The sequence below is a fragment of the Melitaea cinxia genome, chromosome 17, assembly GCF_905220565.1.
Source record: "Melitaea cinxia chromosome 17, ilMelCinx1.1, whole genome shotgun sequence".
In the NCBI taxonomy this organism is placed as follows: domain Eukaryota; kingdom Metazoa; phylum Arthropoda; class Insecta; order Lepidoptera; family Nymphalidae; genus Melitaea; species Melitaea cinxia.
This window is the reverse complement of record NC_059410.1, coordinates 5,011,808-5,155,986: the sequence shown is the minus strand read 5'-3', so window position 1 is coordinate 5,155,986 and position 144,179 is coordinate 5,011,808. Positions and strand designations below refer to the sequence as shown.

Genomic DNA, 144,179 nt, shown 5'->3' with positions numbered 1-144,179 from the left:
TTAAGTGGAATTCTTCGATTCAAATACACAATTTAATTTAATTTTTTTAGTTAAATGAACTTTGAAAATCTAAACTATTCACACAATGCGGCTTACAATCGAATGACGTGACTTTGACATATGAGTCATGAACTCATGACGTTTAACTGGGTAAAGTACAATCGCATATAAATGCTCTTCTCAAAAGACACATGAGATAAGAGTGGACGAAATAAATCAGGTTGAATAATTTTATTATCTACTGCGTTTATCTTCCCTAAATATCACTAGTATATAAAACAGAATAAAAATTTACTTAATATTGTATTTTGAATAAAACTCCAAACAATAATAAATTTTGACTTCTCATTATTGTGTATGTATTAAAAGACAGTGTTCTTTCAGCTCATGTACTAAGGATATAGTTCGAAAAGCCATTCAAATGATTAGCGATACATTTTCGAACGAATGGTACTTATACAATAATTGTAGATTTAACAGAATAATAACTACAATATAAATTATATCATGTTTTTCAAATACATAGAAATACTACTGTGAATCTGATAAAATACGTATCTCAATAAAAAGTTCAATAAGCTCAATGTAGTATAACAATTAAGTAATTCTTTTGAAATCAATAAATTACAAGTAATAAAATTTAAGCTGAAACAGTCGTTGAATAAATAATTACGTAAAAATTATAACAATAATTGTCTGAAAATTAAACTAAAAATTAAAACTTACATGTCATTTGTCATTTCAAATTGATAAATAATAAATAAGGAACTTCATTTTTCTTCGGTTATATTGAAATTTCATAATATTTCAAAAATTCTAAGTACAAAGGTACGTATATTTATCTTAAAAAAAGAGATACAGAACATATTTATCTTATAAAAAAAAACATAACTATTTTGTTCTGTCTCGTGCAAAGTTTTAATAACTTTAGTTAGTATACAATTTCTTTAGACGAAACTCTACAAATTTTTTTAACACAAAGTTAGGCTACCGTAAGTTGATTCTAGTCTGAACTACATACCTATAAGCATATAAAAGTTTTTTTTTGTCTAAATATTGCTTTCTATGCTACACAAAACTATAACAGCCACTACAAGGCTAAGATAGTTTGGTTTTTGGCTAAATAATTATACTTTGGGCTGTCCTATGTCTTAGAGTCACACTATTTTGTGCTGATGTGCGTAAGATATCGCAACTATTTTGATCCAAAAAAGAGTTTTAATTCATAGTAATTAAGTACCACCTAACATCGACTCTGTTGTAACTAAGCATACTGATTAAAATTAGGACAACACAAATTTACAATGTGACCTACATCCACTACTCTAAATGTACAAAATATTTTGCCAATGTCACACATCTTCGTTAATGTAACATATAACACTGGAGTCCGGTTCAAAAATTTAGAAGTTAATTTAATGTCTGGTGTCCTCACTTTGAATACCTTAACGTGCTATCAACTTTCGCCCACGTAACGGTCATCACGCCTTGACCGAGTTCACTCACTTATTTCTAACTAGTTCCGAAAATATTAAGCGCATAGAATTATTAACATTTTATTAAAAACTTACTAATTTACTATCTTACAATAATACAGTTAAAAAAGAATAATAAAAGAAATTATTTTAAAATCACATTAAAATCATATTTTTGTTATTTATTGTTGTATTTCTTATGGTTGAGTCTATAACTATATTTGAGTACCGTAGGTTTTCTACGCACCTATTAATTTTATGCCTTCTATTATACATGATATAAGTCGAGTTATATTTTTATGATTAACATGGGCAGCACTATAGGCACTACACATGGACAATATGCTAGGCATCTTATAGAATTTTCAGATTTTTGTCAATAAATCAGTTTTCTAAGCTCGTTAGCCAACGATCTGATAAATCTAATAATGAATATAATCTACTGAGATAATCTAATATATAAAATTCTCGTGTCATGGTGTTAAACATTGAACTCCTCCGAAACGGCTCGACCGATTTTAATAAAATTTTGTGGGCATATCGGGTAGGTCTGAGAATCGGCCAACATCTATTTTTCATACCCCTAAGTTTTAAGGGGGGGGATTAAGCGGGTTAATAAGATATATGGCAAAGCAACGTTTACGGGGTCAGCTAGTATACTTAATAATAAACTTAAATGTCGAAATATAAGATGTATTCCTAGCAATGGTGGATTTACCAGTAGGATGAGTAGATTCATAAAATAAGTCTTGAAAATTTAACAAAAACGTCAATATTTCTGTACGTAGGTACTGTTAAGAACAATCCAATAGCGTTTCAATATTATAATTTAAATTCGATAAAATTTTTACTCTTTTTTAAATTTTTACTTTTTTTGACACGTTTAGAGAGAGTTTTTTTCTTATAATATCGGAATTAGTAAGATTGGGCATAAATATTGAAGACTGTCAAACTTAGATATACAACACATCATATATGAACATCAGCGACCAATTATTCGGGTAAGAAAAGATTTTTTGCTTAAATCGTAAAAAAAATATTGAACGATCTACTTTAAGTCCAGAAAGTTAAACGCCTTAGCTCTTTTTAACCGACTTCAAAAAAGGAGGAGATTTCTAAATTCGACCGTATATATATATATTATATATTTTTGTGTATGTTCGGGGATGACTTCGTCGTTTATGAATCAATTTCGATAATAATTTTTTTGCCAGAAAAATCGAGGGAAACTGTCGAAAATCGTATTGACGTTTTTTACTTTTTTTCGTCTACTTGTCGATGTAAGTCGATTGTTGATTGTGAAATCGATTTTTTTCATTTGCGAGCAAACGAAATCACAATTATTTAAATAGCATCAGAATGAATGAAAAAGATGATTTTATGGATTTAAAATCTCACAAAAAGTCAACATAAAACTTTCATGACTTAAAAGACTTTATCGTCATCATTAACCGGATTATTAATATAAAATTTATAGGTAATATTTAACAACGTTGACCAAATTAACACTATTTTGGGTAAGATTTATTATTAAGAGTCGAATTTAAAAGGTCAGTAAGGGCGACAAAAATGTTATAGCCTACTATAGACAAATTTGTAAATCCGCTACTGAGTCCTAGTTATATTGACGTAATTGTTATTGTAACGTATTCTTTTAGCTTAGTAAATACATAGCAGTTGGTGGTTTAAAATAGAAAAGCAAGCGGAGAGCGATATTTTTAATTTATTTATTTCATATCACACACCAGCGATATACTGTATAGTCATTAATAATTATTATTACACTGTTGTATAGTCCGATTACAGTTACATTACAGATGTACACAACATTAGATAATATTTGTTCGGTTAAAAAAATAAATAAATCAGCAAGCAGACACTATAAAACTAACTAAAACTGTAACAATTACATTGTTAAGATTAATTACACAACAATAATAATAATAAATACCAAATACTTAATTAAAAATTCTTACTTATACTGAATAATATTTATACCATAAGATGCAGCGTGTTTCGGAAAAGGTTTTAGTATATAATATGTTGGTGATTTTTACTTATCGTGTAAAAAAATATGAACGGGCAGAGGTAGCTAGTTTATTATATCATAGCGCGTTGGTTGGGTCTTGATACTATTTCAAGTTAACTATAACTGTTAACTATATACTTGTAAATAAGGAGCCGAATAATTTATATCAACTGGATTTAGTCACGCAATGTTTTAATTAAACTTAATTTTTTACAAAAAAAAAATCCAATCACTACATAGTATAAAACAAAGTCGCTTTCTCTGTCCCTATATCCCTATGTCCTTATGTATGCTTAAATCTTTAAAACTACGCAACGGATTTTGATGCGGTGTTTTTTAATAAATAGAGTGATTAAAGAGGAAGGTTTATATGTATAATAACATCCATTAAATAGTGGAGAAACACTGTTATTTTTGAGGTTTATAATGTAATGTCGTAAACAATTAATTGTTTTCCGCTTACATTTCAAACGCAGGCTGAACCCTACGAGATTTATCAAAATAATGTACTAAGTATTGTACGCATTAAAAAGGTCTACAAAAAACTCTGCTATGGTATGTATATTCCCTTATGGATATCTCGCAATAACATTTTCTGTCATTTACTTTTTACGACAAATAATGGCTAATTTTCGAAGCGATTTTAACCAATACAGCATTAATCCTTATCTAATTAAATCCTTAAATACATTGTTGATTTAATACAGATCTATATGGCCCTTTACAGCATATGATTTAAATGAATATTTTCGAAGATATTACAGATTTAAAAATTGCGGGACGTAGCGTTTGCGGCGGTTCTGTCCGGCCGGGGCGGCGGGAGAACGCATCGGAGACCGCGGTTCTCTCTATAGCACTTTGAATTTAGCAGCGATCTTCCCTACTGTTACAATGTACTCTGTGCAGCGATCGCACGCGTTTATTATCAGAGCTCTCTAGCGGGAAAATAACAATCACTACATAAAAAACAAAGTCGCTTTCTCTGTCCCTATGTATGCTTAAATCTTTCAAACTACGCAACGGATTTTGATTCGGTTTTATTAATAGATAGAGTGATTGAAAAGGAAGGTATGGATATGTATAATACATGCGTAATATAATAGAGGAACATTGATAGTTTCTGCAACCGAGCGAAGCCGGGGCGGGTCACTAGTACAAGATAAAAATATCCTTCCTGGCCAATGCAATATGTATAAAACGTAGGTACAACGATAAATACATTTTACAAGATAAGCTAAGTCTATAAGAATTGTGATGATATAGCTATGTTTGGCTAGTTTTTGGGACAGGGTACAAAGTACGAAAAAGTTAACCAAATTTTCTAATCATATTTATTTCTTATCAATAACAAGTATTACTTTTATTTTAATCATATCTCACGTCGCCGTATTAACATCGTTAGATGATTTCGGGATAAACTTATAAAACTTCACACCTGAAAATCGAAATTCGTATTTTTAATATTGTTAACATTTTAAACAGTTTAATTTTTGTTTTTATAGCATAAAATGGTAAAAACTAAAAGTATGCAAATTAATTTTGTAGGTTTTATATAAAGAAAATTTTAAATAAAGCATAATGACATAAAAAAATTTTGAAGCTCTACATAAATCACATATAATAACAACACTGGTTTACAGGTATGAAATATTTTTACCAGATGGATTTATTCTTGTTTCGAAGTCAACTTCAGGGCCAACAGAACGTGGTTGTTCTTCTTTATAAAGATCCTATGGAATGAAAAATATAAGTACTATTAAAATAACATTATAATATAAAATACTACTCATTTACAACAATAAACAATCAAAGACCGCGCACTACGAGTTGAATGATCTCTAAATGTAACGGGGGTTTGTACGTACCTACCGTATCAAGATATTTTAAAGAAATTCAACAATAAAATTTTTAGACAATAAAAACAATAAATATATACTAATATTAGCTGACCTTGCGAACTTCGTATAGCCATATTTTTTAACCGACTTCCAAAAAAGGAAGAGGTTCTCAATTCGAATGTTTTTTTTTTATGTATGTTACATCCGAACTTTTGACCGGGTGGACCGATTTCGACAATTTTTTTTAATCGAAAGGCGGTGTGTGCCAATTGGACCCATTTAAATTTATTTGAGATCTAAGAACTACTTTTCGAGTTATATCTAATAATGCGTTTTGACTTGACGCTTTTTTCGTCGACCTACGTTGTATTATACCGCATAACTTTCTACTGGATGTACAGATTTTGATAATTCTTTTTTTGTTGGAAAGTAGATATCCCTAGTTTGGTACCATGATAAGGGAACCAGGATCTGATGATGGAATACTAGAGAAATCGAGGGAAACTCTCGAAAATCCGCAATAACTTTTTACTGGGTGTACCGATTTTGACAATTCTTAATTTAATCAAAAGTTGATGTTTATTATGTGGTCACATATAAATTTTATCGAGATCTGATAACTACTTTTTGAGTAATCTTTGATAACGCGTAGTTACTTGGCTATTTTTTCGTCGATCTACGTTGTATTACTCGTCATTGTAATTGAAGTCGTTTTTTTTCGTTTGCGAGCTAACACAATTATTTTAAATTTTACCGTTAAAATAACGTTGTAATTTAGGTCCAGTAGGTAGTTTCGGAAATTAGCCCGGAAAACATCGTGACACGAGATTTTTGTATGTATCATCATCAATGGCCTTATTAGTCCGTCTATTGCAGACGATTTAGACAGTGTCAGACAGACACTGTGTCGCTTAGGATACTCTTCAGAAAAACGCAGAGTTGCCTAAGCTCTGCGCAACCCTCTCGACCTCACTGGCTAGGTCCACAGGAACGACGAGTCGATACGTGTGGAGCCAGTTCGGCTGCAGGAGTCTTTCGCATTTCAGTGCTATGCCACGAATGCTTTACGGATACGCCATTCCGGGTTTCAAATGAGGTTTTTCTTCTCCAGGACCCTGATGATTTTCAGGCCAGGTATAAACCTGTCGCCTTTTACGACCCCCACGGGAAGAAAGGGGGTGGTGCTATTCTACTCGGCCGACATCACACGGCATGTATGTATATAGATTCTATTATAACATCGAAGAGTTAGTTTGTTTATTTGTTTGAACACGTGCTTATCTCAGTTATAATACTACTGGTTCGAATTGAAATATTATTTTTGTGTTGTTATTTTTGTGTCCATTTAACGACTAGGCTATAGGCTATAAGGCTATAAAATATTTTAGAACGTTTTTCCTCAAACTAACACTGATAAAACCGCAGGGCTCAGCTATATGCCCTCTCCAAATTAACGCCGAGTTGCATGAAAAGAAATTAAAATTTAAGTAGTGATTAAACTAATTTAATAGCAAGAATTGTATGAAATTGTTGTGATTAAATTAGTTTAATCTCTACTTACATTTTAATTTTATTTCGTGCAACTCGGCGTAAACCTCATAAAAACATTGACAAATGCAGACTAAAGTCTCAAAGATCTCATAGCCTCTCACTTACTAGTCTTAGTCATAACTTTCTTTGTATCTACTGTACAATTATTATCTACTGTACAGGTGTTTTTTTTCCCTAATAAAATAAAATAAAAATAAAAAATAACTCGAAATGAGAATTTGGCCTGCATTTGCCCACGTTTTTATGAGATTTTTGTCCATAGTGCTAGTTATTAAAAAATAACCAATATATTGTGCGAGAACAAACCTAAATCAATAAGTAGTAAGCGATAAATTAAATAAATATTTACAATTTTTTTTACATAAGTTAATTCGTATTTTTTTAGAACCATCCAAGTAAAAAATACCTCTTTCACTAAACATTTATCCAATTTTTAAGGTTTGTCTGACTCTGCCATCTTTAGTAAAGGTTTCCCTTCCTAAAAATTCTCTAAGTATATTAAAAAGAGGAAAAAGTAAGAGAATGGGGATGATTAATATATATTCCAAAAGACATTTACTTGAACTTCATACGTCTGCTTCGGTATCCTCATGGTATCAAAAGACACCTTAACAGCATATGGGGTTCCATCGTCTCGTTTGTTCACAAATGCGATCGCGTAGGAACCATCTGACAGCTTTCTATTCCATATCTTGAAATAAAAATATTAATTATTATCTAAAAATATAACCAATATCTATATATATAACTGCTTTACCTATGTTATGTGACGTCATAATGTCATGGTGATTAGAGGACGCGTTAGCAACGGTCACAGCACTGGTTTGTGGCTGTTGCGCTGGCGGTTGCTGGTTCGATCCCCACATTTGTATTAGCCATACAAATGTTTGCCGTGATCTGGGTGTTTATGGAGCCCTTGTGGTTCTCCCCACCGTGCCCCGAAGAGCACGTTAGCGTCAGTCCCGGTTGTTATCATGTACACCTGATAGCGATCGTTACTCATAGTAGGGTATATGTCCGCCAACTCGCATTGGAGCAGCGTGGTGGATTAAGCTCTGATCCTTCTCCTGCATGGGGTAAAAGGCCTATGCCCAGCAGTGGAAGCGATTTGAACAACCTCTTCCATATAAATTATTTCACATCCAGCTATGGGTATACGAAAACATGCATATTTTAAACATTTATGTTATACAGATATTTCCGCAGAGAGGATGTTAGACCTTTTGGATGAAACAATGTTTAACTGATAAGCATATACCTACTTATAATTGGTAAGAATGTTTTAGTGTGATGCAGTAAAAAGTTACTCCTATTTATACAACTTATCCCGACAACTTACCTCACAATTAGACTTGTTCCAAACCCTCAGACCCTGTTTGCCCAAAGAGTCTTGGTCGATAGCGATTATATCTTTATTTAGAAGAACTTCCTTAAACTCCGGTCTAATGGTCTTCAAATCGACGCTCATTAGTAACGGAGCAGCCAATACCGACCAAACTGCCATTTGAACTTTTGCTTGGTCTAATGATAGACCAAAATTACCTACTAGGAGCTAAAACACAAAATAAGATAAAAAAAATTTGATACAGTAACCAAAAATACAGAAATAGACAAAAAATTGTTTAACGGAGATTTTCACAGAATTCTGAACGAATTAGATAAAGTTCCTTTGCCGCAACCCGCATCTCGTTACAACGGACAAACAATTAAAATGCTAAAATTACCATACTCTGCATGCCATGAAAAATAATATCAACAAAAAATTTAGTTACGCATTTGCTTAACGGATTAGGTACTAATATGATACTGGTACTATTTAAATCATACGTTATTTTGAATGAGAAAATCATACCATATCAGGATCGTTCCACTGTCCTGGACGAGCGTATTTCGCGAAATCATCTTGATTTTCAGCAAACCAATTCATAATTTTACTGAGCGAACTCCAGGAGTCCTGAATGTCATCCCAGTTGCGCCATAAATTGCAATGATGTGAGATAGAAGCATAGTCTGGCTAACAAAGAATGTAACAAAAAGGATTATATTTCAGGTTTATATTTATATTTTAAAGACAAAAAATTATGGCATATCTATAACGAATATGCAGAAAAAAATATCAGTTTACTTTTTTTTGATAAGCAGGCCAACTGCACGAATAAACCATTGGTCTTCCAGATTGGTTCAATAGTTTGCCAAAATAGGGATAACCTGAAAACGCAACCACCAAGATACATTTTGACACCAGTCTTAAAGTAAATTCTTGTTGATGTAGAGATTACAAATCAATTTTAAAGATTTTATTTTACATACCATCGTCCATTTTGGCTGTGTCTACGTAACAACCATCTAATTTTATATAATCAACATCCCAATCCACAAACGACTGTATATCAGTCTCCTCGTGATCCAAAACACCGGGGTAGCCCATACAAGTTTTGTTACCATAATCCTGGTACAAGGCGAACTTGAAACCTTTTTCATGAAGCTGAAAGAATAAAATATACCCATATTTCTATTTAAACAATTAATAATGGATAGATATCAAAATGAAATAGTGACATTTTTTTTTTTTAAGTTTTAAATCTGCACTCATTATTCAATTAAATAAAATATACCGGTGACCTACTACTGAGAGAATTTATTGGGGTCGGGTAAAGCAGGAAATATCTTGCACCAAAAATTAGAAGAACCCAACTGGAACACCTCAATCTTACAAAAGACCACCGCCCAGTAACACTGCTTTCAAATAGTACTATGTTCCTCTAGTGAGTAAGGCTACCTTGGGCTTCTTATATTAAAACTTAAAAGTTTAGACTATACATCTGTTTTCATTAAGATTCTCTAGCAAAGTTAATTAGGTATTTTGTAAAAAATTACACACATAATCAGCTACAGCTTTCATTCCATTGGGAAATCGATTCCTATCTGGTACAAGACGACCATTATCATCACGCTCTTTCTCCAACCAGCAGTCGTCAATACCCACGTAGTTGTAGCCCGCTTCCAAATAGCCCTCATCTAACATTATATCTGCCGTACGTTTTATAAGGGCTTCACTAAAAAAAATTACATCAAAATAAAAAATTTAATATCATTAACTAGCTGTGCCCAAAGATTACACCTGCGTTCGTTGAGAGGAAAATAGCCTTGTAAATAGGCTATACAACACAAAAATATATTTTTTTAATTTAAATCACTAGTTCCTGAGATTAGCGCGTTTAAACAAACAAAGAAACAAACTTTTATTTTTTATAACAGGTATAAGTGTGTACAGATTTAAAATATTAGCGTAAGAAATATTCTAATATAGGATATTGGTCATTTTGGGGGACAAAACTTTTTTTCACCAAATACCCATTCTTAGTGAATAAAGTTCTGTCAATCAAAAGCTTTAATGTTTCTAAAAACTGGACTTATTTGTTTACAAATGTAATTCCTAAAATTCCTATTATAAGCTTTATATTTTCCATCAAAGGACTGGCTGGAAGAAAAAGAGTGGAAGGAAGTAACTTGTGAGTAATAATACGCCAAGCGGATTAAATTGACTAATTATTTAACTATTTAAGTTATAGTAAAAGCTACATAATATATAAAATGAAATAAGAAAAAAAAATACAATTAAAAAAAACGCCTACAAAATTATAATAGCAAACTTATATTCATGAAAATTAATAAAAAAATGTTTAAGTCTAAACTGAATATATGTAGACTGCAAAGATACAAATAATACTACCTTATACATTCGTCTGGATATTTTTCACAATCTGTTATGCATCTGAACCTCTGCCATGTGAGCCAGCCCATGGGTGGTGTGAGCGCTAAACCATTATTAAGTGCTTCGTTGACTGATACTAATTCTAAAAATACTAATAAATACAACCCTTCCATCTACAACAAAAAAAAAGAGAAAAAATTATATATGCCAATATAAAACCTCGTTCGTTATTTATATTTATTATTTTTTTAATGACATAACAGACGGACGAAGAAACGATCACTAAAAGAAATAAAATGAAAAAAAAAAACTGCGTTTGAAAAAACCAACTTCAAAGGCAAATAACAACTTAATAAAGGTTTAATTTGCAACACTTCTTATGGAAACCTAAATCTTTAATAAAATACTATTATTTATATGTGCTATCGTCTAAGCTAAGTTAACAAAAATGCTAATAAAATAAAAACTAACAAGGCAAAAGAATTAATTTTTATAGGACCAAATGGCAACTATTCCGCATCGTACAAAAAAAGAATCACACAAATCAGATCAAAAATCTCGGCGTAATTGGTGTACATACACTGTTAAAAATTTCTTTGGTAAACTTACTAAAAATGTGTGGGAAGTTTTAACGCAAAACAATTTAGTAAATTTACTAAACAGAATGCTTCAACTCAATTTGAGAAAATTACAAAATGTTTTTGGAAATTTACCAAGCAGTTCCAGAAGATTTAAATAGTAATTTTATCATACAGTTTTGTAATTTTACTCAGTGCTTAGTAAATTTACTATGCTGTTTTGTAACTATACTACTTAATTCACTTGAATTGAGTTTGATAAAATTGCAAAATATTTTTGGAGATTTACCAAGCGGTTACAGAAAATTTGATTAGTAATTTTACTATACAGTTTTGTAATTTTATTCAATAATTGATCATAAAAATGTTTAGTAAATTTACTACGCAGTTTCGTAACTACACCAACCAATTCATTTGAATTGGGTTTGATAAAATTACAAAATATTTTTGGAAATTTGCCAAGCAGTTACAGAAAATTTGATTAGTAATTTTACTATACAATTTTGTAATTTTAATCAATAATTGATCATAAAAATGTTTAGTAAATTTACTACGCAGTTTCGTAACTATACCAACCAATTCATTTGAATTGGGTTTGATAAAATTACAAAATATTTTCGGAAATGTACCAAGCAGTTACAGAAAATTTGATTGGTAATTTTACTATACAGTTTTGTAATTTTAATCAATAATTGATAATGTATTCCGAAATTATAATGGCGAACTCAAAAGAGTACTGTCCGAGTGACTGATTTATATCTCTCTCATTTTATTATTTAATTTTATTTCATTATTGTTGAAATTCATAAAATAATATTTAAGTACTTATGTTATACATATAAGAAATAAAATAACATATGCGCTTATATATCAAACAAAATTTATGTTTCGCGTATTATATGTGCTTCTAGATATTCATTTTGTATTTAGGTTCTTAAGGATTCGTGGTTTTCTTTTTTAGAACTTGCAATTGTTTTTATTTTTAAAATAAATAAACTGTATGAGACTACATAAACTAAACAAAATTTTGTTTTATTATCTAATTATATAGTAGGTGCCTGGATGAGCGAGGTTTGCTCGATATGTTAGATAAAGATAAAAAATTAAAAGTAATCTGACTGGACACATCTGAACTCGAACCTGGGTCATCTAAATTCTGGATAGCCCGATTTCCCACCTGAGCAATTATAACCTTATAAGGAATGGCGAAATTTACATTAGTATTGTAATAATATTGTAGGTAGCAGTTTTTCATTGCAAGAAAACAATGATAAAACGACATTTTCTAAACATGAATCCTAGCTAGCTAGTTGGAGCCGTTAGCCAAGAATGAGATTATACTTATATATATACAAAAATTGCTCGTTTAAAGATATTATTCTCTCGTTTAAAGGATTTATTTTGTATATATTTTTTAATCATTCATTAATACATTGTATCGGATGTTATTTGTTAAAACACGTATAAAATATAGTTACTGCCGACACCACGAATACCAACTTGCTTATTTCTTCACAATCCCGCTGGAATAATTTTATTCTTCTGCGATATATCTAAATTACATTGCAAATACATATAATTAATCCGGGCTAGCGAATCAGTTTCTAAATGTAATAATTATTATCTAATACTGGATTAATTATTTTATACGGGAAATATTGTGTTATTCATGTACCGTGTCATATTTTTGTGTACAGTACACAATAAATAACACAATATTTCTTCATAAAGCTTTGAATTTTTTATAATACAATTATTGAATAAGTTTTTGTTTATTTCATTTAGGTATTCAAAATACATATATTATGACTAACCCGTTGGCGCAGTTTGTAGTGGCCTTGCTTTCTGTCCTGCGGGTTGCGGGTTCGATTCCCGCCTGAGTCTGGGTGTAATATAATATTTGTATCTATATATTTATATATGTATTATTTCTATGTTATATTGTTCATATGACTATTATTAAATCTATAAAGTTTAATACTATAGACGCTGGTTACGTTGAAGATTGATAAACTATCTGGTGTAACCTTCGTATACTTACAAACACTTAAATTTATTTTTTTTTCGAGGAAGACGGTGTAGTGTCAAATTTCTATATACTAACAATAACGACACTCAAATCAAGAGCATTTTTCAAGACCGATTAAACGAGTTTATGTTTCTTAGTAGATTAAATGATTATTTACTCTATAGTATACACACACAATTTTTCAGTTTAAAACATAAAATAATTTATAAATAAAATAAAAATTTACAGAAAATTAAAATCATCAATTTAATAAAAATTTTACGTAATAATTCGAAATAAAATAAAATAAAAAAAATCTTTGCTTTTGATTAGGATTCGAACCTGGCTTTCCCTGACGCTAGGCAAAAAAGTGCAACTCATGCTACCGACTTATATTGAACATCAATGATCACGGTTTCAATAAAAACCTTGCTTGAGACTTGAATTCGTACAAAAAAATAATAATATTTCCACGATCATGTTGAGTTTAATAATTTAACTGATTTATTCGAAATAATTAAAATTATTTGTAAACATAAAAAAATCATGGATTACATATTTTTTTAGTTAAATGAAAAAAGTGAGTGTTTAAGAAAGAAATAACAGATCAAATGATTTTACCGATGATTTTTTTTATGCATACTAAGAACTTTTAGCCCATAAAACCGTCAGGGAATATTTAATATTTTAAATGATAGTTTATACATAATTATTCTCCTTATATTAGAACTTTAACTGAGAAAAAAAATCATTACTTTTAACTGCAAGAAAAAAATTAAATACATATATTAAGATTGAATGGAAAAAAATTAAGTATTCGATAATTCATTTTCTAACCAGCTAATTCACCAACATTTTCTAACTTTATAACTTGTTAAAAAAAAATTCGAAAAGAGGATGACCCTGAAGGCCATCCTTGAAACTTCCCGCTATCTACACTCGAAGCGCGCCGAAGTAAGTTCAGGAGTGCTTTGTTGAGCTCTGCGAGCTCATCAACACTTCAACATTAATGATTTTTGAGCTCTTCGAGCTCAAAAATTTTTTTTAGAACTTTTGCAACAACGATATCTTACGCATCAATTGACCGATTTTAACTTTCTGAATGCTATTCGACGCAGTTTCTCGAGTACTAAAAATGTTGTGAAGAGAACAAAATCGATAAGTCTCAAAATTTCAAAGTTATCTTGAAAAAACGTTTTTTTTGGAATTTTTGAAATGCCATAACTGCAAAACGCGTGGTTTGATTTCGATGTTCAAGACGGCAATCGACGCAGTTTTTTGAGGCGTAAAAATGTTACAATGAGACCGAAACCGATGAGACGTAAAGTCACTAAGTTATTCTAAGAAACGCTTGTTTTTTAATTTTTTCGATTTTTTTGGTTTTCGATATCTCACGAACGAATGAACCGATTTTGATTTGCAAAACGGCATTCGACGTCGTTTTTTGAGCTTAAGAGCTGATTAGGTTATGGAATTGATCGGTGTAATAGCCAAAAAGTTATTCTAAAAAAACATCATTTTCGAAAAAAATTTTTCGCGGTTTTTTTTTAAATTTCTCAAAATCTACCGAATCGATTCACTTCAAATTTTCAGGAAGTCTAAGTTGAGTGGAACCCTTTCGAATGCCACGAGTCTCGTTTTGATCGGTCAAGCCGTTCAAAAGTTATAAGAGGTTTACATGCGTACACACACACATCCACACAGACATACAGACACCCTCGTAAAAATAGTCAGGGAAGCTTTCTAGGGCCTTTAAACGTCGAGATATGATGAAAACTCGACTTTCGAAAAACGGGGTAAAACCAATAACTTCCCGATTTTTAAAAAAATTTTTAATTTTTTTAGAGGGAAGTTAAAAATGCTTTATTAATCATAACTTTACTATATATAATTTTCAAATCAAAATTTTACATATAAATATGATATAAAAATATTGATAAATTTTTAATAATTTCAATAATATGTAAATAAACATTTTTTTTTGTAATCTTTCAAGAAACTATGGTAAACCGAAATACTAACAATTTTGGTTCATCTAAAAAAGTAGTTACCCTATTATACTGTTAATTATACAAAACACTGTATAATTTTACAGTCAAAATAATAAAATTAATGAGAAGATTATTGAATTTCCAATGAATTCATTAGAATTCGAATTTAACTATTGTTTCACAATCTTACTAGACCACAGATTAAATTAAAATACGCACAATGTTTGTAAATTTACGAAGCTTGGAAACGAAAGTCGACAGCGTGTTTAGTAAAATTAAACAAGGCTAAAGAAAAATAGTATTTTTTAGTAATTTTACAATACATTGTGTAATTTTACAATAAGAATAGTAAAAATACCAAAAATTTTTTTTGAATTTTCAATAATTCCATTGTAGTTTCAATTACAATATTGTTTTGTAAATTTACAACAAAAGTAGGAATTCAAAACACAAATAATGTTCGTAAATTTAAGGTGCTTGGTATCGAAAATTGATAACCTGTTTAGTAAAATTACACATGGCTACAGACAAGTAGTATTTTTTAGTAATTTTACAATACATTGTGTAATTTTACAATAAGAATAGTAAAAATACCAAAAAATTTTTTTGAATTTTCAATACTTTGATTGTAGTTTAAATTACAATATTGTTTTGTAAATTTACAACAAAATTAGTAATTCAAAACACAAACAATGTTAGTAAATTTAAGGAGCTTGGTATCGAAAATTGATAACCTGTTTAGTAAAATTATACATGGCAACAGACAAATAGTATTTTTTAGTAATTTTACAATGTATTGTGTAATTTTACAGTTCAAATTGTAAAAATAATAACAAAATTTGTAAATTTCTAAACACTTCACAGTAATTCGAATTATAAAATATTTGGTAATTTTACAAAAAAATATAGTATCTCAAATTACTAAAAATTTTGGTAAATCTTCAAAGTTTGTTATTAAAATTTAATAAACTGTTCCGTGAAATTACAATACAAGTAAGATTTATACTCTAAGATTGTAAAATTAAAGCGCATCTTAGCAAATTTTCTCATATGTCTTGGAAAATTACTCAAAATGTGTTATAATTTGAATTCATACACACTGATTAGTAATTTAGCCATCTCATGTTGAGTAAAAAAATGATAATTTTACAAAAAATTTTTACAGTGTACTTACATAAAAAAATATTTTTTATGTCGGGTAAACAGCGACGCTTCTCTGATAAGAACAATTTCGTTCAAAAGGCTAATTTGTAGTAGTAGATAGTTTATTAAATTACTAGTGTAAATTAGTGAGTCTCTGACAGTTGGCGAATTTTTATACAATAATTAATATCAAAAACTAAGAAACAGATTATATACCTTATCCAATGTAGGTACACATAAACGGCAAATTAAATTTATTTAATAATTAAATTATTACAATTGTTCACAGCAGAGATCCTAACTAGTGTGTATTGTCTCCAAAACAAACTGACAATGTATAGATACAAAATAATTCTTTTATATACTGTCGTTGACTCATCAGACATTGTTATCAGGAGAATGCTTTGACAGTGACTCAGCATGTAACTTACTCGTAAAATTAGGTTACGCTTTAGGTTATCGTAAAACAATTTTAAGTATCCTTTATCGTGCAAAACAACGATGGTTATTTCGAAAGCGTAGTTTGTATAGTTTAAATATTATATAATTGTGTTCGCTGGCAAACGAAAAAAACCAACTTCAATTACATCGATAAGTAATACAACGTAGGTAGACGAAAAAATAGTCAAGTAAATACGCATTATCAAAGATTTTTAAAGAGATCAGAAGTTGTGATCAGATCTCGATGAAATTTAGATGTGACCACATGATAACAAGGTTCCACAACCATCTTGGAACTTAAGAAGCCGACCGATGGCGGGATAACCATCCAACTGCTGGCTTTGAAATACACAGGCCGAAGACGGGCAGCAGCGTCTTTGGTGCGACAAAGCCAGTACTGCGGTCACCAACCCGCCTGCCCAGCGTGGTGACTATGGGCAAAACACATGAGTTCACGTTATTTTTGGCGTAAACTTGTGGAGGCCTATGTCCAGCAGTGGACTGTATAGGCTGTAATGATGATGATGATGACATGATAAACATCGGCTTTTGATTAAATTAAAAATCATCAAAATCGGTACACCCAGTAAAAAGTTATGCGAATTTTCAAGGGTTTCCCACTATTTCTCTGGAATTATCAAAATCGGTTCATAAACGACGAAGTTATCCCCGAACATAAATTTGTATATATATATATATATATATATATATATATATATATATATATATATATATATATATATATATATAGATAGATATATATATATATAGTAACCTCCTCCTTTTTTGAAGTCGGTTAATTAATTAATTTTAAACAACGCTATAAGGATATTTATTATACGATAAACTTTATTTGTAATTTTATTAAAGTTTCCAAACAAAAAATTTAGAGCTGATAATTAATAAATTTATTTATAATTATAATACCTATAATTAGAAGTGGTTACCTAAAGCAATCTTTCTCCTAATCTAAAAGATTTCAAAAAAATTAACAGTACATCATTATAATTCTTCTTATATATACGTGTATTTATATTAGTATTTTGTTTAGTCTACCTACGTTGTAAAATATTTTGTGCAGAAATTGTATGTATATTTTAATTGTTTAAGCAGAAATACTTGAGGTATCTATTGGTTATGTCTGAACCAGGGGCGTAGCTACCTCTTGTTGTGAGCGAAGCACCCCATCATTGTGCCGGGGCCCGGAGGCTTTGTCCGTGGCCTACCGCCGCACAGTGGGACAGAACCGTGCGTACCGTCTCAAAAATCTGTAACTTTTTTGTTGATTGAAGTAAATCGCTGAAATTTGGTATGTAGTGTCTCCAGAGTACATACAATCCGATAATGAATGTATCATTGTCAAATGTTTAATAAATAATATAAAATAAAATAAAACAAAATAAAAATGTATTATTTTAATATTTAACCATGGTTTGGTTAACTTATTAAATTATAATTTTACAGTTTTATGATATTAATAAACCTATTTTATGTTATTTTATATTACATATGAATCTTACATTTAAATAAATGACAGACATATAATAACCCACTCCAAAAATATGTTTTACAAATAATGTACGAAATTATTTCGATTTAAATAGCTAAGAGGTTCTTAGCTTCCTCTAACAATTTCTTGGATATAGTGACTGATGGTTTTCTGATACTTGATATATAAGGATCTGACGTAAATAGAAGACTATGAAATACGTCTTCGTTTGTTGCGGACCTAGAGCATTTTCTAGCATGATGCAATCTGAATTTTTTGTAATCTTTATTACGCGATTCTTGGGCATCCTCAGATAAATGACCAATGGGCAGAACAGCAAAATGTCTTATTATACTTTCCCCATGTATTAAGATTTTATGTACTGAAGAAGGCATATTATACCACATATATTTTGTTACGTACAGTTGTGCGGTTGCACGAGTATATTCACCAAATTTTTCTGGATTTACAGCAATGCCATGACCGGATGCCATGGTTTGCAGAATAACATAGAACCTTTTAATAAGTTCCTCGTCAACCCCTGTAATTTCTGAAGCGCAGTAGTAGTTCTCAAAAAAACGCCGAGCTGTATTGCCGTCATTACTGTTTCCACTTCCTTGTCGGGGCTTATCAACGTGCAATCCCATCCGGCTTCGAAACAAACTTTGTACAAGCTTTTTCTTGTCTTCTTTACTTTTTTATCTTCCGAAGTTCTCGCAGCCCATTTTTGAAATGAAAGGTTATATGAAATATGTAAAATTAGCTCCATGCACCTGATCCACGCGTGTAACGTAGACAAACCGTATTCAAGTAGTAGTAGTAGACAATCTTCTCCAAATTATTCATTTTACTTGGCTTAGCCCCACACACTGTACATACAGCTCCAGAACTTGTGTCAGTAAGAACTTGTGTAACTTTTCCATCCACCATAGTTAGAAATAGATCGTGACTTATTTCAATTACCTGCGTCTCCTTGTGTATCTTTGATGTTTGCAAATTATTAATTTGACCCCGAATATCACCAACCACTGATCGAGTTTTCTCGGGCGTTTCTTTTGCAAGTTCCATCAGGATTGGTCGGCAATAACGAATAGAAGAACAGGCCGGATTTTGCCAAATTATCTCATGTGTTTCTGTGTCAGTCAGCTTTATTGGTACCAAAGACGCTATAAATAAGTTTGTATCTGAGACTAAGTCACTCTCATCTGTTAAAACTTGTTTATATTCGCTTTGCCCCAATGAACCATCATATCCCCACTTGGTAAACAATTTAAGAGATTTTCTTCTTGGGTTGTGAACATTTTCAATCTTTAAGATGCGAGCACAAGTGTGATCCAGCAAATCTTGTAGATTTACTTTAGCACTTATATCGGTTGAATGCTGGATAGTGGAGGATAACACAGTTTTTTGGCGTTCGTCAGTATATTATATGATAGCAATATGTCGAAGTTTTTGTTAATCAAACTTGCTCGAAGAAATCCGTATTGTGATTTCGAAAGATCTAAATCTGCAAACATACTTAAAGCTTCATCCACCGTAAAATCTGTTCCATTGCGACTTTCATGCAATAATTTTTCCTTCATGATCCTTTTTTCATTTCTTTCACAATTCTACATCATTGAAACAACAGTAGCTTCTTCGATTTCTCCTTCAGCCCGCAATCCTTGAAAGTATGCACTATGTATATACTCGAGTCCATATTCTTGTACCAATTCCGTATTCTTTCTTTTTTTCGATTTCTCTGGTAGATCTTCATAAGACTTTGGTGGACGTCCACGTTCTTCAGATGTTGTAGGTATAATATCCATCGGTGCTTCTTCTAATTCACTTCTTCAATTGTACCTTAAATTCACCGTCTAACCACGATATATTATTACTAAAGAAACGTTCTTTAGTTCGGTTAGATTTGGTCCACCGATCGTTAAACGCTGTTATGAGCGTTTTTTGAATACGTTTCACAATTAATTCACTTTTTTCAGACGACAAATGGTGGTGTTGTTCTAAGTATTTTTGAATATCTTCTGATTTTGTTCCATGGCCGATAAAAAATTCACATAATACTCGTCGAGGCACAACAAATTCACTCATTTTGTTTTTATTTTTATACATTTATTACATGCTAACATGTGTAAGCAAAAATTAGTAAAATTTTTATCCACGATATCACTTAATCTCGTGCTTCCTGGGAAAAAACATTAAAAAAAAACTGTAATACGTGCCTAACAATCGGGGCAAACGAGCAAACGAAGCCATCTGATGTTTAACAGCTACCGGCACCCATGGCCTTTAGAGAAAAGGTGTATACACTCGACGCTTGAAAACCTCTAAATTATAGCGCTCAGGGATAACCTCATCGAGTAAGGTTATTCCACAGTTTGTATGTACGCGGAAAGAATGCACGTGAAACTCGCACACTGGTTGCAAACCATGTATCCAAGTGGTGTGGATACCATCATTACCACTGGACTTCTTGACGTCAAGGGAATGCAGAATACGACGAACGGTATTTTGCTCAAAATGCATATTACGCATCGCGTGCTCGCACCATGAAATGCTCGATGGTGCTTTCCCCTCATCGTCAAGAGTTGAATTCGACGCAAAAAGAATCCAAAGAATTTTCGCTTTATCTTGTGCAGAATGTGCCAGAGAGCCTTCAGGTTCGCGCAATGATGGAAGTGAAGAAACTGAAAGAAATTACCTTCTACAGCTTTGGAAAGAAACCAAAGGGCACGGCCGGAAATCCCAATAGTTTTTCGCCAATTCTACTAGTGTTCGAACTTTGCCCTAGTGATTTGCTTCCTGTAAGACCTGGAGGCAGCGTTGAATCTCTTCTGCAGGTTATGCGCCTGTGAATCCCCGCATCAATTATTAGCCTTACAGGCTGAAGCGAAGGACCCCCGCATTTATTGCTGCAGCTCAAGCGTGACTATCAACATATATCTATACATATAACATATCCATATGTATATATATATAAATATATAGCTGGTTAGTTATCACGCTTATATATATATATATATATATATATATATATATATATATATAGTCAAGAAATACGCATTATCAAAGATTACTCCAAAAGTTGTAATCAGATCTCGATGAAATATGACCACATGATAAACATCGGCTTTCGATTAAGTTAAAAATCATCAGAATCGGTACACATCGGTAAAAAGTTATGCGGATTTTCAAGAGTTTCCCTCGATTTCTCTGGGATTCCATCATCAGATCCTGATTTCCTTATCATGGTACCACACCAAGAATATCTCCTTTCCAACAAAAAATGAATTATCAAAATCTTTTCATAAACGACGAAGTTATCCCCGAACATACATTTTTAGTCATATATTTTAAGTCGGTTAAAAAAGACTTCATCCAAACTGGCAGCGAATCATTTTAACTCTCTCTTCTACTACTAATCGTTCACGATTTACTAAAATTACCGAGCTGAGCTCGGTCACCCAGGTACTTTTAATTTAATGCAAGCATTTTTGTTTCTTTTGTGAGAAATCTTAATTCTTCATTTGGGCCCCCCAACTAATTTTGATACAGGGCCAAGGTATGCTACGCCACTGGTCTGAACTAAATACAATTACTGTAATACATTAAACTTATTTTTAATTATTATATTGCAGTTTAATTATTATGTATATGGCACATATGCCGCCATATGGTATGCATATGTATAAACAATGTCTAGTGACATAAATATTTGTCTCTGTAAAGAACTGATGGTATTGTGTTATGTTTATGTGAAAATTGTAAATTCTGTGTATTAAGGAAAGAAAATCATTGTCATCCAACAATGGTTTATTGCTTTCGTAAATCTTCAACTAAATGTTTAGCACAAAAAAACTCTTAAGGAAAACTTAGCCGACTTTAAAAAAGGAGGAGGATCTTATTTTTTCGTGTGATCGCGTAACTTTTTACTAGGCGAACCAATTTCGATGATTTTTTTAAATAAAAAGTGGTGCTTGTCATGTTTTCCCATTTAAATTTTATTGATATCTGATGAATACTTTTAGAATTATCGTCAATACATATAATAAAACTGTAACAGGCCGCTGCCTGTACATTTAAGATATATGAGAAAAAATATTATTGGGACCTTTATCAACGCAAACAGCATCCAAAACAATAATTGTCAGAACTTTTATCTGTTTGTCTGGCGTTTTTGCACACTAATCTCAGAAACGGCTAATCCGATTTAGATATGGTTTTTACTAATATATTATGGCAAGTTTAGCTTAACATTAGTGTTTCTTTCATGTCAATCGGTTCATAAATAACAAGTTATGCCAATTTAAAGAGTCACGTGAAACACGTAAAGTCTAGTCCGTATACCTATGTGTACGTGAGTACCTATGCTGTATCACTAGTAGAGGTGCTCGCAACGGCTATGTCACTATCACTAGTTAATGTAAATAGAATTCGGTTTTTAATTCTTTTGCGAGCAAACACAATTATGAAAATAGAATTATTTTATTTATTTAGATTTTTAGAATGTAAGGATTTTCTAATATTTACACGAATTTCATTCATTGTAATGAAATGAAACAACTTTTTCGGAATTTATCGCGGTTTATTAAGTTTTTTACATGCCCGACGTTTCGGATACTTCACAGCAACCATGGTCACCGCAAAAACCGCGATGAAATCCGAAAAAGTTGTTTCATTACAATATACCATGTAGTATGTAACATCATCATCATCATCACATCAGCCTTTCGCAGTCCTCTACTGGACATAGGCCTCCAAAAGTTCAAGCCAAAAATGGCGTGCACTCATGTGTTTTGCCCATAGCCACCACGCTGGGCAGGCGGGTTGGTGACCGCAGAGCTGGCTTTGTCGCACCGAAGACGCTGCTGCCCGTCTTCGGTCTGTGTATTTCAAAGCCAGCAGTTGGATGTTTATCCCGCCATCGGTCGGATTTTTAAGTACCTTCCCACGGCTGGGCATAGGCCTCTTTCTTTATATAGTAGAAAGATCATATCTTAATCCACCATACTGCTCTACTGCGAAATGGAAAATATATTATGAGTAACGATCGCTATCAGGTGTGTATTATAATAACCGTAACGGACGAATTAGACATTTAGATATCCAATCAATGAGAAGAATTTGTACAAATACAAATATTAATTCCGAGTGGGCTCGAACCCGCAATACGACAGTTAGAGGTGTACATGGCATACGCATAACTATACCAAAGCGGTTGTTAAGCATAATATAATAACAAAAAAAAAAGAACGACAATGATCTCTTTAATAAAAATATTTTGAAGAAAAATATTATTTTCGTGCTTTTTTAGGGTTTCGTACCTCGAAAGGAAAAATAAAACCCTAATAGGATCACTTTGTCGTCCGCATTGGCGATGGCGTGCATAAAGTTTTTAGACAGAGTAGGCAGTAAAAAAAATATGAACAGCCACACTGCACCTACTTTCTCGCAATTTTTTCCTAATTTATTTCAATTTTTTGAGAATAGAGGCTTTTAGATAAGGCCTCTATTTAAAAAAATCTGTTAAAAACTCAAAAAATTTTTAAGCCAAGATGATATGATGGGATCACAGGATACTTCTTGAGAAACTTGCCTTTAATGGAATACGCGGAAACTTGTGGCGTTGGTTTAAATCTTATATAACAAATCGCACCCAAAAAGTAATGATCAATGGATATGAATCTGATTTCGTATCTATTAGCTCTGGAGTGCCACAAGGTTCTATATTAGGGCCATTATTATTTATATTATTTATAAACGACATTCACCACTGTTTCAAGTCTAGTTACTTTCTATTATACGCGGATGATCTTAAAATATATCATAAAATCCAAAATTTAGATGACCATAGGAGACTGCAAGAGGACCTTGACAGATTCTCAGCTTACTGCACGGTAAATAAATTAGCACTTAGCTTAAATAAGTCCAAAGCTATAACTTTTACAAAAAAAAGACACTTAGCAGTTTTTCCTACATGTTATGTAGTGAGCGTCTTCAGGTTGTGGAACACATCAGAGATCTTGGTTATACTAGACAGAAAGCTACATTTAAATATACATATCGATTATATACTTAGCAATGCTTATAAATTATATTTGCGATGCGTACTTGTAATGAGTTTAAGTTGGCTTCAACATATCTTCATATTTATAAATCACTAATACGTCCACAGCTTGAATATGCTGTACCTATATGGAACCCATATTATAGCAAATATATAGATGCACTAGAGACAGTTCAAAAAAAAAAAAATCTTACGTTGTATGCATTATAAATATTGCTTTTCGCATTTATCTTATGTTCAGATGTTAGACAAATACAAACTCTCCACTCTTAAATCAAGACGAACATATCTCGAATTAATGATGCTTTACGACTTATGTCATAATAAGTATGATTGTGTTCCCCTAAATAATAAATAATGTTATAAGATTCCTACTGGAACGCACTCTCGTAAGCCGCATTCCATATTTGCCACTGCATTTTGTAGAACAAATGTTGGTAAACGCTCACCCTTGTATAGAGTTACTGGTGTTTATAATAAGCATTTTTTGTCGGTGGATATCTTATTCGCAAGAGTTGCTAAGTTTTAAAAAGAAATTTTTGAATTATTGCATTAACAGTACAAACGTAAACGGGTTTACTCATTAAATTCAAACCTTGCAAACGGACTCGGTGTGGGTAGCCTAGTAGTTAGCACTGATCCCAAGATGCAAGTCGTAGGGCTAGGTTATCCATATCGACAAAAATGCACCCTATTTGTACTTTGGCTGTGCAATGTACAGTTAATGTTTAAGAGATAGAAAGATATATAAGTTGTCTGCTTAGTATGTATTTCTAGCTGAGTAATAATAACAATAATAATCACTAGTGTTTGGTTGATGGTATTTAAGGAAAAAATGTATTTGTAATGTGTTATGTATATTATATACCTACCATTTCTTTTCTTTGATGTGCATTTTTTACAATTATAAAATTGTAATCTGGAGTTGACGGTGTTGGTGTCACGATTAATAATGTTTGTATTGTAAGTCTGTTACGTAAAACTTTATTGTGAACACTGTATGTTAACTTAAATAAGTAAAAAAAATAAAAAAATAAAAAAAGCCAACGCAATCAAAGAAAAGCCGTTTGTGCTGCAAATTTTCGACACCCGCAAGGGAACCAAAACCTACAGGGTACTTTCCGTGAAATCAGAATCTTGAAATTTGGTACCAAGTAACGTCTTACAGATTAAGGAAAAATTGCGAACAGCATAAATTTTTGGTTACATCATGTAATAAAAATATTTTTCATAATTTTTTTTGTCCGGAACCCTCGGTGCGCGAATCCGACTCGCACTACGCCAGTTTTTTTTTTCTAACTAGTACAGTATCGATTAACAGTTGACAGATTGACATGTTTTTGTTACTGGTGATTGGTGATAGCTACAAAAATCGTATCAAAAGTTTTATCTACAATTGATAAACCTCTTCTTTATATATATTTATTTCTTATATTTCAAAATTCAGGTTAAGAAGTCATTTTGACCTAAATCCAACTAATTCATACAATAAGGTAATAAGATATAGAACACAGTAGTTCTATTATTCCAATTTACAAAATATACTTAGCTAAATGGGCTTTACAGAGCGTTTTTAATCGACACATTCCAGTTTTATCAAGATCTGTCACTAATTAACGAATGACAAAAAAGAAATAGGTATAAAAATCATATTGTTGAAATAATTTGCAACGATCAAACTACGAGTAAGTCAACTGGACCCACAACATAGAGTAGAACATGTTAATTGTCAAGCAAAGTTTACGATAGAAATTTATTTCTAAAAACAAGTCACTTCAATATAAATTCAAAGTTACGTTTAAACTTAAATTTATATACGATACAAGAACTTATTTTTCAAAAATAATAAATTGGGAGCAGCCATAGCTGGAGTGATAACTCGACCTTACAGAAGATCTCAATTAAATAATACTGATTAAATAAAATATTTAATTAATTAAATCCGATGTGGGCTGGATGAGGATTGCGGAAAACCGGGATGTCTGGCGCGAACTTGGGGAGGCCTATGTCCAGCAGTGGACTGCAACAGGCTGAACTGAACTGAACTGATTAAATAATAATAGACGAATGTAGAATAATAGTCGCTAAAAGAGAAAATATATTTCATTATGCTCTACTTTACTACGGTTTACTATTTTAACGACAATTGTTGAGTCCCACTGTGACCATGGTTATTGTAAAGTATCCGAAAGGTTGGGCATGTAAAAAAACTTAATAAACCGCGATAAAATCCGAAAAATTTGGTCCTGAAAACATATACTAACAAAAAAAATAGACGCAATTTTGAAAGCTATACACGTACATATGTACATTGCGACGATTCATTTTTATTTATATAGACATCAAGTATCGTCTACTAGGTGCAAGTTTTAAAAAAATGTATTTAAACTTGAATCGATAAATAATAAAAATAAAAAATAAGTATACCTAGGAGAGTAAGAACTAACGCGTTATTTATAAGTTAATTCGCTTCTCGATATTTACCTACGTTACAAAAAATTGCGACATATAAACGCTTGTAGGTTTTAAAACCCTACAACATTAACAAGTTTTAATGAGTGAGCAATATTTTTTCTTTTATTAAAAAATGGATATTTTTATAGCACATATTCTTAGTTTTCCTATGCTTAAAAACCCCTAAGAAAATCATACCTAGACCAATGAACGCAGATATACAAATTTTGTAAGTTTATTTACTAATCAACTTTAAAAAAAGGAGGAGGTTCTCAATTACAACTGTATTTTTTATGTTACTTAATAACTGTTTACTGGGTGTACTGATTCGGATTTTTTTTTTTTTTGTATTCAAAAGCCGGTGCTTGTGATGTGGACCCATTTCAATTTGTTTAAGATCTAATAATTAAGAGTTTTTGAGTTTTACGTTACGAGTACCTATATATGTGTCCGGGTTTTTTTTTTAATTTTTTGTATGTAAATTGAAAGCGTGTTATTTTTTCGCTTGCTCAACTATTATTTTCTTAATCCTGTATGTTTTTGTTATTATTATTAGTATCATTTTTCTTGTTTGTTTATTTTTCTTTTTTATTTATGTTACATATATTGTTTCTGGTTGTACAATAAAGTATATTTGTATTGTATTGTATTAGTAAGGTGATATTTAAATTTAAATTTGCAACTTACGTAACGTGGTAAAAGCTTTTAAAAATTAGGTAATCGAAAGGAATTTTGTTAAAAGTAAAACTTTATAATTATTGTTATTAGAAGTATTAATAGATGTAGAGATTTTATATTTCTTTCACTATTCAAAGGTTTTTTTGGAAGAAAGTGAGATGAGCTATAAAGAAGATTCTTTATAGCTCATCTCACTTTCTTCACAGCGAGATCGCTGTGACTAACTGACGGTTTGTTATATCTATTTTCAATATTTTTAAGCAAATTGGTGATGGAAAAGTAATACTAGCCGTTTTATTTGCGAAACTATAACCATAAATCATATAAAAGAACAATTCCTCGCGAGCATTATAAAGAGAAGTATTACTGAACTTACTAACGTCGCAGATGATACTTGATTAGCCAATTAAATAATTTCTACATACTAACCTCCCACTCAACAATAAGTCGTTTCTTCAGTAAATTGAATACCACTCTACAATTTTCGTCAAAAGGTCCGTAGGCAGCCCGTAGGCGGTTTCAAGAGCTGTTAAAATTCAAAATTTTTTCCTAAGCGACGTTTCATTTTACGGTTTCGTTGAATAAAAAAATGAATGTATTGGTTCCAATATAAAGTGCATAAAATACTTTATAATAAAAACATTATTATATTAAATATTGTATTGCTTAAATGTGATAAAAAATAATCAGAAAATAATTTTTAGTAAATTCTAATTTTCTAACTGGAAAGGAACGTACATGCTTGAAACGGAACGAAGTGAACTTCTACAAACATAAACAAAGAATCGTCTCGCGTGACTGACGTTAATTTAAAAACTCACAAAAAACAAACGAAAATGTGAGCACAGTGTTTTCGATAAAAGTTAATTATTATGGGTGGGTTATTGTATCAGATATCCTAACTACAAAAGATTATAAACGACATTCAGTTTCGTAATCTAAAAATAAAAGTGATAGCGCGACAGGAAATCCCGCAGGAAATGAAGACATACAAGTCGCGAGCTCGCAGACTTTTAATTTAGTTTCCATTTGCGAAAATCATGGGTACGACGTATAAAGAGTTGTTTAAACTTTATGACTTAATTCAAAGTGGAGATGCACGGTATTTATTATCACTTTTATTATAATAGTAAGAAAAAAAAAATTGTGAGAGGTTTATTAATTTTTAATTTTTCCTATAATCGTGCAGATCAGTGGAGCGTTTTTTGAATGACAATACAGTGGATTTAAATATCATTTTACCATGTAAAGGTATTGGAGTGTTACATTTAGCAGTTGGTATAGAACCTGTAGATAAATCCAAGAAATGTACAGAAATTATTTTGAAACACGGCGGGGATCCAAATTTAAGGTAAAAATAAAATTATTAAAAATAGAATCAATATTGTTAGTTTACTTAAAAGCAATTAATTAAATTAAAAATTGTCTTAATAAATTTAAGACATTTATTATTCGTTTTCTTATTGAAAAAAGAGTCATTATAATCAGTTTACCCAGTAAAAAGTTATGATAACAAATAAATAAAAAATACATCTTTTTATAAAGAACCAAACCAAATTATATGTTATTGATATAATGAAATATTTTTAGCAATGATGATGGTGTAACTCCTGTCCACATAGCGGCAATATGGGGTAAAGTGGACAACATGAAGTTGCTATTGGGCTGCGGTGGTGACCCGTCTAGATGTGACCTGGACGGTATTTCAGCTTTCGACTACGCTGTACGAGAACAGCAATGGGAGGTTTACGAATATCTTCATAATGTCGTAAATGAAACCGATGACTCCATTGGATCTCAATGTGCATACACATTAGACTTAGGTAAGTTAATTTCTATAAAATTCGTTGTCTACATTTTTTTTAATTTTGAAATTTCACAATATTAATCATATCTATAATTTACAATCCACTATTATTTTTGCATGTTATTATATTTTACATAGATTTATATTATTATGACATGATTGCATAACAGGAAAATGTAAATAATAAAATATTGTGCAACATCCCATATGCTTAAAAACAAGTTATTGCAATACGCTCAATGTGAATTTAATTTTTTACAATCTTATATGATATTTGTTTTAAAAAGATTTTAGTAAGCTTTTTTTTTAAATTGATTTTCCCAATAGTTTCATGATAAAAGCTTATTTTAAAATTTACTATTGTGTATTAACTGGTTTCTTGTTTAAATTAGATTCATTTTTTTTTTATTTATTTATTATTTTATTATTTATTATTTATTTTTGGTTAAAAATAATAGTAGTTTAAGAAATTAAATTCTATTATATTTTTGAAATTGCCAAGTTGGTATTTTTAGTTCTTATGTAATGGAAAAAACGTTGAATCATTAAAAAATAAGGAAAAGGATATTCTGAACATTTAAATTCAATATTTTTCCGGTTACCAAATAAGAAATTTTTTAAACTAATTATTCTAGAAATCCCAAGTTCTAGAAGTCCCTAAATAAGAAAAGCATAAAAAAAAACTAATAATTCGTATAAAAGTGAATATATTATCGTAATTGTAGTTATAAATATAAAATGCAGTTCCTTTGTTATTTTGTTTTTGTCGAAAATACTGTTATGTAAGATTAAGAAAAACGCCGTATTTTTATAAATCTAAGTGAAATCGGGCGTCGTGTTTACGCAGCTGTACAAAATACCATTTTCGTAATAATCGTAGGAGTTGATACATGCTATAAAGGTTAGATCGGAATTTGATGCAGATGAACCCGTGGGTCTCAATAGTTAATTTTATTGCTTGTACGCCTACATTTATGGTTTAGCTTTTCTAAAAATAATAATGTTAGACGGAAGCTATTAATCTTTATTAAATGTAGGTAACATTAATGCAATCGTTTTTTAATTTCACTGACTGCTATTTGCGTTTACGTAGTTATTTTCATATTATCCCATATGTTATGCTATCAATGGAAATTAATTTTAAACGTTTTTGCAACACTTTTCATTTATTTTTTTCTCGTATCGTAACGTAATGTTATATAGCCTATTGTCTTAATTTCATTTAATTTACTCTTTATTGTACACATAAAAAGAAGTTTACAATTTATAAAACAATTCACAAAAAGAAATGTACAACACGCGGTCTTATCGCTAAACAGCGATCTCTTCCAGACAACCAGCCTGGAGGAGATAATGTGAAAAAAGCGGAAAAGGTGTACAGAATTAAAATGGAAGAAAACCAAATATACAAACATACACATATTTTAAACTATGTTAATTGTCTTCTTCGACAAATGAGCTATCCAGCTCTAAAATAATTTTACAATACAAATAAATATTTCAAGCTATTAGGGCGTTAAATCAAACGAATTCTGCAGCTTTATACACAAAAAAAAAAGTTTAAATATTACAATTCAACACAGATAAAAACAACAAAAGAAAGCTTAACGGAGGAAGTAATTAAAAAAAAATTAATTACGATCTCTGTACACGTAACACGTACATACTTCTAAAGTTCATTGAGATTAAGTAGACACTTGAACTGGACACATTCACAAAACTAAGTAATTTAACCTATAACCTACAGATAGTCATTGAATCCGAGCGAACTAGTCATATCTTTTAAGTAAATTACCGTGATCCCAATACCGAGAGCAGCTGTCGCAAGCTGCATCTCACACATTGCGGGCAGGTTTATAACTCTCATTAGCTTTCAGCTGGCTTCTTTAATGTATTAAACATTTAATTATATATTTTTATGAGATAATTATCGTACTTATGTCTTTTTTCGTGTATTATTAATTAGCTGTGCGCTGAATTTAAAAATTGGTTCGAAAATATTATGTAGCTTATAACCTTCCTCGGGAAATGGATCCAACAGAAAAATATTTTTTGGTTTCGATCAAAAAAAAAATGAATAAATAAACAAACACACTACTGAGCTTTATAATATAAGTATATTATCGCATCCAAACATTGTTATTATTATTATTAATTAATCGATGCGTAATAGTATAAAAATAATTAGTAATATTTGTGTTTTGTCCTTGGTCTCCAACCGTGCCCTCACGGTTGTTATCGTGTACACGTGATAATAATCGCTACTCCTAATAGGAAAAAAAATATTCTACGCCTATCCGCAGTGAAGTCGAGTGGCACACTAAACCCCAACCCTTCTATATGAAGAGGTCTTTGCCCTGTTGGAACAGTATTTTTAATACATTTGATAAAAAGCACGATAGTTTAGATCGAAATTTCATGTAGCTCTTTTTCAATTAGATTTATTAATCTCTAACATGGATGTGGTTCCTAAAAATCTTAGGAACTGTAGGGGACAGGGGCATGCTATCGTATCTAGATAAAGAAAATTTTCTTAGTAACAAAACGAAATTAGTTTAATCAAGTAATTAAGTACTATAAAAAATACAAATGAATCGCTAAATGTCTTACTTAGCGCGCAACTCGAAAACGCCTTGACCAATTCGGTCAACTTTTTCCTTTGAATTTTTCTAATACTTCCTAGAAGGCTCTTACGAAATGAAACGATAAGAAAATTGCACCGAAAATTGGATTTTTGAAGATAACTTATACTTCTTTTCGCGCGTTAGGGAAAAATTATGAGGTAAATTTTTATTTAATAAATTTTTAATACCGACACCCTGAAGTTAGCTAGTCAACGAAGAAGAAGTTAGCAACGTGAAGTTAGCTAGCCAATGAAGTACCTATAACTTCCACGTGCGTACATACACACACTTTTTTTTTTAATTGTAACTATTATCGTAACTATTATTGTAACTTCACACGTTTGATAGGTCACAAGGCAAAAGCATTTCTGTCGGGTCATCTAGTTATCAAATTAAAAGTATCACTTAAAATTCATTTATGAACTCGTAAAGCATGGATATTGCTTAGCAATCAAATTATAATAATCAAAACACGTGATTTTGCGAACCTTTTTTGGGTAGATTAAATGGAAAATGAAATATTTTGATTAATATACGGTTATGTTTCAATAAAGAAATACCAAAATAGGAAAATATATTTTAAATAATTAAATCGTCACGTTGGCGATAAGATTTATTATATATTTAATTTTTAACCCACGCTCGTGCTTCTCAGAAATAACGATAAAATCGTGCTACCACGTTTTTAACGTGCAGACAAACTAGCCGACTTTATTTTATTACAGACTAGCGACCCGCCCCGGTTTCGCACGGGTGCAATGCTGATACTAAATATACTACAGAATGTCTTTATTTATAGTGTGAATCTAACTTATGACATGGTTAATAACATAATAACAACAACATTCAAATATGCGTCGTTAGATTACACGTTGTTACAGAATGCCTTGAAGAAATAAAGGTTCACTGCTCGTTCCTCGTAGGTGATAGCGTGATAATATGTATCATATATGTTGACCCGACTTCTTAATAATATTCGTGCCAAATTTGAAGTAAATCCATGCAGTACTTTTTGAGTTTATCCCGGACATACATACCAGACAAACAGCCAAAAATTCTAAAAACTATATATTTTTGGCTTCGTTATCGATTGTACTCGTAGATCACATCCCAAGTATTCTTTAAAAAAAATATTCAATGTACAGTTTTGACTTTCCTACCATTTTAATATATGTATAGACCATGACTCATGTCACATAAAGAACCTTAAATGTTAATGGTACTTTAGGTTCCGTGGAAGAAAACATGAAAACATGGCTGTTTAATTGTATATATATTTTTTTAAATTATTAGATGCTAGATTATTTAAATAAAAATGAATGTTGCTATGCGCATAACTCGAGAATGGCTTGACCGATTCGGCTAATTTATTTTTTGTATGTTCCTTAAAGCCCACGGAAGGTGTTCCTTAAAGCCACGGATAAAAAAATCGAAGTCTGCCCGGGTAGTTAGTATACTAATAATGATTTGCACGGAACATGTATAATATTCTTTCTGCTTGTGATTAAAAGAAGCTAGGCAACAGATATCCTTTGGATAAATTTGCGTAAAAAAAAAAAAAAAAAACAAATCAGACGGGGACCAGATTTGTTCACCTAATAAAATGTTATTTATTTGTATTAATACACACGATTAATGAACTAACGATAAGCTCCCGAGCACGAACAGGCATCGAAAATAATTTTACACATTAAATCTTCGTACTTTTTTACAATTTCTCTGTTACCTACGATTTTGTCCTCGAAACCTTTCCAAATATAGCTTATTCAAATTTTAGTTTTTATTAAGACGTCATGTCAATTAAAATGAAACTATTCCTAAAAGGAGATATACCCATTTTGCCTACTTATAATATCAAGTAAGTGGATAAAATAAACCATTCAAAATGCTATGTTACTGTATTCCAACGTCCAATACTTCAGTGAAAACAAGATAATAGCTCTAGTCTAAATCCACTTGCGAGGTAACTATTTTCCTACTCCTAAAGGGCCTGTTACAGACGCCGTTATAAGTGATCCGATAATCTTGTAGAACAATTTACTGATACGAGTGTACCTTCTGATAGATTTATAAACTAGCTTCGTCCCCGGACTCGCATGCTTAGAATTAGTTGTGTTTTTTGAAGTAGAAAGGAAAGTTGTTTGGGAATAAAAATATATTCAACTAGCTTTTACCCGCGTCTCCTCTCGCATTTTTAATATAAAGTATCCTATATTACTTCTAATGCCTCCAAGAATATGTGTACAAAGTTCCATGATGATCGGTTAAGTAGTTTTCGCGTGAAAGCGTAACAAACAAACTTACATTCAAATTTATAATATTAGTAGGGATTTCAAAGTTCTTTGTAACCATAAATCATTCCATTCGGGGTATTTTATAAATTCTTTATGGTTCATGCTTGTACAATATAAAATAAAATAAATATGTAACATGTAGTCATGTACGTTACTTACGTTATTCATACTAGTAGATTTGTCTACAAAAGTCTTGGTTGCGATTTAACTGCAGTAAATAGACGGACTATGTATCAAAATGAAACCTACACGAGATTTTGAGTTAGACTTTTAAGATTGGAACTGACAAAAGCGTCCTATTTTATGCAGAAGATTTTACGCGATGCCGAAACAAAAATACAAATAAAAACAGTTTTTTTTTAAAATTCCATGCTTAAATTCGACATATCGCCATAAAAGACATCCGATGGTTACAATTTTATTATGTTAAAAGATTTATATCAGAATAACAATAGGGATAGAGAGGGCTTTGTATGCTCCATGAAGCAAAGCAGGACGCCATGAAACCACAAGGATCCATCAATATTTCAATGCACATTATTACAATACACGTAGAGGTACATTGTGGCCATCGAACCGCGACCATTAGCTTTAGAAACAGGTTTCTCGTTGCTCTCGATATTTAGAAATGAACCGTGTAGCTCTAATCCGAAGTAAATTGAAGAACAATGCTTTACTTTTATGAAATACAAGTTAGTTCACACGATTTCTCCGGCTCATATTTAATTTTGAGTATATTATTTCTGTTAAAGGTTTTTTGTAACGATGGATTTTAAATATAAAATAGAAATAGAGAGATAGAGTAATAGAAACAAAGTACTAATTCTAAAAACAATACATCTATCTCTATACAAAATTTAAGAAAATTTGCTTCAACATGAGGACATTACAACAAACAAAAAAGTTTCTTTATTGCCTAGTAAAAAGCTTTTTTTTACATTTAGTAAATCTATTAAAAATTATAAAAACTATACTTAATATAATTGTACACAGTAAAGAATTAAAATTAAATATTGCTATAAATATTATTTTTAGAACGAATAAGGGTGACTACAGACCAGGTCGTCGCTGAATACGAGCCCGTCGAAGAAAACAAATTGAATGACGCATCCGTTCCGAGAAAATCAGAAATGATAAGAGATTGGTTTGACAAGAATAGTTTAGTTATTAACAAATTATACCCAACAATACTTGGGGAAACGTTTTTTGTTGAAAATGAGTCTGAACCGTGGAGACACACAGACACACATATCCTTAACAATGCACAAGACAATTTAGATGAGACGAGTAACACCTTTAGGACGTGTTTATCAAAAAAAAGCGAAGTGGAGTTAAGCGGAATAAACCCTTTAGAACTAACTTTAGATAAAAGTAGAGTATGCTCTTGCACAAATGATTCAATACGAAGAGGAACCATTTATGAAAACTTCTCTCTCCCCGGTTCACCTAACAGTATCATTCATAAGAACTACAACAATAAAACTAGTTTAAAGAAATGCAAGATTCACTCGAGCAACTACGAAATGAAATCATCTCAACAATCTGTATTGACTGAGGACTCTGATGTAGATAGAGTGTTAGCTGTTGCTCAGAATAAGACTAATGAGTGGTTGTCAACCTGTAGTGACGTATCTGTGGATATCAAAGCTGGTAATACTAGGAGATCATCAGCAAGCAGCGGTGTAAGTAGTAGCTACTCTGGGAGTATATTACTGGCAAGCATACAAGAGGAATACAGGTATGAAGACAAAGAGGAGGATGTTGCACTCCTTGAAAGAAGACTACTCGTTTCATCTGTTGTGTGAGTGTATATATTTATTAATTATATTTTTTACCTTATAATATTTTAGAAATATGCATTTTTTACCCTTAAAACGGCAAATCACGAACTAAACATTATTCTTATTTGAAAAATGAATAAAATGAAAGAAATCATTCGCAAAGTAGGTTTTTTTAATATCCTATAAAATGTACAATACTGCTTACTCAATAATTGACTGACGACGCATTATTAGCACAGCGGTCACAGCACTGGCTGTTGCGCTGGCGGTCGCGGGTTTTTACGAGTTTAATATATTTTGTTATTATTTCACTAAAACGAAAATTACATCATCATTTATATTTTATTATTGCCTTTAGAACAGGGACGGCATCTTTCTTCGTCTTTGTTTAGCAATCATATCATATCAAAAAAATATTCCAACGTAGAAAAAAAGAAGAAAAAAAGTTAGTGGGCGACGACCCCGCATTTTTCGCACTTTCGACTATAAACTTTAAGTAAACAATTATTTTTAAACGTTTCGGTGTTTAGTGCAAAAGCTTATCAAGATCAACAAAACAATAAGAGCAAAATTGTTGTACATGCTACAGTGTTCAAAACCCAAAACGACACATCACTAGCAATTTCAAAGAACATTATTTTGATATTAACTGCATCTTTGTAGAAATTATTCTTTATAGTGTGATCAGCAATGCCCTTTATTTCGGACACTTTAAAGATTGTCTTAATTTCTTAAATATCACAGTGTCCCTAAAAAATAACACGAAATATTTCTCATTTTCAATTTGAATAATTAATTAATGTGAAAAACGATAGCATGTTAATAAAATAAAAGAAGTCCCTTTTGTTTTAAATGCCAGCTGACCAAAACAGTGATAACTATTTAATACTTAATTTTGCAATAAATAAAGCTACGCCGATTATCGTGAAATCATCAATATTCAAATGACTTAATCTTACTATTGCGATAAGTGTACTTTAAAAATTGAGTGTTAAAAGACTAGATGTATAAGAAATTCTACCTCATAATTCTTTAAATATCTAATTCGGATAATGTTTTGAGAGCAGGCAATTATAAATTATAAAGTTGTAGTACAAAACGGACAATTCTCTTTAAGAGTTAAGCAAGCCAATTAATTAGTTACTATAACTAAATACTTTTTATACAAAGTTGTCTTTTCAATTGAGATCTTCGTGTACTCAAAACTTAATTGCTGTATATTGGTACAGGCTTCCAGTCGAAGAAACCGCTGATAGTCCAGATCAGACAATACTATCAGTGGCATCCTCTTTACCAACCTCAATGGAGTATGACAATAACACCCTAAGAGCCGAACTCGTTCGTCTAGGCTTCAAACCAGGCCCTATACAAGAAAACACAAAAACATTATATTTGAAAAAACTTCAGGCTTTAAAAAAGAATCCAATTATTGCTCAACATGAAAACAAAAGTAAGTATATCAAATTATTATTATATTATCATGTATTATCAACTTTTAAAGTTAAGTAAATAAGTAATAATAAAGTAATAATTAAGTGGCAAATTAATGTTTACTTCAATAATGAAACTTTTCCACATAATTATATATTTTTAAATTACTAAAATAATATATCAATAAGCACTATATTTTAAGATTTAAAAGATAGACATTTGGATATTAATTTGTATTTTTTGTGTCGAACAGTCTTTTTTTAACCGACTTCAAAAAAGGAGGAGGTTACTCAATTCTTAATACATTTTTTTACTTGTGCTTTTCCCATATTAATGAAAATAGTTTATATATACTTCAAATATTTTAAGTGACAATAGATGCCATTAAAGATACTTATAATTGCAATGTCATAATATTTACAATTTTTAGGGTTAATTTTTTATATTATTTAATTTTCAAGTAATGTTAAATACATTATGATATTGGATAAATTCTCTAGAGTATTCTCAACGAATCTCTTAAGCAAAGGTTAGCCAAATGAATAACAAAATTTTCCAAGTTATGTTTCTTAAAATAATTGTGTTTGCTCGCAAACGAAAAAAAAAACCGACTTCAATTACATCGACGACTAATACAACGTAGATCGACGAAAAAATAGTCAAGTAACAACGCATTATCAAAGATTACTCAAAAAGTAGTTATCAGATCTCGATGAAATTTAAATGAGACCACATGATAAACATCGGCTTTCGATTAAATTAAAAATCATTAAAATCGGTACACCTAATAAAAAGTTATTGCGGATTTTCAAGAAGTTCCCTCGATTTGTCTGGGATCCCATCATCAGATCCTGGATTCCTTATCATGGTACTAAACTAGGGATATCTTCTTTCCAAAAAAAAAAGAATTATCATTATCGGTACACCTAGTAAAAAGTTATTGCGGATTTTCAAGAGTTTCCCTCGATTTCTCTAGGATCCCATCATCAGATCCTGGTTTCCTTATCATGGTACTAAACTTGGGATATCTCCTTTCCAACAAAAAAAGAATTATCAAAATCGGTACATCCAGTAGAAAGTTATGCGGTATAATACAACGTAGGTCGACGAAAAAAGCGTCAAGTAAAAACGCATTATTAGATATAGCTCGAAAAGTAGTTGTTAGATCTCAAATAAATTTAAATGGGATCAATTGGCACACACCACTTTTCGATTTAAAGAAAATTTGTCGAAATCGCTCCACCCAGTCAAAAGTTCTGATGTAACATACATAAAAAAAAAAACAGTCGAATTGAGAACCTCCTCCTTTTTTGGAAGTCGGTTAAAAATATTAAGTTTCCGTTATTCTAGTAATTAGAATTTTGAGTTTAAGTTCAGCTTATCCAATATCTAAATAACAAGGTTTTATTTTTTTCGATAATTTACAGCTTATTATAACTATATCTAATACTGAATAGAATACTAAAGAACTAAAAATAAACTACCACATATTGATTCAATATAGGTAGAAGTAAAAAGATTAATATCCTCATAACTAAACGGTAATGATGATAATGATGATGATGATTAACGGGCCATTTTCGGCAACTCGAACTAAACAGTAATTTTGTAATGTTTTTCGTCTCACTATGTTATGGATGATCAGTAGTAACTAGATTAAACAGAAATCTTGTTTTTCTCTCAGAGATTAATACCAATTTCTTTTTTAATTTAAGCATATAGCGTGGAACTCGAAAAATCCCTCCGCAGTGATACTTGGATACAAAATCTGTCTCCATACACGGACTTAGAAAACATAGTTAAGGCGGATTTTGCGAAACAAGACAAGAAATGGAGGGAAGGAAATGCAAAAACTTCATTCACATATCTTCTCCTTGACCCGAGGGTTACAGCCAACTTACCTGCCAAGGGACAGCAAAATCCTTACATGTCTTGGAGTACTTTTATAAATTCTATATTTTACGTTGGAAAGGGTAAGTGGTATTTGTTACTATATTTATTATCATTATTTTTTATCCACAATGTTGTTTCGACAAAAAAGTACATAGTTGTATATATATATGAAAAGTACATAAATTGTGTTTAGTAGTAGAGCTGATAAGATTTATACGTCTAATAAGTATTCATTTAAAACAACGTTTTGTTGCTCGAGAGAGGTAAAGTTATTTTACAAGAATGTGAGAACGAGAAGCATGCGCGTAAGTTTTTGCGTATTACTTTTTAATGGAATGTGCCCGGGAACACGGCAGATGTTTGTAAATATGCAGCTGTCCCACAAGTTCATTTTATTTTCATCTTAATCATTTTAAATCTTAATATATAAAAAATAAGCACATTAAACAAAAGCCGACACAGATATACCACGAAAAAAAAAATGACATTTCACAATGAAAACAGCAGAAAACTGACTAAAGACCTGTTTCAATATTTAACATAAATGTTTAATTTACATTTCTGTTGTATGTCATGTGTTGATTCCAAATGCTTAACAAATATTAATATATTTGTTACAGGTAAACGTTCGAGGCCTTATTCACATTTGTACCAAGCTCTCAGTCTTTGGAAGAAAAACTTTAAACAATCAGGTGACAAGAAAGTTCAACATATTCTCGACATATGGTCTGACAAAGTAGGAGTTATATGTTTACACGTTTTTCAAAACGTTATTCCCGCTGAAGCCTACACATACGAAGCCGCCATGATTGATGTCATTGGATTACAAAATTTGAAAAATTTAAAAACTGGTAATTACTATGGCGTCGCTTCGTCGTGGCCCCACAGGGATCGCCGAATGTTAGGCTTGTATCTTTTATACAAAGCTATGCTTATTTTTCTCTGCGAAGGCGAGAGGCAATTGCGACCTGACGATATATAAACATATAGACTGATATTTAATTATTACTTCAAAGTATATTTATGATATTTTACTTGATTAGTATTCTTAAAAACCAAATACTATAAGTAGGGTTTGTATTCCTACAACCAGGATGATCTATGTTTTGTCAGTATATAAAACTGTCTAAGAATAAATTATTGGAAAATATGCTTTTAACTTAATTTGTGTTATAAAATCATAATAATGTGTGGTTCTAACCTTGTGTTTTTATATTTTAAGGTAGGATTAGTGTTAAAAGTTTATTTGTGATAAATTTTATTGTAAATGGTATTTATTACTCTCGTACTACAAAACTGTAAAAGCATAATTCTCAAATTCTGCAAATAATGACTCGCCCCAAGTTGATTTTTTTTTACCAACAGCAATCTTGCCAAACTATTGTATAGTACCTTCAATCCTGTAACAAATAATAGCCAAAGAAACTATGACTGTTCATAATATTCTATTTTATATTATTTTTTTCTTTCGTAAGTCTTTGTTGTCTCTGTACTTTATAATTATAATGTACAGTTATGATCAGTATTTTTTATAAAATCTAATGTATTAATATAATTTTAAGGTTTATAAACTAATTTACTAATGAATAATGAATTTTGCACTGTAATATGTTACCACATACTATCTAAATTTATTAAATTATTCTATGTTATCGATTAAGATCTCAATTTTTTTTTTGTAATTAATTTTGTACATTGTTACAATTCTTGTACAAGAACTGTCATTCTTAATTTTAACCAATTATCAATTGTTCCTAGTCAATTTACATTATGCACAATTAATTATTGCAATTCTTTATAAAATGTACATTTATTTAGGGACTAAGAAAATAAAACATTATTAAGAAATAATTTATCTTTATTATTCCTTTTTTTAACGTATCGAATTCTTTTCTAAGAAATCAAAGTTGGCTTTACTTACATCGAAAAAATACACAAAATAATATATCGATACATTATAATACAACAACGTGTTGCATACCAAATCCACTGGTACATACAAAGTAAAGAAAGCGTAATGAGCCGCGTCTTCGCGTCGATCGATATAAAATAATTATCAGTCTATCAACGCACTACTAGCGCTGTACAAAAACATTTCAGCGTGCTTTTGTAATCATATACACAAAAATAATTCTCTAAGGATTCTCTCTAACTTTCAGAAAACTTAAATAAAAACATATTCTGTTGTTTCTTATAAAAATAGAAGTTCGAATATTAATTAATCATGTCCGAATATTGTTCTTTCAAAACATACGAAAGATAAATCCGCAAATTTACATTCTATTTCCAATAATGCCCTGGATATTTTGTACATTACTCTTTGTAAATATACTTCGTGTTAAAATGTTTCATGATACAATTTCTATTTAGTGCGTTTAAATCATTACGAAAATATAATTTTAGGCTCAACTGAAGTTTGTTGAAAAAAAAGTTAAATAATTTCTTTTTGTTACTGAGAACAATGGCATTTACTACGTTAAACCATAAATCTTACAATCAATGTTTAAAATTCTTCATAGAATTTTATTTACTAAATGAAAACACTTAGGCCTCACAATTTATACAAATCTCAGTTTTAATTTCTGAAACAGGTACACGCGTACGACTAACATCGTCAAACAATACAGAGTCACTACATATAATATTTGCCACCTATGTGATACAGAGGTCCACTACTTATGTTGCAATGCATTCAATAGAGGTGCCTCTCATTCACTATTTCATAAATACACTCGGGTTATTATTTAAAATACAATAACACTTAATGTGCTGACACTAGAGCAACGATCGGTTTTAATCATCTGTTACAGGTAGGAAATATCGAAATGCAAACACAATTTACAGGACAGCCGTAATAAAACTTTCGACTGGAAGACTATTCTTTGTTTTAATCAATACAATCGTGTCCTATCACGTATTAAGTTAACACAAAATAAAGTTACTTTTATTAAAATGCAGCTCTTAACTACAGTGCAGTACAGAAAGTTATGGAAACACTAATCCCTTGTATTTGTGAATATCGGACTATGAGATTTTTTTTAAACATATTTTATTATTAAAAGCCAGACATACATACGACGCATAGCGATATTCAAAACACTCCACGATTCTATAGAATGCTCTCTACATTATAAATAGTCGTTTCTCGCTATTATCGAGACATATTACGATTTGTGCACGCTACGTCTCATATCGTTACGATGATCACATTGATGCCTTTAAACTTACACTATATTACTTAAATATCGGATAATCTTATGTTTAAAACTAGATACGATCGATTTTGTTTTGTTGGAATGCTCTTTCATAAATAAAGATCATAGTACACTGTATTCAAGATATAATTTTACGGGGCTTCAATCATCAGTACAATGCCCGGGACAATCGGAGAATTCGATGTTTTATATTACAATATTAAGAACCAATACTGGACACTAACAATAGTCATGTAATTTACATATAACTCTAATATGTACAAAACTAGTTTGTGCTTTCACTAGTTAATTACAAAACGAAAACATTTTAATGGTGGAGACAGTTAAAAGTCCAAACAATGTCCCTCCAACATTTACACCTTCATAACGAGCACAGGTAGTCCTCGAACCACAACACTTCAACTAAAACTCAGGTAACTATTAGTTCACAATCTATAACATTCAAAGCGCACATCACATCCACATTTGTAAGTTATGCGAGATCACAGTGTTTATATATGGCTACTGGCATAGAGATAAAATCGATTCACTTTAGTTCAGTTACTTAGTCTTCAATTATCTCACTAGAGTCACACTTGTCACATCCGGTCACAGTTTTCAATGTATTCTTCGACGAACGTGTCGATATCTTCAGTCGGCCGGTCTCCGGTCGGTGTCCGGACGGCCTCCGGTCGGCTCCGGCTCGAGTCGACTCGGAGGCGACCGTCGCTAGTGTCCACTCCTACTCTTAGCGTTAGCGGTTACTCATTTAGGCGGCGTCGGAAACGAGTTGACGACCGCTTGCGTACTCGCCAGTACGGCTGCCGCTGGAACACATAATCTTCTATTAAAGTCTCTTTCTGTTAGTAACTCATTATCCCGAATGACATCTTTCTATTGGGAAACGTTACACTTGCGCGGGGTTCGGCCGCTTTTCAGCCGAATGCTATCGAGCCCCTGCAACCAACGACACGTCAACATTAGCGACAGGCATTAGAAAGTCAGGGGTCAAGTGGGTCGAGAGAAAGATGTATTCGAGAAAATTGCAACAGCGGGAGGGTGATAAATAAGTAATGTACAATACTGTCTCTATAAAAATACAACTTAACCTAAAAACCTCTACGATCAGTTAATAAGAAATTATTAGTTAATAAGATGTATCTTACAAAATAATAATAATAATTGTAATATTGTAATAATAATTGTAGTGTAAAGTAGGCAGTGTGAAGAGGAGCGCGGCGCGTGCACGTACCGGGGTAGGGCGGCGGGTAGAGCGGGTAGCCGAGCCCCACGTGCGTGTGGTGGTGCGTGTGCACGTGGCGCTGCGGCGGCGGCGAGCGCGGCGCCTCCTTGGGCGGCTCGGGGCGCGGCGGCTTGCCCTGCGGCGACTTGGCGTGCTCCTGCAGCTCGTGGATCTTGTGCGGCGCGTGGCCGTGCGCGTAGCCGTACTGCGCGCCGTGGCCCGGCAGCAGCTCCAGCTTGGCGGGCGCGCCGGGCCGCGACAGGTCCTCGGGCGCGTGGTAGCGCGGCACCGTCCAGCCGCCCCCGAAGCCGCCCACGAGCATGGGGCTCAGCGGCGCGCGGTACACGGGGTCGAAGGGCAGGGCGCCGTAGTGCGGCGGCTGCATGTAGGGCGGCAGGTAGTACTGCGACGTGGGCGGCGGCGGCGGGCCCTGCGTCTCGGTCGTCGGCTTCTGGCCTTCCTGCTTCACCTGAAAGTATCGATTGTCAACGTTTTAAAACCGTACGACTCGATGGCGCGAACGCTGGATTGTTGTTGTGAACTCTGGAGAAAGCTTACGTCTAGCAGTGGACTATGATAGACTGATGACGAGTGACTAATTTGAAGGTAATGTATACTTTATACAGATATAGTTCCAAGCCGAATTCGGTGTGGCACCGAGTAAAGAATATAAAATATACGGCGACGCGTTGGCGCAACGATCACAGCGCTGGTTTGTGGCTGTTGCGCTGGCGGTTGCGGGTTCGATCCCCATACATGACAAACATTTGTATTGGCCATACAGATGTTTGCCGTGGTCTGGGTTTTTGTGCAGTCGTTGGACCGTACCTCGGAGAGCACGTTAAGACCTCAGTCCCGGTCGTTATCATGTACACCAGCCGGCCTAGCATGCATACAACGAGATATCTCTTGACGAGAGAGAGAGATAATGTCTACATCGAGTATTTTCTCGATTACCCTAACATGCGCACTACGAGAGACAAAATTCTCTTCCGAAGACTTCGCCTTGTCGAGTAGAGAAACATTATCAACCATAATCACAACTGAATATCATTCTTATTTCTTATGTCGTAAAGTTGAATTTACAAGGTTATTGACCAATTTCAAACGAGTGACACATGTTTTATTTAACAATGTTCTCGGCCTTTTGTCTAAGATAAAAAGTGTATATCTAATTTAAAAAATCTAATAAGGAAAATAAAACGGCGTAAGTAAATGAATTTAATTATATACGTAAAACAATATGCTCGTGTTGTGCTTTATATCTTGTCGCACATTAGATAATTGTAATTCTATCACGCATTTTTTTTTTTTTAATTTTTAAAATTTTTTGAACTTTTGAATTATTTTTTTTTTGATTATTGATTTTACTTTTATTCTATTTAATTTTATTTTTAGTTATTGATTTTTTTAATATAATTTTGTTTTGTTTTTTATTCTGAATGTTGTCTTGTCTTGTTGTACTAACCCAATATGGACTTATACTTTGGTCTGAAATAAAGTATTATTATTATTATTTAGAATAAGAAGCAACAGGGCGCAAATACGTTTTTTGTGTCATTATATGGCACACTTCACTCGACTTTTCGCATTTCCCGCTCTTCGTATACTGAAATTATATAATTATAATAGGTAAACGCCATGGTATACAAAAAATAGGCACCCGGTTTTATTTATTTTTTATTTATCGTCTTTCTCGTCGATAATATTGAAGACGAGAAGTTTCTCTTCCTAAAACGACAAAATTCGACAAAATTACGATGTCATGTTAGCTTCCGTAGAGATAAATATCACAGATCACTAAAATTTAATGATTATCTCTTCTTGACGTAACGAGAAGAGTATCGCGTGCACGCATGTTAGCTACTGTAGACATAGAGAGATAATACGAGAAAAGGGGTAGACAAAATTTTGTCGTGGCGCGCATGCTAGGCCTGCTGATAGCGATTGTTACTCATAGTAGGCAATATATCCGCCAACCCGTTGGAGCAGCGTGGTGAATTAAGCTCTGATCCTTCTCCTACATGGAGAAAGAGGCCTATGCCCAGCTGTGGGATATAACAGGCTGAAGCGTAAATAATATAAAATATAAGTCGAAAATATATTATTTTTACTTTTACTCAATTCGTTCATTTCATGAATGTCGGCGAACCAGGCGGGGTTAGAGGGAAATAATACTTGCCACTATTACACAGAAATGTTTACCTGACCTAACAATATTTTTTTAAGATATGCAACAAGACGCTAAACGAAGCGACAAAATTAACGACAGTGAAGGGAACAGGGGGTTACCCCTATCGCATACCTTAACCTCCTCCTTGGGCTTGTCGTCCTTGTCCTTGGGCTTGTGCGCGGGCTGCGGGCGCGGCGCGCCGGCCGCGGCCCCCGGCGGGCCCGTCGCGGGCTTGCCGTCCCCGCCCTCCTTGCGACGCTGATCGAGGCTCATGTAGTATCTGTAACATTTATGATACCCTACTATATAGATTTCCTTACAAACTTCATTTAGTTTTTTTATTTATAGGTATAGCACATACATAAATTTTTACTTTAAGTAAATTACTCATTAACATGATAAGAATAAATGCTTAAATTCGTTAATTCTAAACGTATATAGAAATCATAATTATTTTGAATATGTATAACAAAGCATATTTGCATTTGCAATGCAATAACAATTCACGCTATTATAGCAAACATCTGGTATCAAAAATATTCATATTGTACGAGTATATGTTGAAATGCTCAAACCTAATAAGTAATTGCTTTTGTTCAGTCCAAGATATAGATATATTAAGAGAAATAATACACATAACTAAACGGTACAAACATTTCTATGCTTTCTCCATTTAATTTATTCATTTCAAATATTTTCATAAGGAAACTAACCTTCTCAATTCTTCCTCTCTTGTAGGTCTTTGGAAAGCGTAAGGCCCCATTTGTGCTTTCATTTCAATACTCTCCTTCAAGATCTGATGGTTCTCATTCGGTCTCGATGGATCTTTTCCTTCAGCGGATCTCGGCTGTTTACTCTTGTCCAAAGGACTTGGAGTAGTTTTGGATCGTTCTGACTCCTTGGATTTGTCGTCTAGCGGCGGTCCAGGGGGAGGCCCCGACTCCACGTTGTAGGGAAAATTCGGAACGTAATTATAGGGGTAGAAGTGTGGCGGGAGAACTTTCTGAGGACCACTTTCTGACTTCCCATCCTGAAACAAATATTTTAACGATTTATTTTATATGCTACGCAAATTATTATGTAAAATATAATCATATTAATCGACGACAACAGTATTTGCATCGTTAGCAGTAATAAGTGTAAGTGCTGCTAAAGTTTCATTTTGCTTTGAAAAAGATATCTTAAACGCGTATATCCATCAATTCTAAATTAAAGAGCTTTATACACTTTTTAATAGCAGAAAAAACATCTGTGCAGTCAAAATTAAAAGGTTGTTTAAACTCAGCATAGTAAAACTACTTAAATATTAATAATTTATTTCCTACCTTCAAGTCAGTCTTCGGGTCTCCTTTCGAGAGGTCTTCCTTTCCTTTGTCGCTGGGCGGTGGAGCAGTCGCAGGGTGCGTTGGCGGAAGGTACGGCGGCTGACCGTAATACTGTATTTATAATATTATTTTATTTATTAAATTTATTCATTTCTGTATACCGGTCAAGTGTCTAATACTATTAAAATATATTTCATATAAGTTTTTCTTCATCGTTTATTTTAAAACATAACAAAATAATTATGGTAGGTAGTACGTATCCCCCATTCCTAACACGCACGTTGAAGATGGAATGGGAATACTGCTAAATGCTAATTTATAACGCAAACTAATTGACTTGAAAAGTATATCAAAAAAGTTTTTCAGTGTATAGACTTATTAAAATACAATTAAATATTTAGATTTCATATAAGTGTGGGCGAGCTTAACGGTTCTATTCTCTTTTACTTACGTACGTTTTCTCAAGAAAAGCTTATATCAGAATGATGGATCCTCTTTCAACTCTCACAACAAACAACTCTCTCTCCCTCTTAGGTATAACACTATATCTACTCTACCTGATGATAGACCGGGAAGGGTCTGTGGCCAGCATCAGCGTCAGCCGCTCCTTCAGTGGGGGCCGCGTCATCAGATATGTCGGAGTAGGCGGGAGAGCGCACCCCCGGGGTGGGCGAGCGCCTAGCACGCCGCTTGCCTGGTGATTCATCCGGGGGAGACTCTGTCGACTTGCGCTCTTCGGAGGGCATTAGTGCTGAACGAGGCTTCACCTGAAGAGTGTTGATGAAACTTTTTAGAAATTATTTTTAGTAACAACTATAGTTAAGGAGATCTGCTATATAGCTCTATCTCAATCAAACAAGATTGGTATGAAATTCATTCAAATCAATATTTGTATTATTATTTGAACACAATGTTTTAGATTTTTTATTATAAATAAACGCTTTACAGTCAACGGCCCCCAGTAGGATTATCTCCTGTGTCGGGAGTTCAGAAATACAAACAATACACAAGCACCAACGACCAGACCACGGCAAACATCTGTAAAGCCAATTACAAATGTTTGCCATGTGCGGGAGATCGAACCCGCAACCACCAGCGCAACAGTCACAAACCAGTGCTGTGACCTTTGCACCAACGCGTCGTCAAATAAAATAGTCAATAAATAATTTTTAATAGCGTAAATTCGATTTTCGGATTACCAAAATATAAAAAAAAGACGGTCAATGTCAACAATTTTAATATACTTTCGCGGAAAGCCTCGGCGTAAAAGCAATTTTCAGTTATTTATCTTTAGTACATAAACTAAACGAGCATATATTAGGAATGTTCAAACCATTTGACATTAATTGGTGCTAGTTATTTCAATATTGCTAATTATTTTTTTATAGTACATAAATATTCAAACAAGATAATTTACCTTGAATTGTGTCAGCTGTGTCGCCGGCTGTATCGCAGGGAGAGATTCAGAGGGAGGAGTGACGGACTCAGGGGGTGTCGGAGGGCGCTCCGCCGGCGGCTGCGGCTCCGGGGTCGATGCAAACTCCTCAAACCTAGGTTGCGGTGGAGATTCTACTGCATCTGTTTTCTCCGGAGATTTTTCCGGCGATTTATCACTTTTCTCTTCCGGTGATTTTGTGGGCGTTGGAGATTTGACTGGTGTAACTGGTGTCGCAGGTTCTGAAGGCGGTCGCACTGGTGATGATGGTTCCGCTGTCGGTTCCTCTAGCTCGGAACTTGAGCCATCTTTGTCGTCCTCATCCGGCGAACCATGAGCGTGCGATCGGTGATATTTCAAGCCGTTCGCGTGTTTGTATTTTTTAGAACAATTAGGCTCTGGACATTCCAGTAATACTGGGTCTGGCGGAGGCGACGAAGGGGTAGGCGGAGGACGTTTTGTCTTAGGTGTAGGAGGACGTTCTTCCGCATCAGAATTGCGTTTCCTTTTAGAGTCTGGTCTTGGTGGAGTGAAAGGAGTCGGGGACGGCAGAGCTCGTCGGCCTTTGGCGCCGCCATTTCTCAGCTTACTATGTACAGAAGAACGCGTCTCGGTAAAGTTTGTCATGTCCGTAGGAGCGGCACCTCTGCCGCGTTTTGCTCGACCCTTAGGTGTCCGCGCATCTAGTTCCTCGGTAGGAGAGTCGCAAAACCTGAAACAGAATGTAATTTTTCTATTTCTATTTCTAAAAACGTCTAGTAAAAAAAAAACATCAAGAAGCTAATGTGACAGCGATCACGGGTTCGATCACCTCAAATAACAAATGCTACTATACCCATACCATCTGTATTAATCACGTTCTTAGCAGTTTGGTTTCCGTCTGTAGTCAAAATAATAGTTTTACAAACTTGTTAAATACTAAGGCCCAATGCGATAATCTGTTTGAGTACATACAACTTTACTGTAACTTATATAATTAGTTTATACGGAATTAGTTAAAATTATATAATCAACTTAAAGTTATACAATTAGGTTAAAATGATAAGTAATATAGACTAACCGTGGCGGCGCCCAATCGTGTCGCGTGCAGTCCAATAAAGTTCCAACGTAAGTCTTCCCTCGCCACGTTACGTTCACAACCAACACGCCTGTGAAAATAAAAATCATTAAAATAATACTAATACATAAACCGATTAATAGTGTCGAAACTTTTTTATTGGGGTCGATAAGGACGAAATGGATGCAGTTGAGTTATTGGCGAAGCGATCCAATTTGTCACGAGGGCGCTCATTTGCATAGAGTGAGAAGGGCGTGCGGCGAACCGGGCGCTCCAGGAACGTGACTTTAGCCGCATATTTAGAAACGCTCGCGTTACCCTAAACCACCCTCGCTTATCACGCTTGCGTGCTAACTTATGCAAATTTAATTAATCAATTTAATCCCGTTCTACACGGTTCGTATAAAACTTTTCCACCAGATTATTTTCTATTTTTACATTTTGTATAAACGACGGTGCTGTTTTTATTCAACCCGTAGTTTGCGAGTTGGCGAGCGTGTTAATCCATTTGTCCGCAAAAGTTACTCGAGTGTAAAATAAACAAATTGCTATGAAAATGAGGGTAGCGAGCAAACCAAGCTTTAATCCTTAGGGAATAATTCTGCTACTCTAACGTATATTAAGTATATAAAGAAGAAATAAAAAAAAAAATGACTACATAGAATAAAACCAAACCAGTTGAGACAACAAACAAACTACGTATGTACAATGGTTTTGATACAAAACATCTAAATGTATAACTAAATTACATCTGAACATGACACGAACATAAGCAATATTTCCGTGAGGGTATAAATCAGAGGAATAATAAACAGATGAAGTCGCTCGGTAGCCGGCATCATGCGATGTCTCAATAATTCTCTTTCAACATTTATTATTCCTCAAAACAATGGACACATAAAGCATTTCTCTATAAGCATTAGTATTATAAGAGCGAGTTATTGTTCTGAGTGAATCAATGGGCATAATGATAGATGAATTAAATTGTCAGCACGATTTAGTGATAAATAGAATCAAGTTTTGAGAATGAGGCGTTTATAAACTAGTGTTATTTTGGTGTGCGTAACAAGCGGCAACATAGTACGAGTCTAACATATTAATGTAAATAAAAAATAAATAGATTGCGTAAATAAATCTTTGAAAATGTCAGTCTTTAAGCATCAACGCGTAATAAATCTGTTTCAAACATGTAATTGAATAATTGTGTTTGCTCGCAAACGAAAAAAAACCGACTTCAATTACATCGACGAGTAGTACAACGTAGATCGACGAAAAAATAGTCAAGTAACTGCGCGTTATCAAAGATTACTCAAAAAGTAGTTATCAGATCTCAATAAAATTTATATGTGACCACATGACAAACATCAGCTTTCGATTATATTAAAAATTATTAAAATCGGTACACCCAGTAAAAAGTTATTGCGGATTTTCAAGAAGTTCCTTCAATTTCTCTGGGATCCCATCATCAGATCCTGGTTTCCTTATCATGGTACTAAACTAAGAATATCTTCTTTCCAACAAAAAAAGAATTATCAAAATCGGTACATCCAGTAGAAAGTTATGCGGTATAATACAACGTAGGTCGACGAAAAAAGCGTCAAGTAAAAACGCATTATTAGATATAACTCGAAAAGTAGTTGTTAGATCTCAAATAAATTTAAATGGGACCAATTGGCACACACTACCTTTCGATTAAAAGAAAATTTGTCGAAATCGCTCCACCCAGTCAAAAGTTCTGATGTAACATACATAAAAAAAAAAAAAAAAAAAAAAAAAAAAAAAATACAATCGAATTGAGAACCTCCTCCTTTTTGGAAGTCGGTTAAAAAGAAAACAAAAACAATTATAAGAATGACTCATAACTAGTAACATTTACATGAATAAAAATTTAATAACAAATATATTTTGTATTCTTTTCCTTAAACTTTCATCATTATGAAGACTGTCTTGACTTTATTTTACTTTGTTCTTGTTATTTAAAAAGAAACTTAAGTTTCAAAGAGGTTAAGTACCACGATAGCAGGAATATTAAAAAGTGGGCAGATGGAACTTCCGAACTCAGGAAATTGTCGAGCGCGCGCCTCACTTTTATTATTTAGGGGTGGATTTCGCTTGTAAATTGTTAATATGGGCGACTGGTCACGGAAAAGTTAAATTAGACGTCCGGCCTTTTTGTTTGCATATGTCCGATTCGATTTGTACGGCTGTCACTAATGGATATGGGTCTGTAACGGGAATTAACATAGTATGTATGTTTAACCTCAACACTAACGCATTTAAAATAAAACACTACATGATTACACAATAATTACAATCGGTATGTATAAATACGATTAAATCGCGTATTGCAGACGTATTTAAAAAAAATATGTTTTGAAATTATTCTGTTACGGAGATATTATTATTCAGTTCACAGATAAATATATAAGATTTTTACATTAGGGGTTCGCAAACAATTTTTTAGTATCTACACGTGCACATTTTCTCACAGCGATTTCTACGCAGCGCGCCAAAGATGAACTTTAAAAGAAAATAGTTTCTATTTGAAATAACTAGTGGAAGTTGCGGGTATTGTATTATATTTATGTAATTTACAGTATACTAACAACAACAAATAGAAAAAAAGAGATAATCGGAAAAATATTGAAAATAAACGCCCCATTGTCCAACCTCAATGTCTAACTTGTGAATATTAAAACTTTTTTTTTTATATTTTAAACACAACGGCGGAATAAAATACTTCGGCCAATTAGGTATAAAAACTTAACATTTAAAACACTGTACTGATTATTAAATGAATTGTTTATTATAAATAAAATAAAACAAAGTACGTAAGTAAATTGTAGACAAATTCGCGCTACAATTTACTTATGTAGCCTGATTGAGAGCATCATACTCGGGACACAGAACGGTATCAGTTCTTTTAGGTTTCTAATTACCTGGGGCCGTAATCAACCTATGGATGCCAAACACTCGTTTGTGTTTAGCTCATTTTTTATCTCCTAGTTGGTATCTCAGTGTGATCGGGCTGAGGCTTCGTAGATATAAATTATACAATTTTCATAGCGGAGGTCCGCCAAGATTCATTATATACGATAGATTTTTTAACTTATTTTATAACTTTAGTAAACGAAACTAAAAATGAAAATGATATTAGATTTTAGAATTGTTTTTTAACGTTATAATGGAACTGAAAAGGTCCGCCTTGTTGTGACAGGTATTTTATTTTTTACAAAGTTCACAGAAAACAAACTAAGTTATGTTATTTTTTACTTAATACCTACATTTATTTTACAGATATGTAACAACGAATCTCGTTTTTTACTTACACGGAAAGGAGGCGGGCGAACGTCCATAGAAAGTTGGGCCTGAACGTTACATTGATGATTTTAGTATTATTCTATAGAAACTATAGTCCTTTATCAAATACAGAACATTTTGCATAAATCCTTCATGGGAGAAAAAAGTTACAAGATGACTTTCTTTAGTAAAAAAAATAACCTCAAATCGTTATAATCACTCAGTACTTGTGTTATTTAAAGTACAATTACACGATTGTGGACACCTACGGTTCAATGATAAAGCATGTTTATTACAATATTGAATCTATGTATTTGTTATTTTTCATTTGTCAATAATAAAGGGGAGAGTTAAATAAAAAATGGTTAATTATTTTAACATTTATTTATTCATCATCATAAATTATTAGAACGTTATCTAAACATTGTGCAGGTGGTATTAGATTTTCTTGATGTCTTGCCCAGCCTAGATACCATATTACGGACATTAATGGCAACAGCAACCTACTGTTCGTCTACCTAAGACACAATTACAATAATAAACTCGGATGGCGTTCCTTCCTCTGCGAGAATTGTCAACTAATATGTAAAAAACGTCGTTGTGTGTTGTTGTTGTGCTTTTGTTGTTAAACGTAGCGAAAGTCGTGAAAGAAAACCAAAAGATCAAACGAAATGCACAAAACACAAAAATATTCACTGCCGCAAGCTGAGAACAAAACGAGTGAATGGCTTTGACACTTGACTTACACCTGACTTAATGTTTTTACACCTTTGATTGCCACCTTAAAAAATAAAGGTAGTCGTTTTTTTTATACTAATCTCTTTTTTTAGATAAAATCATTATAACCATTGCAAATCACGATAGCATTGCATACTTTTATTATGCAACATAAGTACATAATAAAAAACCTTAAAAATAAAGACAAATGAAACGAATCAGCAATCCAATAATTCGTTTTTCTCAGCTAGCAACATTTGAAGTGTCTCTATAGGACAGAAAAATATACTAGGACACAGGAAAACAAAAGTGTTTCAATTTATTAATCAATTTACTATCCCATGGTAAAATAACGAATCGTTTCGCCATTGGGAATGAAAAAACTTGAAACGAATATTGATAAATATTTCAATGATGTAACGGACAGTAAAGTTCAGGCCCATTTTCGCCCGTGGCCTTTCTTACAAAAATATTATTTATGATGATCATTTTAAAGTTACATCCCATTTCACTCATTTTTCTTTGCTAATTAAATATAATTATGTATAAAAATCTTCAAAAATTACTAGAGGTTTTAATACTTTAAATCAACAAATAATACAAAATCCTTTCTTCTATATTTTAATTTCATAAGTGTCTATAATACGCACGTATTGACGGTCGCTTCCAAGACTAATAATAAAAATAAAGAAAGAAAAAACTAAAGGATATCCTGTATAAAGGAAATGTTCCTTTGAGTTTTTGCTCGATTGTCTCGTCTGTCCAAATTGTCTCTCAAAAAGTAATGTCAAACACTTTAATGGTCGAATCAGCGTGGGGTTGGAACTTTTTTCTAAAACATATTATAACAGACGATTTTTTTTATCTAAATGCTTTAATATATCCATCTACTAAGGTATCTGTTGATCAGATTTCAAAATTTATCTTTTACGTCAAAATATAAAATATAACAAAATTGGTTGTCTGTAAAGTTGGTTTACGGACGATAGTTCAACGTGACAACGTCATAACAAAACATCTCCTCGGACGCATAGGCCAATGAAGTGGAAGAGAGATAGATGCGGCGCAAGCATACAATGTATGTAACGGGACAATGAGCGCAACGGGACAATCAACGCTTTTTCGTTCATGCAGCCGGCGTTCATCGATTTATTAGACGTGGTCACGTCAATAATGAAGTGTATTGACAAAAAGTGTACATACTAAAATAGTATTACCATAGCGCTTACTTGTCACAAAATAGAAGGATAATTTCTCACGATTCGATGTCTGGCGGACTACTCAGTTTAAGATAGATTTATTCATCGTACCCTGTGGGCGGAGGCTCTAATCAGACCTGACCGCAGCCATTGTTCTCACACCCGTACAAACAACGCGGCCAAGCATTCGTTTACACCCATTCAAAGCAAAACAAACTTTGGGCTCTTAAAAGCTTGTCGACCGAGTTAATTAAAATTACCGGCCGGATCCACTTTACGTCTGTGATATAAAATGATATGATAACGAAAACGACTCTTTTAATTTACGCCGTGTATTTTTATAGTAAATGTTGTTCAAAGTCTTATTTTCATTTAAAATTTGACCCAGTTTATTTAATATGATGATGATTCAAAAGTTTTTTGAAGCCTACTTTAATAAAGAAATATTTGGTTTGATAAAATACATTTCATACTCATTATGTATACCGATACAAATATTAATACACAATATATGCTTACATATAATATGCCGTTTTTTTTTTGTAACATTACGTCTGTATTTGTGGAAAAAACCTGCACATTTTTTTTTAAATAATGTACAAAAGTATACTGAATAATAATCCGTACATTGACTTTGTATTCTTTCTGCAAAAACTACTTCAACTCGAAACATAAACTAGATATCTCGCAGAGCTTGTTATTTACATTTGATATTTTATTCAACTTGCTCAACGTCAATTTCAAATCTTATAAAAACATAGTTTCATATTATCATATTTTATAGATCTCATGAAAATCTAAAATAGTAACTTGATGTATATGTGAAATAATATTTACCTACATTAGTAGGTAAATATTATGATATAAATAATATAAATAAAATGTAACTACGTTAGTATCTTTAAAACTTTACCTACTTTCTTATTAAATTATGTTAGCTTTTTGAAAGATGTTGCTGATTTGACTCAACTTATATAAAAAGTGCAGCTTGTAACAGAGGGTATTCATTCCTCGATTGGATTTTATCAAGAACGCTTGAACAGTGAGAACTAGTTCACGTTGGTTGCTGTTAATAGATGTCATTACAAGGATTGTTGACTGAATAGTTCGAGATTAGTTAGTATTACTTAAAGTACCTAAAAATGGCTTGAGAAACCCAAGGGAGACTGTGTTTAGCACGACTGTTCCATGTAGCGTAAGTGAGAGCGAGCGTAGCGACCAGTCAGATAGTTCTAACATACGAAAGGTGAACAATAAATGTGGTACAAAGAGGTCGTGAATCGTTGTAATATTAATGATCATACACAACATTAGCCCCCCTATGTACATATTATCAATTTGTAAGCAAGCGAAGCTGCGGACAACTGCTAGTATTTATAAGTAATTTCCAAACCAGATTTGTTGGGATAACGATTCAACGAAATAAAATACTGCCAGCATTATTGCGACCATTTAACACGGAAAAGATTTATACGGTAATTGGCTGTAAACTTATATTTGTAAGCACTTACAGCCAATTCTTTCTCTACATTACTCAAAAATTAAAAAAAAAATTGGTTGCCTGTAAAGTCGGTATACGGGCGAAAGTTTTACGTGACAACGACTTTGAGTGGTAAAATAATTTTAATGTGAATATTCATTCGTATAGTAGGAAGAAGGATGAAATAATAGTAACAATTTAAAACATTTATTTATACAAAGAATTATATTTAAAACATTAATTTATACAAAGAATCTCGCACTGAATTTCATATTAACAAAATTTTATTTTTACCTTTACACATACATACGTAATTATATACAAATATACATACAATAACTTGCAATACATTTGCGTACAATGAAACAGCGTTTACTACAACTTAACTTATTCCTATCTGAGTGATTTTGCCCGAGTGGAAGGGACGCGTGCCTCTCACTCGCTCTCATTGTGAGCGCATAACGTGAGCGGAGCGTAACGCAGTTTCTTGAAGTGTCACCCGGCAAACCATTTTATAAGACGTTGTCACGTCAAAAAAATAACATATCTATTTATTCTTCACTTTTGTATGATTTAAACAAAACAAAATGATAAAACGATTTCATAAGCAAATTATTTTTCCATTTTATAACTTAATTTAAACAAAACAAACTCCGTAATACAAGTGAAACGTTTTTAGGTAAAATATGAAGGCAGTCCTACGTAACGTAAGTCTTCAGTATTTAATTTCCCTAAGCCCCTCTGGTATTAACCTAAAATAAATAAGCTGGAAGGGCGTGAATTTCCCCTCCGTCCGAGTGGATAAATTTGGAAGTGCCGGGCAGATGTTGATTTATTATCGAGTTTTATAATAATTATACGCAGCGCTGAGGGAGACGTATTGTGTTTCTAATAGCGTAATATACAAAGAACAGACTAAGATTTAATTGCCTTAAATAATTCGTAGCAAAGTGATCCCTATTGTATGTGTAAATGTATCAAAATTGTAAAGCCGGGTAAGTAGTAGTAACAATGTGTTTTTTCTAGTAATGGGCGACAGTGTATCATGGTGGATATTAGCGATGAGGAATGAGACTTATCGAACAATAGACGAGTCTAACACGAAATAATATAATATTAACATCAACTATATTACAAGATAAATCACTTTTGTAATGTTGATAATGTGTAAACATATCAAATTCTAATCCTAACTGTATGTATAGTTAACATATGAATCCTAGTTTATGCTTTAAGACATTCCTTTCCAAATTAAGATTTTCAGTTCTTCTACATATTAAAGTTTGTTTGTTACTTTTAAACTTTTTTTTTTATGTCACTAGGTCGGCAAACAAGCGTACGACTCACCTGATGGTAAGCGATTACCGTAGCTTATAGACACCTGCAACACCAGAAGCATCGCAAGCGCGTTGCCGACCCAATTCCCACTCCCCCCAGGAGCTCTGGTCACCTTACTCACCAACAGGAACAAAATACTGCTTGAAAACAGTATTATTTTGCTGTGATCTTCTGTAAGGTCGAGGTCAGTCGACCCCAGTCGGGCTGCTCCATATTTTGAGCAGGAAATTCCTGCTGTGCCCTACCTTAAGTCAGTAAACTAAAGTAATGTATCTATAAATTATAATAAATAATATTGTATACGATAATTAGTAAATTTTAAACATGCCGCTTCTTATAAAATGTGATTGAATCATAATAAATCATTGTTTATAAGATTAGAATAAAAACCAGGAGTTTTAAAAGGATAAATTTAATATAATTTATATGCATAGCTTTTCTTCGAGTTTAGAGTCAGATGCACAAACAAAGAATATCAAGTTTAATGAGTTAAGAAAAAACTCATTTAAGTATGCAAAAGGGATGTTTTGCAGATTACAAGCAGTCTTTATTTTGACCATACTTAGACGTTTTTTCTTTAAATTATGCTGATATCATCGTGCCCGGTTAAATGTAATTACTCAGAATCTGACGCCACTGTTTTACATGCGGCGTGGCTTGGTTTAGTGAAAAAATTACACGAGGGAATGATGCTACAAAAGTACGAGACGCTTTGTTAAAAAGTTTTCTACTGTTGCCGACGGAAATCATTTGTTATTTCAATTTACAACGATTTAGCGAGCTTTTTTTTCTACTCGTAATTATAAATACAAATTTTTGAGTTGTGCGATTCAATATATTATTTTATTATAAACTTTATCATATTTGTAACATAAATAAATATATAAATAAATATATATATTGTGAATTGATTGATTACTATTTTTTTAACCGACTTCCAAAAAAGGAGGAGGTTCTCAATTCGACTGTTTTTTTTTTGTAATGTAACATACATGCGAATGCGTTTTTACTTGACGCTTTTTTCGTCGATCTACGTTGTATTATACCGCATAAACATTCTACTAGATGTAACGATTTTAATAATTCTTTTTTTGTTGGAAAGAGGATATCCCTAGTTTGGTACCATGATAAGGAAACCAGGATCTGATAATGGGATCCCAGAGAAATCGAGGGAAACTCTCGAAAATCCGCAATAACTTTTTACTGGGTATACCGATTTTGATAATTTTTGATTTAATCGAAAGCTGATGTTTATCATGTGGTCACATATAAATGTTATCGAGATCTGATAACTACTTTTTTAGTAATCTTTGATAACGCGTAGTTACTTGACTATTTTTTCGTCGATATACGTTGTATTACTCGTCGATGTAATTGAAGTCGGATTTTTTTCGTTTGCGAGCAAACACAATTAAATTCTTGGAGATTTTGGTATGAATCGTTAGAACATCTTTTTCATTTGTACCTACTTTACAAACCAATTTAGAAGACTTAGAAAAACCCATCTCCCTGTTTTTTTTTTAAACACCATAGTTTATAGTTTACTAGGTGACTTGGCGAACTTAGTATCGTCTTATTTTTTATCTTAAATATAATAATTACGTATAATAAAATATAGCCTATCTTTCAAGTTGAATCAAACTGGATATGGTGTGCAAATTTGATTAAAATCAGTTAAGTAGTTTAGGAGTCCATCGCGGACAAACAACGTAACGCGTAATTTATATATTTTAAGATTATTGAACAGAATTATCATATAAAATAGAAATAGTTGTTTATAGTGTGTAAAATAAATCGAAAGAAAAATATTCCTAAATAGAAAAAAATAATTAATTAATTTTAATTATGGAAGGAACACATTTGTTTATTGTTTATTATGATGATGAAAATGAGGGGTATGCATGGATTGCGAAGCGGACATAAGTACTAGGCGTGCATAAGCGTGCTGGAAGTGTCAAGTGAGGCGCTACGGTGCGTTGGGTTCGTGCGCTAGTAACAACTCACCACCTTCCGTTTCGTGCCACACGATGCCCTCCAGCGTGACCGAAGTACCAGGCTCGCATGGCCCCAGGCAGTCCGGCTCGGTGATGGTTCCCACCGATGTACCGACACATACTTCTGCTGTCTCCTATGAACAAAATGAAGTTTTTAATATTGTTTTCATATAATATTTTAATTTACTTTTACATCTACTATGTATTTACAATTAACGGTAACGCTAAACAGTGTGTCAGTGTCAATTTTATATTACACTTTTTTTAATTCACATTTTTTTATTACAATTTTATAAATAATTTAGTACTTATATAGAAATAATATTCATATTTAGTTTTAATTTGTATTATCCGTAAAAAATAAAGAATTTGAAGTTGAATTTTCTTTAATTTTATCTTTTTCTTTGTAAAAAAGAAATAAACATTTTTTGTTCGGTCAATAGGAACGACAATCGCCCGCGGTACTTACTAGGATGGCATAAATGCAAAGAACGTTTACGGTGTGGAACATAATCAAATGAAGCCATTTACATTCAGCGGCCGATGTATGAAAGAGCAACGATATCGCCTCGTCTCCCTCACGCACACGGTTAATGGCATCGCAAATTATGGACTTGAGCATCCCTACAGTGAATCCGTAGAGATGTCGACTCGCAAATGTACTATCGGAAAAATAACAAAATTTTATATGAACTGAGAGAACTTATAATCTTTTCACGTTTTGGTAAGAATTTATTTTGGGATTTCGTTCACATTGTATAGAAGCGCAATTCTATTATAGCAACCGTGTCATATTACAATTGCCGATCTTTGATAGACTATTGTGAGTTTCTTACGTCCAATATTTTTGACAGGATAATGATAGGATGGATGGATAAGGAGGATAATGATATTGCATCAAAATTACCAATTACTGTTCGGCTATTGGAATACAAATGCACATTAAATTCAATAAAAAATAATAAACATTAAAATATTCTATTGATGCAGATGATGATCATTCCACTTAAACTTTGCTTTCAAGGATTAGATTAACAAGATAATTTACTTAAAAGAGAGCAGTTTTAGTAACTATTGTACACCAACTCAAACATCTTACAGGAATTAATGATAGCTCTCTAAGCTTGCAACCGACAGCTGAATACGACTAAACTCGGTAAAGCTTCGAATAAAACTTCAGAAAAACACAGCCTCGGTCTATTGCTCGCTACATTAGCCACGTATAATGTCTATTTTAACAGCTGGAGATCCCTACCGTAACTGCGATGTACATTGTTAACCGGACTGCGACATTAATTATTACGAAACGGCTACTAAACTGACCTCATAACGAGCTATTAAATTATAACATCTTATTCATTACGTTAGCCCTATCGTTGGAACTCGGAATGTAATCACGCGTCTAAGAATCTCAAGCGATAACAGCAAATAGACGATTATCTCATACCCACGCGTCGAATATAAATAGCGTAAACGTTGTATTGTTAGACGAAGACAAATGTGCGATCGTCTTACGCCCACTCGGTGTCCGTTACAAGACAATACTCTGTTTATTTGTACAGCTAAGCCGCATATTAAATATTTCGACACGCCATGTCGCCATTAAATCTTTTATGAGCGCTTCGCCGTTACGAGGCAAGGGGAGGCATTGTACGCTTAGACGGCACGACCGGAGGGGTCGCACGGTTGTGAACGTCAATGCTCGCTCGGAGTCGACTGCAAACAAGGGTCGCCAGCTGCCGTTTTATCTCGCCAAACTACGGAAAGTTTACGACGGGAACTCAAAAAAAAATTCGATTTATATTAACATTTCAATATAAGTCGAGCGTGCGCTAGCGTATCGACGCAAATAAGCGACGGAGCCACGGCGGTGTCAAAAGACAATACGTTGTAAATCAATTCAGGCGACGGGAACAAAGGAGCGCGCGAGGAGAGAATGTAATGAGCGGGCAAACTCCGATTTGGACGCCGAAGGCGGTCGTTTGAACATCTTTCTCTTTGAAGCGCGTCGGAGGAACTAATTTGTAGTTTCCGCCTCGCACCGCAAATGGAAAGTGCAGCAACTGACATCTACATGCCTAATGACTCGAAGCAATGTCTCTCCTGCAGACCTTCGACTCAAGCAATATCACTAAAATGCGAGCACGATGTACACGAGGCCGTAAAATCCGACAAATCTCTGCCAGATTGAGATACATATTTGGCAACCGCTGCCTATTGAATAATTTCTAGCGTTAGAATTCGTAACGAACTTCGTTAAAGTATTTATCATTGAAGTAAGAATAAAAAATGACATGATTGAGACTAACGTCGACAGTGAGGGGAGCACATTGGCGTGCCAAGGGCAATAAATACTGTGGAGACTAAAACGTCTTGTTTAAACACAATTCGGGACAATAATACTAGGGGTGATATAAATATAGTCGTGAGGAGCGTACTGCTAAACGACAATATTTCTTCAAGCGTAGAAAATACATTACATGTTTCTGCAGTCATTTCGTATCATACTCATTGGCTTACTCAAACAGTTAAGTGTAAAAATTTAGATAATTTTAAACACTATTGTTCACACAGTAAATTAAATTCCGAAACGCCAATTAAAACAGTAAACAATCTGTATAATAAATAAAACAAAGTAAATAAACACGTTAATAAAGAAAACAAAGAATTAATTGAAAGAAAAGCATTGCGTAATTGGAGATAATACAGTTTTTCTCGTTTTCTCTATAAAGCCTGGTAGCAATGTTTTATTTACAGATGAGCAAATTGAAGCTTTCGAGTTATTTAATAAAACAATATTAATATTTAGAAGTCAAAGATTATCTCCTATTCTGTTTTATTCCTATTAAATTTATGAGCTTGTAGTTAACATTTACTATTTTAATAATATGTTATAATTTATTCTGGGCATTAACTGTTAACCACAAAATAATTATTGTTCTATATTTATCATGATCAAAATTTATAAGATTAATTATGACGTGAAAGTACACGTTTCTGTTCTATAATTTATATTTACCTATAATATTGGCGTAGCTCTATGGCCTTTATGTTTACTACTTTGTGCTATTGATAATCTATAACTAATTGGTCGACATTTAAAATTATCTAATTTAGGTTTTATTATATCTGCCGGCAAATTTAAAAAAGTTTGTTTTGTTTTATCTGTGGTCTATCTATCTACGCTGTCTCAGTTCAAGCAACGTGTATTTGATGTTTTTAATTAAGAATTAATAAAGAAATTACTAGGTACTGTTTCTTTTCTTTCAACACAACATTTATATATAAATGTAATCTCGACCGCAAAGACTAATATTCGAGTACCCACGTGACATTGTCATAAAATCTGTGATATTTTTGCATTATAATAAGTTAATAAACGATTCAATATCAAATGTTAACATGAAAGTTCCCGTAAATGCCAGTTTATTTATCAATAAGAACACAATTACTGCTTCGTCTCTATTGCAGCGTGAACTGTATTGTAATTAGTAACGTGACATGACTTGACGTGAGGTCCTATAACCAGGGGTCGCTTATATTGTGTTTCTATTGAACAAATTTATTGTATAATTTAGGTTTAATTTTCTTACAAAATTCCAACTTTCTAAGTAATGTAATAAGAAGCGTTTTTTATTTAAATTGGAATTTGGATTATCTTAACGTAGTTAAGATAAATAATTTATGTTATGATAGGTACTTGTGCAGAATTTTACTATGAATACTAATGATATGACAATTAATACGAAAGTTTAGATAAAGTTTAGTATTATTTCACACAAACACGACTATGGAACCGATTGCAAATTTGCAATGGAAATTCCTACTTACATAGATATTAGAAGATCACAAATAAATTTAATTATAAACATAATATTGTCATAGTTTGATGTGATACGTCGATATTACAATAACAATATACGACGACGATAGACGACGATATTTCAATAAGAATAAAATACATCCCAGCGAATCTTCATGGCTATAATGACATGTGTCGATGTATCATATAGTGCTGTATCGATGCCCCGATGTCTCGTATCGCGCTGGGCCTCCTTAGGTAAAACCGCAAGCCATAGCAATTGAAATATAAAATACTTGAGCTTTCAAAGGCTATGAAATGCTAAGTATGAAAAAATATGAGGAGTAAAATCTACTGAAAGAATGACCTCGTTACGTTTCTTGTAACGCCATCTATCGGAGCTCAATAGGGTTCCGATAGACGACGACAACGTTTTCTAATAACGTCGTCTATCGATAGATAGCGTTATTTGATTCGTTTATGTACCATTTGATATGGTATTAATCTTTTTCTTAGACTAGAAAGCCTTTTTTGTGCCTATAAGACAGTCGACCCGAAGGAGTAAACTCCAGTCGTGCGTTGGAACTGACACACACACTTTTTCTATATTGTCTCTATTATTTGGAAAGTCAGTTTTATACTTTCAAGTTATAATAATAGTTGTAATTATCGCTGACTCGATTCGCAATTAAAACTCAACTTCACGCTCGGATCGTTACTCGGATCAGATAAACAGACAAGTACAATCAGAAGGTTCAAACAATCATAACGAGCTGCAACACAGAAACAAACTACGAACGTAAAAAAAGTCGACACATTTAAAACTATACAATATACTTTATTTGTATCTTCAAACTATTATTTGTATATATTTATTTATAGTAGCGTCTCGTAGTATTTTAAATATTCATCCTATAAATGTGCCTGAGGGTATGCCAACGAAACATAAAATTTAAGGATGAATAAGAGTAACGACGCGTAATTTTTAGTCCCAAATTTTGCTTAAAAAGCAGACTATGTATTATTCTGGATCGCCAGCTATTTACGTATCATCTTTGGATACAATCAGTCTAGTAGGATTTGTGTGAAAGAGTAACAATACCTCACACACTTTCGCATTTATAACTGCAGGATATTCAACATAACTTTTTTATCAACGCCACTTCTTTCTTGTGGCCATTTCTAAAACCCATTCAACGTCTGCCATACATTTATTTTTCATATGAAAAGAATCATTCTACTATTCAACTCCAAGTGTTATCTCTGTGCCAAATTTCATGCATCCAACTTTCGCATATAATACAATAAATAGTAGGTAGTAAGGACGCTCGTTTCAAATTAATTTATTTTATAACTGAAATAATTTAACTATTACACTATCGAAATAATAAAATAGATTATTAATTACTTACTTTTATATATCTTTATACATATCGTATTATCTTTAAATATTTCTAATTTAAATAGAGTAAATTTAGCATGTATTACTGAAATCTCTTGACTTAAATATGTAATTAAAATAGACAAAAAGTATTAAAACAGCTAATTCGTCGCAATCATTCCATTATCGTATAATTTTAACAGAACGAAGTTGAAAGGCACAATTAAATTGAAAACAATCGCACTCGCCGGAGACTGCGATATTAATTAAAAATAAAACCTCACTCCATCGGCCGATGTTTTGTTACATTTATATTTATATAAACGTAGCGAAACATATAATTTTATAATTAATGTTTTTATCCGTACCTTATAAAAAATATATTAAATTTGATTTTCATTTTTGTTATAAGACTATTAACAAATTATGTCATGTAAACACTGATATAAGAAACTATTTTGTAGTAAGTAGGTTCTTACGGAATAAAAAAATGAAAAATATCTAGTAACCTGCAAAATTTAAAAAACATAGGACTTTTTAAAAATTTCACGTTGGTTAGTTAGCGATAGAAAACGAAGTCTGACGGATTATAAAATTTATTTCAACGCTTTTCACATTTTCTGTATAATAATAAAACATTCATAATTGTAACGAACGTTTCTCAAAAATTAATCACATTTCTGAAGAATCTCGCAATTGCTGATATTCAAATAAAATTACAGAAGCAAAATGAAATTCCGAGAGAAATATTTTTAATAAACACGAGCCGACTGACAAAGACTTATTCAAAGAGGAAGTTCTAATAAAAGACGTATAATAATAAAAGCTTCCATGGACTGTTGAGAATGGCAGCGCTGTTTTTATAATTCGAATAAAGTGTATTCAATAACAAGACAATGATATATCATTTGTAGATAAAAAATATTTGAATACCTACATCGATCAATTTACTTTTTATTATTTGTCCCTAATACTAATTGTAAGATATGTCTGTCTACTGTGGTGTGTCTTCTAATATTAAAATTAAAAATTTTGTTTTATTGCAAAGCATGTGTAAAACTTTCCAGCACTAACTTATTCCATTAAACCTCAATGAATACATTTATTTACGACGGCTAAACCCTAAGTAACAAAAGTCTAGCGCGACGCTAAAATGGCGGCGATGCCTACCATAGACTCCTTTGCAACCAGTTCTTTACAAAAGAAAAAGTTTTCATTCAAAGGAGGTTCAAAAGCGAACCAGACAGCGCGTTATTTGATACTAGCAACGTTTAAAATTGGTATATTAATACTATACAATATTTTATTTATAAAATTTTAATGTCAAATTATAGTTAAATAAAAAGAAGCTTCAACTAAATGCTGACAATTATAATGAATAAAATATTCAAGTAAAGAATGTAGGCATTCATTTTGAATACATAATACACATAATTGTCTCAAGTTAATGAGACATAAACGAGGTCAATTTAATTAGTCATGAATATTGTAATGAAAGCAATTTGAATTTAAAAGTATTTATAAAAAGTAACGTAGTTTTATATCGTCGCTTACCGAATGTGAATTGTAATTAAGTCTATTTTTCTAAATAGTGATTATCGCAACAGAATTACTATTTATATTTTATAATATCTATTTAAATAACGAAATGTGTTAGACTTTATTTAAAATAATTGATAAAAACATTGATATTACTAATTGATAACTTGATTGTGCGATAATAACGAATTCATACATAACATTTAATTCTTGATAATAATTAATGAAACAATCTTAATCGGCACTGCGTTGTGCTATTAATAAAATAACTAGAAAATGTACTTATGATAAGGTTGTTTTAATCGTTTTTATAAGGTAATAATATCGAAGTACGCTGTAGGTATTGTATAATAATTAAAATAGGGGAGCTATAAAGTATTTTAACGATAGAGTTGATACATAAAGGGCCTATTTTATAGTCTGTTTATAAAATTACTTTGCACGATAGGCATTGATATACTTATACATATAGTATGACGTTAAGCAATCCCGTAGAACCTGCTTCGCCTCAACGTATAAACTACTAGTTTTGGATTTACAGTTTCAATATCTGACAAATTCATGATAAAATAAAAAATATCGGCGTCGTCGGGATTATTCAGAGGTGAGCCGGATAGTCCCCATGGAGGAGAAGTCTGGCCTTTTCGCCGAGGCCAGCCGGTCGCTAGAGGGATCCTGTTGCCTGCAGATCAGGGACCCTCCAATTAAAGCGGCTGAAGGCTCCTGCAGGGGTTTGCTCGGTACTGCACCCCCAAGTGCTGAAGCCGACATACGGTCTAGGACTGCCTACCCGGGCGTCCTGGATATCACCCGTAAATGGGTAAAAAAAGGTCCTAACACTAATAAGTTATTTTTTATTTGATTACCTCCTCACAATCTCGGTTTTCATACGAATATCTTTCTCAGCGATTATGAAATTATTTTTTTTACCTCAAATAATTAAAAAGCTACATACTTTATTGGGTCTTAGACGTTTTTAGAACCTTTTGACTTGTATTTATATAGAATCTTAGGTATAGGTTCCCGTTTCCGGATGTCAAAGCGACAACAGTGTATGTTAAGTGCTCCTAGTTTATTAATTGAATTCATAGTGAAATCTTACCAATACCGACCGCACATTACAAAATCCTTAATCAAGAAGATAGATCTACGCGGATATTGTAAAAAAGGTACGCGAAAATACCCAAAAAATAACTTATAAATAACGAATAAAATCACAAATATAATAATCTATGAATTGAGGGTAGAAATATTTCATCATCAATTGACAACTAAACAGCGTTACCAACTTACCAGATTGACATTTGACAGTGACACCTATCAGTGGCAAAGATATCGGTGGTGTTGCTAGCTCAACGAGAAAAATACGTTTCAATATACGCAGAATAAAAAAGTTTTGTTTTTATAACATGAGTTCTAAGGAAATGTCACCAGAGATGGCACAACTGTTTAAGATGATGAAAATAGAACTTGATCAACAAACAGCAGCTATTACAAGGAGTGTAAATGAGACCATCATGCACAATATAGAGGAGAAACTACAACCATTCCTGGAAGAAAACAAATATTTGAAAAATGAGGTACAAAAATTAGAGAAAAAAGTAAAATATTTAGAGGAAAAAAACAGAAAAAATAATTTGTTACTACATGGTATAAAAGAAACAGAAAAGAATCACCAAGAATTATTCAATCTAATTAAACGAACATTGAAAAACCTAGATACTGACATAGATATATACGAAATAAATAACTACTATAGGTTAGGAAAGAAACAGGGAGAGAGGAAGGTAAGGCCAATACTCATATCTTTCACATCATTCCAAAAGAACCTAATAATACTGAAAAATAAAATGAAAATGCCGAAACAAACTTACATTACTGAGGATTTTTCAAAAGAAACGATGGAAATGCGAAAGATCCTCCAGGAAAAACTTAGACAAGAAAAACAAAATGGAAAGGACGCATTCATTCGAAACAATAAAATAGTTATCAAAGAAACACCAGATACAGAAAAAAGAAAGAGAGAGGCTTCGATATCTCCTAACAACACAAACACATCACACTCCAGTGGTTCACAAAATATTACTGCATCCTCTAAATTACATAAAACAAATGCGTTTGAGTATATGAGGGCAAGATCTGCGTCTTTGAATGAAAAATCATCTCAGCAACATAACGCATAGGGAAAGTTAGACACCGGTAACGAAATCAAAACAAACTATTTAGGCAAGAACAAAGGAAAAAACAAGAAAAACCCCAATACGGTTGGTCACCGCGGGGTTATCGACCAAACCCCCCAAAATACTACACTACAAATGGAAAATAAAACTATAATGAACACCAAGAAAAGAAGACTCCACATAGCGACATTGAATACAAGATCGTTAAAGTCAAAAGAATGTTTAATAGAACTTGAAAATGCGTTAAACAAAATTAATTGGGATATACTTGGTATAAGTGATGTACGTAGATCGAAAGAAAATATAGAAGAGCATGAAGATTACATAATATACTATAAAAATGAAATAACAGGAATATACGGCGTTGGATTCTTAGTCAAAAAATACCTGAAAAATAACATAATTGAATTTAAAGGAGTCTCAGACAGGATAGCTGTCTTAAATATTATACTTCCTGGTCACAAACACCCGACATCAATAGTCCAAGTATATGCTCCTACTGAGGTAGCGAAAAAAGAAATTAAAAATAACTTTTATGAAAACCTAAATGAAACAATGGAGACTTTGTATAAGGCAATTATTGTGATGGGAGACTTTAATGGCCAAATCGGCCAGCGAAGAAAGAACGAAGACAAAATACTTGGACCCTATACAACCGGCAAGAGAAACGAAAATGGACAAAGATTGATAAACTACGCATTAGAAAATAATTTACATATAATGAACACTTTTTATAAAAGAAAACCTAAAAGAAAATGGACGTGGGAATCTCCCAACGGCCAAATAAGAAATGAGATAGATTTCATAACTACAAATAAACCGCAGCTTTTCTTAAACGTGGAAGTCCTCAATAATTTTAACTACTTTACTGATCACAGACTACTCCGAGGTCAACTACACCTAAATGAACCTAAAAATTCTAGGAAACATATGCAAAATACTAAGCGAGCAATTACATTACCATTACCAAGCCATATTCTAGAATTCCTAAAAACTAAATTAACACCAATAAGCGAACTAAGAACAGTCCAGGATAAATATGATACCTTGGAAGAAGAATTAAAAAGAACTAATAAAATCTTTGAAAAAGATAAACCATTTAAAGATAGAATAGGATCTGAAGCAAGAAGATTAATAAAACAAAGAGCACTTTTATTTAAGAACAGAAGGAACAATAGACAAAACATAATTAAAATAAGTAAAGAAATAAACACTGAAATAAAAAAGTTCAGAAATACACAAAAAACTAATTTAATACAACACTACATAACAAAATTTGGTGGAATCAAGAGTGCGTGGAAGGAACTTCAAGACCACACAAACTGGATTACTAACGTCATACATCATAAAACTCAAAAACACAAATTTAAAAGAAACGAAATATTAAATACAGCAACTGATTTCTATCGCAATCTTTATCATGACAAACCAAGTACGTCAATTATAAGTAGTGAAACAGTTACGAGTACCGAAGAAGAACCAGTTCCTAATATATTGAAAGATGAAGTTACCAAAGCCATCAAATCACAGAAAACAGGAAAATCACCCGGCGAAGATAACATCTCTAATGAACTGTTAAAAGGAGTATCAGAGACTATCTTGGAAACACTAACAAAGCTTTTTAACGAAATTTTAAAAACAGAATATATACCCCTTCAATGGACCACATCTACAATAATTTTACTTCATAAGAAAGGGAGAACAGATAATATATCGAACTACAGACCCATTTCGTTGATATCAAACGTATACAAAGTTTTCTCCAAGATAGTACTGGACCGGATAACAAAAACTATAGACGAGAATCAGCCGAAAGAACAGGCAGGGTTTCGAAGTGGTTTTTCAACCATCGACCACATCCACACCATCAAACAAATGATCCAGAAATGCAATGAATATGGAATAAACTACTACTTAGCATTTATAGACTACAATAAAGCATTTGATTCGCTGAAACATGAGAAAATATGGGAAGCCCTCACCGCACAACGGGTCCACAGTAAATACATAAACATAATAAAGAATATATACATAAACATGACAGCCAAAATACGCACAGAAAAGATAGGAGAATGTTTTCCCATTAAGAAAGGAGTTAGACAGGGAGATTCCTTATCACCCAAACTGTTCTTGGCAACCCTAGAACATATATTTCGACAATTGGATTGGAAGGAATACGGTATTAATGTTAATGGAGTATTACTAAACCATCTAAGATTCGCAGATGATCTTATATTAATATGTGGTGATCCAAACACTCTGCAGATTATGATCGAAGAACTGATAAATAAAAGCGAAAAGGTAGGACTATTAATAAATACCAGTAAAACAAAGTTAATGACAGATCACATCAAAATTCCCATTAAACCTGAAAATGCTGCTGAACTGGAATATGTAGATGAATATACATACTTAGGTCAAATAATATCCCCAACAGACATCACAACCAAGGAAATTCAAAATAGAATAAACCTAGGATGGAACAAATACTGGGCTCTAAAAGATATTATGAAAAATTCGGAAATACCAATAGAAGGGAAGAAGAAAATATTTAATACATGCATTCTACCAAGCATGACCTACGGATGCCAGACATGGAGTTGTACAAAGAAAAATATCAAATCACTAGAAACCTGTCAACACCGAATGGAAAGAAGCATACTCAACATAAAATTAAAAGATAAAATTAGTTTAAAAACAATCAGAAAACGAACTAAGATTAAAGATATAAAATACCAAATTAAACAACTGAAATGGAAATGGGCTGGACACATAACAAGAAGTAGGACAGTAAAGTGGACAAACGAAGTGACGGAATGGTGCCCTAGATATAATAAGAGAAGTAAAGGCAGGCAGTATCGAAGGTGGGAGGATGATATCAAGGAGGTAGCAGGACCATGCTGGATGAGGATAGCAAGAGATCGATCGTTGTGGAGAACACTTGGGGAGGCCTATGCCAAAGAGCAAGACAATCACAAAACCGGTGTCTAATACAAATAATAAAATTAATTACGTTGCTTTCATAAACAACCAATTTAGTATTAGTAAGTAGTACATAAGTAGTGATAAGATGAAATGTAACATATAAGATTGTTAATAAAGGCTTTTATTATTATTATTATTATTATATAGAATCTTGGTTTGATTGATTCATTTCGAAATGTTTAATTTCCTTTGAATGGCTTCATGTATTCTTAAAAAGTTCGTATAAGATAAACTTTTCAAATAAGAGTTAAGGGTATACGTTTCATAATACACAGAAATTTGTCTATTTAGGCTTCCGTAATGTAATAAATTATATTATATACACATAATTAACCACATTACGGAAATCTAAGTAGACAAACAACGTATATTAAACATTTGTTATTATATATAAGAATACATATGAATGATGTTCTATATAAGAACATATGGTTTGACTTAAATCAGTGTATACTGTTACACAGTCATTAACACGTTGAACGCCAGACCAAAAACCATGTTTAGTTCAGTGGGCCGCGACGGACACCATGTGACTGCCATTATATTGGGTCCAAGAGGCCGCGTCAGACACCATGTGTCCGCATGCCCTCGATCACTTCAGAAGCCTTTAGGGAGCCAACGGACAGTGTTTCGACTGTTTTTACTAAGGCAAGTGACCCGCGCGGCCTCACAGTGCATGCAATAAGGCCACAAAGCACAAAAAAAAATCGAAAACACTTTGAATTTATAGGCTTTTTAACAAGTTGTTTCCAAAAATGTTATAGCTAGTGTCTGCCACTTGAGATCTTGGAAAATAATGGGTAAATCACTATTTCCGTCAGTCGCCCATTATTTTTGAGGTTTTCGCTGACAATATTTGCAGAAAAACACCTTAACAATTTTTTGACGATTCTCGATTTATTGGTGTGGCCCCAGGCGAAAGTATGCTGTCGGACATAAGGTGTCCGTCATGGCATCCAACGTGTTAAGATTGTTATTGATTGTTACTGTTGTTATTTAAAAAATAATTGCGTAAACACATTTATTTTAAACATTTATATAAAAGTAATACAAATAATAAAAGGGATTTCTGTTAATTTGCACGAACCGTTGCATTAGTAACAAATTACAATTGAATTTTAATGTAATTTGTTTTCGCGGTTTCAGTGGTTTTGTTGTTTTCGGTTTGTTTACAATTTCCACATTAATTAGAAAAGCTTATAAATTTATATAAATGAATATATTTAGATATATAAATATTCGCATTATATCGTGTATATAATACCTCATAAGTCTATGTTATAGATACATTGTTATTGAATAAATAATAAACAAAATTATCTAGTACTTAAGATAGTAAAGCGATAATCAACAAATAAAACATTACGAACTAAAAGGATATTAAAAGATTTCATATAACTATAATTACTAAATTTGTTTATAAGCTATGATATGTTATCTTTATGAGTTTTTTCGCTTCGACAGTCATAAAATATTTATTAGCTACATAGTATTTAACATTTTAAATACATTTGAAAAGTTATGTTGTTTCAATACTACACGAAAATCTATGTGGCTACGGCATTAAAGAATATAGCCACCCCCTCTCTTCCCGAGGGTGTCGTAAGAGGCGACTAAGGGATAACACAGTTCCACTACTATCTTGAAACTTATAAAGCCGACCGATGACGGGATAACCATCTAACTGCTGGCTTTGAAATACAAGGCCGAAGACGGGCAGCAGCGTCTTCGGTGCGACAAAGCCAGCCCTGTGGTCACCAGCCCGCCTGCCCAGCGCGGTGGCTATGGACAACACACATGAGTTTGTGGAGGCCCATGTCCAGCAGTGGACTGCAATATGCTGAAATGATGAATATACACTGATTTTCTATTTCTACTTTTTTAGCAACTAAAAATAATTACGTACTCAAGTAATAAATCATTTTTGTTAACAATTAAGGACATTACTAACGTATATAATTAAATTAATTAGCTTTTGTCGCAGCCAGTGATGCGGCAGAAGCTAAGGCGAAGTGGAGCTTTAAATAAACTTATTGTTACCTTTTAACAAGCAAATTTTACAAACTATTGAGACAATTTTTCTAGCAAATAAGCTATAAATATGTATCAGTAACTTATCAGCAAAAAGAAAATAATAATTAAGGCCAGGGTTAGGTGCTACTACCAAACTAAGGAGATAAATTACTGGTAGGTTATCAGAGACATATCAGTAGTAATAAAACTTGCTTAAAATTAAAACTGTTTATAACCACTGGTGATGGGTATGTGTAGGCACCTAAACATATGCGGTTCGCGGGTTCGATTCCCGCTCGGGATGGATATTTCTATCTGCACAAATATTTCACTCCAGATTTAATATCTGTCCTTGTGGATCTCCCTACTGTGTCTCGGAAAGCACATTAATCTGTCGGTCCCGGTTGTTGTCATATATACCTGATAGCTATCGTTACACATAGTAGGGAATATACCCGCAGTAGAGCAACATGGTGGATTAAGCTGACCCTTTTCCTACATGGGGAAAGAGGCATATGCCCATCAGAAAAATAAAATCAATTACCGTTTTGTTCTCGAAGGTTGGAAGACGTTACTTAAAATGAAACATATGTATTTCAATGAAAACTTACTCGTGGAAATGGTTTGAAATGGGGTAATTAGTTTCTAAACGATGCCCTAGAGATGCGAGTTCTGCCTTAGAAGAAAATATGAGGATAATTTGAAAATTTTAGTTAGATTTTTAGTTAAAATTAAAAAAAAAGTAAGTATATTATTTTAACCACAATGACTTTTTAACAAGCGAAGCGGATTTTTTAACTGATTCTAGCTGTCAAATGTTGCAAATATAAACTTATTTATTGTAATTCTTTTTTCGTTTGGTACGTCAATGATAAACTGCTTTTAAACTCATAGATAGTGAAAAATTCTTCTCTACGTTTTACACTTAAAACACGACAAACGATGACTGAATTAATAACCACAGATTCTCAAATAAGTTAAAGATATTTCTATAATGGATTATTTAATGCATAAGATTTCCATTTATATTCTTATACTAGCTATGCTCGCGTCTTCGTCCGCGTGAAATTTAACAAAAAAGACAGAGATCAGGACCTGATCCGGTCCACATAAGGCAGCCTGATGTAAAATATAATCAAGTATGGATCAAGACCCGGTCCGGTCCAGATCAGAATAACCTGAAAGAAATTACGCGAACTGAGACTGAATCGCGCTATCAATATTTTTAAGCGCACTTAGTATATACAGTTATCAGAACAGTCTAGCAGAGAGCAGCGTTGCAAAAGCTACCGATTTATCGGTAGATCTACCGATTTTGGCCCTTGTCTACCGATATACCGATTTAGCAGCGCTATCTACCGAATTTTTGAATTTTCAACTAATGTAAGATAATTTTCTTAAAAAAAATATAAAACAATATTCTTAATACGGTAACACAAAATCAATGCACGGGGACTTCCCGAAATTCTTCCCACCACGTCGAATATGACCGTTCAAATCCGCGGTGTTAAAACAAATTGTACTAACACGTCATATAATAGAATTTATTATTGTCTGGTGAGTATACAAGGGAAAATCCCTGAAGATAACTTTCTTCGGGTTTGTTTCTTGAATTAGGTATAGGACTAGTGATGGATTATTTTTGGATTATATCGATGGATTAGGATTAGTATTCGGATTCATTATTGACATGGGAAGATTCAATTCGCATTTAACAAATTAAATGTAGTTGCGAAATTTTATGAAGTGTTAAGCGAACTCATCGCTAATTCATACTTCTTTCGCGGCAACGTGCTATTCTATCGCACCGATGGGAAGTCGGGAATACTAATAATCTGTTTCATTATTAGCAATTTAGCAGTTGCTGCGAAGAATAAAATTATTCAATTATTATCTTTGATTTGTTTGTGTTTATGATGCTTGTATGGACTACTTCTATAATTAATGTTTCTTAGTGATAAAACATATTGCTTTTGAGTACTTTTTTTTCTGTAATGTAAAATAATTATAATTACAAATGGAACAAAAATTTGCACGCCGTTTAAGGTAGATTATATGAGACATTGTAACTAATAACACCTAATGTATTAACTATATTCATGCAAATAAAGAATTTGATTTAATTTAACGGAACAAATTTAAATAAATGAACGCATTATTGACTTAAAATACTTTTGTTTTACTCCGAGTAAAAATCTACCGATTTCTACCGATTTTTCGGAGCTAAATATACCGATTTTTTATTTTACACTTTTGCAACACTGGCAGAGAGTCCATTTCTACACAGTGGAGCAGTCGTAAGTAGTAGGAAGTAGTTTATTAGAAGTTAATAAATAAAACTTAATTAATAACAATAATTAATTAATATTATAAAAGTAAATAAAAATAAAAAAAACTAAAGTAAAAAAAAATAAACGGAAATAAATATCATAATAATTATGATAAGAAACATATTTATAATATCAATTCGCTTTTTTTTTTATTAAACAATTATTTCAAGAATATACATTCGTTTTTCAAAAGGACCGGACCGAACCGGCGATCAGGATGAGATGAGATTTCCTAATCTGGACCCGATCAGGAAATCTCATCGCATCCTGATCAGGTCCAGACAAATCTTCTGCGTTGTATACCTTACCCGGCCCAGATCAGGTATGCCCGGTCCGGTCTTTCTAAGGAACACGAAATAATTTCTACTCGGGTACTACATCAGCTATCTGCTAGTGAAAGTCCCGTCAAAATCGATCCAGCCGTTTCAGAAATTAGCCGGAACAAACAGACAGACAGACAAAAATTGTGAAAAATGTAATTTTGGTAAATGTACCGTGTATACATCCATATACATTTAGTAAAAAGCGGTTATTTTAATATTACAAACAGACACTCCAATTTTATTTATTTGTATAGACATGTAAAAAAAACTACGATAAATAAAAACATTTCATTTTATAGTAATGTCTTTAAATAATATTTTGAATAAGGTTGCGTATAGCAGAAATAAAATTCGAAAAAAAAACGTAGTAATATTTGGCGCTGTCGCTTTATTCAGTTCGAGGAGAAAATCTGATTCATATCTTTGGAACGTGTTCCGTTTTTATTCGCTTTCCACCCCTTAACATGCGAAAAGCACGCTACTGTATTACATTTATATGAAAAAAAAATATAATAAATATTTTTACGCATTCGTATAAATTTATTCGTTTCAAAAACGTTTTCTTCGTGTAAATTATTAGAACAAAGCGCACATAAATCGTTAAGCTAATATTTTAAAGGCTACTTTTCCCCGAGAGCACAAATTTAAACAGCGATGGAGCACCGATTGCCCCTTTAAATTACCCTCGCTCCGGCACGAGCGGACGCGGCATCCGTGACCCTCCGACGACGTGTTATTTATTCTCCTTTTGAACCTCTTTACGGACACAATATCGAAACTCGATTTTTCTTCCGATGCAGCTAGAGATAGAGGATTAGTAATAATATGTTTTATACAATGGCAAATAACCTCAACATTCCTCGTGTTCAAATTAAGGTTGCACTGTACTGTAATTTACCAAAATAAAGTACTTAGTTGTTACTGGCCGATTAAATGAAAATATGGGTGTTTATAAAAAATATTTAAGACGATAATTACATACTTAATATGTCGCACCCCTAGATGAAAACACCACTAACTCAAAAATACTTACGTAAGTTAATGGCGTTTCTGAAAGTATCGCATGAATAGCTACGCAGAGTTAAAATTCTTTTAACTGTTAAAAAAATATTCTTACCTGTCCACTTCTTCCAGCGGTTACTAAAAAGCTTGTGATATCTCCACTTAATTTTGGTTTAACAGGAAGAAATATTTCTGATTCCTTTTTGTGGAAAGATATTAGATGTTTCCTTAAGCCTGAAGTGTTTCTGTTTTTCATTTTTATTTCAATCTTTTTATGTTGGCACAATTTACAGAAGGCAGTTTGGGATGCATGAATTATTTCGAAAAACTCCTCAAATTTGCTTTTGGGTCTTTTAGATCTGTGACTCAAACTCTCGTTACTCGGACTAGAATAATTTGAATCTTCGTCACTCATATTAAATTGTACACGTGATACGTTTTTAGAAAACAACGAGAATTAGTAAAAACAATTATTAAGTTAGACTCGAAGCACAGCTCAATTGGAAATGACTGGAATTAAAATAATTCCTTTATTTATAGTACGTTTCCTTGCTTTCTACCGCGCCGCCTCGCCACGTGCCGGCTCTATGAAAAGGATGCCGCCGCAAATCAAACAATGCCGCGTGCGGTGTACAAACACACACTAAATATTACCTACTTGTACAGACGCGAGGCGTGAATAAAATATATGTAAAGAATTAGTGCCAATCACTATTCTTTACATATAAGTGAATGTTTTGGCGTACATCTATACTAATATTATAAAGCTGAAGAGTTCGTTTGTATGTTTGATGACAGAAGTTTTAAAATAAATAAATAAGTCCTGAACGTCACTATACCTCCAAAGTTACTATTCCTCGTGGACGAAGTCGCGGGCACAGCTAGTAAATACTTACTCTCATCATCTCTCTCAGAGATATTCGGGCTGGTAAGTAATACAAAACTCTTATCGCAGGCTTTTTATTTTATTAGTAGGTAAGTACCTACGCTTTTTATATTATTTTATTAGTTTTGTAGAATTTTTTTACACGTTTCAAGTATATTTAAAAGTGGCTACAATATTTATTAAACGGGTGATATTTGAACACTTTTTGCTATTTTTTCTTGTAAAAACTTAAGAAATATAATGACTAAATGTACAATAATAGTACCTAAGTAATTAGTTTAAAACCATATAAGTAATCAATATTATAATATATACTTACTAGAATGAATTAATATGACATCTACTACCTATCCTTACCATTTTATCCTAATCATAATACTACTTGCGTGATCAGTATAATGTATTCATTTTCATTCTAAGCACTCTGAAACTTATTTATTCTTTGGAACACCTGTAGGTACTCTTAAAATTCGAAATTATTTTGCATGAGTATACCTACGCCCTATGGCGGCAATCAAATAGTGTCAAATGTTATGATTTCGGCGTGGCGGCAACGATTGTTTTAGATTTCAAAAGAAGCCGCCGGCGCGTGTATCATAACCATGTACTTCCGAAAAGCGGCAAATTTCTTTGAGAAGTAAGTACAAAACCTTTGATGCCGCATTATCAAAGTGCCGATGGTTAAAACATAACTATGCATGCACTCAGTTTGATTTTATTTTTAAACGGTTTTATTTAGCTCACCCCGTTTGTTTTATTTTTTATTCTTGGGTCAAATTTAGTAATTCAAATTTCACCCTCTTCCTGTCAACCGATTAATCTGAAATTTTGTATACACTTTGGATTTTGGTGACAATACAATTATGTTTATTCATTATCATTATAAATTCAAGATGGCCGCCGCTACAAAATGGCGGATAACGTAGGTTTTATCGATCCCATCAATATGGGTATCAAATGAAAGTGCTCAACCAGTATAATCAATGTACTATATAAAATTAAAATCCAAGATGGCGGCCTCTACAAAATGGCGGATAACTTAGGTTTTATCAATCCCATCAACATGGGTATCAAATGAAAGGTCTCAACAAGTAGAATACAATTTACTATGCAAAATTGAAATCTAAGCTGGCCGCCGCTACCAAATGTCTGATAACAATTTTTTATAAATCCCACCAATATGGGTATCAAATAAAAGGGCTTGACAAGAAGAATACAGTGCACTATACAACCTCAATATTTAAGATGGGCCTTGCAATAATGAAGCACTAAATGAATTAAACAGAATGCAAAATAAAAACTAAAAACTAGAAAATAAAAATAGATAAAAAAACTTTTTAAGTTAAACGGTTTTATGTTAAACATACATTGCAATGTTTAAGATAAATGTACTAAAAACCAAAAAATAATAAAATAGATACAGTCGTGGGAATTATAAACATATGCATAGACTAGACTAAAATAAAACCGTGGGGCACGTCAATTGTCCTCACCGTCTGCGGGCCAACTGCCTATTTTAACGACGAATTAAACGATTCTTCTATCGCACATTAAGTCGATAATTTGTAGACAATTGACGTGCCCCACGGTTTTATTTTAGTCTAGTCTATGCATATGTTTATAATTCCCACCACTGTATCTATTTTATTATTTTTTGGTTTTTAGTACATTTATCTTAAACATTGCAATGTATGTTTAACATAAAACCGTTTAACTTAAAAAGTTTTTTTATCTATTTTTATTAATAGATATTTTTTTATTCGCTATGTTTATGGTATTAGTCGTAATGCGCATAGGTCCAGTTTTTCATATTCTTTGATACAGTTTTTTGCGTCTCATAGAATTCCTAAGCGTACCTACCTATACACCGAACTGTTACACCTAACTACTCAGTGAAATAGCGCTAAGTCCTAGCTGCAAGACGCAAGAGTCTTGCAGGCTATGTCTTGTTCTTGCTCAAGTCTTGCACGGTCAGTCTTGGTCTTGGTCTTGCTAAAAATACGCGGTCTTGTTCTTGGTCTTGGTCTTGCAAAAACGCAAGAACAAGACCAAGACTGCAAGACCAAGACTGAATTTGGGCAACACTAGTTCAAATACGTGGAGCATAAAATAAAGTAACCAGTCGGATGGTTCATAAAATTAGCTCCTCAAATTATAAGTTGCTATGTAAATATTCATGATTCCAAAGTCATATAAATATTTTTCGAGACAACCGAGCGCGTTAATGAAACAAGATGCTAATTCGAGTCCCACAAAGCTTTTAAATTATTCGAGACGCGACACGTGCGTCTCTGCGCGCAGGCTATTATTTCAAATAATTTTTAATTGCATAAAAGCAAGCGAAAAACACAAGAACAGTACTTTGAGTTAATTACGCTCGCAATAAAGTATTCAAAGAGCTTCTTGAGACGCAGAGCCGTAACTAATACAAATATTAAACCGTAACCTTTCCGCTTTAACAATTCTTGAAATGAAAATGGACCGTGAAAATCGTAACACAACAATGGCTCGTAATGAAATCTCTTTTTTTACGGCCACGTCGAGCCTGAGCAATTTTAACCTCGTTTTCATTGAAATTCACATTTCATCAGAATAACAAAGGGTTGGGCTCTTTGTAAAACGTCAATTGTGAGGAGGGTAGCCGCCCGATGCTTCTCCGCGGACTGGATTGCGGACAGTGGACATGTAGGGCGACGCTGCACTATTTATACGAACACGAGCGCGGCTGTACTCGCGTAGTGTATACCTACCGCCACTGGAGATACTGAATTATGCATGAGAGTGAACGAATGTTTTAAAAAGTTAACAAGGTTTTCCGAGCTTTTTCTTTGTTCTTCTATTTCACTAACGAAAACAAATTGCCTGTTCTCAAACTACATCAAAAATATGAATCACATACCTCTATCAATATGTGCTGAAGTTATGAATTATTGAAGAGATATGTGATTTAAATATGTTTTAGAAACTAAGAGAAACAACATCATTCACAGTACACATCAAAAGTGCATTATTCTCAATCAGATATGCGTTTAAATGTGGTAAGAAATAATAATAATTATCGAAATAACATCTCGTCGAAAGCATTATCACGAGTTAATCTCCTCGGCAAGAGAACAACAATTAAAGTGTAGTCCGGCTGAAGTTGGCTTTTAGTGTAGCTCTAAAAGTTGCGGTTGCTCCGTACCGCAAGCTTTAGTGCGGATATCTAGGCGATAACAGGATTACCGCGCCCTCCCGCCTTGTTACCGGATAATTCGCACGCAAACTCCCTCCAACCCTCTACACGATACTGTTCTCCGGGTACTTTATTTGGACTATTTCTTTGTTGTACGAAATATACTTTTGCGCAAAAAAGAAATATTATTTTTCTTGTACGTTTTTGGATTTTTTGTGCAAATAAGACTGTTTTTAATTACTACTAGCATCCCGCCCCGGCTTCGCACGGGTATTTAATAAAAAAATTCAAAATAATTTTTTCGTCCTAATATTTTTGTAAATATAATATAGTCTATGTCACCCGCGGATAGTAGATATAGTTTCCCAATAGTGAAAGAATTTTTCAAATCGGTTCAGTAGCTTCGAAGCCTATTAAATGCTAACAAACAAACAACCAAATCATACCTCTTTATAGTATTAGTATAAATTAAAATCCAGTGTTTTACTTAAAATAGTAATACAATGTTTGTCATTTATACATAGAAGAAACAATAGTAATACAATGTCAATATATAATCAACTGACAATAACGGAAATATTAATAAAGCTATTCTGTTCTTATTTCCCTTGGCATAACTTACAGAAGTGTTTAAAGTTTGAAATCTCATTTATACACAATATTTTATAATATACGAGCAATCAGAAGTGTGTGATATCAAGCGATTCATAAAAATTGGCAAAAATGTACAACGACAAAAAGAAGGAAAAGAACAAATTTCATTACATGATGCGTATACTACGAATTTAACGTTTTCTACGTGTAGGAAATATAACAAAAATACTGTAATAATTGCAATATTGAGTAATATATTAATTTAAAAATACTATATCCAATTCGTAGTGTATGTTTATTAATTTGACTCATTTAAAATGCAAAACGTATATGATATTATATTTTTAAATAATTTTGTAATTCCAATTAATCGTCATTAATAAAAGTATTTTAATGAATGAAAATATATGGTTATTATGTATTGTATATAACAGTAATACTAATACCTAATTGAAAATAATAATTATTATTAGATATAGTATAAATAAAATTTGAGCAGTTGACGGGAGTCGTGAAACATTTACGATAGTATAAAATGGTAATGGATTAACTTGATCGCCGCAGTCGGCGTTTAACGAGCGACCTGAGCCAACTTCCTCAATAAAATAATAGTCTTTCGGCCTCGTACCCACGGGTATAAATACGGCTTTTAAAAAATATTAATGACTTCGAAACACGAATACCTTAAAATAGCGTGGACTCATTATCTTACCGTAGAACTGAAAATGAAAAATACTACTTTGTCAAAACACTAACTATCTTCGCATACTAATTTGTTTCGTGCTAATATAACGTACACAGTCACACAAAAACAGGATAATTTCTAGTAATTATAATAATTAATTAAAAACGGTAATCAAATATGGTTTTAAAAACTCATTAACAAAGCAATAAAAGGGTTCGCAAGCTGTCGAATCGAACGAACAAAACAAAGTAACGGCTGAGGTAACAAGAAATGATAGTTATGTTTTCCGAGGGCGCGGGGATCATAAGGGTCTAAATTGGCTGGCACTTTATGGAAATATGAATCCGTTTATAGCCCGAATGATATTGTAATACAGGCCGGCGTCGGGGCGGAAACTCTAAATAATATTGGTTTTTTTATGCGGCAACGTGGAGCAGACGACACGCGATTTACAATGTTAGCTATTTAAATATTTATTTTACGACGGTAGGTTATCAGCATTTGTTGTTGTAACAAGTTATTATTAATCTGCTGTTATGAATACTCAACGTCAAATAATATGACTGACGATATATAAGTTTTCGTTTTATCATTGTAAGTAATTGAATGATTCAATATGTATGACGATAACAGAAATTCGATCATCGGATACGATCTTTCGAAATTGTTACGAGTTATATTGTAGATATAACCGCAAAACATTGCCGTCTCGTAAGTAATATCATTCAAAATCAATCTGCTCATAAAGATAAATTGATATTCAAGTATAAATTCGCACAGATCATATTTCTCTTCTTGTGTCTATAAATTTATTTTGCGTAATACTTAGCAATTAGCATTTGTAATAATCTCCATAATACAAATACTAATTCCTACGATACTATATTGTATTACGAAACAGTTATATAAAAATAAACAGAATATTTTTACCCTTTTCATATTTTGTATTTCGTTGTCGAAATCATAAATTATTTAAAAATTCAAAGACGTAAAACGTAACTTAAGCGCAAAACTTATTAATTATTACAAATAAAATGGTCTGTAGTAATTAAGAGTCCATTTCACGGCGTCCTCTTAAAATTCACTACGCGCTGGGAAGGTTCAAAGGCGAAATAATTAAAGGCAGGGTAAGAAAATGCAGGGAGATCAAAGGAGGAAATCTCCCCTCGGATAAATAAAATGGTGCCAGGGATTTTCGTGTTTGTTACTGTCGCTACTGACGTAGATATTTTTTTAATAAAGATCTTGTGTAAAAAGCTATTAACTTTTGTATTGTATTACAGTGCATACTTGCCTTAGATGAAGTTTTTACGCACTAGGGAATATATTACAAAAGTTTACATAAATAAAATCTTGTACAGGTAGGAAAACGTACGTTTATGTCATCTTATCGTGTTTTTTATACGACTAATTAGCGCTTAGTAAGAGGTAAAATTATTTAATTTGCCGTTTATAACGTCATTATTTTTAGTGTCACTCATAAGCTATTTTGAACTAATATTTCAAAATATTATACAATACAGAGAGACAATAACATGTTTGGAAAAAGTAAGTATAAATAAAATAAATAAAAAGATCCATAAAATAATTATTTATAAGTTTATCAGTTGTTAACATTCTACAAAAGCATGAACACGAGTTAATATCGATATAATCGTTCGACGCGATGCAATTAAAATTTAAAAAAAATAAGAACTTGAAATGAAACGGGCATCTTAAAAACGAATACACGGTTCCAATGCAATCAACAGCTCCAGTGACACTTCTAAATGAATTTGCTATTAAGCCCAACTGCGTTTTAACGGCCATCCAATTAAGTTATCATTAAATTTTAATTACATACTCGATATAGATTGTTTATATCAGTTATATTGCTAGACATACAGCTTTTTTATAACTACATTTTAACATACAAACAAAAAGTTAAAAGAAAAAACTGGTTTTCATTTACAGTAAAAACGGTTTTATATACTTCCGAAGTTCTCACGAAAACGAGAAATAACAAGCCATTAATCCAAATAAAGAAATTACAAACGTCTTGCGAGGTCTATATAAAAACGCTAATAATGCGTAATTGATATTACTGAGAACCACAGAGAAACGTGGTCAAATTTAGATTTTTTTACCGTGTTTATAGTGTTCTATGCTTAGTTTTAATTTCAACAGCTAACTTACTCAAAATCTCTGCTTATCTAATTGATATATTAATTTATATATAAATATAAATAGTCAAGCCCATAAAAAGGATTATTTAAAAATAATATAACTTTGTAATAATATTCTCTCACTTCTACTCACATGGCATAAATGAATCGTAGTAGTAATATAATTATCGCATATAACCATTCGCAAAAATCCTGATTTATTATAATTTCAGCCATAAATACACAATAAATAAATATTAATAAAACTTACCGTACCTCATTTACAAAATCTTGAAAACACCTGCTATCCCCCGAAGCTTACGTTCGTACTGGTTTATTAAATATCTTGGAAAGATTTATCGTTGACTTACCTGAAAAGATAAAAATACAATTAGAGCAAATGCTTATTTGAATATTAGGAAAACATTTATATCAACTTTATATTAATAACGTTTTTATGATTTGAAACAAGTTTAAAAGTAATTATATAATTCCTTTTAATATCTACATACTTTTTCAATACTCGTACGTTAGACACGCTTAATATCAAAATTTCGAAACCAATAAATAATATTCAATATTTTTTAGTTATAAAAATTACATTGCCTTTTGGTATTCAATTTTAATTCTATATGTAAAAACAGAATTCGTTTTTTAAAAATAATTAGTTATTATCATATTTAATAGAAATATTTTATGCCAATTTACAGTAAGAATTTAGTGCAATAAATAAATTAATTTTATAACATCCTTGACTTTTCATCCGCTCTGTAATATTTATTGACTCTTTATAAACCTATCCAAATATCAATCAGTGCTTGTATCGATCGTACAACAAGCTACAATTAACACCAATTAAATTTTATAGGAGCAACTAATGGTAGCCGGTGACCGGTGGCCTGTGGCTGGGCCTCTTGAGAAATTTCGTTTTTAATTAATGTGCTTCGATTTCACAGCCGCATAATTGATTTATTTAGTAAATTTTTATTAATTATGATAGAATCTAATCTGTAAATCTGTTTCAATATAGATCAGTAGATTAAATAAAGATTAGAAGATTCAAATCAGATCAGACTATATTCAGATATTATTAATTTTATATTGAACACAAAACAACAAATAGTATAATAAAATATATAAAATAAAAGTCACTTAACGAGTTTTGGATATAATAAACTCAAACAAATGGAATAAGTTGCTTTCTTATATATATTTATTTTTGTAATAAAGTAATAAGTATTAGAGAAACATGTTCAAGGAGGAATTATCTATAAAATATGCTTCAATTAAAGCAGATATTGACGTAAAATATTAAGGTTAAGGTTAAAGAACTTTATTCTCAAAAAGACAATGTCACTTACATGAGAACAATACACTACAATAAAAGTAAAATATACATATCGTCGTCTTATAAATCCTAGTGCTCAATTAACGAACAGTTTAAATGGTTTCTTCTAACGATAAAGTGTTATTGAGAATATATTGCGAAAGCCGAGATTTAAATTCGTTAACTGAGCTTACATCTTTTATTAGACAAGGTAATTTGTTGTAAAGCTGTGCTCCTTCGAATGTGATATCCCTTTTGGCAAATTTCGTCCTAGTCTTAGGCAGAACCAATAAGCTGGGTCGTCGATTGCTGCGCTTCGTGATACGTTTTATAAAGGACAAATTTGAACGAATAGATTTACTGATAATTTTTTTTTATTAAAATACAGGAATTATACAGGAATTACTAACCTAACATACGAAGCTCTGATGAAAACTTCAAGAAAGTTTAATATTAATAAAAAGATTAAATCTTACAAACACGTTGTTAGAACTTTAGACCAAAAGCTATCAAAAGAAACAACGAAAAAATTGGTTGCCTGTAAAGTCGGTATACGGGCGAAAGTTTTACGTGACAACGACTTTGAGTGGTAAAATAATTTTAATGTGAATTCGTATAGTAGGAAGAAGGATGAAATAATAGTAACAATTTAAAACATTTATTTATACAAAGAATTATATTTAAAACATTAATTTATACAAAGAATCTCGCACTGAATTTCATATTAACAAAATTTTATTTTTACCTTTACACATACATACGTAATTATATACAAATATACATACAATAACTTGCAACACATTTGCGTACAATGAAACAGCGTTTACTACAACTTAACTTGTTCCTATCTGAGTGATTTTGCCCGAGTGGAAGGGACGCGTGCCTCTCACTCGCTCTCATTGTGAGCGCATAACGTGAGCGGAGCGTAACGCAGTTTCTTGAAGTGTCACCCGGCAAACCAATTTATAAGACGTTGTCACGTCAAAAAAAAAACACTAAAAAATCTATAATATGGAATTGTATTTTATAGTTAAAGCCATATAAATGTCAGTTACAAGGTTTTATCCAACATATCGCTGACACGGCTATTAAAACTTTTAGGCGAGACAACCTCAATGTTTTGTCCGTTAAAACAAAATAGAACAGTACCTTAATACACGTAATTCAATCATTTAAAAATAAAAATTTTATACAAACATCGATAGAATACTCAATAATTGTGTTTGCTCGCAAACGAAAAAAAAACCGACTTCAATTACATCGAAGAGTAATACAACGTAGATCGACGAAAAAATAGTAATACTTTGTTAGTATTCCATATAACGCGACATTATAAAATTGTAGAATTATATAATGTTCTACTGTTATTTCTAACATTTTGTTAGCGATTGTAGGCAGAAATTTCATAAAAGGCCCGTCGTCGATTCGCGCGAAGCGCTGACATCGCTTATTACGGCGGGTTTTTTAGTTGAAGCGGATTTATATTGAATTACGGTTTATGTCTTTTTTATTAAAAATATGTAATGTTCATGTTTTCACACAGCTCCGATGCACGACTGGAGTTTACCCCTTCAGATCAACTGTCTAAATAGGCACAAAAAGGCTTACTAGTCTAAGAAATATATTATTACTATATCAAATTGTAAATAAATAACGCCATCTATCGGAACCTAATTGCGTTATTAGAAAACGTCTGAACGCCATCTCTAACAAGGTCATTCGTTCAGTAGATTTTACTGTTCAATTTTTTCATTCCGGGGCCTTAAATGAAAAACGATTCTTAAGGAGAAAACTCCAAAAACAGTCAAGTAAATACGCCATATCAGATATAGCTCAAAAAGTTCGAGTCAAATCTCAATTATATTTAAATGGGACCACATGACAAGCACCACCTATCGATTAAAAAAAGAATCATCGATATCGGTCCACCCAGTAAAATAGTAATGAGGTTAATATAACGTTGGTCGACGTAAAATAGCCAAGTAAATACCCAGTATTAGCGATAACTCAAAAATTAAAAGCTCAAATATATTTATAACGAATAAACTGCTACTCTCTACTCTAGTGGAATATTGTAATTTGATCGATAGTGAACGAAGTAATTTCATTACATTTTGATAGATGGCGTTGTGGCAAAGTATTGAACATGACCACAGCCGTCTTAACATCGTCATGTAAATACGTGTCATCAAAGATTACTCAAAAATTGCTCATTATATCTCAATCATATTTAAAACGGACGACATGACAAGTATTAGCTTTTGATCTATACAAAAAAACGTATAATACAACGTAAGGTGACGAAAAAACCGTCAAGTAAATACGCAATATTAGATATAACTCACAAATTACGAATCAAATCTCAATTAAATTTGAATGGGACCACGTGACGAATAGTAGCTTTTAATTTATATAAGAAACGTCAAAATCGGTGCACCCAGTAAAAAGTTATGAGGTATAATACAACGTAAGGTGACGAAAATAATGTCAAGTAAATACGCGTTATCAAAGATTAATCAAAAAGTAGTTATCAGATCTCGATAAAATTTATATGTGACTACATGATAAACATCAGCTTTCGATTAAAGTAAAAATTATCAAAATCGATACACCCAGTAAAAAGTTATTGCGGATTTTCAAGAGTTTCTCTCGATTTCTCTGGGATCCCATCATCAGATCCTGGTTTCCTTATCATGGTACCAAACTAGGGATATCCCCTTTCCAACAAAAAAAGAATTATCAAAATCGGTACACCCAGTAGAAAGTTATGTGGTATAATACAACGTAGGTCGACGAAAAAAGCGTCAAGTAAAAACGCATTATTAGATATAATTCGAAAAGTAGTTGTTAGATCTCAAATAAATTTAAATGGGACCAATCGGCACACACCACCTTTCGATTAAAACAAAATTTGTCGAAATCGGTCTACCTGGTCAAAAGTTCTGATGTAACATACATAAAAAAAAAAAAAAAAAAAAAAAAAAAAAAATACAGTCGAATTGAGAACCTCCTCCTTTTTTGGAAGTCGGTTAACAAAAAGATATTATTTAAGCTTTTAAGTACAAAAAACACTGTTTGTCGTCGCTCTAACGTATTGAGAGAAATCTCATTGGTTTGAAAAGATATATTTCCTGTGTTGAATTGACACTTTTTACGTAGATAATGTAGACGTCCAATTTATATTAATCGACATAATACATTCAAAATGTCTCGATTATAAAAAACTTACAAGATTAAATATTAAATAAACAAAAAATATGTCAATATCTACTAATAAATCACCAGCCAGCTTTACACAGTTCTGATGTACTTAAATTAGGGTCGTCGAAAAGGATCGAGCGATTAATAGCCAACATTCATTAGCCACGACTTATACATCGCTGGCCGATCGTAAAGTTTTATCACGTCAACCTTTTTTGGGTCGTTTGAGGAACAAATCCGACGAAATCAGTGACGATTCGTAGCAAACCGCCTAAACAGTCTTAATTGTTAAAAATTAACATTCAAATTAGGGGAGTCCTGTAAGTGGAATTAAAACTCCGAAACTGAGTTTTACTCATAAATCGTCTAGAGAGGGTGGCGAGGGCTCGCCTCTTTATTGGCTCCACGTCGACATCGCTCTAATAAATGAAGCAGAAAACTTCTACGAGTGTTATGTTGTGCGCCGTTTGAGCGGAAGATATCACCGCATTCGACCGAAAACTGCGTCTATCTCAAACGTTTTAGAGGTGAAGTTTCGATGATGACAAATTTTATAACCGCTCCGACTCTACCCGTCTTGGTTGCTCTTGCACAACGCGAAGGAGACGGAGAGAGCGCATTATGGGTTATGAAATGAACTCAGTCGGTTCATGTTGCCCCGGTGAAGAAAATGAAATTATGGCCGTAGCATGTGCAAAGAAAGCGCACGGTCCAATTCGATGGAATACCTACCGTTGAAACGCTATAACATAAAGTTAGTTGAAATGTTTTCACTGTTTTGCAGCAAAACAAATTAACTAACTCACCCTCTGCTCTGCTTACGTAATGTTTGTGACGTTGCTGGTTATAATATAAACACGAATAGAAACGAGGGTCGCTTTCCGTCGCTCATTATAAAATAAATGAGATCTGGAGTACTTAGAAACTAGAAAGCCTTTTTTAATTTGTCGCAGCAGCAAAATCACACAATTGTATAAATACAAAACTTCAATGACTGCAATACTTACGTTTTAATGCAATTTCTGTTAGTATATTGTATGAATATTTGACGACCGAAGCAATTATTACTGGTATAAAAAGTATGGTACATTCCAACTAAGGGAATGGCTTGTTAAAAGTTTTTTATTTCGATAGCAATAATAAAAACACCGACACGCAGGATGATCTCGTCTACAAGGAAGCAAGCCTCGGAATCAATGACGGGTGGACATAGACCATTATGATAATTAAATTGAAAGCACGCTTTGATGTTTCTGATCAAAGACATTGTTGTGATAATTGAGATAATTTAAATAGCTTATCAACATATCTTATTCTGTCGTCGTAATTACATGCGATGTATAATTAATTACTCGCAACGGCAACGTATATTAAATTATTCATTAATAAGTGTATACTTTATGTTTGCAAACTTCAATGTCAAAATAATTAGTTTCTTTTTTGTTTTACTAACCTTTCAAATAAGTATAAATCGATTAAAGACCTTTACAATTTATAAAGCGAATAACATTTTACACATATTTAATTAATCAATAAAAATTAATATGGAATAATTTATATCAACATCTAGAAAGCGAATCGAATTTGTTTAGACGTTACTTTCAATCATCTCGTGGTTTATCTGTGGCGTACAACGAAGAAGGTTATCTCAGACAATAAACACAGAGAAAGGCACCACGAGAACAATAACACGAGCAGAACGATACAGATGTACTATCAAGGGAATATTGGTTCGTTAACTTAGAAGGAACTAACGTTTATATGTGTTTCCTTTGTTTATACAATTCTATGTAATTAGTTATTTACACTACATATTTTGTTCGTATATTTATAAAAACTTTAATGTTTAAATATTAACATTAGACTCATTAAAACTGTAAATTTAAAAAATATAAAGTCGTATCTAAATTTAAAAAAAAATGCAGTAACCCGACAAGGAATATCACTTTATAAACTGTATTGATCGTAATTCTTATTTGTAATTAACTACAAATCATCATCACAACATGCTTTTTACTTTCAAATAGCTAAGATAAAGATTTGTACATTATCTGTCGCCTCATTACTGTGGATGCTTTGAAGCAACCGTACCTTACAAAATGACTTCACAGAATATAGTGGAAAGAAATATCTGACATGCATGTGAAAGAAAGAGATGGAAGTTTTAATGCCGTGAAATAGGGTCACCAAACTTATAAGGGAAATGAGATATTTTACGTAATTTTCTTTCTATACGATTCTTAATTTTGTACATTTTACCTATGTATATTTCTAGCTAATCTGAAAAACAATGTACGTATTAACATTTTTGTTACTAAAAACCTCACATTTAAGCATAAGTACAGATTAACAAAAGGAAAATGACAATCATTGTCTGTAACATCTGCAAACACTTTGAAGTATATGTTTAATTTAATCTTTAAAATTTTTAAGTCTTCTTTTACTATTAAATATCAATTAATTTATAGATGACGATATTGATAGCAAATTAACCAAAAAATAAATAAAACTGTCTATAAAATCCAACACAGTTTGATATATCGAGTGTATCCCAAAACACAAGTGACGATAGTCCCCCCCTATCGCATGTCGTGTGGTGTTAAGGTTAATAGCGCTATTTGTACGAGATGTTATCACTGCGACACCGGACTTAGCCTGCACATTGACTTTTTATTACTTTTATTAAAACAGAAAATATATGGGAGAGAAAAAGTTTTAGCGAAATATCCATCTAAAATAATAATACAACATCGAAGTTATATACATACAATTATCATATCTATATTTTTATAACATATGTATCTATATTTTTATACGTTTTAGTTTGTTAAAGAGACAAGACTATTTTATGTTTGTACGAACTAATTTCGGGAAATGGGTTTAAGTAAAGCCCATTTAGAAAATTCTTTCACCAATAGAATGCTACATAAATTTTATTTCCGTAACAATAAGTTTTCGGTTATAAAAAGTTATATTTATACTACTAGTATCTAATAAAATAATCTTAAAAGACTATAAAATTTACATAATCGCTTTATATATTATATATCGTAATATTTTTTTGTCTATCTTAAATCCATTTTAATTTGTAAGAAAGCTGTTTATTTGCCACTTATAAATTAAAAGACGGTAAAGATGTCTTATCGACAAAGTTTACACACAAAACTCGTTATTTATACTATGGCCGATAAGTCGAAAACTTAAATTTAACATTCATTAAAAGGTCAAGCTGTTAACGATATATAAAATAACTAGTATCAAGATAAACATCTTATATATATATATATATATATATATATATATATATATATATATATATATATATATATATATATATATATATATATATATATATATATATCTTCAGTACTTCTGTAGCGATCGAGAGGTGATGTATTAATTTACGGTTTATATAACACGACATGCCATGTTAGCGAAGTTAACGAATGCTTTTAATAGCACGCTCACTATCTAATAAAGACAGCTAATAAATAACACGTATTAATCGATAATACATTATAATAATTTTGTTTTATTTTACAATTTTCTGTGTTGTTTGTTTGTTTTTGTTGTGAATAGTTAGTTCATTACATAGAAAATGTAAAAACAATGTATTTAACTTAAAAATTGTTTTCAAATTAAGAATTTGGTAAAATTACAAGCAGCATATTAAAGAAAATAATTTCGAAGAATCTATATAGAATGATAAATAATTTAAGTAAATTTTCATAAAAGTTAAGGAAATAATTCAAAAATATGCGAATTGAGGTGGTTATTTTGTATGTTCGTATTGTTTATTCGTTCATATGTTTTGATATTATTTATTGAAAAAAAATTGTTGCAAAGAAAATATACGAGTACCAAGTGAGTACCAGGTGAACATAAAATGGTTAGGTGTTGTACATTTATTCCTATGAACACGTTAAGAAAGCTGTCAGTACATGCACGGCCGGTGTAAGCAGGTCAAGTACATATACGTAGGGTTGCCACGCCATAAAACGTGAACTACATGCGACTTTACCTTTCAAAGTGCTCGACTCATATTGTCAATGGGAACACCTCACATAAAGCGTGTCGAACAAAATTATTTCCTAACTAATTATATTCATGGATAGTTGATACATATTGTTTATATATTTTTAATTATATATTAATTTAGAGTTATTTTTTTTAAAATACAACGTACATAAACGGTCATCTGATCTTAAAGTAAGCAACTTAATACTAAGACTTGTGTTATAGGTAACAGCCGACTGGTATAGCTGCATGTTTTTTTTTTTCGATGAACATATATATATATATACACACCGAACATATATATATATATATATATATATATATATATATACACACCGAGTCTGGATGTAATATATATATATTACATCCAGACTCGGTGTGGGAATCGAACCCACAACGCCCGGTGCAGAAATCAGGGTCTCCACAAACTGCGCCAAGGGGCTAGTCAGAGAGTCAAGAGAGAGTGGTAGGTATATAATAGTTCTGAATTTTAATATCAATAGTTATTTTAAAATTTACCTCGTATTATTAAAACAAAAGTACAATACAATGAAAATACACTTTATTGTACACTAACAGACAAGTTTTGTTATAAAAATAATAATGCTTTAATATAAAATGAAGCTTTACAAGCAAATTGTATCATATTGTTCGTAAAATATTCATTTTACGAATTAAATTAAATCCGCTTCGAACACGAACAGAACTAATTAGTGTTAAAGATCGGTGATAAGTATCAATTTTATTTGGCGTGGAAAATATATTAAAACGTTAATTAAGTGTTAGTGGTCAGTTTCATATTGAATAAGCATATGTATATATTTTATTATAAAATTAAATTTAAATAAAAAATGCATTTATATACTTTGACCTCTCGCGATAGCCAAACACCAATCAATCAGATCAATCAAACCTGGAAAAATAATATTTGTATGAATCGTGACGAGATAAAACAAAGACTCATTTCCCGTTATTTAAGTACAAATAGCGAATATGCTTCACAGAACGCCCGAGGGCACTTAGAAGCTGTGTAAGTATCATTAAGCCGTTTGTAATAAAGCAAGTAGGTATTTGCATGAGAACGACACGAGATTTGCATATGTAAATTACTTTCCGTCTTTATTTGGGCCGATGAGTTAAATTCAGCGTCCTTATGCAAATTGGAGACCCGCTGATGGTCGGATCTCGTAATTTATTCACATTTAGAGGTATAAAATCGATGCCCGATCGAATCTTTAATTATACAAATTACGACATTCATATATGAGTAGCAAAAAATTAATCGAATCGTAGAGCATCGTATCCGTTCCGTGTGTCGTTAAACGTCGGCGACGTCTGTAAGACGTTAGACGAAAAGAGCGGAATAAACTATAACGATGCCGCTCATTTTGTGCAGCAAACGAAAACAATAAAACAAAGAGGGCGAAAAAACGACGGCGAGCACGCAAGCCGAGCTCTCGTCTCGAAAAATGGCAGCTTCCACACGCGACGCGGTCGCGCCGGGGGAGCATAAAGCCACACATGCACGAATAAAAAACAGACGAGTGCACACGAGCAGAGCGAGCTTAGCCGCACACTCGGCGAGGCATCCGTGCGTGAGCAGCGGCTCGTGTACATACCGCACTCATTACCAATACTTGCATTGCGGTATCCATTACGCGGCGGAAAAAGCGCGCGGACCAACGGCGTGTGTAATTGATTAACAGTTTGAGAACTCGTCAACCGGAGCGCCGCCAACCATCGCTGCGCACTTTAAAATCTTAATAAATACATGTCATTCCGCTACCGGCGGGCGACGAACGAGAGCATCGTTCAATTAAAATTTATTGTACATCGCCGTTGCGAGTTTATGCCATAAAAATTTGCATTGAATGTGTATATTAATAACGAACTGTCATTCTCAGCGTTATTGAACATGCACAAACGTTCATGACATTTTTGACGAAAAAATTAATATTAATAAAACAGAACAATACTGAATAAATTTTTTATTACATCGAGCATATTCGATGTCAATACGCTGGACGAGATTGTCTAAAAGGTGGAAAGAAAAAGAATAATTTGTGACGATAAAATGGTACGCAGTAGATCCTCGCCTCCCGCTAGCCCGCATCAATAATTCATGATACACCGCGCCATTGAGAAAGTGCTTTGTGATCGCCATACTAATTATTATTTCACGTCGGATCGCTAACATTTTATTAGACGAGACTGAATATGAGGGATACAATGTTACATGCTTATGTCTCATTAACATTATATTTGCCGCAATTATTTATTACTATTTATTATTGAACACTAGAATATTATTGAAGTATTCTGTAAACAAGCGTATACAATGTATGTTTTATTAAAAATAAATTACTGTCAGAAACGTCTCCTCATAAAACATAAACACAAATGAAAAATTCACGAACTACAATGGTCTGAGAAACGTTAACGTCATCTCCTTCAGTAGTTAAATAAACATGTGTAGTACTTACGCACGGTGTAGCACATAGTTATTACAGTCTTACGGGGCTCTTTGTTAAACAATACTTTGACTTACAAAAAAAAAATTATTATCGTAGAAAAATAGCAGCGAAATATAGTCGGTAAGCATATTTATCCCCTCGGGACGCGAAGTACCCGCCTGGATTAATTCGTGTAATTTATACTCCAATACCAGGAGAATACAAAACTGAGTAGATATTTTGACTGGATATTGACATTGACTGGCGCATTTTACAATAAACATATTTTTTCACTCGAGTAACTCGATATAAAGCTACAATATAGATAAAATTATTTATAGAGTTACAACATGTTTTAATCGTAAATAATATTACGTTTTCTAATGAAATAGATAATGGTGATTAATGATGTAGACGACAAGTAATATAGCAATAACGTTTACATTTGATAATATAATAAGGCAATAAATAATTAGCATGTCTAATAAAGCAACCATTAATCCATTCAAGCAGTTCTACTCACAGACGAGTAAAACTGACAATAACTAGAGAAGTTCCACACGATTTCAGCTCCTTTGCATCCTCGAAGCTCATCTGCAAAAGTTATGTCGGGAGGGAGACAGCGTTTGAGTCCCAAGGGGCGTGAGTGAGAGGGGGATACTTCATCGACTCCGGCTACAAGATGGCAGACGTTTGCGGTTGATAGTTTATAGTTATTGCGAGAGAGTGCGACGTGCGCCGTGCGGCTTTATCACATTGTTAGCGTTGTTATCCATTTTCACGGGATTAGGCGGAGATCACACGAGCTCACAGCTTCCTGCGATACATCGATAACGAACACGATACCCTATGATCCCATAGACAGGAAATGTTTAGTCATAAACAAGTAATTACCGTAATGGACGGATAATAAATCGACTATAATAATGATTATTACCGATGATTGCTTGTTTTTATTAAAGTAATTTGAATAGCTATTTATCTTTATGATAAAATTATTCATACGTGAGGATGTTTCGCTCCATTGTTTCTCTTTATTTTACAAAAGGTCCAATAAAACAATAGAAACCACGTTACGACCGCAATAAATATAATTGTTAATGAAGAACAATCATTACATAATTTCCGTTTAATTTTCTACATAAATACCATTTGCCCAATGAAATTCTCGGAAAATAATTCAAAGACATTTCGGTATAATAATAAAGTTTCAACAACGTTTTAATTAAAAAGACGGGAGCTTAGCACGAATTTATTTTCCATCCAGCGACTTCAAAGAGGCGAGAGGCGACACTGGAGGAAATAAATCTCCGGCGGATAGATAAAGTCGCCGTGCTCTGAGATCCTTATAAATGTTGCGATTCAAGTTTCAAGTGATCGATCGTTGACAATTGGCTCTATTTCAAATACGAGTCATATGTTTATGTCATATACGATGCTCGCCTTGCCCGAAATATACGAAGGTATCCGATGTATTATGAACGTGAGACGCGTTGATTGAAACATTTATTCGGTACATAGAAGTTTAGAAGACGTTCCGTGACAGAACGGTTCGTAAAACTCGAATAAGAGTGTTCTGTTGAGCCAATTTGATGAGACCGGATGTGTGGGCTCACAAAGCGGAGGAAATGCGTGGGTGAGGAGAGCCCGGTCGTAAATCGAAGGGCGAAAAAAATACGTTATTCTGATATATCGACACCCTGCAAACCGTGCAGGACTGTGAATACGGTTAGGTAGGTTTTACCGAATTGAAAATATCGAGCGACTTCGAGATACATATTGTATATTAGTATTAAATTATAGACAAAAACTATAAATTTACACTTATAAATATCTGCATAAGCTTGCCCACATTGACAATTCATTTTACCGATTAAATAAATTACACGTCATTGCTGTAACATATTTTTCAGTTTTACATAGTAATAACCATAATAGAAAATTTTTACGAAATAGAATATATCATCCACAAGACACGATCTCAATCTTTTGAAACGCCAGTTCTGAAAATCGCAACACGAATAAAGGAATCGTAAGCACGTGACTCGAACTTGTTACTTCGCTTATTGTTACCATTTATCAATACTTTTAAGCTCTGAGAAAGGATGAAAGGAATGACGGGAGCTGACTGAGCTGGAAAGGCATTAGCCATTACGCAGTCCATGACATACGGTCGGAGGAATCGTGTATACGTGACTGGAAATTAGAAACGGAGACCCTTACAGTAACGGCTTATCTATGTCTACTGAGGTTTGAGAACTACAATTCGGTGATTTAAGTGCAATAAAATTACTTTTCATGTCATAACTCCGCATGAAGTAGTTAGTTAAGTGATTTTAACGGTGTTTAGCGGATAAATAGCGTAATTATGATACTAATGAATTCATAAAATACCAATCTGTTAAATTGATTTTAATTATTTGGTATTGTAAAGTCAACGATCTACTGCTGAGAGATGATCATAATGGGAAACTAGCGTATTTAAGTAATGAATTTTATATTTTATAACAAACTACATAAAAATAATCTTAGATTGCTTCAAAAATGATTTGGATTAGTATAATACAAATGAACAAGTTCTTCCAAATTAATTCTAAATATTTATACAAAATTTAAATGTAATTTTCAAAGATATGTCAATATTTTAATTAAACTAATTTAAGAATGGTAACAGTTATATCACCCGTTCAATTATCAAAGACAACAGATTATTCAACTTGACACCCGACGAAAATTGCTTTTCGTTAGAATTCAATTAAAAGTTTTATTAATTTGGAAAAGAAAAGACAAAGTTCCAGCCAGAAACGGTCGTGAGATTTAAGAAAATTTTGCTAATATAATTTACTCTGAAACGAAGCTCCGAACTACAAATCTGATTAAAAATATCAAGTCTGGTCGTCAAGAGACGAAAACACTTATAATAAACACTGAGCTCTGTTGTTACTTTAGAAAACATTAAGGAGTTATTTAGTGTCAAACTCTGCGCAGCTAGTATATTATATAACGTATTTATATTTAGATATTAACGATAACTATATTAATTTTAACTTTAGTTTCATTTCAATGCAATTTGCAGCTACAGAAATTTTTCTCAAAGCGAAAAAATAGTAGTACAAAAGCGTCAATTACACGTAGATGAAAGGTAAACGAGTGGCATTCATTAAAATGAAGTAAAACATGGCACTTGTAACGTTACACATATTTTATGGTAATCAAAAATAGACTGAGCTATTAATTACGGGTAGTGTGGTGATTAGTGAGAAGTAGGGCTGGCAATTAGTGGCACATTTGGACGCCGCGAGCCATGTGCTGGCCCCGCATACATTATATAATTAAAACATTATATTCTTAGCAATTACGTAGAAAATTGAACCAACAGCGTAAGTTGTTCAAATTTTGAAAAATATAAAAATATCGTTCAAGAATAATATACTCGCAACTTATTGACTCCTGGTAAATTTTGAAAACTGTCGCGCGTCGGATATTTGTGGAATTTGTTTTTTATACCTTAAATTTTTTAAGACTCATAATAAAAATAACGTACCTTGTTTTCAATATGAAAATTATTATAAGTAATGCTGCCACTGCTGTTTAAAATGAAAAACTTAAAGATTAATGTCTATAGATGTTCAGTTCAGTTCTTTGCTTAATGGCTTTTAGTCTAAAGATGTTATTTCCAATTTTTAAGTTCAACATTGTCAATGTATAATATTTCAATATTATTGTTTGTCAAAATAAAGTAATAAAGAATGTATATTTGTTTACACTTACAGTGTACACACATTTTTTTACAAATATCATATAAGTCGTTTCAATTATGTGTAGCTAATATAAAAAAATGTTAACGATAGATTAAATGAAAACAAACGGTAGCGAATAACAAAGTGAATTACAACACATACCGTTTGTGTTGCAACTTGCAACTCCATGCAGACCGTTGCTGGCAAATTGCCGTATTAAAATTTTAAACCAGTATTATAAACGCTTTTGCTTTGTTGTTACAATGTAGTTTTACTGCGGGGCTTCATAAAATTTGTGTACTTTTCTATGATACATCCTCTTCAAATTTTAACACTTTGTTTAATAGTGTTGGACTAACAAGCGTGTTTACGCTGTTTCCACAAATAAATTTCAAAGCGCTTAACAAAATCTATTAAACACTTCAACAATCTGGAAACTTAATGAATAAAATAGTTTTAGTACCAAATAAAATCGATGGAAATAAAAATGGTTTTACGTTTATAATATAAGCGTTATCTTTATATTGAATTTTTCTTGTCTGTTACGTTGTAAAGGAAAGAATATTTATAAGATATGGTAAGAAAATATGTTTTTAACTTTTTTTATAAGAATGTTTAACAATACGATATAACGAGGCTTTTAAGTTTATGTAACATCAATCATCAGTCGGTGGCTATAAATAAGCAGGGCAATTACGTAAAAGAGACCGAAGCACACAGTACTTAGATTACATGGAAAGATAGCTATGTTACTGAATTTATCCCTGATTTTATCTCTATGATTATGTTAATTGTCATTAGTAATGCAAATTAATCTCTTATCGCTTTATTGATTTGAAATGCTTCGAGTGCTACAATTACCTACATGTTATTTTTATTCAACATCATGACATTCACTTTTTATCCAGCTTCCGAAAAATTCTCTGAGGTTCTCAATTCGATTGCATATTTTTTTTAATGTATGTATTTAGTGTTACCTCAGAACTTTTAACTAGGTGGACCGATTTCGATGATTTTTTTAATCGAAAGGTTGCGTGTCATGTGGTCCCACTTAAATTTAATTGAGATCTGAGGACTACTTTTGAGTAATTTTTGATAACGCGTGTATTTACTTGGCTTTTTTGTGTCCCTACGTTGTACTACTTGTCGATGTTATTGAAGTCGGGTTTTTTTAGTTTGCGAGCAAATACAGTAATGGATTATTTACGTTACTGTATTACATTTTTTTTTATTACATTTACATTTCATTTGCACTTGCTTCTTTGAAAAGACACGCAGTACTTATATGGCATTACGTAGTGTCAAATCAATTTGAACCGTTTAAACCTTAAATCACTAGTACTCTTAATATTCCCACAGCTCCAAGACGGTAGTTTGTGTCACGAGCATGTAATCAAAGAGTGGTTAGCGTCCCGCGATCTCCTAGTAATTTCCTGGTAACATTTAAAGATTCGCACACATATTTAGTCTGTATGTAAGCTACTATAAAGATTATAATTCAACAACAGAGTTTTTAATGCGAGAAGGTCCACCATCCGGTATTCCTTTTTTCTAGTAAAGTCTTTATGTCTAGAGCGGTAAGGAGTTTAGAACGAGTTTATGTAAGATTGTTTGTAAGAGCAAATGGCCTTCCCGGCCGGTTTACCTCCGCTTTTTAGCCGTATACAAACTGCACACATCCTGTTCTATTGTTATTATTTGACTAGTCTTCTACAATTGTTTTTTTTTTTTTTGTTATACTTCAAACATCATGAAAGATCTCCTTTTGAAAATACAAACAATAAAAGTAATGTCGAACACGACTAGACGATAGGTAAAACTATAAAATTGTCTAAAACGAGATGACTAGCAATATCCAAGATATAAAAATTCATATAAAATCAGCAACCAAAAACGAAGGTTACCTAAGGTTAATCTCGGCGATATCAAATCTGACGTCTGATTATTTTCTGTCTAGGATTTTTAATGCAATCACGATTTTTACGGTTATCTCTGCTCAAACGTTTAAGCATAAAACAACATGTGATAAAATAAAAGATATTCAACTTTAACACTTTAGTATTAGAGTCTTATTAAAAGGGAAAACGTATAAAATCTGAATGAAATATATTCTACGAATCGTCGGATAATATAATCTATGAATATTATTATCTTAAATTATATTGAACAAACTTTATCGTTGAGAAAATAATATTGGTTGCGATAAATCAAGCTTCAGTGTAGTGCGTTAATATTATTTTTATGAATGAAGCTTAAGATATTAGAGTAATATTTTTTAGATTTATTGCCTCGAGAGGAGATAATTCATTCGTAGACCACGTTGTTCAAAACCCGGACAATAAATATGGTATCATTAGGAGGTACCGCGTTGACGTGTTGTCGTTCCCTGGTCTTTAATATCGTAGAAACGGTAAAATGTACAATAAAGCTACAACGTGACCTTATCTACACTAAAATGAATCAATCAGCCATCAACGAAGCACTTTCGGTTTATCGTATCACGTACCTCGCTCGGATCACAGATTTTCTCGCAGATTATTTATTTCGATCCGCTCGCTGATGGGAGTCTTTTATTGCTTTTCTTCTAAATCTTTTATTTTCGCTTTGATTTTTGTGTACTGATAAAATATCGCTTACATTAACCATCCAATATATGTTTACTTTCTTTGCGTGTAAACGTGAATCATTACACTCTAAAATATACGTTGTTTTCCTTTTGAATTAAATTTAGAACTAAATTACTACATTTTTAGGCGTGTAAAATTTTATTCAAAATAATATTATTAGGAATGTTGGCGCTTAACGCGAACGTTTAAACGAAAATCGAGCAATTATCAAGATTTCACCATCGCGTTGAGGTCAATTCGAGATAAGAAGGTCCCTTTGTTGTTTAAAATAACAACTTTATACAATGATTTCTCGCGATCCGGCATTTATAATGAATAATATAATTGAGTACAGCGGTCATTAATAAAGATGATTATTGGGTCGAGGATCCACGGCCCAAAACCGAATCTTCGAAGAGTTATAACGTTATCTTATGAAGTAATTGTTATTTATTAATTTTTGTTTCTGATAAGATGATATTGTAACAAGTATTCTTATCGGTTAACACCCACTTTAAATTCAGTGTTATATTTATTCTACTAATAGATAAAATACACGCTTTATATATAATAATAATTCAAGTTATACTTTTAACTTAAAAATAACGTAAAATTTGCAGTCCATTAGAAATCGAATTTGGAAAGTATCTATGTAGTAATTAAGGACTTACTTGTCTCATTTTTGTGCTTTAACACTAGAGTACACGCGTGGGCTACATATGTAGCCCAGGGTATTGTTTTTGTTCATAACTTCGCGAAATCACGTGATTTAACTTCGAGTCTCTAGCTAAGCTCCCATTGGTTGTTGCTCGATGCGTTCAGTGTGGCGTGAGAGCTCGACGCTTGCGCACGTGCGAAAAATAACGATTTAGAGTTGTTGGGCTACGTATGTAGCCCTTGCGTGCACTGGTGGAACTTCTCACGAGGGATATATTTTTATAAATTGATGTAAGTATTTATCTTTTTATTATTATTTTTTGTATTATATATTCTACTCGCTGTCCCGAAACACGTTGTTTTGTCTTAATTATGAACTGGAATGCATAAATAACTACACCTACATCCTACAACCTATACCTTTTTCCAATAATTCTTACCGTTTAAACCTTCCCTGAACTTCCACAATTATTTCAAGACCAAAATTAGCCAAATTAGTCCAGCCACGTTTTATTTCACGTCCCTCGGGAATGGAATAAAAAGTATCCTATGTCCGTCTCCTGGTTCTAAGCTACCTCCCTACAAATTCTCAGCCACATCAGTTTAGTCGTTCTTGAGTTATAAATAATGTAACTAACACGATTTTCTTTTATAGATATATAGAAGTTTTATATAGTGTAAACTTACTCTTCGTTGATATTTTGTTTCAGAGTGCTAAATATGGATCGCAAAATGGAGGAAAACGTGTTGAGATGGCTAAAAAAAGAGTTAGATCAGGAGGATTTGATTGAAAGTGAACAGGAAGAAAGCATAAAAACAAAAGCAAAATTATTATTGAATGTGTCAGAAGCTCCTCAACAAGGAACTATACCAATTCGTGGGGGAGTTGCACGCTGTGCGTTTTGTAGCAGAATGCGCGATCGCAGCACAAGGAAATTTTGCTCAAAATACTAGAGGCGTATATGTAGTGATCACCAAATTTTAATTTGTCCTTCGTGGGTTGAAAATTAAAAAAAAAAGAAATTAAAAAATATTTAAGAACTAAACCAAAAATTGGTTGATCTCAATTTAGTAAAAATTATGTGATTTTTGAGAAGTCTGAAATTTTGTATTTTTTTTTAAGTTTAAGAAAGAGAAGATACTTTTTTTATTTCAGTTTTCTAAATATATGTCATTAATAATAATAAACGTGTTTTATTTAAAAATTAAACGATTATCTTTCAGAATATTTCAATTTAAAATGGGCTACAAGTGTAGCCCACGCGAGCACTTGTGAACGTTTTAGAGGCGCGTGTACCGTAGTGTTAATAGTTTAGGCTCGATCAGTTTGGTCTATATATATATATATATATATATATATATATATATATATATATATATATATATATATATATATATATATATATATATTTTTAAAGATACCTATGTATGTTAGCTTGTAATTTGCACAATAAAAGTATATTTCTTATTCTTCTTCTTCTATGTATTTATAAAAAGGAAACGACAAAATTCTAATATAAATTATTTGTTACCAAACAGGAAAACCATGAGTAGCTTTCAGAGCAATAATTTAATACAAGACTAAAATAATAACTTCAAGTGTTTTCCGTCTAAAACAAATAACGAATACAATCCTCAAGTTGAATAAAAATCTTATTTCTTCAATACAAAAATGAGTATTGAATTTTGTAGCAACTCTTGTTCTCTATTTCGTGTTAAAAGTATGTAATTTACTAAAAGTCAACACGAAAAGTGAGTGTAACGTGGCAGTTTCACTAGACCGCCTAATGCTCGACATTAGTGATATAGCGATCATTAAGGAGCTCCACGGTCTCGACAATAAAATCCGACGTAATAAAGTTCACACATGTCGCCCGACCGCAAAGAGAACAAAACTCTCACCCGCACGCCGTCTCGTCTTACCTGTAAAAGATAAAAATATACTGTTATTACCTCGACTACAACAAAAATACATTATAACCATAGTAACTACGATTTCTAACACTCGAGTACAAAATACACGACAGTGAACAAAGCCATGAACATGGATCAGATTAAAACTAACATTCCATCTATATTTTACAAGTCATGTCAGAAGTGGAATCAAATAACCGGTGCTTACACGTGCACGCGATTTAGTCGGATTTATTTGTACATAGTGAATCCAACTGAAAACTGACATAGCTGAAATCGATTTCACTGTATTTGAACTGAACCTGGCTCTGTGCTCGTGTGCTCGACCGTGAACAATCTAAAACGTACAGCTATACTAGATAGGGGATCCCATTTGTTCAGTGAAGCCGTACTCGGAATGCGAAACTATCACTTCACTACTTTTTGATTACGTATTCATTTTGTTCTCAAATTATGTCTCTTTAACTCTTTAAGAGAACTCTTAAAACAAGACTACTTACATGGATAACAAAAGGGGTAACGCGCAGCTTGACATCCGCATTCGCATAATTAACGTATTCATATACAGTTTTTTAATAAATAAAATATGTAATGCGAAATCCCATCACAAAATGTCTATGAATAATACGGACTGAAAGCAGTGACATTAAAACGCGCTCGCCGACAAATGGACCATCGTTTGTGCACTCCTTTTGTCCCCCGATCCCCCAACCACTAGCAAATGTCTCTATGAGTGCCAATAATTCACGCGATAGTACAACAACTCAATAGGACAAAAAAAAACTTGAAAACAAGAAGTGTTTATTAGTTTACTGGGTAAAAATAATTATTTAACTAGCCTGTTTCTCTTATGTGAATAGGAATACATTTTGTAATTTTATAGACACTGAAATAATGTATCCATTAAGTGTATTAAACTCGTTTAACAGTAAGTATATAAACATTTAGACTCAGTATAAATTACTACCATTAATTATAAAACAGTAATAACCATTGCATCTTTTAATTATCCCTAACAGACATTATGATAAACTAAAACAGGAAAATAAATTAATTTGTTCGTTTTTTATCGTCACAACTTGTATGACATATCTGCGCTACAGCTAAAATAAAATATATTGTTGTACAAGAAAAACATATTTTAAATTTAGACATAACAAAATAAAAATAGACATATTTCAATATAACAAAGATTTTTCTCGGAACACTGCATTCGAAACTATTACCGGAGTAACGAGCAACGGGAGCGTTGACTGATTCACTGTTTTATTTTCGTGTTTTAAACAATTTCTCCGGCCAACTTTTTCGTAAACTATTTAATTTCTTAAATGAATTATGATACTGGCATTTATGTTTTAAAATTATCTTACATTTTTCTTCACATTGAATTTTTACATTTATTTGAACACATATTTATGAATCTTGTAAAGTTTATTATTGAAAGCGCTAAACTATTGCGAATAAATATTATTTAGATAGTACATTATACTAAGATTCATCTATAAAATTAAAGTATTTAAATTATTATTAGATGCTATTTGTAATGTTCACAAGACAACAGGGCAATTAGAAAGCTTGTGCTTATAAAATAACAAAAAATTAACAACATAATTTAAAAACATTAAACACTTAATAATGTTTCTAATAGTGAACTAAATTTAAAATAAAAATATTACATCATTTATTGATTATAATAGTTATTGCACATACGATTGGGTTATTTTTCTATCATCTAAAAGACACTCCGCATCAGTAAATATTTTAAACTTCACATCTATAAATAAGTAAAATATGTTGCACTAGAAAATGTGTTGTTTAATATCTATACGAAAACGAATTTATTTTAAAACGTGGTCTTTGCACTCGCCAAACAGCTGATACTTATTTATAGACTACATTTACACTTTTAAAAATAAAAATTTAATAAAGTGATATTTACGGCTATCTAATTTTAGGTTTATAATTTAAGTGTTCAACCTGCCAGCAATTAAAGTTATTTCCAAATCCAATGTCAAAATAATCATTTCATTTATCTACCAATCAAACTTTTATAATGTTGGTCATGTCTCATATTTGTAATAGCTTTGACACACATTACAGCCTATGCAGTCCACTGCTGGACATAGGCCTCCACAAGTTTACGCCAAAAATAACGTGAACTCGTGTGTTTTGCCCATAGTCACCACGCTGGGCAGGCGGGTTGGTGACCGCAGTACTGGCTTTGTCGCACCAAAGACGCTGCTGCCCGTCTTCGGCCTGTGTATTTCAAAGCCAGCAGTTGGATGGTTATCCCGCCATCGGTCGGCTTCTTAAGTTCCAAGATGGTTGTGGAACCTTGTTATCCCTTAGTCGCCTCTTACGACACCCACGGGAAGAGAGGGGGTGGCTAAATTCTTTAGTGCCGTAGCCACACAGCACAGTAGCTTTGACAAGTCTCATATAAATTAAGCCTAAAAACAATCTCTTTTTTTAAGTAAAATTTTTCTCGACATAAATAAATTTTTGGCATTTATTTGAATATAAAGTAACATTTAAAAAAAAAAAAACAGAAGCAATTTTATGTCCAGGAGTGCGTGATTTGACGGTGTTGAAACTGTGGGACTAGGGTAACATCAATAGAGAGGCAATCGAGAGAGACGGGCAGTCGGGCAGCGGTTGGCGAGCCAATTACTGCGGCGCGTCAACAATGATTTACGATATAATGGCCATCGCTCGCCTACATTGTTTAAATGCTTCGCGACGGATGAAGTCCGTTCTGTTCAATAATAAAAAATTGATCACATCAAATGTCGCGCTGATATTTTTCCAACTCATCCATAAACTAAATTAGGTACCTACTACTATTTTTTTTTTGGAACAATACTTTTATTTGCATTGGATATACAATATAAGATGAGAAGCATATACAAAACGTTTTTAACATGAACATGAATTAAAAAAGTAAACACCATTTGCTTGTTTATTCGCTCATCTGTCATGACGTTGCACAAAACCAATCACAGCACATGAGCTGTTCAATAGAGTACTTACTTCCCTCATGTGTTCTAGTGGCGTCATCAATCGTATTATGTACATATTTGCATAATACCAATGTCAATTACCGAGAGGAAAAATCGTCATTATTTCACTTCAATGCTAATAATTAATTTCAAAATAAATATGGATTGAATAAACAGTTGTGCGTAAAACGAAAATTGCCAATAACAATATAGGCTGTTACAAAAATATTTAATTAATGATTTTGCATCACATTTACTGTCTACGATTTTATTTTTGTGTTACCCACACATTAGGAATTCTAAACATTTTTAATATGATATTCAAAAACATTTACTGTCTTTTGATTTAAATCATAGTGATAACAATCAATGATTATATAAAGATAAACACACTTTAATTGATATAGATGAAGATATCATTCAGTTAAAACGTAAGCATTTATTAAAACTTATAAGGAAAATAAATATGATACACTGTCGTTTATAGTTATAACTCACCCACGTATCAAAGTACGTAATTCCTTTAATGAGTGACATTAATATTATTAAGAACAGTTGTCGCCTTGTCGCTAATTCTCTGAGTTATTTATCGTGACAAGAAAAATAATTTAACAACATTTTTCAATGGCAGCGCGTGGAATAATTGTCATTTGTCACGTACGCAGTAATCGTACTCGCCTTTTTTTATAAAAATAAAATAATCAAAGCTTCCTTGTTATAAAATACATCATCGTATAACTACGTAAGGACTATCAATTTATTTAAATAGCTTTACTTTAAGTGTGTGATATAAAAAAGTGTATTATATAGTGTAATTTTACATTAAACTATCGGTTGTCATGTTGTCATCAATTGTGTTTGCTTGCAAACGAAAAAACCGACTTCAATTACATCGACAAGTAATACAATGTAAGTTAGACGAAAAAAATTAACAAACGCACTAGTCGTCACTACGATTTTCGAGGGTTTCCATCGATTTCTCTATCCATCATCTGATCCTGGTTTCCTTATCATGGTACCACTCTTGGGATATCTCCTTTCCAACAAAAAAAAAAGAATTACCAAAATCGGTTCATAAACAACGAAGTTAACCCCGAACATACATTAAATATATATATATATTTTTTTATACGGTCGAACTGAGTAACCTCCTCCTTTTTTTGAAGTCGGTTAATAAAGGTAAAATATATATAACGTCAGGAACAGGGATATAGCTTAATATATTTTTTGCACTAAACATTCCTATAAACGATTTCCTAACAGTTCATTACAAAGTTGATAGTATATTGTATATTAACGACTATGTTTAAGAATCTATCTATCCTTGAATTTATTTAATATAAATAGAATTAAGATTAACATTTTATACAATTTGTGACATAATATTTATATCTATAGTATAAATAGTCATAGGTTATTAAATTCAGCCGTAAGTTCAGTGACTTAAGTGACATTGAGTGTGATTACAGTGGATAAAAAGTCTTAAAAATGATTTACATATATATAAAAACTACGTACACTTATATAAACATATTCAAGTAAATAGACACACCTATTATTTTAAGTCATCTATTGTCATTATTTTTTTTATACCATAAGGCCAACAAACAAGCGTACAGCGTACCTGATGGTTAGCGATTACCGTATCATATAGATGCCAGAAGCATCGCAAGCGCATTACCGACCCTAAGCATAATCTCTCTAGGATCTCTGGTCACCTTACTCAACACAGGAACACAACACTGCTTAAAAGCAGTATTATTTAGCTGTGATCTTTTGGAAGGTCGAGGTTGGGCTGCTCCTGATTTTGAGCAGGATACTTTCTGCTGTGCCCTACCCAGGCCTGGATAAGCCTATAAGCTATTTAAGCAGTTGCTTAGGGCATCCCGTGTAGAAGGCACCGGAGATGACCGAGAAAAAGAAAACGAGCACACGAAAGTTAAAGCAATTTCAAAATTTGCGCGCTTTAAACGATACATATTCACATTTTTTTCTAATCTTCTTTGTAGTTCACTTAAGGATAACAACCCACAGAGGAAGATGCTTAGGGCATCAAGTTACCGCAATCAGGCACTGGCCCTACCTCAGTATTATAAATGTAAAAACACAAAATCTTTAAGCCAGTGTAACCTTTAATTACTGCAGAAATAAATAAATGATAAATAGATAAATATTAATAATAACTATATATAAATAAATATATTAAAAAAAAACCTTACTAACAGTAACATAGGCTAAGTGTATATGGTAAGTAGAACATAAGTGTAAATATATGGTAACTAGGAAATAAGTGTACATATATGATAACTAGCAAATAAGTGTAGATATAGACATAGATAAGAAAATATTGGAATGAAAAAGTTCAGAAATTATGAACCAATGAATAATGAGTGATCAGAGTATTTGTAAAAAAAAAGAAACCGTCAGCGTCGGACCACGTCCTAGATTTACTACGCAGTCACAGGACTGTCGATCTGTAGTTTGTATGACAACTCGCCTGTGGTATTAATGTAATTATAATGCATGTTTAACAAAAGGCATGGGCATTTTGAGCCCGTGGATGTAATTTTTTAAATAAAGAAATAAAAAAAAAAAACTTTAATTACTGTTAAGAATAATAATTTATTATACAAATAAAATGCTGAACATTATTAAAAGTTATATGTTTAGTATCAACAAAGAAAAAATATAATAGCCATAAGATACGTTTAACCGTATCGGAACAAAATCGCTTCAATAAAAACCTAATTGACTTTAAAAGAAACAATTACGCTCGATGCTTTGTAAAATAGTCTATTGATAAAAAATCCGATAATACACGACGAGATACAGACCGTAATTATCAATATATCGATTTGCGCCTACGTTACATTCCAATGTATGTTAAATGTCGATAATTTACCTAAATAAGTTTTTTGCTTATATATCGTCGAACAATCTTATTTCCCAGATAACACTTAACGAATTTGAACACCAATTAATTTATCAAAGTTCATGAACATTATAATATAACTTAATAAACTTCGCATTGTAAAGATAGGGATTTATGATAATAATAAAATAATTAAAAACTAGTTTGGATATATAATTATAAAATAACGTCAAAGAAGTCTAGATGGAGTTCGCTCTCCTTTTAGTACTATAATTATATTCCTATTCTCTATATTCTCTCTTCTCCTATATTCTATAATTATATCTTTTAATAATTTTAATCAACATAAATTGAAATATTACGTTTTCTTTATTATATTAATAATACAAAATGCATTTAAATACTAAGTTACTTAGATATACATAAAGATATGCAACAAAAGATAATAAAAATCACGATAAACAATCTCAAGGACGCATAAAAGATGAGAAGATTTAAAATAAAATGTTACAAAACGTAAAAGACTATAAAAACAAATATATACAGACGCGAACAGCGACACTTTTTTTGTAGATAGATTTATTTCTATTCATTCTCGATTCTCGTTACGCCAGGTGTCAACGAGCTCAAGTTTTTTTACCCCTAATAGGTATCACCGCTTTTTTGCTCACGGTATATAAACAATTTACTTTTTTATTCCCGAGTTTTACAAATATCGTTTTTAATTAACCGTATCAATTGATGTTTTTCATGCTTTTTATATAACTTCACAAGAATGATAACAATTTCACGCTAATATTAGTAAAGTTAAGCAAACGTGTTATAAATATTTTTATTGAAAAAGCTAAAATTAAAATAAAATATTTTTTACTTCGAAGAGTACCGACCTATTTAAAAAATTGTATATAAAACAAATCAATACAATAAAAAAGGTCACATATCCAGTCTAAAAATAAGTTCAATTGAAGTTAGGATTATTTTATTGTAGTAAGAATAATTTCATTTGCTTTAAAATAATATTTTTTGTATGTATGTTTTTTGTAACAACATACGTAGAATGTTTATTGTTAACAGCCAAGTTAAATTAAATTAGAATTGAGGAAAGCAGCTATAGATTCCATAGAAATACGATAGTTCAACATACTGAAAAAACTCGTGTAGAAAATACTCATATAATATGTAACAAAGGCTGCCTGGTGAAACCTTAAGTAAGCCATTATTATAATAAGTACTCGAGTTCTATAGTCATGTTAACAAGACAAATAAGATCAGCACACTTGACCGCGTTTCTCGCCACTGAGCCCCGTAAGCGTTGTATATAAAATAACCTTTATTACTATGTAAATTAGGTTTATATTAATAATGAGATTCAGGTATTAATCGTTACAATATGTTAATAAAATACACGTTCCTGGGAACTTTATTGTCATATAAAGTGGTTATTTCGGAAATATAATATATTTTTTATGTTAGTAATAATACTGTACGAGGTGATCCGTGTCATGATTGTTAACAAATAACATATACTATATCAATGCAATATTATATTTAATAAAGAATGATAGCACTTTACTGGTCTACTAATCAGCAAAGCAAAGTTCAAGGCTTCAATGCTATTATAAAACATCACTCTATGTACCGTGTCGAATCTCAATGGGGGTAAAAAATGACAAAGTACCTTTATACAATTAACATTAAATACTATTCTGATTTCATTATACTTCACATTTTATGAAACAGTTAAAACGTGTAGTTAAAAATTGTTGGTAACACGGCGTATAATTAAAAATATATTTTCGTTCAAAGATTTACGATATCGCATCCATAAAACATTTTTATCTTTATTGCTCTGAGAGGTTATTTCAAAGAGGTTTCAATCATAAAAAAATGAACTTTTTTAAGTTGTGAAATTATCCGCATATTATCATCTCCTTAGCGATACACGATTCAAACACATGTCCAGATGCCTGATCCTTTTAAAGGCATGTCTGTACACGCGATGTAACGTGCATGAGCGCACTTGCTTCATCTTGATACTTTATTACCTATAATGTATCTTTGAGACAATCAGTTAAATTATTCACGTCGTGTATGACGCGCGCTACTTCAATAATAAATTGTAATAAATGTCGTATGTTTATAACAGAAATTTCCGTCGTACTACACTCTTGTATTGGAACTGCAAATAACTTTTTATTCATTTCATTACCGTCACTAGTTTTTTTTCTATACTCTTGTATCTAGTCGAACTTAATGTCAATAAAAGTATCCATAGTTGTTTACTCTGAATAGCAATAATTCCAGTTAAAACGGAAAATAAAATAATACGTAAAACGTATCGACCATACAAAAAGTTACGATGTAAAACATTTATGTCGAATTAACAAGAAAATTCTTGTGTAAATAAACTTCATTGTTTTATTTTGTCATAATAGCCCCTAGACCTCGAGTAATTTATCAATCTTGTTCCGTTCTGCCGATAAAAAATACAAAACCAATCGAGACCGAGATCTCGCTTCCAATGTCAACTTGTACTGAACGAGTTGTGAAGCATGCACTCGGTATTTTCATTAAAGAAGCCGTCTCATTATAGACGTGCTCCGAGTTTATGGGGCCCTGGTGGCAATTATCGCGGTACGAAACTTTATTCAATTCGTTGTCGCCCGCTGGCTGCGCTCGAGGAAATTATTCCCGCCGCGGATTCCGCTTCATTTGCGACCAGCCCCGCTTCTCGCTTTCCTGCTGCCCTGATACTTTAACAATAGTTTCCACAATACTACAAACGTTACAACGAGGGGAATATGGAAGGGAATTTGTCGAGTTTCTATTTTATTTTGATTCAATCAAATGATAGAAATATTAGGGCAAAAAATATATATTCTCAATCTGTCTAAAGCGGTTATTAGGTTACATAAATTCATTTTAAATTATCTGTTATTAAATATATTTTTTTAAGTTAGAGATATAAAAAGTATAACGGAAATCCTTACGTAAAATATGCTAAGTACAACAATAAAATATAAGTTGCATAGTCGAGTGTTAACCGTATGGAAACTACAAAGTAAAATAGGACACAGAGAAGAATTTGAAATAATATGTTGCATTCCGACACGAGTCATACAAAATGAAAGAGTTTGGGAAAAATAAACTTGCATTTTATGTTGGAAAATGCAACGAGCAGTGTTCTTTTGTTACTCAACGCTCTAAGCTTCTCTTTGTTATTTTATATTTTAACTGCGTGTGTGCTTGGATTCATCCGTTTCATTCTTTCAAAATCAACACTTTTCATTTTCTTTGTTAACTTGCCTTATTTTAAGAAAACCCTATAGCAAATTTACTATCTATCACTATACACATATCATTGAAATGCGTAAAAAGTAAATTAAAAGAAATTAAATACAATATAAACAAATAAAATAAAATGTCAATTAATTCGTCGCATGCGTCACTGTGTACTCGATATAAACATCTGCGTTTTATTAACTTTTATAAAATTGCATGTTAAAACATGGGCCGCATAACTAAACAATTAAACTTAATTTGCTGAGACATGCACCCCAAGATTTTTTATTTTAAACATTTATCAGATAACCCGTCACATTTCACACTGCGCACTGATAAAAATGAACAACGGTGTATTTATAACTCACGAAATGAAGACGCTATATCGAGATGACGAGGGCATCTAGAATTAAACCTATTAAATATAACGTTGTTTTAATCTCGTTCCAATATATTATGTTTTAATAACAAATACTACGAAAAATAAACTTAAAATGCGTCATAACAATATGAATATTTAAAATATAACGTATATTCATTTCAGTAATCACAATAAACAGATAAAAAATTTAGTACTTTTACGTATTTTTTAACCGTCACCTAAAATGATAATAATTATATTTTTTACAGACTGCGCCATACACGGTGCGTGAACAGTGTGCACTGAATGGAAATTCAATTAACAACTCCGGTAAACCTTCTGTTTATCATTAAAGAGGTAATAAAAAAATTATATATTTTTTCATTTTAATTAAATTAAAACAATCGAAGGAGTCAGCCGTCTGTGGAACAGATGAAATAATAATTAGTAGGTGCTTACGACCGTTGGCAACGTGTCAGATGAATGAGTGCTTGGATTTAGCCACACATTACAGTACGCAATTCATCACGAGATATCCGAATTGGTTTCGAGGTTCGGGACGGTAATAAATATCCCACTTTTGACGTTGCGATGTGAAATATTTAATGGAGTCGTCTTAAATTTATTTTTAGTAAGCTTTTATAATTTAGATTGTTTCTATATCGAATTTAACAGCTATATTTAAATGTATATATATATATATATATATATATATATATATATATATATATATATATATACACATATATATATGTATATGTATCATAATTTTTAAAATCATTAATTAATTTAATAATATTTTTATTGTAAGTACTTACTAATATAATAACACAGAACTTTGCGTTCAAACAGAAAATTATAAATATTTTAAAATTACTTTACGACTTGATATTTCATAAAAAACGTACTCTCGATCGATGCATGTGTTCCAATTAATTTTAACTCACTACTAATACATAGGTATGTTATTATTTAGTTTCGTGCATAGTTATATTACAGTCAGTCACGCGACGTATTGAAATTGTCGTCATAAATATTTTCTATAAGCAATGTAAGTGACGGGCGCTGCCGATGAAGTATAAAACGTATCGAAAATGAAACATGTATCAAACTTTCAAAGATCTTTTTTATTTATGGTAACCTAGTTATCTCTTTTGAATTACGTTACGTTCATATAATAAATACATAATAGCTGATACAAACAAAAAAATAAGAAACGGTAGGTGTTTGAATCTTTTCTAATTTGTTACCTCAGGAATAAGCGTGCGCGTCATCAAAATAAACAGCCCCAGCTCGTTATAGCTAATATATTAAATGGAGGTAAATATAAAGTGGTCGCCGGCTTCAAGCGCAGGTCGTTTCGTTAAAACTATCGCTTCGGAAATAGACGTCGAGCATTGCGTGGGCGTAGCTTCAAAATATTACGGTAAACAAATCGAATTAGCGGTGGATTAACGGGCTTTCAGTGGAATAACGTTTCTGATATATTTTGGCTTCGGTTACTTTATTACAAACAATTATATCGCTCTACAATTATAACTGCTTTGTATTCGTTGTTACAGTCGAATAACTTTAAATGTTAGGAAATAAATAGATTGTAGTTTTCTTATATATTTTGAGATACGAACACAATGTTTCATGCCGTAAACTCGATGTAGAATGAACGCAAAAGCCCTTCTACATATACCTTACAACAATCTTGAAGTTTTCTAACAATATGGATAGATGTACTCGTAATAAGTGACAATGTAAATAAAATGTACTAATACACTAATACATAATAATGACAAAGACAAGTTGTTTGGGGCCTGTTTCGCCGCTGTGGATAAAGTTTATGATTCAAATAAGTTACGATTAGACTAACAGCAAGATGTAGAATAGGGCATTATGACCTGTTTAATCTCAATTAATAAGTAATAAGTACAAGTTTTATTTGTGACTAGAAATATTTCATAATTACAGTGAAATTCGATGGTGAAAAAGAATAACATTCAAAAACTTCTTCTTCTTCAGGTTAAAATGGCTTTCAATAGTCCCAAATAAGCACAGATGATTTGGCCAAAAACTTTTTGTCTGTTGGATATCGTCATCCGCCAAATAGTGTTATCCATAACTGGCGAAATAAACCCATAGTGTAGTAAATAGCATTTACATGCAAAAGTTATATTTTATCTTGGGTAATTAAGCAAAATATACAATTATAAAGATACTAGAAGCACAAAGTATCCATGTTTATTTTTGGGAGTGTCACAACGACTAAAACTTAAAAAAATATATATACGAACAGATTTAAATCCATTGCCCTGTATCACAAAAATACGCCGCCATGTTCAAACATTTACCCACGTTCGAGAACACAATAAAACTTCAAATAAATTCGACGGTACTCCGCTGAACGAATATTATACTAGGGTTGATAAATAATATGGCGTCTACCTTGCATTGATAAAGGAACTCATAAAAGTTTTTACGCCGATATTATTACGTGTTTGGAATGCAATTATTGAAATCAAAATGGAATTTGCATTACAAAACGCAAATAGGCGAAGTTCATGAATAATTTATTTGATAATACGATTTTTTATGTTGGCCGTAGATATTGTAAAAACCGTTTACTATGATAATAAATAAAATGACGTAGCTATATCGTACCAGTCGATTAACAGATATGATTTTTATAAAAGGATTTATTTGCTTAATATAATTAATAAAATAAATTTATCTAACTAATAAACAGTTTATATATATTATATCAACATAAATAAAATTGAGATTAAAAAAAAGAGTAAGTAGGTAGTAATTTTAAAAGAAAACGTTTACCGCTCGCCGAGCAACGAGCTGAAAATCTGTGCTCCATAATACCAGGAGAGCAGAGTACAGCCGAAAGTGCCTGTAATATGAACAGCATACATACGCTGCGGCATACAGACGCTTACCGCTCAGAATCGATACGGGGGGCCGCCTCCCTGAGCACGAGGGGATGAATTTAAATTATTCACAGCGGGTATAACTGCGTGCTGCCGTCTTTAACAAACAAATTACGTATGCGAGCCTAATAACGCGATACACCCGGCTCCTAGACCCGAGATGCCAAGCTTTCAATTATAACTTAAGATAAATGACGTGGGACCGACTTGTAATGCTCGACCGCTACTGATATCTGCTTGCCCTACCCTCGTTCCGTTAATTACACCAAGAATCCTACAATTAGATTACATTGAATAATCTGGAGATTATAATCCGGCTCCTATATTTATAATTAAAACTATTACGTATTTATTACACATCTAATGTGTTCAACTGTTACTTGATATAATTATTAATAACATATTGATTTAAAAATGTGTACTATGATTTCCTTGTTTGATTTACAAACGATTTCAATAAAATATTCATAGTTAAAAATAACTTGGACAGTAAAACAGCTGGTACGATCATTTCATTAAAATTCATAATCCAATGAACTTTATAAAAACTTAATGCTACAGTAACTTATGTAAATGTATGCGTCAAGTTTAGAAACTGACACTTATAAAACGTCGCAATCTACGTTTATTAATTTAAATTGACCTGGCAATCAATCGATATAGATATGACTCATCATCTTTAAGCGTCGAAGCAAAAAAAAATAGTAAGGAGAGCATAACATCAAAGAGATTGAATATCGATTGTACAGTCGACAGCAATCTAAGCATAACTAGGGGGAGCCGGGTACCGGGAGCGCATAGCGGCACAGAGGAGCGAGGGGATCTTCCGACCGGCTGTGACAATTTATGTTATTGCCATGGACCTGGACGTCGGCGATACGGGACCCTCACATGTAATTGTTAGTTGGACCGCAGGATATTGGGGAATTAAACGAGAGCGGTGATTGATTAAGCGGCGATAACGATTATGGTCGTGGGTATTGCTGACGATGAAAAATTGGAGGGGCGATTGCACTTTCAGTTTGTAATTAAAGGTGGTATAACCAATTTATAAACAAACTCATCTGTGTTAAAAGAAATGAATTAACAGGGCGGCTATTCATCGGTTTATAAAAATATTAAAAAAAAACAAGTGGCGTATGCGAGGCGATGCTGGTATGTTAACAGATTAAGCCGAAAAATCAACAAATAAATTTTAATCCGAATGAACAGCATTCTCGCATTTCCGGCGGCAAAAACTCGCCTGACTCGACATATGGACAAGAAAAAAACTAAAGTTATTATCTTAAGTCGAACCCAACAGAACTCATTAGTAAACAACATGGACACAAAAGAGGGCAAAATAGCGGCTGACACACAAAAAAAAGGTAACAAAAATTCGGCTTTTGATCTCCGGGTCCCCTGCACTGCAACTGTGAAGGTTTTATTAGTCTGCTGACTACTCAGCCAGACAATTATTCCCAGTTGCTTTTTATATTTGCGTTACTAGTAAAATGATCATAAAAATAAGATAAATAGATAAATAAGATAAGATAAATGCTTAATAATATATATTGAATATAACAGTGATTATACAGCTTAGAAGTTTCACAAATTAAACAGCTCGATCAAAGCCAAAGCAAAAGCAGAAGTTCTGAAAGCGTTAACTAGTAATAACATTGGTGTTTATATATTTGGTGAACGTTTACCGCGACAAATCTGCTCTCGGCAAAACTTTCCACTCGAACAAAGAGACGGCCAGGTATACGCCAGCTGGGGATTACAGTTTCCTACGAGCAAACCACAAACTCGTCGACCGACTCGGTCGACCATTTATAAGCCAGATCAACTTACATCCCGACACAGTTTGAAGCATCGATACGGTGAAACTTAAATGGTTTTATGACAACTGAGAATTTATTTGAAGCGTGTTACTTGAAAAAGTGGTGGTAAGTTTTATTTAATATTTTTTGTCAGTGTTAAATAGCGAGGAGGGATCGATAGTAAGACCTATGTAAATGTTTAAATAGGTACGAACCCGTTAAGCAGGTATAACTGTAAACGTACTCGTAATATCGATATTGCGACACGGAAGGAGTTACTAATCTAATAGTCGACGCAATTAATATAGAACCAATTTAATGTGTGGCTGTGAATTTATTATCATTTTAATTGTTCATGACATAATAAACGAATAGCTAACCAACCGCAGAGGTATAATGCAAAACGGAAATACTAATAGCGTTTGTTAGAACACAGGCTGTCGACGCCTCGGGCTTTGCCCGGCCTCTCATCCTAATTACGCCAATAATAATTACCCGCACAGTAGTCGAGTCGACAGCTGGCTTCGTCCGCTATCTCCTCACGTTATATGATCTCCTAATGAGAATGACCGTTTAATAAATTGTACTCATAAGAATTGTGATATTTGTTTTATGTCCTAATTTATAATTTAATTATCTTCTTGGATAATTTAAAATTGAAAGCATTTAAAAAATAAGACAATTATTTAATCATCATATTCATCACATCATACATTTACGACTAGTGCACAACTAGTGGGAACGAGCATTATAATTATTGCAAATCATACGCTGTAATAACTGTAGCGATTCGCTTCGCAGCTCTATCAGGAGGGATACAGTCTGTCCAGAGAGGCGATTTATTTTATCGCATCAATCAATTACACAGAGAATTCAATATTAAAATTTTAATTCGTATCAGAGATCGCAAGCTTTTGGCCGACGCAATAACGTTTTTGTGAAATGAATGATGATACGCCCGAGGCAGGTAACGCGATACGTCCGTTGTGGGATATAAATAAAGTCGTTGAAGCGAAAAATTCATCAGAATTTATCACTCGTTCTGGCGTTGTGTCGGCTTGCACAAATAACACGCCGCCTATCACATGCGAATCACAATAATATGTATAATACGTAAAGTGCATAACGCCGCTCGAATCACTGACCGTTCGCAATTAATTAAACAAACTGTATACACAGATACACATACAGCGATGAGGATTTAAGCATGAAATTTAGTTGACCAACTCAAATAGAATACGAAAAGTATTTCGTTTCTGTCGAAGGCAATAAACTAAATAATACAGGAACGGTTAGTATCTTAGTTTCCTGACATGGGAGGGCGAGATTTAAACGTATTAATTAAATGCACACAAGCTCGGTAACCTGTTAGGAGTCAGCTCAGCTGGAACACTGATCGAGCGATGATTAGGATGTAAATTTATTCAGAGCGATCAGTATAATCGGACGAGGCAGTGATATTAACCTCATTCGATACTGAAGCGCCGATATCAAACGTCGCGCTGGTGCGTCTAGTTGCCTTTATATAAATCTTAATCATTTGTAAGGTTATAAAAAGACCGGCACCGGCGTGAATAACACACAATCTATTAATAAACGTCACAAACACGACGATAAAAACTTGAGTACGGCATCTGTCGTGTGAGTTTGATAATGATGGACTTGTGTGATATTGAGATTATATTATCTATTAACAAGATTAAGATATTATTTTGTAGACTAAACGATTAGTTTGAAATCTAAAGCTTCGTTAACTTTGATATAACACATTGCAGTTCTACTAAATACAATATCAGTAGTCGATTTCAAATAATTGTACTTTCACTACTTCGAACAGATAACTATATCTATTTCTACACAAAAACCAAGAAACAATTCGTAGTTTTGTGTAGAAATAGCGTTCACTAAGACATTTGTATTGCACGCACATTACAGTAGGTATTTATTTAGTGATAACAAAATATGAATCAAATAATATTGATTATTTTATAACAAAGATTCTACACAAACAAGTTGATCTAACTTTGTAACGGTTGACACAATGCGATTACAGAGAGACATTGACACAGATAGATAGGATAGAAAACAAGTAAAATACAATGTCAGAGTCAACGGTCGCGTTGAAGTGAGGAATTTTAGATTGATACCGACTTTAATTATCGCGCTTTGTTCCGAAGTTTTCCGGTTAGAGGGCGAACGTTAAATTGATTCCGCGAGCACTTCGGAAAATTTTTAGAACACTTGACAGTGATTAATGAAAGGAATTTTGGGGCCCGCGAAGCGTTCGCATTTCGCTCCTCGCGTTCCCCTAAAGAAACAGAGGGAGACTTTCCCCAAACCGAACACCATCCAGAGCTACGGCGAAGCAATTTACTTTGTCATACAATATACGGTTACAATAATATCTCATTGCTCAAGCAGCTGCCGAGCTGTCGCTGGCGTAATTTGATGTGGTTAAGCGTGATGAGTAGGTATGTGAGTGTTGCGATTCAACCTAGTGCAACATCGGTATGGCAGTTTTTGATTTATGATATATGCTTTACAAGGTGATTCTGTAAGCAGGTGCGCGGTTTAGGCATAAATAACATTACCTACCTACCGCATGCTTCATTATGTCACTCATATATAAAAGTGTTACAAAACTGGTCAAATAATACATTATCCACTCTATATTGACGAGGTAATGTAATGGGTTTTTTAAGGTAAATTATTACTTGTTGTTCGTACAAATATTAGCGTAATTCTAAAATTAGTGGAAGGTTATTCATAATACGTACACTTTTACACGTGTCTTACTTTTTAATGTCCATTAAGATATTAACATCCATTACGAAACATCAGGCTAGCGGAGCAAATTAGAGTGTTACTAGTTTAGCGATATAAATTAGGAGATAAGTAGCACTGGCCACAATCGCATTAATTTGTAAAGAGGGAGAGGTACGGAGGGAGGCAGGAGTGATTTAATGAACCGCTGTGGCGGGCGACAGCGTGGATTACACCCCGCCGTTTGCACTCAATCAACCTCGCAAACACCCCTAAGCCCGCCAATTAAATACACTCTGAAACAATCAGATACATGCCCGATAAGAGCAATCGGACAATTAGCGATTATTGTAATTGATAAACGAGCGACTGATACCAAGTCACGACCGGGCTCGTCGCGCGCTCTATCTAGATCAAGGCTCTTTTATACATCACTATTACTAGCTCGCTCGATGTATATCGAACTTCGTTATTATCTAATTCACTAAAGAAACTAACAATATTTTTATTTTTATATATTGTCATAAGAATTCCTAACGGCTACTTGTTTACTTCCTCACATTTTCTATCAATTCACGTCGACTAAATTAACAAAAAATTAATTTAAATTATTATTCTTTAAAATAAAATAAATTGATTTTTGGGTTTTTATAACTCTTAATATTACCTACGTTGTAGCATGAACAAAATAATTTGTAACATGAAACCGGTACGTTTATTTATAGGTCAATGTAGATATTATCTTATGAACATTTTGTCGATTTCATAAAAGTTTATACTGTGAGTAGATTAGATAATATCAAAGTGAAATAAATGTATACTTGTAAATGTACTTTTCGGTTTTTTTTTTGCAGAAACATTTCATGAAAGTTTACTTTAGGTAAACGTCGATTTTCGAAACTGGCAATTACTGCCACTCCCAGGAAGCGTCCTAAATAGATTTGTTGACTCGCTATATCGGCGACATTGGCGTGTTGATAACGAGTTAACTTGTGTAATTACTGGTATTGTCGTCGGACTAGTTTCTGCCATAGGGTTATTGTTTTAGGATTACGTGCTTACACAGGAATTTCTACAGTTATCCTTAAGCAAAACTTTTTCCAATGGCATTTGCATCAAAGTATCTACTACAAAAATAATTTATGTACTTTCTTGAAACTTGACAAGTCAATGCTAGCACCATTTATCGCTGCCCATTTTTTATATGATTATCGAATTTTCGTTTTAATAATTGTTTGCTAGCAAACGAAAAAAACAAACTTCAATTACCTACACCGACAACTATTACAACGTAAGTGGACGAAAAAAATTAACAAGCACATTAGTTGCCACTACGATTTTCGAAGGTCAACCTCGATTTCTCTAGGATGCCATTATCAGATCATAGTCTCCTTATCATGGTACCACCCTTGGGATATTTCCTTTCCAACGAAAAAAGAATCATCAAAATCAATCCACAAAACGACGATGTTATCCGCGAATACATAAAAATATATATATGGTCGAATTGAGAAACCTCCTTTTTTGAGTCGATTAAAAAGGAAACTATTAAAAAACTAACCTTAGGTTCAGTTTTTTGTTTCTTAGTCGGAGGCTGTAAGTTGTGCTCCTGCCTCGAGTCGTCCGGTTCAGGCTTGGTGGACTGCTGGGGCGCTGGTGAGGGCGCGGGCGACGGCGCGGGGGAGGGTGCGGGGGGCGCGGTCACGGGCGGCGCGGGAGGCTTGGAGTCCAGTCGCGGCGCGGGCCGGGGCTCGGGCTTGGGTTGCGCGGGAGCAGAGTGAGGCGCGTGGGGCGCGTGCGGTGCCGGCGACGCCATCGCGCCGGACGGAGGCGCGGGAGGGCCGGGCGCGTTGGGCGGCGGCGGCACGCGGGCCACGCCGTTCACATCGTGAGGCGGATGCGGGTGGTGGTGCTTGTCCCGCGCCTTGTCCCGCCGGTGGCCCCCAGAACCGCGCTTGGCAGCCGTAGGCGGCGCCCCAGTCGCGGTCGGCGGCTTAGGCTCACCATTCATTTCGTTTGACTTTACAATCTCGTGTTTCGCCTCGGAGCTCTTCGTGCCGGGCTTCGTGCGCTTGATCTTCATCTTGAGCGCGGTGCGCTGCGCGTCCGGTTCGGCGCGCGCCGCCATGCCGCCCGCCTCGTCGGTCTTCTCTATGTCGGCATCGAGGTCTATGATGAGGTCGCCGATGCCGATGTCCCACTCGTTGTCATCGTACTCGAAGTTGGCGGGGTGCGCGTGGGGCGCGGGGCGAGCTCCGCCGGCCGGCGCGCCCTCCCTCATTGGCGCCGCCATGCGCGCCGGCTGCCCGCGCCCGCCCCCCGCAGCCCCGCACACGCACACACCATTGTAGCCCTGCGACAGATAACGAAAACTTTAAACACAATCCCCAACTTCACGGTCGATCGGGTGATACCCGATCGACCGTTCAAAAGTCCATAGTAAATATCGTTTTAGGTATATTTATCTTTAATACAAGTATTCGTATCTCTCTTAACTAGCCGTGAAGTTTTCATTAGAATAAAATATCGGAAATATAATTAAGGTTCATCTTCTCTCAGATACTAAAATGACCATAAAAATTAAAATAGTATAATAAAAATCCAAAGTAACATATTCATTTTAAAATATTCCTTTATAGAAATTTCATATCTTACGAAGTTATAACCAATTCGAAGAGGCAATAATCGTAAAATAGTCATAAACCTCGTAGATAAGCCCGTTTTAACTCATAGTGTGGAATAAACTCTAGACTTGACGTTTACTAAACAAAGCGATGCGGAGTTATTGTTACATATTCATAACGTGGCGGTATTATTATTAAATGTAGTGATTCTAATCATTATTATTCCATTTAGTAACCAGTTTTACTAAATATTTTTATTAAACGCGAATCACACTTTGTTGATGAGTTTAATTAATAATACCGTTATTTAACTTACACATTTGGAAAGCAAGCATTTGACAGTCTCCGCTTTATATTGAAGTAAAACAATGGTTTTATTAGCTATAGGTAAATCAGTTGGAGGATTCCGTTTCCGACAGTAGAACTGTCAATACCATAATAATAATCTCCGACCAAATTAACATAAAAAACGAAGAAAAACAGACTTCAATTATATCGACAAGTCGATTAAATTAAAAATCATCAAAATCGGTACACCAAGTAAAGAGTTATGCGGATTTTCGAGTTTCCCTCGATTTCTCTGGGATCCCATCATCAGATCCTGGTTTCCTTATCATGGTACCAAACTAGAGATATCTCCTATCCAACAAAAAAAGAATTATCAAAATCGGTTTAAAACGACGGAGTTATCCCCGAACATACATTTAAAAAATATATATATACAGTCGGATTGAGTAACCTCCTCCTTTTTTTGAAGTTGGTTAAAATATATATGATTTGAGCACTCTGGATACTGGCATCGAGTCAAAAGATTAGCAGAAACAGAACGAAGTACGTATATACGATAAATTTTATGTGATTATCAGAATTTGCCGCATAGTTAGAAGTACAAAGTTATTAATATTTATATTTGTGGATAGAACTTGAAATTTGGTATAGTGGATTGACAACAATACAACAATGTTAACAGAACTGACAAATGACCTTACATATAGAGTGTTGCGATTCTAAAAAAAAATAATATTACTGCGTATGCGTCACTAAATACGTTAGATTTAAAAAAATGTACTGATATAATTTGTGTAACACGTTTAAGATTGTCAGGTATGAAGAAAATACCATATTATTTTGGATATTGACGACGCGTTGGCGCAGTGTTCACATCGCTGGTTGTTGCTCTAGCGGTCGCGGATTCGATCCCCGCACATGACAATCATTTGTATTGGCCATACAAATATTTGTCATGGTCTGGACGTGTGTGCTTATGTATTGTGTGTTTCCAGACCCCCAACACAAGAGATAATACTACTGGGGGCCGTTGAGTGTGAAGCTTTTATGCAAAAACTAAATAAGTAAAAGTACTTCTTAAGAGGCCGACGTCAATTTACATTAGGATTGGGTAAAAATAATTTAATATACTCACTCACTTAATAACATTATTAGTAGTAAATAAAATCTAATATCCAGATCCTGAAGTAATAGTGCAACAGGGAGTTAAGATTATACCGAGCGCATATTTTATAGCGTCGCTGAAGCCAACTTTACTGCGCCCTTTTGATAACTCCTCGTAACTTTTTTATTACTTGAACGCTTATGTTTGCCTGGTACGTTTATATATACTTATCCGAAGACTTCTTTGGGTTTTGTCTATTTTTTTACTTAAATATTTTTTTCTAAGGTCCTCTTGCTCTATAAAAAATACTTTTTATTGATATATCTTTTACATGGCTAATAAAGATGATTGATTGTTCAAAAACCTGTAGAGTCGCTTCAGCCTATCGCAGTTCATTGCTGGACGTAGTCCCCCCTAAGTTCGCACCAAAATTCCCAGTTCTCCGCAGTCATCATTTAGCCCCCACTGGCGATCTTACGTATAATTATATCGTTTAGATTATCGGTCTGGCTCTTGTGCCAAAATTCTTTTACATATAAGTCAAAAGTGCACATTGTTAGTGAACACAAACTGCGTGTAATCTGCCACCAACAAATGATGTCTTTATTATAGTACATATACATCAATCAGCTTGTGGCCTTTTTCTTTACATATAAAATTCAGGATGTGCTTTTAAAATAAACAATTATTATACAATTACTAAGTATACAATTAATTTCAATACTGCTACACTGTAGTATTTAATAGAAATCTCGACACATATTTTAGAAAATTTTATTTCTAAATTTTTATTAATAAAACGCCAATTTATTATTTAACATCATGTAATATTCAATTATAATAAAAAATACCAACTTTAACTCTAAACTAAGCTCACGTATATTTAAAGATTGAAACTAAAATAACGTCTTGTCAGATTAAGTGGTCTGTCGGTGTATCTTTTAAACAAGAACTACTGAACGCAATTAAGTAATTAATCGAGTCGGGACGTGAGCGCACTAACAAGTAACAAGTCGCTTGACATTAACATGAGTTTCTTAGAACATGTTTTGTATTAAACAAGGCGGCAATAAGTAATCGCTTTAATATGTAAAACGGATTGAGAAAACTACATAAAGAAGTATGAAGTTGTAACATCATTACTTTGTACAATATTAATTTAATAAGCAAATGTTTTGCGACCCAACCCCTGCTTGTAATAATTACATTTATATAACAAAGATAAACAATTATCATTAATATTGATTCCAAAGAATAATTTGTAAAATTCTTTAAAAATTAGTAGCTAAGCCTATGTATTTTTCTTTAATACACTTCAGAAGAAAAAGTAAATTATTATTTATTAAATAAAATTAATAATATTTATCCTCAATTCTTGTACGATTTGGGGCGTCAAAGATATGGCGTTTATTTTAAATTATATGTTACAAATTAAATGATAAATTAATGTCAAAAAAGATGTGATTAAAAATATATATTTTATCTTTATTATTTATCAGTTCTGGTAATTATTTATTTTGCTTATTCATTAACGTACGATTTGATAATGTTTGGCTGGGCTCCACTAACGATAATGTCATGTCAGTGACATAATGAAGGTTTTGATTTATAACTCATCTCGCGAGGTTGTTTACTGTAGTAAAAATGAGAATAGGAAGAAATAATACGATTTTACGGAATATAATTTTGATAGTATATATATAAACTGGTCATCAAAAAAATCGGCCCACCTGCGTTTTTACCGATAATCACGTTTTTTTTAAACAAATCACAACAAAACTTTTTAGTACTGAATAATGTTTTATCGAACTTGTTTATTTACAACAATTTAATCACAATTAAAACATCAAAATGTTTTTTTTTTTTTAAAGATTTTGATTTAAAAATCAGAATCTTTAATTTTACACGATTTTTTGATTAATTTTTAATACGCTCTAGTTTTTTAGTCTTAAATGGTATGCATACAGTTGTTGCAATTTAATATTGCGTATTCCCTCCTCTTGCTCGAATGACGACCTGCATCCGCCGTTTTAATGACCTTATCAAGATTTTAATGGTCTCTTGAGGGATTCGGTTCCATTCTTCCCTAATGGCGGTTTCCAGGTCTCCTAATGTTGTAGGGACTGGATTACGGGCTCTAACCTTTTGTTTTAGGGTGTCCCACATATGCTCTATAGGATTGAGATCGGGGCTTCTTGCTGGCCAGGACATTACCCGAATGCCAACCTCTTGAAGGTAATCGGTGGTAATGCGCGCTACGTGTGGTCGTGCATTATCATGCATTAATTCAAAGTTTTCTCCAATATAGCCGGCATAAGGCATCACATGGTCTTCTAAGATCTCTGTGATATAGCGTGCAGCAGTTAAAGCACCTCTTCGTATGAAAACCAGCTCCGTCCGTCCAGTCAAAGATATTCCACCCCAAAACATTACAGAGCCCCCACCATAACTGACAGTTTCCCTTATGCAACACTGGGTATAACGTTCACCTGGCCGTCGCATGACATTACGGCGTCCATCAGAACCGTGTAAAGTCATTCGACTCTCATCACTAAAAAGAACTGACTCCCATTGGCCTATGGTCCAGTTGATATGATTACGTGCGAATTGAAGTCTGGCTTGTCGATGAGCTGTGGTCAATTGTGGTCCTGTTGCTGGCTTATGTGGTCTTAAATTCTGCTCACGAAGTCTCCTTCTTACAGTACTGTCACTTATAGCCACCCCCCGATCTTCGCGTAAGCGTCGCTGGAGATCAACACCAGATAGGTGTCGATTCCGTAGAGCTGATAACACTATAAAGCGGTCATCACTTTGAGTTGTCACTCTATGTCTTCCAGATCCAGACCTTCTTCGATACTGCCCAGTCTCCAGAAACCTTTGGTAAACTCGCCGAACTGCAGAACGGCTCAGATTTAACCTCCTGGCCACGATACGTTGACTTATGCCTTGTTGCAGCAAAGCCACAACTTGGGCCGCCTCAGCTTCTGTAGTGTTCATTATTTTTAGTCAAAATGAATCAAAATACAGCCACAGTAAATAAACTTAACGTTATTAACAAGTAATCCCTACAAAGGGCTCTTCCGGACTCAAAGAACGATTCGAATTTGTTACGATGTAAAACCATCAAATCAGTACTCAACAGTGTTTCTGTATAAGAAATGGTTAAGTACCTTCAAGTTCAATAAGATTTACGACAAATAAGATGCCAAACATCGTAACCGACCCTCAAAATAAAAAACAAACGTGTGAAACAGCTTATCTGTGAAACAATCGATAAATATTAAACAAAAAGTGGGTGGGTCGATTTTTTTGATGACCTGTGTATATATATATATATATATATATATATATTATAGTATATAAATAATATATCAATTGCAAATTGTCAACAGGCATTAAATGTGTATTCAGTAAATATATATATTTACTTGAATGACATCTTTAAAGTATACTTAAAGTATACTTACTAGTTTTTAATGTTAACAAAAAATGAAACTTTTTGGTATTGTTATTGCTAGTAGAAGTCTAAATATAAGTAACAAACCTAGATGGTCCAGGTACTTACAAAATTTTATGAATCGTGTCTGGTTTATTTATGAGATCTATAATATATATATATATATATATATATATATATATATATATATATATATTATAATGTTTGTCTGTATGTCCTTTATAGAAGTCAGGATTTTCAGCAAAGTGTTTTGCATAAGCCCACAAAGGTTTCCAAGTTGCACGACCAAAGAAAAAGCGTAGCAAGGCGCGCAAGGTACAGCTTAGTTCATAAAAAAGCTATCGAGTTTATTACGATTTTTATGGTTATAACTATTTATAAAAAGATATTATAATTAAAAGCTTTTAATAAAACATACCTATACATAATTACATATGAAAGATATTAATCGTAAGTCCTGAGATTAAATTTGACCGGGATGACTATTTTAATAATTATTATCCTACTGCCCATTAATTTTGTGGGAACTTTTTAAATATTTATATCAAACAATTTTGGAAAGTTAGCAACAAAAATATTACAGCATAAAATTAATTACAAATACGGTGTATTTAAGAGTTATGTAGCGATAGCCAATTTCTTAAAGACAGCCTTGGACGAGAGAAATTAATTCAAAATTGTGCGTAGTAAGTTATTACAGCATCAAAGGGACGTTTTAACTTTAACACTTAGGATTATTAAAATGTATATTTTAATTACAAGAAGTTATTCATTCGTACTGAATTCATAACAAATTTTATTTTAATTGACTTGTTAGTTAACTAAAATTAAATTGAAAATGTTAGAACACGTATCATTAATATTTTATCTGTCTTATAGTAATGTTAAATTAATGACATTGTACTGTGTAATATTCTGTTAGTAATTTAGTATTTACTTATTCATTTCTGCTAACTAGAGTCGAAAAGTATAAATAATGCAAAATATGCTATAATCATGAAGAAGGTCTAAAAACAGTCTCTCTCTCTTATTCTTGTCAGCCTATCGCAGTCCATTGCCGGACATAATTATATCGTCAGTCCAGCGGGCCGGAAGAAGTCCCACAATACGTTTGCCAACACACGGTCTCCACTTCAGGGCGTCCTGAACTAGCGGCCATCGGTCCTGCGGCACAGCCGATCAAGATCCGATAAGCTCTAAGATCTACACAATAGCTTTTTTTTTAACCTATTGTTTAATTATAAAGCTATAAACTAAATTTAAAATAAAGGATTACGTGGAAACTCACAATTATAGAGGCATATTTTTTTAATATTTTATTTAATCTAAAACAGCACTTGACCTTAAATCAAAACTGATTTCACATTAAAAATTAAGTATTTCTAATTTTAGCTAAATTATAGGTTAAAGCCTGCTAACCTTTAAATTATATAAATTTAATTTCGCCTACAAGCCAAATAAGCATGTAGACTGTAGAGTATATTAGAACGAAACGACTTTTACGTCATTTCGTGGTGAATTTTATATATCATATATATTATCATTAATCTATATTCGGATTGAAAAGAGACGAATTTGGATAGCACATAACTAAAATGACTACTGCTGCAAAGTAAACGTCTCTTTTGGGTTATGGTATTTGCATACACATATAATAAAATCCCAAAAACGATATTGAAATTGTCTGAGAATAAATTTAAAGGATAACATATCTGATAAAGATGTGTGGACTTAGGGAAGCTGTATTTCATTCAAGACCATTTATATTAAATTTGTATAGTACAACCATGGGTTTATGGTATTTGTTTATTATTATAGAATCTCATAAAAATATAGATAATATTACGCTTCAGCCTGTAACATCCCACTACTGGGCATAGGTTTCTTTCCTGATGTAGGAGAAGAACAGAGCTTATTCCACCACGCTGCTCCAATGCGGGTTGGCGAATATATTCCCTACTATGAGTAACGATCGCTATCAGGTGTACATGATAACAACCGGGACCGACGGCTTAACGTGCTCTCCGAGGCACGGTGGGGAGACCCAAAATATTAGTACACTATTATTCTATGTTGATGAACTAGGTTTACGTGACTAAAATTGAACATAATTTCGTGTACATGGCATCTCTAGTTTAGCATTTCGACTACGCTACACAACTTGAGATGAGCTAGTCTAGACATCGTGAAAATTCCCTTATATATTTCGATTCCCATACAGACACATCCTTGATTCATCAAACAGACGCGTTGATCCGTACTTCAACCCGATTAGGAAGCATTTCGATAACCCTATGAAAATGTATGAAAAGAATATGTATAATATTTGATTGTAATAACCTATTTTTAACAAGTTTTTAAACTTTCACGGTCACTGTGAACACTTTGGATTCTACGAGACTAACCGGTAATAATATATTGAAACTCCCAATATTTCGGTGTCGTTGGAGGCGCCATGGTCGCGTGTAATATAACATAGGTAATTGCAGGTAATATAATTATTTATGTTCTAGCTGGGTCACACTGTTTTATCCGTGTAATTTCCGATCCGTGGGAATATTGGGATAAAAACTAGCCTATGTGTAATTCTAGATCTTTAGTTATCTACGTACAAAGTTTAATTAAAATCGGTCCAGTCATTTTTACGTGAAAGAGTAACAAATATATAGATCCATCCTCACAAACTTTATTATATCAGTAGGATATAAAACAATGGCATTTATTTAGCCATAGCCATATTAAAACAGGTAATGGGTGAGTTTGACTATTCGGTATCAAGGTACAATGTACAAAGAACTATATGTATAAACACAATACATACATATATGGAATTTGGTACACCGAAAATACTTCGTTTCACTTGTATGTAATTTATACACGAGACGATTTATTTTTAAACTAGCTGCTGCCCGCGAAGTCGTCTGCGTGAACGCTTAACAGCTCTAAAACTACCTGCGATAATACCTTTTAAAATAACATTCATTTACCCGTTCCTTCTTTACATTTCATATCTACAGAAAGTGCACTAACAAAGGAAGATTGTCTTTTGTAAAATTGACCTTCAAAAAGTGCTTATTTTCAGCCCGCTTTGTATAAATGACTTTATGGTGATTCTGCTGAATTCAGTCATAAGTTGTGATCGAAGCAGATGGAGAAAATAATGAATAAGGAATACAGAATAGGGTATGAATAGGGAATACATACTTATAGGACTTCTCGATAAACAACATTACTGGTTATGATGATGTTTTTGTAATCTCATAGATGGCGCTGCTTTAAAATTGTCTTTATACTACTTACGAGTATATTCGTAAAATTATGTTAATCGGCCTAAGTTACTTATATTGCGTGATTTTTATAGTGTGAAGCTAACTTATAGCATGGTTATTAACATAATAACAACAACATTCAAATATGCGTCGTTAGATTACGTTATTACAGAATGCGTTGAAGAAATAAAGGTTCATTGCTCGTTCCCCGTAGGTGATAGCGTAGCCTATATGTTGACCCGACTTTAATAATATTCGTGCCAAATTTGAAGTACATCCATGCAGTACTTTTTGAGTTTATCCCGGACATACATACAGACAAACAGACAAACAGACAAAAATTCTAAAAACAATATTTTTGGCTTCGGTATCGATTGTAGATCACACCCCAAGTATTCTTTTAAAAAAATATTCAATGTACAGTTTTGACTTTCCTGCCATTTTATAATATGTATATAGATTTATTTCATTTTTTTTTTTTGTCCTAAATGAAAAATACTCACCACCTAAATGATATTATTTAATATAATTATTATAATCTGTACAATTTTTAATTGTACTAGGGCAGAAGGAAGGACAAAGAAGTCGTACCAATAGCACGCCGTTGATACCATTCAAAAATGGAACTCTTAAAATCAAAAATCCCGAGGATGGTAAGCTAACGATCCAATAAATCAGGCATTAGATAGTTTGTAAAGCAATCAGCTTAAGTGACTTCATCTAATACTAAAACATAATCCGTGCCAAGACGACGAAAAATATAAACATTTTGACTTTATATTATACACACAGATAAATGAGTTCCTCAATACGTTTGGTATTTTTAAATTCGCATGTAAATATTTATGGCTGGTGCCAAAAGTATTTTCTAACGAATTTTATCGTTATTTTAATTGTTGCATAATTGTTATAAGTGCGAACATCTGTAATGATTGTATAGATGGATGTCAGGTCATTGTAAAAATAAAAGTAGTATACCAAAATTTCCACAAGATCTTCAAGACTAGCCAAGAAGCGGAAGCTTGTATTACAAACACCATTTACTGTTAAGAAGTTTATCAAACAAATTATGTTTTTGAGGTCAACTTGAAACTTCTCATTTTTTTTATTTTTTTTTTTTTTTTTTTTTAAGAGAGTAATAGTACTTATTGTTTAAAATTTCGTCTATCTCTTATAGTTACAATAAAAACATAGATAAATAAAATGTAAAATGACTTAAGAAGATAAAAAAACACTTAAGTGTTTCATCTGTAAAAAAAAAATAATCAGACATTTAAATTCATGACAGTGAATATTCATTTAGTAATTAATCAACCATTTTTCAAAACAATGGTCTAATTAAGTAATAATTCCTTTGTCACAAATGCAGTGTTATTTATTATAGACCAAATATTTTTTCCTATTAATGATATTAAATTTAATTAACTTGTAACAGATAAATCAGAGTTAATTTTAACAATTTTTAGCGTTATTAATCACGCCGCTAATTATCTAGCGAACAATAAGTCGGATAATGGTAAGGTGCGGTCGATTAATTATTCATTAAAATCACGGAACCTTAACGTGCTGTTTGTTTTAATACACTGTACAATTTTAGAATAAGAAGACGGGGATTTTATACCGGAATGAATTGATTGATTCAAGCAAAATCATAAGTGTCACCTGTCATTTAATATTTGAGTAGGTACATTACAGAATATAGAAATCATACAAGTTCTCATAACAAAAAAAATAATAATCATATTCGATTCGAAGCCAAAATTCTCACATTATTATTCTTGTATTCAAATCCTACGTCCCCAAATGGCGTACATTTAGCCATTATTCATCACTGACAACAGCTCGCTTAAATAACGCTGGATTGAATGAGAAATTCAAAGAAAGAGCCGCGGATAAATTGAGGGAAAACCATTATTCCCGGGCCGTATGTTTGTCAATAGGCCGGTTGATTGGAGGCTCCTCGACGCGCTGCGAGCCTGGTACTAGTGATTTACAGGCAAGCCGCGCTACTTGGCGCTTTGCCCGAGCATCGAACTCGGGCTCCTGCACTTTATACGAGAAAAATTGCTTGGGACGCGGAAACGAAATACGCCTACTTCGGGATACTGAGATATTGCTTAAGCCGCATGAATGAATAAATCGATAACTTAAAGAACTGTTTTTTTTTAGCAGATTATTTTATTGGATAATATAATTGTGTAAAAAATAAGTAATATAGCAAGTTATATAGCATATTTGGATTAAAATAATAATGAATTAATCAATTAACGTTTTAAATTAATTAATGATTAAGTGCTCAGATATCAAAAATATCATTCATATCTATAAAAATTTCAACAGCGACTAAATATAATTTTGTAATAGTATCCGCTTGTGAATACAATAAAAAAACCAACGTTCACGCAACATACACGTACGTGAACACACATTCGTTAAAGCGTGGTATCGTAAAACCAGTTTATAATGAGTAGACCTCAGTATTTAATTAATTAAACGATAATACGAAACAAAATGAATATGTAATTGCTTGATATAAATGTTTGCAGTTAAATCATCAATTTTGATTTCACAGCTATTCAACATTTATCGAATATTTTTATAACAGTCCATTACCTTTAAAAAAGCCATCAAGTAAATTGCATCTAAAAAGTCAATTTAGCCGCAAGCTAATATGCAATGCTAGCGATAATGGATGTTGGTTGATTATCTCACGTTCTCATAATAACGTTACTTACTATCGACAACGAATAGACAATAATGAGCGCGGCGAGGAACACGGTATTTATAGCTATACAAACTATATCATAACAAAAAAATAAACAAAATTAATTAACTTTCAATGCTCGGTACTATTTCCGTCTGATTGTGCGGCTTTAATGGTTATGCGACTATAAATACTTGATGCTATTTCCATTATAATCTGTTCAGACTGTCACCGGCAAAATTGTGCCGTGGGCGGTTAAACGGAGCAATAATGAGGCAGGGTTACGGGTTTACGTTACATTATAGTATTAAATAGTTTCGACGATAACCGATATCACGTTTATTAAACTTTCTGTATATCGTGCTAATTGTTTTATAATCAACGAATCGCTAATATACTCGAAAGGAAACAAATGGGCGTGAAATTTTTACGTTCAATTGTTTTCCGTTGAATTGATAGATCACGTTCGATGTATTACATAAATATTATTATATTTAATTTGTTATAAAAAAACAAAGAAAATAGCCTGAGTTGGGACAAAAATGTTAAAGATTATACATAATATAATGTATGTGTATATTTTTTGTTATCAAAACAAAACTCGAGAAAGTGTGTAGGTGACAACTAATTAATGGTTTCAATAAGGTTAGTCCACACATTAGTTACTAAACTTGCCCAGTTTAGTTAATACGCTATAATTTCGAGTAAAATTATGAACTAATAGAAATTTTAAGACTGCCATTTTTAGGTGTTGTTATCCAAATGGTAATTCCATAAATGGTTAGGTCCATATTTGGGTATTTCACAATATTATTCAATCTATCGGAGATGATTTGTCATTAATCGGAAAAAACGTAAACGCTAAACGTAGTACGGATTGCTATTGATTTCTCAATTTTCGGCTAGTGGCAACCCTTAACAGTCTGTTTCTGACATTCTTCATATAAAAATTTGTAGCTTCTTTTTCTCATGTAATATTGTGTTATACGTTTTATTTTCCACAAATAAATGTTTAGAATAAACTAGACAGAGGTTTTGACGGTTTTATTTCTTAGTGATAAATGTGGACGATAAATTTATTCAAAAGGATACTAAGCCTTTAAGAAACAGACTATTCGTCGAATCACAATCATTTTATGTTTACTATTATGTAGATATCTATATACTAATATTATAAAGCTTAAGAGTTTGTTCCTTGTCTGAACGCGCTAATCTCATAAACCAACTACTGGTTGAAATTGTAAAGCGTTTTGAAGTAAATTTTCTTTACGCACGCCTGACTTGGTTAGTAAGCTGGTGAATGCGTGACGAGAACGTTACATAAAGTGTGATCTGACGAGACGAACGGAAGTTGAGAGGGAGATATAAGTTAGATGGTGCTAAAGAAGTTTTACTTCAGTCGTATGGTCTAAAGGACACTCGTTTTTTCGTGAAGGTTAGTAAGCTGGTGAATGCATGACGAGAGCGTTACATAAAGTGTGATCTGACGGGACGAACGGAAGTTGAGAGGGAGATATATGTTAGATAGAGCTAAAGAAGTTTTACTTCAGTCGTATGGTCTAAAGGACACTCGTTTTTTCGTGGTTTTATGCTTTAATATATTAGTAGATTTTTATTTAAAAAAAAAAAACTCAAATTAACGCGGGCGGAACCGCGAGGCACAGCTAGTAGCAAATACAGTTTGTATAACATTCAATTTACCTAACAATGAGGTCCGTCTAACTTCTCCTTTGAACTTTGTGTACAGCTACTCGCCTAATTTTTTTAAATGTCACAGACAAATCTGTACTTTTCATAATATTACTAGAATTAATTATTAGGTAAAATAATTAACAACTATACTTGCTTTAAAAAGTAATAAAAAAAATAGTCACATAACTATATTTAACTAAAATAGCCTTAGTTTCAAAATATAAACTTTATGTGAAAATCTCTATTGAACATAATTTCATACTGTCTAATATACGGAAAAACTTCAGAAATTACACTTAGCTAAACTTCATTTCAAAACTTTAATGTACTAAGTAATATAATGTTTTATTAAAAATAAATATAAGTTTATAACTTCAACAATGTGATTCAATATCATCTTTCTGAAGTATTCCGAATTCATAACTTCGACGGCATAGTTGGAGCGATCACTCGGTGTCACCGTTTCGCTACGATGCAGTTGAGAGCAATTTAAATTTTATTATATTTTAGTAGTACATAAATCATAATAATATACTTTTGTGAATTTATTTATACTTCTATTTACTTTTTTTATATTATACTTCTACTAGCTGACCCCGCAAACGTTCTTTTGCCATACATTTTATTAACCCCCTTAATCCACCCCCGCCTTATAACTTAGCGATATGAAAAATAAATGTTGGCCGATTCGCAGATCTATCCGATATACGCCAACATTTCATAAAAATCGGTTCAGCCGTTTCGGAGGAGTGTTGTAACTAACATTATGACAAGAGAATTTTATATATATGAGATGAACTTGTATATATCAGTAGCCCTTTCGTTCACTTACGATGTAAGAACAAAATACTGTGGTTCGATTTAATTCTAAACTACAATCAGACTTCGCAAAAGTTTTGATTGTAGTATATTAAACAAAACTTACTAATCTATTATTAATAATTATAAGTGGATAAGTTTGGACAGATAATTGTTACTCAATAACGCAAGAATGGCATGAACGGGTCTGGTTGAAACTTGGATCGAAATACATAGATACTTTTAATCCCAAAACTTCTAAAGGACAGGAACTTACGTGAGTGAAGCCGCAAGGCGCATCTAGTATTCTAATAATTTATTAGAACAGTAAATGACATGTTTTAATGTAGAAGTTTACTTTTAAAAATTATTGATAAAAAGATAAAGGCATATAAAGACAATGAGCCCATTACAAAGCAGTGTGGAATTAAAACACTGATTTCCTTTAGTAAAAAGCTGATTCTACTTGCATTCTATAATTATATTGAAAACATTTTAATTGAATAACCATTGGGTTCATAACGGCTCTTTTCAATAGAACATACATTCTAAATCAAAAATAGCTTCACATAAAACTAAAGCAACAAGTCTATGACATATGATAAGTGACTATTCAATCTGTTTAATAGGTTGAAACGATAGCCTGCTTATTAGTTATATTTGTATATCAAGAGGGTAAGTAAAGGTTAAATCGATTTATAAATAGAGTTAGATTTTTTCAAGTATTTATCTAAGAAACTCACTTTAATTTTATATAAGTATAGACGTTAAGACAAAATATAAAATAAGATATCAATTAAAATAATATATTTAAAAAAAATCTTTGTGCTGTTACCTACTCAATAATTACAGAAGATCAATAGATTCAAAATAAAATTGTTCATGGCTCGTACAATATAAATCGTAAACAAAGCTACATCGTAAGACTTTCCTTACACTTTGTTTTCGTTATCCATTTTGTACATAATTATAAGCAATTAGTAAGAGTTTAATGTTTGAGTTACGTTGAAGATATTTGTACGGAAAAAGTGAAAGCGGGTGCCTTCTACCTACAAGTACAACAGTTGGGTGGCGATGTCTCTAAACTCTTGATAGATGGTTATTATAATGAAATGGTGACAAATCACCCGTAATTCGATGTTCGTTAATAAATCATAATAGATGTCAGTCACAGCACTAATCTGTCGACAGTTATATGTGCCGCTCATATTTCATTGTTTTTTTTTTTTTATCTTACATTCTGCTGCGTATTCACGTAGGCGTAATGGGATAAAAAATATAAAACGCGTTCGCAAATTTTTAGATGACTAAGGTATTATAAATTTTATGAACACACAAAAACCTAATAGCTGATACCGGACTAACGTTAATGGGCTATCTTCCGCGTTTTAGATTTTCGACGACGTAGTAGTACCGTGTATGGATACTTCAGACTCTCTACTTTCTTCTTCTTCTTCTTCTTTAATTTATGGCATGTCAGCGTCGCAACTGTCCGTTATGCAACACTCTGCCAGTGTCAAGTAGTTCGATGATGTAGTAGTACCGTGTAGGCAATTGACAAACACTCTTTGTTAAAATATTCAAAATAATTGTGTTTGCTTGCAAACGAAAAAAAAACCGACTTCAATTACATCGACGAGTAATACAACGTAGATCGACGAAAAAATAGTCAAGTAACTACGCGTTATCAAAGATTACTCAAAAAGTAGTTATCAGATCTCAATAAAATTTATATGTAACCAAATGACAAACATCAGCTTTCGATTAAATTAAAAATTATAAAACTCGGTACAACCAGTAAAAAGTTATTGCGGATTTTCAAGAGTTTCCCTCGATTTATCTGGGATCCTATCATCAGATCCTGCTTTCCTTATCATGGTACTAAACTAGGGATATCTTCTTTCCAACAAAAAAAAGAATGATCAAAATCGGTACATCCAATAGAAAGTTATGCGGTATAATAACAACGTAGGTCGACGAAAAAAGCGTCAAATAAAAACGCATTATTAGATATAACTCGAAAAGTAGTTGTTAGATCTCAAATAAATTTAAATGGGACCAATTGGCACACACCACCTTTCGATTAAAACAAAATCGGTCCACCCGGTCAAAAGTTCTGATGTAACATACATAAAAAAAATACAGTCGAATTGAGAACCTCCTCCTTTTATGGAAGTCGGTTAACAAAATAACAAAAACTGTGGAAAACGTAACAAACACTAACATGTATTTTTTTTCAAAGGTTACCTTCTAAATACCAACCGATGTAATAAAGCAGTCTATAGAAATAATTTAATACATTTTTGATTTTTTAATGGGTGTGGTTCACTTTTTTTAAGCAAGCATCTAGTTGTAAAATTTTGACAGTAAAACAAAAGAAGATAAACATAAAAATACAATAGTAATAAAATAATAAAAATACAAAGAGCTCTTCATCATCCTCGTCGGTTATTTAATTAACATTTCCGTTTTGGATAACGATTAAATTGAAGTACATTGAGTAATTGGCATGCCGCGAGTTGTAATTACTTTTTTTATTCATACATTTTTCACTTATCAGAAGCTCAAGGTTGCGTATAAAATATACCTCTCGATACTAATTAATTTTTAAAAATGAAACGTATAGAAATAATAATTTGGCGTCTTATTTCAAAATATTGAATATTTAAATTTGATCAGCCTTCAGGAGAATCGCCATCGTGTAAAACAAAGGTTTCCTTGTGAATGTTGTTATAATAATTGTGTTTGCTCGCAAACGAAAAAAAAACCGACTTCAATTACATCGACAAGTAATATAACATAGATCGACGAAAAAATAGTCAAGCAACTACGCGTTATCAAAGATTACTCAAAAAGTAGTTATCAGATCTCGATAAAATTTATATGTGACCACATGATAAACATCAGCTTTCGATTAAATTAAAAATTATCAAAATCGGTACACCCAGTAAAAAGTTATTACGGATTTTCGAGAATTTCCCTCGATTTCTCTGGGATCCCATCATCAGATCCTAGTTTTCTTATCATGGTACCAAGCTAGGGATATCCCCTTTCCAACAAAAAAAGAATTATCAAAATCGGTACATCCAATAGAAAGTTATGCGGTATAATACAACGTAGGTCGACGAAAAAAGCGTCAAGTAAAGACGCATTATTAGATATAACTCGAAAAGTGGTTGTTAGATCTCAAATAAATTTAAATGGGACCAATTGGCACACACCACCTTTCGATTAAAACTAAATTTGTCGAAATCGGTCTACCCGGTCAAAAGTTCTGATGTAACATACATAAAAAAAAAAAAAAAAAATACAGTCGAATTGAGAACCTCCTCCTTTTTTGGAAGTCGGTTAAAAACTGAACATATCAAAATAGTCGCTCGTTACACTCAAAATATATTTCGTGAACTGTTAAGCAGATAATTGTATTAATCTGTTGAGCAGATATTTGAATGGAAAGATAATAATTTTTTTTTTTTTTAGATAATAATTGATATTTTAGTTTTTAATATAAGGAAAATTTAAGTGGATTTAGCCAAAACCTCCGCAAGCTACTATTGTAGTAGGTAAAAATTAAAAGAATTTAATTTTACTTAAGTTTTACATTTATTTGTTTATCCTACCTTTACAAAATTTTTGGTACGTCCATGAACACGTGAGTGAAAAGTGATAAAAAATATATGTTTTACTAAAGCGACATAACTTAACAAAATGTATGAACAAAACTCTTGTCTGTAATAAAAATATGAATCAACTACTGAATTCTTCAAAGGAATCGTCAAGGGATTTTCACTCAAGTACCATTTTGGCCTGTAATTTCGTTCAATAAACTAAAGGTTGCCTCTTTACAAACCCGTAATGGATTCTGACCCTCTTGATGTTACAGAATAAACAAAGGACGCCCAAAGCTTTGTTAACAAAAAGATACTTTTAATAACATTAAGTCATATAAATGAATAAGTAAAATTGTTTGCTTCTGTTATTATTTGTTGCTTTCGAATGTAATTATGTTGTCGTAGTACTTTTGTTTGTATACAATATTTTAGAAGCCATTTTTTAAGAGTAAGTTTTTATTTTGTCTGTCATCATTTTACTCAAAACTATTAAAGTATAACGTACAGTGACATGTTTGTTAGTATAATGCGTGTGTATTAAGATTATCCGGTTTAATATTATGACCCCATTTAGGCTATCGCGTATTATTCAGCGTTTACCCTTAATTGGACCTATCTACCCTGGGGAACGAGGGTTATTATTACATCCAACCAAATTGATTATTTGCTCTAAGCCTTCCTTTGTGTTAATACTAAACGTTAAAACAAAAGATATAAGTAGTTCTTTTGCTCCGTAAATTTGCTTTGGACGGCTCGTGGCTTTATGAAACATCATTATTATTTTATTATATGCTTTGAGGTTCGTTTGTTTTTTGTAAATATTAATAACTTCATCAATCTGAGGAAAGTTTTTCGTACAAAGCATACGTGTTGTTATTTTAGAATTTCAATCGTCAAAAATCGTTAAGCAAACCATTTAGACCCTTTACTTGATCAATTTTTAAATATGCATTTTATACTAAACCCGCCGTGAACAGACCGAGCTTAAAAATATTTTCCCTCTTTTGTCCTTTCCTCACGTAGGTATTTGTTTTTATTGCTGCCTTTCTCATCCCGAGCACAAGCTCGGAGGCTAAAGAAAATGGGTGCTGTAGTGTGGAAAATAAACAGATTGAGTTTCGCTATTTATTCTCGAGACAGACTTAAATTGTTTTCCTAAGTCAAACATTACTACGTAAAAATAAGCTAGAACATATAAAATACTTTATCAGGAAATTCTGACGATCGTTTGTCTTATGAGGCCTTTATAAATTGACTAGAGAACGTATTTGCGTAAATAAACACTTAAATCCTGTGTTTGTATCACTGCACACATGTAAATCGAATATGTTAGCTGATTATCATTTATTACACAACGCGTGTGGTCCTATAAAAAGGTGACATTTATCAAAGGCATAAATCATATTTTTTATTATCTAGGTATTGAAACATAAAAGTTTTATCGCATAAAAGGATGCTTTTGGTAATCGTAACAGGAATGTTTTATTTAAATAAAGCTGATAATGCATAATCATCTAGAAAAAGCATATATTACAAGAAGCAAAATGCAAACACAAGTACAATTAGAATAAATTAAACAAGAGCTGAGCCAACGGTAAACTATACGAACAAATATTTGCATGACACGTAATATAAACTTATTCGCAAAGTAACTTATTATTAATTGAAATGTTTCTCACCGTTCCCAACTGGATCTATCGATGACTGGCGATGGCAATCCCAAACAGACACAATCCATTCAGCACTAAATAGCACTATAGTTAACACTATCACTGCAGAAATGGCACCATCTAATGCACCATCACATTCAACACCTTGCGAGCGATCCTTGCACCAGACAGCACGGCTCGACACATCTACGAAGAAACGAAATGGATCAGCACACTGGAGCACATAGTTATTCGTCACACGGGCGCGATACGGCGTTATGAACGAGCGACAAGCGACAACAAACGCGCGTTACGAGCGCACGCTTCTCGAGTACTGGCGTGAGCGGAGCCGAGCGAGCGGCGAAGCGGAATCCGAATAGCGATGCTCGCAACTCGATGCTCCCCGCAACAACAATCATTTCACGCTTCACTAAGTGGAAGAGTAAAGTGTAAAATTACACGCAAATAATATCTATCTAACAATCTGCTACATTTCTTTCTGATGTTTTCATGTTCGATCGCATCGATTTATTAATGTTTTTATTACATATTCGTGATAGTACTGTAGTTTAACTACTCTAATAAAAAAGTGTTGCATAGCATGAAAGGTGAATACTCATTTACATTATGAGCAATGTAAAGGCCTTCTTCAATTACGTCGGTTTTAAAACGAAAGACAGAAAGAGAAATCCGAGTCCATGCCAAGCGTGTGCAACATGGCGAGGAGGTGCGGGCAGCTCGGCAAGGGGAAAGGGGGCTCACGCTCAGCGGGAACATGGCTTCCAAAATTATTACACAAACATTTATGCATGAAGGGATAACAAAATGTTACCACTGTTACACCGTCCTGATTGAGGCACATTTATTCATAACGCTCAGCTCGAGACGCGCTCGATTGATAATTATAAATGTTCAAGTAATTGGGCTCGAGAATGGAGACCACATGCCAGTTTATGAGCGCGCGGTAGGCGGCGATAATAACTTTTTATTTCGATGTGTGTGTGCGTCCAAGGAAACATGTGAGATAATAAAAAGTTATGTTTAAACGCCTGACTCGTAAACTTTATTTGTATAATGCGTTTTTTAAACAAACTTGTTATTACAAAGCGCTTATGAACGGTTGAAAGAATCATCCCGAACAATAAATTGTTCCATTTGCTTTAATTGAATATGACGTAAATTATAATTAATTATATAGCAAGAAAATGATTATAGCAATTTAAATGCGACTAGTAATTACCCAATATATAATATATATTACAGATTACATCATATCGAGCAGA

The 144,179-nt window shown here is 32.7% G+C and overlaps 3 protein-coding genes across 3 annotated transcripts; 1 reads left to right on the top strand and 2 right to left on the bottom strand.

The window, feature by feature from the left end:
- Nucleotides 1-4,817: 4,817 nt before the first annotated feature.
- LOC123661626 (alpha-N-acetylgalactosaminidase-like) lies at nt 4,818-12,479 on the bottom strand. The gene is made up of 10 exons (XM_045596582.1): nt 12,464-12,479; nt 10,627-10,774; nt 9,775-9,949; nt 9,204-9,378; nt 9,019-9,101; nt 8,746-8,907; nt 8,233-8,445; nt 7,453-7,584; nt 5,162-5,234; nt 4,818-4,939 (listed from the first exon to the last, which is right to left on the bottom strand). The coding sequence occupies exons 1-10, from the start codon at nt 12,477-12,479 to the stop codon at nt 4,881-4,883; spliced, it is 1,236 nt and encodes a 411-aa protein (XP_045452538.1). The 3' UTR covers nt 4,818-4,880.
- A 16,000-nt stretch (nt 12,480-28,479) lies between these two features.
- LOC123661577 (ankyrin repeat and LEM domain-containing protein 1-like) lies at nt 28,480-40,434 on the top strand. The gene is made up of 7 exons (XM_045596529.1): nt 28,480-28,556; nt 28,644-28,805; nt 29,045-29,277; nt 35,215-35,980; nt 37,190-37,410; nt 39,107-39,364; nt 39,905-40,434. The coding sequence occupies exons 1-7, from the start codon at nt 28,495-28,497 to the stop codon at nt 40,264-40,266; spliced, it is 2,064 nt and encodes a 687-aa protein (XP_045452485.1). The 5' UTR covers nt 28,480-28,494; the 3' UTR covers nt 40,267-40,434.
- A 2,809-nt stretch (nt 40,435-43,243) lies between these two features.
- On the bottom strand, nt 43,244-123,992 carry LOC123661591 (zinc finger protein 608-like). Its single transcript, XM_045596542.1, has 10 exons — nt 123,261-123,992; nt 59,750-59,873; nt 49,715-49,802; nt 48,637-49,366; nt 47,777-47,986; nt 47,220-47,330; nt 46,608-46,924; nt 46,027-46,174; nt 43,731-44,190; nt 43,244-43,305 (listed from the first exon to the last, which is right to left on the bottom strand). The coding sequence occupies exons 1-10, from the start codon at nt 123,990-123,992 to the stop codon at nt 43,244-43,246; spliced, it is 2,982 nt and encodes a 993-aa protein (XP_045452498.1).
- Between the last annotated feature and the right edge of the window lie 20,187 nt (nt 123,993-144,179).

Excerpts from the sequence above, each read along its gene's own strand:
- LOC123661591 (XM_045596542.1), bottom strand. The coding sequence starts at position 123,992 with ATGGCGGCGCCAATGAGGGAGGGCGCGCCGGCCGGCGGAGCTCGCCCC. Across the intron at positions 47,987-48,636 it reads CACAGCTGACACAATTCAAG|GTGAAGCCTCGTTCAGCACT; the intron begins GTAAATTATCTT and ends AACACTCTTCAG. Across the intron at positions 46,175-46,607 it reads AGAGAGGAAGAATTGAGAAG|ATACTACATGAGCCTCGATC; the intron begins GTTAGTTTCCTT and ends TAAATGTTACAG.
- LOC123661626 (XM_045596582.1), bottom strand. Across the intron at positions 9,379-9,774 it reads TGAAAGCTGTAGCTGATTAT|CTTCATGAAAAAGGTTTCAA; the intron begins GTGTGTAATTTT and ends TTATTCTTTCAG. Across the intron at positions 4,940-5,161 it reads AACAAGAATAAATCCATCTG|GTGTGAAGTTTTATAAGTTT; the intron begins GTAAAAATATTT and ends TTCGATTTTCAG.
- LOC123661577 (XM_045596529.1), top strand. The coding sequence starts at position 28,495 with ATGGGTACGACGTATAAAGAGTTGTTTAAACTTTATGACTTAATTCAA. Across the intron at positions 28,806-29,044 it reads GGCGGGGATCCAAATTTAAG|CAATGATGATGGTGTAACTC; the intron begins GTAAAAATAAAA and ends AAATATTTTTAG. Across the intron at positions 39,365-39,904 it reads TATATTTTACGTTGGAAAGG|GTAAACGTTCGAGGCCTTAT; the intron begins GTAAGTGGTATT and ends TATTTGTTACAG.